A 124,189-nucleotide genomic window follows, 5' to 3' on the forward strand; every position below is an offset into this window, starting at 1 on the left:
CCTTACCATCTCTTGCTGATATTGGCCTAGGTTGTAAAATATCTTGTCTTTTTGTGTTTCATCTAAACAAGTTCTGGGATCCCTTACATGTTGCAAAAAGAATGGCGTTTCTTTTAAGGTACTTGAAAAAGCCGTATTTATTGCAAAGATTACAAACAGTAAATTTTCTTGCCAATTTTCATTTTCATCTCTTGCATGTATTCCCAACATGTAATCTAATTCTCTATGCTTACGTTCAACCTTTCCATTAGCTGCTGCCAGGTAAGACGAGGTAAACCATCGTCTAACCCCCAGATATTCTGTAATTTCGTCTAATAATTTGGCTCTAAAACATGGCCAATTGTCGCTAAGTAAAACTCTAGGGAAAATCTCGTGTTCCAAAAATAGGCGATTGACCAAAACTCTCGCAATGGTTTTTGTCTTTTCATCTTTAATTGAAAAAGCGTATAAATATTAATTAGACTGGTCTACTATGGTTAGTACGCACCTGTTTCCTTACCTGAAAACTGGTAAACTTCCTCCGGATCCCCAAATGTCTATTGACATTATTTTTTCCTACCCCTGAAGAGGTGGTGTATTGACATATTTCAGCCCTAGGGGTCTTTGGTGGCGACTTTTGTTTGGCGCACTCTTGGCAGCTTTGTATAAAAGCTTTTACTTTTGAGTACATTTCTGGAAAATAAAAATTTTCCTTCAGTCTCCCCATAGTTTTTGCTTCCCCCATGTGACAGCCAATCGTTGAATGTGCCATCTGTAAAACCTCTCCTTCCAGAGATTTTGGAATTACTGGAATAATTTTTAAGTCATTTTTTATATTCTTGCGATGGTTCCGTTCCTTTTGATAAAAAGGATTTCATTGCTAAACAAAAATCATCTTTATTTTGATGCTTTGAAATATTTTCATTAGACAGTATTTCTACCCCTTCCAGTTCGTTCTGGATGGTTGCTATCACATTTTCTTTCCTATCTGGATTTCGTGATAAATAGTCTGGTAAAATATTTGTGCGGCCCTTTATATATATTGGAGTATATGAATATGCTTGCAGACGCAGTATCCACCGTGTCAGCCGGGCTGAAGTATTTTGCATCGTATGTAGCCAAACTAATGATTTTTGGTCTACTCGTAAAATAAATTTTTTCCCAAGTAAAAATTGTCGAAAATATTCTGTAAATACTAAAACTGCTAAACACTCCCTTTCAACTGTCGGGTATTTTTTTTCTGCTTCCGTCAGTGACCTACTGGCGTGTTGAACTATTGATTCTACTCCTTCAGAATTAATGTTTAACAATCTGGCCCCTATAGACTACCCCGAAGCATTTGTTCGCAAACAGAAGTCTTGTGAAAAATCTGGTAGTTTTAGTATTGGTGCCAGTAATAACTGCCTTTTTGTTTCATTTAACGCTTGTTTTGCATCCTCTGGACATTCGAATTTACCTGATTTCTTTAAAAGGTTCGTCAAAGGTTGTGCTATTGTGGCATAATTTTCAATATATCGTCTAAAATAGCTTAACGACCCACAAACTGATCTGCGGCTATTTTGATCTTTAGGAGGCTGTATATTTTCTATTACCGTAAATTTTTCTGTATTTGGTGAACCAGTACCTTGGTTTATTAGGTGTCAAAGAAATACTAATTTTGGTACTACTATTTTTAACTTTCCTGGTTTTAATTTTAAGCCTGCTTTTTCAAACTTTTCCAGTATTTTTCTAAGTCCGACCAAGTGGTCTTCCAAGTTTTCATTAAACAGAATTACATCATCTAAATAAGCCAAAGTATCTTTTTTCCTTCCTGGTTCGTTATCTTTTAATACCAAATTGATTAGGCGACTAAAACAATTTGGACTAAATGATAAGTCAAATGGCATACGTTGAAATGTGAACGTTCTGCCATCGTCTAAGATTACTGTAGCCTTATGCTTAGTTTTTGCATCTAAAGTGATTTGCCAATATCCTGCTATTAAATCAAAACTAGTTTAATATTTTGAACCCCCTAAGGCATCTAAAATCGAATCAATTCTTGGTAGCTTCATCACGTCTTTAATCGTGACGGCGTTTAGTGATCTAAAGTCTATACATAGTCTCCAGGTGTTATCTTTTTTTCTGACTATTACTAATGGAAAGCACCAATCACTACTGATTTCTTCAATTATACTCTGATCTTCCATTTTTTTTATTAGGCTACCTAGCCATGGCTTTAAATGATAAGATATTTTATGCCGTGACTTTTTGATTGGGGGGCCCTCTGTTGATATCTTGTGAGTAAGTAAGGGAGTTAATCCCGAATCTGCTTTGTGTCTTGCAAAAGTCCATTTAAAATCCCAAAGATTATTTTCCACCCTAGTTTTTACGTTTTCCGGTAAATGTTTTAAATCAAATTGTTGCAAAAAATCCGTTTTCGCCATTGCATACTCTTCTTGTGGTTGTGGTTTTAATGAGGATAAATGTTCGTGGCTAGTGAAGTTTACGCTTAATTCTGGACTGTTTAGAGATTTTATTTCTGAATTTGAAATCTTTTCTACTGATCCAAGTTCTACCTGGTTCAGTTTTATTTTATCATTACTTAGATTTGATAGTTTTAAGTATGTTATGCCCTTTCCAATTTTTATAGCTTGATTTTCCACAAAAATCATTGGTTGTTCCCGTAGGATGTACCCCCCTATTACAGCCTCAATTGTATTCATGGGTCCCTCTTTTTCATTTAATTCAGCTATAAATTGAGATGTCGGTCAGCATTCTATGGTGATTTTTCCGCAGATTTTTAGGTTAAATTTTATATCATCACTTTTTTTATTTGTTGTTACGCAAATTTGCCTATTACTTTCATTTGCCTGGTTTATTGTGATTGTATTGGATATGGGTTCCCATACAATCCCATATTTTCTGATCGCATCTACTCCTAGAATGCAAGGAAATGGTAGCTGCTTGCATATTATCACTGTTACTGTTATTTATTTATCCCCTGCACTAAATTTTAGTGGACATTCTCCTAAAACTCTCAGCTAGTGCCCTGTCACTGATGTTAGGGTATTTTGGCATCTGCTTACTCTATTTTCGACACTTGGAAGAGACCTATTAAAAACTTCCTCTCGAATTAATGATTTAGATGCGCCTGTATCTAGTAAACATGGTAAATTTTGAAAACACTCAATTTTAAAACAACGCAGAATTGGTAGATTATTATTATTTGCATTTGTATCACAACATTCTAAACTATATAGGGGTCTTTGTAAGGAAACAGCTCTGTCGACCCTTACAGGCTGGTTTCTCCGTTTAAATGCCCACTGTTTGGCCAAAAATTTCTGGGATTATCCCAATTTTCTTCAGCGCTGCTACTTTGACCCTGGGTATTATTAACCGTTTGCCTTCTAGGCCTAAATTCAGGAATATTATTAGGTGTTTGCCAAGTATTATTTGTTCCCTGTCTTCCTAAATTTATCTCCCCTTGCGTTCTGAACTGGTGTCTTGTATTGTACGTCTGGCCTTCTTTGCGTATTCTATGCCAGCCATCTGCTACATAGTGGTTTGTTTTGCTACAATAATAGCAATAAAATTTTCTCTTAAATTGTTTGTTTGTTTCCTGAATATTTCTAAATATTTTTGATCTGTCCTTGTTGGTTCCCCAACTATCTGTCTTTGGTGGGGGAGGGTGCCCATATTTTCTATAGTTATTTGCTGCTAATCTCTCAAGGTCGTGGAATTTGTCAGCTATCTCCCTAGACGGTGACCCTCGGCCTCTGTCGCGTCTGTTTGTTTCACGATACGGCTCTTAGAAGCTCACTCTTTTTTGTCATCTTTCATATTTTATATTTTTTTGGGATTCTGCGGTATTTATTGATATCTGGTCAAACTTTTTCATAGCCTCGTCAATTTTTACCTCTGTTTCGAATAGTAATATACCCTGCTCTTAATTTTCATGTTTTCGCGATAATAATAGTCTTAATAACTTTTTTGGTAACCCTTGGGTAAAAGTATGTAGTTGTACTTTCTGTACTGTCTCGTCATTTCCGCCTTTCTCTAATTGTAAACACACGGATCTACAAATTTTGTCTGCATATTCCCTGATACTAGTTGAGGTATCGAATGTGACTACCTCTGTTCTTAGCCTCTCGGAGATGCTTGTCTCTATGAATCTTGTTTTAAAAGATTCAATTAGAGTACTGATGTCCTTTGGCTCTTTTTCCTTAATTGCCTCAAAATGTTTAAGGGCGCTTCCCTTTAATCTGGCTGCAACGCATTGCTCTTTGACCTTATCTTCAAATGATTCAGTTAGTTCGTCGAAAATTTTTAATTTTTCGATAAACTCATCTACATCTGAATATTCCGCGTATTCAGGTATAATTTTTTCAATTTCAAGTACTGTTGATAGGGAAGTCGTTTTTTCCTCTGGTAATACCATTTTTTTTCAATCTACTTTCAATCTGCCATTTTTATCTAGCCTTCTCGACCCAGTTTTTCTAGCGACCACCAGTTGTTGTGAAGTGTTAATTTATGGTATTTGGGGGTTGTAGTCGTAGATGCCTCTATTCTCCCTTTATAGGGGAGATAAACTCTGGCCCTAAGGTAATTAAACTTTGGTAGCGTGCCTTAGGCTATGACCGAACTAATGAGGCGTACCGACTGAGTATATTCGAGAGGCTAAAAATAGATCGTAGAGAGTTTGTCTAAAATACAATACTTTTATTCATTTACCATATAATATAATCGGATATATTCCGTCTACTGGGACTGGCTGTCCCAAGTAGACCACAAGTCTCAAAAACAACAATAATATATAAATAAGATACAGACACTTACAATGATAAGACAAAGTCCCAAAGTATTTCTGAAATCACGGACCAGAGGTCAGTCCGGCATATAGTTAGTATAAGATTTTTTCTTCCGATAAAATGTATCTTTTATACATTTTTATCAACCACACCTTCCCACGTAATCGCTAGGAAGTGGTAATTTCTCAATTTCCCGTTAAACAGAACTTAGCAGAATATGTTCCTTATCTTAATAAAAAGTGGTATTTCAAAACTTCATATTTGTGTCTTATATATTTTTACTAAATTAATAATTAACTAAATTAGAAAGCTTTACCACAAACTGAACAAAATTAAAAGAAAGGAATCTCAGAAAATAACAATCCAAAACGAGGAATCTTTACTTTTATCTGTTTTTCTATTCTTTTATACTAAGGGTTGCTGAATGGAAGTCGGCCGAAATATTCGATTTTATTCTTTGTTTTTCTGCCTGTCTGAGAATCACAGAGAGCCATATAATTGACGGCAGACTTGGTAACACGGCACGAGGAGGAAGTAATTTACGCAAATTTATTCAGTGTACTGGTATTTGTGTTCCTAAAATTTGTTGTGGAACTTTATACCTTCCTTGATATTATTGGAGAAAATTGGTTATTAGTTACAACCTTTCAGTGATTCACACATTGGTGTGTTCATAGGGGCAAGACCGTATCCAGAAGGAGGAATTAAAGGGTCCCCCACCCCAAATTTTGTGTTTCTGTTGGTTCATATTTTTTTTTCGATTTATCTTACATCCACTGTAGCCAGTGTAGACTCAGAAGCTATTTAAAGACAAGTGTAGAGGAAATTAGGTTAAACTCAGCCCGCCACAAACTCAACAAAGTAGCAAAATTTCATACAAACAAATTGTTGCATTTTGTAAAGTTGAATAAAAAATTCTGGTTGTGGCCTTTCCTAAGCTAGGGATTCCTTATCCTAGTTCAGAAGAACTCTAATTAATTTGTCAACAAATCCCAAAATATCCCAATATGTTCTTATTATTAGCTTGTGTTTGATGCTTTAAAAGCTTTGAAGCACTTGGCCCACTAACCTAATTTCCTATACACTTGTCTTTAAATGGCTCCTGAGACTACACTGGCTACAGTGGATGTAAGATAAATTGAAAAAAATATATGAACCAACAGACACACAAAATAAAAATAAGGATAGTTTTCACCCTGGGAATAACAAAAACGAAGTAAATATATCGCCAAAACCACCACTAAGCCGTCTTCTTTGCTCAGCGTCATGGGCATTGAATTCTCCGTACGTCTCTATTCCACATTGTCGAAACAATGGAAAATTCAATGCAAATGTACAATTCAGGGTATATATTTAGGTTGAGGGCAAAGCTCATTGCTGAGGCAAATGAATGTTGTATCTGGATTTAGGATGCAATTCTGACTCTAAAAATATGTCTAGAGGGGCACCCATAAAGGGGGGACGGGCAGGGGCAAAAGCCCCCCCCCCCCACTGGCTGAAAAAAACGCTGCCTTATATTTTTATTTTGAGATTTCTATTATACAGCATCGGAAGTGTCGACCCGACCAGGTAAGCCCCTCCCTAAAATTCAGCTTATGGGCGCCCATGTGGCAGGATCTTACGTAGATTACGCTACAAGACATTTTGGCCAGGCAGCGGTAGTTTTCAACTCTTACACTGATACACCGACGACGAAAAGTTACACACAGCTGAAGAGAACTAAAGGTTTGTCATGTCAGACGATTGAATTCTCTCCTAACATGAAGATCATAAAAAGTAAGGAGGAATTTCTCAGAAATCTCAAAAATAAACAATACTTAATCGACCTACCTACTGAAAACTGGTGAACTCAGGATGCAAAGTTCTACATCCTCAGGATGATGCCGATGTCTTCAGTTGTTCAAACTACAGTCAGTTGCGCTGAAACTTCGTCGACCACTTTCGTTGGGAATGATGCCGACCTATTAGTCCTTCTGCTGTACCATACCAAGCATGATGCATGTAATCTCTTTATGCTGACAAACACACAAGGAAATAATGGGCAAGTATAATATATAAAAGGGATCAAGAACAAACTAGAAACCAAAGCAGCAAAAAATCTACTCGTTTGCCATGCAATGTCTGGCTGCGATACAACATCTAGACTTCACGAAGTAGGGAAACCAGCAGTGGTTTCCGGGTCACTTAAAGATGGGATTTTTGAGGATGCTTGCAAGATCTTCATGACACCAGAATCCAACCACGAGGAGATCGCCGGAGCTAGAAAGAAAGCTTTGCTCCGCATATACAAAGGGAAAAGCAATGACAAGACCAGAACTATGTCAAGGTGCGAGCCTTGAGGACCCCACCAACCAGTGTGGTTTGTCCCTCTCTTCGTTACGGAATATACATCTTCCCATTACGGCAGATGCTTTACCAGAACACCAGCGGGTGCGAGTTGCTCAGATGCAACTGCCGTCGGAATGGTTTACCCTGCAGCTTTGCCTGTGGGGAGTAAAAAGGAGGGTTATGTACTAACTCTGCAGCAAGACAGGATGAGAACGATAACGAGGACAAGGAAGAAGAAGAATCAGCTTTAGGACTCTGCTCTAAAATCAAAATGTTTTTATGATTAAATTACGTTCCTTTTCGTTCCTTTTTAGTTCTAAACGTTCCTTTTTATAACTGATTCATCGGAAGGTTTTTTCTCGATTGAAGGTGTTTTCAAGATGTTATACTTAGCAACCCCTCATGTTACAGGTCCCTTCGAGGTGAAAAGCAAAAAAAACTGCTTTTTGACCTCATATTTGGTAGTAGAGTATTTTATTTGATAAAAAATAATTTTTCAGCACCAGGAACCCGGCAAATAATGATCTGCGAACTTTACACCTCCCACCTATTCCGTGAAAATCGATAATGAGGTACGAAAACTTCATTTCCGACGCCAGATTGGGATTTGTCGCTCTTGATTTGATAGGAAATGACCAATTAAACCCCAAAATACGCCTTAATAGAAATTCTGGTTTCCCTACCTCATTTTCCCCCTTCAAGGGTATTTCGGGCAGTTGTCCAAGGGGTGTTCGGGGAAATTTACTTTGTGTGATTAAGCTGATTTTTCTGAACATTTTGGTGAAAAAAAAAATTTCATTACAATTTTCCAAGGTCAAAATGTATTTTTCCTCCACTAATATTTTTGCTAATGAAAAAAAGGACCAGAAATAAACAATATTTTTGATGCCGAAAAAAAATACCTCTATTATTTCTAAATAGACAGACAAATCATAAAAATGGCACAACGTGTATTTTTTCGTTATAAACATAACCACAGAGTAAAATAACTGAAAAAAAAAACGAATACAATTTTACATAGTAGTCCTAAAAAGGTCAAGATAGCCCATACATAGCACAAATTAATGTACTTCTCTGAATGAAAAAATGCCTTCTTAAATACTTTTCTGATAAGTCAAAACCTAAACTTAAAAGAGAAAAAAGGTTCGACCATTTTACACTGTGGCTAATAATCACATATGAACTTAAGCTAGACGGATGGCAAAACCACTGTAATGCATTTACAAATAAACAAAAATTGCACAGATCCGATGCTTCATATCTAATCGTATTACCGATGAAAGAAAGGGAGCTAGAATTGGTACCCTTTTCCACCTTGTAAATTCGGATGTTTGTTTTGACATTCTCATTCGGGGAAAAGGTCTTAACGGTTTCACCTTCCTTTCCTGAATTTTATTCAAATCATATATTTCCAAGGATTGAACTTTGCCTTTATCAGGATTTGAACCCGTCATTATTCAGAGCTTTATTCAATTCATTTGAAGCATTTTTGAATAGTTTATCATTGTATACCCTCTACGTTAGGGATGTGAACGTTATATCACTTCTCCGTTACCATTTTTAGGGACCGAAAAACTAATGCATCTAAACTTGGCATTAAATTCAGTTAAACTTGGTTAGACACCAGTAAATTGATGCTTTTACAATTCGACACCAACCTGGTGAGTGGCTTCGGTATCGAAATCTCCGTAGAATCTTTTAAGTACTATTTCAATTCTCATTATTATATCATTTTACTATTTCAATACACTGTATGTTAAACAGCTCTACGTATTACAATTTTAAATAATTACTATTCGACGGTTCTATATATTGATCATCCCATTGCTATTATTATTTTTCCGTTACAATCTAGACCCATGTCATTTTTGTGGATATGAATTAATTTCAGTCTTTCTTGAAACAACAATAGTATACGTATCGTTATTCGGAAGCCTTCCTCGCTTAGAGGTCAACGCTCCAGACTTGAAATCCTGAGGTCAGGAGGTTCAAGTCCTTGTGTGGCTTGTAATTTGGTTTGGAACAGAGGTCAATGGTGTGCCACTGTAAGCTCAACCAGAGTCGACCCAGCTCTAAATGGGTTCCAGAAGACATCTGCTGGAAAAACACGGGAAGCGTCGGATGATTTGCTATAGACTATTGTACTCCCTTTGCTATTTGCTATAGGCTATACGCATTGTACTCCCAGCCGAAGGCAGAGAATCAGGAGTTCGATACCTGCGCAAAGCAGATCATTGGTCAGCATTCGAAATTTTTCTTTTTTAAGTTATTCAAAAGGGTTTATATGCGAAAGTAATTTTAAAATGAAATTACTACGAAATAATGTTTTCAAAAACAGAAGTTACATCCCAGGTCAGCCAAAAACTATTTCAGGCTAATATCAGACAACGTTATAAATAACTGCCAATTAAATAACTACAAAAAATGAGTAAAAATAATTCTTACTGTCAGACGTAAATTTGCAACCCGTGAAGCCTTTATTAAATAAACAAAAAACGGTCTATACAAACTATTAGCCAATGATATATAACAAAATAGACAAGAGATCCTTAGCTTTATCAGAAAGCAAATCGACTTTGGTGATTCGAAAGGCCAAGTTAAAACTCCCTACCGTAAATGCAAATTTAATGAATTACGCCAGAGCTTTCATTCATAATTTTTTAATTGCAAAAAAAAAAAAAAAAAATTACTTTTCCGTAGTCAACCCCAATCTTGATCAACGGGTCGGTGGCCCAGTTAACTGTTATCACAAACCAATATATTTAGGGGTATGAAATTTTCGCAACAGCAATAAATCTGGAAAGGACCTAAATATGATAAATCGCAAAAACTGAACGCAATTGTCGTCATTCCTCAAAACCAAAGGGCATATCCCTGCTGTCATAATTTGACAGGAGACCGAAAACATAACAAAGGCTTTAAAAGGGAACATTTTAGTTTGAATAATTTATGCTAGAAAAGATCTTTGAAAATTAAATGGTGAACACCTTCATTAGTATACAAATGAAGTACTGTTATATCAACCTATATAATTGCCTATGTTGGTAACTTTCGGCCAATCACTACTCTTCAGCTCAGCAATCAATTATGTGATGTTACACGACATGTACACTTGAGCCTGGAGCCAAGCCAGTATTTCTTGTTCATTATTGTTAACAAAAGTCTCATTAAAACAGTAAGTAGTTGTTACCTAGTTTTGTTAGATCTACTATATTTTGTCCCTGGTGGATCATTCTGAAATTTCCAGGTCGTTTTTTTGGGGTGGGGGGATGGGGGGGGGGGCAAATAATTTGTGTCGGTTCCTCATAATAGAGTATATACAACGTTTTTTTAATGCCTATTGTCAGGCTCTACTGTTAACAGTACACAAACTATGTATGGCGGCATTTGAGTCAATGGGCTGAAATGTTTTAATCCTAGATGGCTTTACCATAGATTTTGCAAAAGTAATTACTTATTTACATATGTTGCTAGTGAATCAAATGGAAAAGTACAGTCTTAAAGGAACAATTTCTAAAAAACAATAAACACACCCTTTGGTCATTGGCACAACGAATTGAAACCGAAGAAAATACAAATGATTACTTTATTTGGCAATGTTTTTCCCCTTTAACCAGGTTCCTTTGTATCACAGACAAAAAGTATATGATACAGATGTCTATATCAGGGTTGCCAACTTGCACACTTTTCGTGTGAAATGCACTCTTTTTGGGTGTCAGTTTTCATTCACTTTAAGCGTCAGTAGTTGGCATATTCGACAAAAGTGAATTTAACCCAAGGAACAGGGTTGCCAACTTCCACTTTTTTTGTGTGAAATGAACTTTTTACCTCAGAGGTGGCGCAGAAGAGGGGATGCACAAACCTTTTAACTTGCACTCTTTGTTAGCAAAAAGCACTTTTTTTGGCCTTGACTTGCATTCTTTTTAGACGTCGGCAGTCGGCGACCCTGGTCTATATGCCCTATCTTAGAACGTTAAAAAAAAGGTCGGGTATACGAGTGCCTTTAAGCCATGTAAGATGACGCTCATGCATGATAGGAGCCTGGGAAATTGAGAATAGACGAGCACAAGCACCAAATTCATTGGTGCAATAAAATTCAGTTGGGCGGCTGTATTACACATGTTTTGTCTGTGCTTTGTATTCAATTTGATAATATACTTGCGATGCTTTCAACCCTTGGATCTCCAATCTACCTTATATTACGTGTATGGTATTGGCAAAGATAAAAATAAACCTTGACCTTGTCTTATTAATGGTTAGAATAAAGTAATAATGCCCTTAAATCCAGAAATGGTAGAATTAGAATAAAGACAAACTAAGCAAGCAAAAAAGAATTAACCATTAAACCTATTATCCGGAAAAATCGAGAAAAAAACAACGCAGGATTATATACACAATTGTTGAACTTCATCAAAAGACAATCTAAAATTTGAAAAATCAGCAACTCAGAATTAAATAATAACTAAGAAATAGGCTAAAAGAATCTGATAAGTATTACTACTTTAATAATTTAGATACTGATAAGTCAGATTTTTTTTTTACAAAGTTGGCAGAATATACTATTTTCGCACCTAAGTAGGAAAGATTCGTTTCTACTGTTTTTTCTAAGAAAACAACACAACCAGCGAAAAGCGTCTCTATATCCAGTATCAGTTATAGTTGCCAAAAAAGAATGGGGACAGTCTCGAGAGGGGAGAGGGGATTCTCTAGTCCTCCACTGTATCCAGGTATGATCTTACCCTTTGAAACGTTAAAGAAATACTAAATGCAAGCTTGTCTCCAAATGAAGAAGTATATTTCGCGGTTATATTTGTAGTTTGGCACAAAAGACACATTCTATCAATCCTGAAATTCATTCAAAACAATTTGACGTATATTCTAGCAAAATACTTTTCCGTGTGTTAAAATTTATATTTGTAAAAAAAAAAAAAAAAAAAAAAAAAAAAAAAAAAATGCAAATTCACGATTACAAAGATTAAATTAATAGAGCCAATATTAATCAGTAATTTCCAAACTACAGGACACACTACCCTTAGGAAGTGCTGTAATATAGACCCGGGTCGGGGGCACAATTATTTATGTTATCTCCTCGCTTTTTACTACGCGCACCATTACTCAATAGGTATTACTGCTCAAGTACTATTTTAGCTATTGCAAAAGCACAGGATAAGGGGATGTCCAAACATACTTCACAGTTAAAGTAGAGCATAGTTCATTAAAGTATACAAATAACAACTTCTAGAATATTAAACATCCCAGAACAATATTTACATTCTTTGTTAAAAAAACAACTTCCAATTAAATTGATAATTAGTGCACGTTTTTTTAAATTTTTTAATGAGCACGATTTTTATTTTTGTTTTTTTGAATTCCTAGTAATAAATTCGATTACCAAAAATTCTCAGTTATAGCTGCCATTTCCAAAGGTATCAATGTAAGACAGCTGCAGAATAATTTAAAACAAATTAATACAGCTTAACTTTATTTTTTAGGGTACTTTCATATCATTCTAGATTTACCGACAAACATCTTTAGGTGCTGTTCTTACCAGCGGCTTCAAATGGAGGGAGGGAGGGCGCGTTTTCTCCCCAACACGGATATGAGAAATGTCTTTTTTTATTTCTGAACTTGGAAATACCAAAATCCCAACCCTCTTAACTGGAAAAATACAATTTTTGTGTATCTTCATTAAAAAAAAAAAAAAAAAAAAAAAAAAAAAAAAAAAAAAAAAAACCTTGCTTTCTACCCCCTTTCATTTTCGTGAATTGTCACCATGGTGCATAGTCAAAATTCGAGCTACAACTTGTTCCTGAATTTTCACCAATAACAATAAAAGCTGGCTCACCATTCGCTCTGATTGGCTGGAATTCAGACATTAGCTCTTGCAGCAAAGATTATAACTAGGTGTATGTAAGAGCGGCCCTTTAGTCAATTATTTAAACTGCTGATAAACGAGTAAGGGATCATTCCCATAGAAGAATTGTAAATAACACAGCAACATCTATGGAAAAAAGATCAATCCGAAGTTACAATTATTTCGAGTTCAATATAATTGAGTTTTACTTGTATTATTTAATTTGTTGATAATTTGTATTTTCGATAATAATAATAACCTTTATTTTTATAAGTCACTAAATTACATTTTAACACGGTTAAATTACAATTTAGCTACAATTGAAAAAACGACAGGTAAAAAAAAAAGGTTAAGTGCCATTTAAAAGCTGTCAATACAAGATAGTTGCCACACAATTTAAAACAAAATAAGTAAAAAATAAATAAAATACTTCGCTAAAAATAATTCTTTGATTCTATACATGAACAAATTTTAATTTAGAATCGTATTCAAGTTCAGTTGAGGGTTTACTCCTGTACCAAATTTAAAATTTTTGCAAAGGTTCGGGCTGTTCGGATGGATTCAGCCAGAAAGAGCCACTTTTTGAGGCCGCCAATGAAACAAATTGCAAACTCTAGAACTCAATTATGAAACTTGCCACACTGGGCAAGCCATCGTGATTTTACTTTGGGAAATAAGGGAAGGAAGAAGACAAAATCTGGTAATTCTTATAATAAATATAGAAAATTAAACTGCAATCAGAAGGAATTAGGGGAGGAGTGGGGCTCAACCATGACTTGACACTTGTTTCAAACAGTAGCTTCGACATTGACGCCAATTTATCGCCATATGGTGTCACATACTAATTCATGTGGCCACGCTAATGTTCAGTCAGAGCTCAGTGCAGTTTTATCAATGTATTGCTAATATATAAGTTTTGGAATCTCCCTGTCAATAGAACCGGGCAATTTTGACAGATGTTGGACACTTTAAGTCTGCGTCTGACAAGTCAAAAATATATACATCTAGCGCATAAAAAACCGCTTCTGAAAGTGGGTGTTCGCAAGCCTAGCGCCTAGCAACGCTTATGCGCTGAGATGATTATATTTCTCGCCAGACATCTGTGTGTCGGCAACATCCGTTCATGCGTAGCATCAAGAAAGTTTTGGAATGTCTCAATCAATGCCACTCATAGAGCAACTTTGACGGGTGTTTGACACTTATAATGTCTGCTTCTGAGTGATAACGTATCTAATTGATAATGTATCTATATCGCGTAAGAAACGTTCGAATGTATACCTAGTTAAACTTTTGTTTCTGGCCAGGCAGATACCCTTTGCAAGGAAAATTCGACCCTCGGCTGAAACAAGTAGCAGTCAAGCACCCAATTCCAGAATGAGACCCCTGTGCAGGGTTGCCACCCGGTGACAAAGAAAAATCACTAAATTTTTGTGATTTTCTGGTTGATTTAGGGATTCTATTCAAAAATCTAGTGATTCATGTGCTAATTTAGGGATTTATCTTTTGTCCTTAAAAGTAACGTTCACATGTAAATTGAAGCCTGTCCCCTCAAAAATGGAAAGGTACGAACAAATGGCATCCAACCCCTTTTTAAACTCCATAACAGTAGAGCTTCGACAAGACCTCTCAACAAAAAAGGGCGGAAATATCCCTTTTTCTTCTGGTGTGTTTCTTATTCGAGTTTGCTTGCCCTCTTTGCTTATTTTGTTTTACAGATGCTACTTCATTTTTTTTTTGTGCCAAGTGGATTTGGGCATGAACCTGTATATGCAATTTATTTGATTAACAAACAATTCCCAACCAAATTAGTGATTATTGTGCCTTTCTTTTTATCTTTCAAATAAGCACGGTCTTACTTTTTTGTTTCTTCAAGACTCTCTCTCATAATTAAATATCAATTTGCAAAAACTTTCGTTCCGTTTCAAAGCTGTTGCGCCATAATTTCAAACAAATGCGGCTGGGGCTTGGCGAGAGGTTTTAACGAAACATAACTCATCTTATGTTTAAAACCGGAAATCGCTAGACCTCCGTGTAAACGATGCTTAACTCAACTTGTCTCGAGACAAAAAAAAAAACATAAAATGTTAATATAATGTTCTGCCCGGGCTAAAGTCTCTAATTTATGCCACGAACTTAAGTCACTATTGCGACTAATCTGATACTACTTAAGTTAATTTTTTTTTGAACTCATATGTTGACGAAAATTTGGATTATACGATTAGTATAATCTCTATTTGAAAATCATTAAAATTTCATAGTTCAAGGCAAGGTTCGTACTCCTTTTAAGTTTTTTTTAGGGTAAAATACTGCGATCTAGGTCAGAAGAGTTTGTCATAAAATAAACCAGAATAACATAAAATACACATTGGATTGAATCAATCATTTGATCGAAGCTGCAACTAAATCATAGAAAAAAAAGGCAAGATTAATTCACATGAGGTTGAAAAATATGCTGAAAAATTGATTGTTCTTAAAAAAAAACCAGCTTATTTAGAGTATTAACTGATTCCAAAAATTAAAAACGCCCCTTCATCGTAATGTTACGTAATGAAGATGGAAGGAGATGCAAACTGGCAAAACAAATAACTTGACACAATTTCAAATTAAGAACGGAAATCTACGCGTAAAATTCTCTGCTTGATTTGGAGTATGAATTGCTAGTGGGTGAACGCTTTTCGTCAAGTATGTACGATCCTTCATCCTTCTTTCTCATTCTGTAAACTATGAACATTACAACGAGAATGGCAAAAAGTAACCCGACAACAGCGCCACCGACAATAGCTGGAAAAAAAAGAAAAGAAAATTTGACTTCTAATTACGAAAACTGATAATTAAAAAATAAAAATTACAAAATTTTAATTATCTGTAATTAAGAAGTATAATTTCTAATTGTTAAAAATTATAGAACTTATCAAAAATTATAAAATTACAATTATTGATTAATGATTTATGATTATTACAAATCGTAAAACTAAGTTATCAATACTTTGTATTTGACTTACTATTAAAATTACGACGAATGCATGAATTTTAAAGTAAAATCGAAATTAACGAAATAAGAATGAAATTAAGCTAATATCTTGCATTCTTTTTAGTTTTTTTTTCTCACCAAAATTGATTTATAAGGATTTCTTAGATTGTTGATTCCAAATTTGAGGCATATTTTAAAATAATTTAACTAAAACAGGTCAATAAACTACATTCAAAGGGAGGATCCTCCTTAGCTATATTACCCCGCTGGTCCTCCCTGTCAAAACAGCTTAGCAAAGGGTATCTCACAGCACCTCAAAAGTGCAAAAATGTTAGACAACTTTTTGGCGTAACAGCGACTATATCTGTTTTAAAAAGCATAATACTAACATACTTCCAATATGCATATATTGTATTCAAGAAATGGTAGACTTCTTATGCCTTGTTTAAGTCTTAGTCACGTAAGGATTTTAGTTCTAGATGATTAGGGAGTGAAAAGTTTGGTATTATGTGAGTACTATTATGAATTTAGTGAAAAAATTGCTAGCAGTTGAAAGGATTTCGTTAGTTCAGTACGAGCCCCCATCTTATCTTCTTATTCTAGGAATAATAAAACTACTATAGTACAACTATATTATATTAGTACATATTACGTCAGTTCAGTACAACTACTATAGTACAACTACATTATAATAGTACATATTACGTCAGTTCAGTACAACTACTATAGTACAACTATATTATGATACTACATATTACGTCAGTTCAGTACAACTACTATAGTACAACTATCTTATAATAGTACATATTACGTCAACTATATTACGTCAGTTCAGTACAACTACTATAGTACAACTATATTATAATAGTACATATTACGTCAACTATATTACGTCAGTTTAGTACAACTACTATAGTACAACTATATTATAATAGTACATATTACGTCAGTTCAGTACAACTACTATAGTACAACTATCTTATAATAGTACATATTACGTCAACTATATTACGTCAGTTCAGAACAACTACTATAGTACAACTAATAGTACAATAGTACAACCAGAATGGCAAATAATATGTGTCAAACATGGTTCGCCTGTGTCAAACTTCAGACAGTTTGTTTCAAATTTGATCCAACAGTAGCGTGGGAAGCTGATTTTACTTGTGAAAGAGTGGTTATCATTGGGTGTCAGAAACACATTGACTTCACTCATATGTCTTAACTTTAATTTTAAAAATGCGACCTTCCTTTCAATAGCTTTACGTCAGGGGAAAACGTCTTTGATTAGTTGAAAATAATGTCATGCAATCACTTCCATTCAATTAAAGGTCATTCTAAGCAACTGTTGGTTCAAATATGAGACAGATGGAGTTTTCAGTACCCACTTAACAACGCATGCGCTTTCTAAATATGATTTTAATGATTAATGTAATAGGATATATAGTTATTAAATTGGTATTAAATCATTAAAGCTAATGTTTTATTTTTACTGAGGTCTGTTAAGGAAGGAGTTGAGTATGGAGTGTTAAGCGAGTGGTAGCAGGATATATGATGTTGTAGTTGTGTTTTTACACCCTTTCTGGGGTTTATGTTAAGTTATTGTTTTGTTTTCTATTTTTGGTGTATTTTTTTTTTTATTTGTTTGGTTATCCCTCCTCCATATCATGCTGAGGCATTTGGAGGGGATGTGCTTATGTTACGTTTTTTTTCAATTATCGTTATTAAATAAATAAATAAAATAACAAGTTTCGCCATTTTTCGACTGCTTTTGCATGTGCGCGTAATTTATACCATGAACATTTAATTTATACCCGATCTTGTCTCTTAATACTCCTATTTCGGCGCGCAAAAAGGAGGTAGAATAGTAGCCATGTTACTTAGCAGTTTTCATGGCCTAGGGAAATTTGTCGACAGATTTCATCAGAAAATACCAGTGCTTCAGACTAGTACCAGAGTTTTGTTTTTACCATGATTTAAAAAGGAGTATTTCTCATTTTCCATTTTTGATGTTTTCCTACTTTCTATTCTATATTCTATTCTATTAATGAGTCCTAAGCTATTTTTCGTTTTTTTTTCTTTTTCTTTCTTCTTCTTCCTTTGTTGTTTGAGGTGTGTGAAGGAGTAAAGTGTATTATTTGGATAGTTTTTCCTTTTTTTGTTGTCGTTACGGTGACTCCAGTAGTAACTCAGCAAGGAATTATGTATTTTATTTATACACATATACATATATATATTTTTTTATATTATCAGTATTTCTGGTATGTTTAATTTGTGCTATAAATTAGCACTAAAATTTTCTCTTTTTTTCTATTCCGGGCACGCCCCTAGGACAACTTGCCTTAGCAAGTTCATGGGCAGGCTAGAAGATTTAGTTGAGACTTGTTCTTTTTCATGTATTATATATTTACATATATGTATGCATTTTGTCAAGTTCTATTTTTTATTAATAAACTAAACTGAACTTCCCATGGGAGATCATATCCCAAATTTGTCGGTAGCTTTTGAAATTTTGAGTTCTGCTACAGGCCGCTCTGAAACTTTTTCCACACCTGCTCATATTTTTCCAAGTTGTATTGTAATGATTTTTCATCATTTCTTACCAATTCATTATTTTTTCTTTTCATTTTTTTTATTTTACGTAACACGCAAGTTCGACATTTCTGTTAGCGAGAATCAGTTTCGAGATAAAATCTTATTCATCATCAAGTTTTAAATTGGTATGGGTATGGTATGGGTATTGGTATGGGTATTGGTAAAAAAAATCCATGAAAAATAAAGAGTAATTATAAAGTAAGTAAACAGTAACTTATAAAGTAACTATAAGTCTGAAGGGAAGGAGAGATTATGTTTTAGATAATTAGATAAATAGATAACTGTATCTCAAACGCCTAGGGGCCATTAGACAACAAAAAAAATTATAGGAAATAATACAAAACAAGAATATCACTAAAAAAAAAAAAAAAAAAAAAAAAAAAAAAAAAAAAAAAAAAAAAAATTTCGAACAAGCTATCTAATCTGTCAACCAGATAACTCAATCATTTAAACTTTTTTTTTTCTTTCTGAACGTTTATCTATAAACAGACCATCTCGAGTTATTGTGGTTGGGTCACTACTTTGTATAATACCAGGACGCAGCCAAGCAATCCCATATGAATATTCCCCCCTTAAAATGAGTCATTGGAAGCTACAGTGATGACAGTGGTCAAGTATGGTTCTGAAGAGTGTGCTGAAGCATGAGTCATTGTTTTTGACATAAACGCATGCATTTTGGGCTTAAACGTTTTTCAAGTCGTTTTTGACTACCATAGGCCGTGGTTTGCTCTTTACTAGGTTGCAGCTTCTGCTGCAATCGTGATAATACCTGCCAGTACACCGGGCTGTGAGAAAAACGACGACGTCGTATCGTCTTTTGGGGTTCCGTAAATATAAACGTCATTGCCAAGCTCTTTGCCATCAGGCATGCTCCCAGGAGGTTGGGATTCAACTGATGGCACCTCCCTTTCTGGATCCACTGGAACAAGATTCTAGAAAAGAAAATAGATTCTAGAAAAGAAAATAACATGATTTTTGTACTAGAGCAATTTAGGAAAGCCAAGGCATTATAACTTGACCAATCCAAAACCGAATCAACCATGAAATGAAATCGACTGTCTGCCTATAATAAAATTCTAGTGAAAAAGTGTGTGTGTGAGAGAGAGAGAGAGAGAAGAAAAAGCTTCTCATCGTTCGAATTTTTCTCCAGATTTTCAGAAAGTCACTTAACGTAACTTGGTTTCGGAGTAGTGGGCATGAGTGAGGAATGGGAATTAGTTGAGCGAAGATTCGTGGGCGGTCAATAAAGAATTCTGAGCAAAATGTTTTAAGCTTTTATTTTAGCTTAATGCAACAAATGGCCAAAAAATCAGATTTTATCAGTCGAAAAAAAAAGACAATATAATTATTAACCCATATTATTCATTCTTTTTTGCCTTTGATTTTGCTTTAGAAAAATAACATTAATGTCGTGAACAAAATCGAAATTCTGTTCAGAAATACGATTATACGATTATAGAAATACGATACTCACCGGTTGGACTCTGTATAGTTTGAATCTGTGATATTTCGAATCAATGTATATTTTTGCATGACGATGGCTATGGCTATGATTTTCATATGTTTTATATGTTTAGTGGCTTATTATGACAAAAACTGCCGCTGATCGGCATGACCGTTTTATGGCGTTCAAAAATAAAATCATAATTTATTTTATTTATTCATTACTATTTACAGAATATATATGCCTTGTGAAGTGCGTTTGACTTTTAACTTCATTTACAATATTCAGATTTATTTACAATTTGACTATATATAATAATATCTTCTTGGTGTATAATAATCTAAAAGAACATTGGACACACCAGATTCAAAGCACCCTCAATAAAATAGACTAACGTTAAAGTATTAGGAATGTCAAAACACTAATTTTTTTTCCCCTAGACACAGTTTAAGTCTATTCAAACCAGAAAACTCAAAATTTTCATCTTTTGGTTGTTTCAAAACATATGAAGATTTCAGGGCGCAGTCACATTTTCGTCAGTGTTGCCATGATGAACCATGAAAATAAATAAAAATTTTTACAATACTTTCTGTCTATAAAAATTCAAACATTAATAATCAGTTGAATCCGTTGCGATTGATCTTTAACTTTATTTACAATATTCAAGCTTATTTACGTTAAAATATCAGGAATATCAAAATACTAATTTTTTTTGCCCCAGTTTTTTTTTTGCCATGTTTAACCATGAAAATAAAAACATTAGCAATCCGTTGATTCCTTAAGACACATACACCTTCAAAGAACAGCTACACATTCTTAATCCTACGTCCTTCGAGCGTGGGTTCGAGTCCCGGTGTAACCAATCCTTTTGCTTTGGATGGGGGTCAGCCGTGTGACTCGGCAGCCTCAGCCACAGAGAGTATGGAGAGGTCGCGGTTAAACAAATTCCCAAGAGACATCTGAATTTCAGATACCGGGTCAGGTAGAAAACACCAGTGTTACTGCATGCACCAGTTACAAGTAATTAGACCTTCTTAAGCTGTTTAGTGTCATTTTCAGCTGATTTTCACCCCCATTTTTTTTTTATTTGAAGCTGCATGGAGGTCTTTTTCATTGAAAAACAAATTCCCAATTTTCCTCATTCTTTAAGACGTAGGCTATATGGTTGTGTAAATTTCAACTTAATCAGTTCAAACAGGCAGATTTCATTTTCACTCTCCTCGGTACTTTAACGAAATAGTCTTGCCATTATTTGACGTAAGTATTTTCTTTACAGTTTATGTTGGCAACGTGAGTTATTCGCAATTTTTTTGCTTTTCCAACACATGGACAATTTAGCTTCTAGTGCCGGAAACTTGTCGACTGCCAATATCTGTCATCATCAAACTCTCGAACCCAAAAGACAAATATTAGACTATCAGTTAAAAACAACATATCACCGCCGACAGATCAAGAAAAAAGGACAATCGGAACGCAAACCGGAAATTGAATACTCAATTTATGAGAAAAGACGAGACTTTTATTTCCTGATTTTAATTCGACGGTAATTTGAAATAAATGAATAAAAAAAGAAGTGGAGAATGGCAAGTTGAAACTGAAATATCACCTTTGGTGGAAATGAAATATCGTTTGTAAAAAATGTGCGTACCGTTTATATTGGGAAATATCGTTTATAAAACAGTCTTTACTATTACTTTTGTTCCAGAGGCACTTCATAGGGAACGGATCGTCGTATAAACTTCAAAGGGGGTTCATTCGATTGGAAATCGAGAGTTCTAGTGCCATTTTTAAGAGTCAACAGTGATCGGACGGCAACTGCCCCCCCCCAACACACACCCTTTGCCCCGAATACATCCAATACAAATTTTGAGGTAGCCATTTTATAAAAAATATTTCAAAGATCATATAACAAAAACTCCGTGATCGACACAACCACCAAGGGCCCGGAGGTAGGCGCTGTAAGTAATGTCCTGGGGGCATATATGGTTCTTATGGACGGTATGCTCGAATATACATCAGAGGGCTCATTTGATTCGAAATTGAAAGTTCTAGTTCACATTTTGAAGAGTCAAAAGAGATCCAAGCAACAAGCACCCCTCACGCCCTTTTTTCTCCAAACCCATCCGAAAAACATTTTGAGATAGTCATTTTTTTAAAAATACTTCAAACATCAGGTAACAAAACTCCAGTGTCAACACAACCCCCCAGGGCCCAGGGGCGTTGTAAGTTCTCCCTGGGGGCATATATGGTTCTTATGGAAGGGATGTTCGTATACACTTCATAAAGGACTCATTTGATTGGAAATTCTAGTTCATTTTTTAAGATTCAAAAGTGATCGGAGGGCAGTTAGCCCCCCCCGCCCTTTCTTCCCCAAATGTATCAGATAAAAATTTTGAGATAGTCGTTTTGTTAAAAATAGTTCAAAGATCAGAAAACAAAAACTCCGGTATCGACATAACCCCCCAGGGCCCGGGGACAGGCGTTGTAAGTTATACCCTAGGAGCAAACATGGTTCTTATAGAAGGGATGCTCGTATAAATTTCAGAGAGGGCTCATTTAATTGGAAATTAAAAGTTCTATTTCACTTAATCAGAGTCAAAAGAGATCGGAGGGGAACAAGCCCCCCCCACCTCCACGCTCTTTTCCCCCAGACGCATCCGATACAAATTTTGAGATGATCATTTTGTTAAAAATAGTTCAAACATCAGATATTAAAATTCCGAGGTCGACACAGCCAACCCAAGTCCCGGAAACAGGTGTTATAAGTTGTGCCCTTGGGGCATATATGGTTCTTTTAGAGGGGATGCTCGTATAAACTTCAGAGAGGGCTCATTTGATTGAAAATTGAAAGTTCAAGTTAACTTTTAAAGAGTCAAAAGAGCTCGAAGGGCAATTAGCCCTCCTTCCCAAGCCTATCTGGTAAAAATTTTGAGATAGCCGTTTTGTCAAAATAGTTCAAAGATCAGATAAAAACTCCGAGGTTGACACAAACCCCCAGAGCCAGAGGGCAAGTGTTTTAAGTTATGCCCCCGGGGCATATAAGGTTTTTTATGTGAGGAAAGGTTGTATAAACTTCAGAAGTGGCTCACTTGATAGGAGACTGAAAGTTCTAGTTACCTTTTTATGAATCAAAAGGGATCGGAGGGCATATACTTCCCACACCCTCTTTTTCCCAGATGGAGCCGATCAAAATTTTGAGATTGCCAGTTTGTTTGAAATAGTCCAACGATCAGATAACTAAAACTCCGGGGTCAACATACCCCCTCCCCCCAGGGTCCGGGGGAAGGGTTGTAACTTATACTTCGGGGGCATATAAGGTTTTTATGGAAAAAGTGGTCGTAGAAAATTTGGAGGGGACTCAAAGACACACCCCCTAGCATTAAATCCGACCCCCTAATATCCTCCCATTTTCAGTGCAAATGGGAGGATAGCTCCATATAGCCTACTACTTTTTTCTTTGATATGGTTACTTTGATGAACGTTTGATGTTGAAAAGTTTGATTTTGAAATAAAGAATTTTTTAAAACTTGAAACTTTTTGCAATCAAAAACGATAAAAAATTAATAAAAAAAAAAATTTCCGAAAAAGAAGTTTTTCAAAGTAAAGGCCATTTTAAACTTAAGATCAGCAGATACAAATACTTGTAAAAATCCAAACTCAAAAGACCAGAAATTAAATAAACAATCATAGCAAAAAACATTCAACAAGTAATAATATAAATGAATAAATAGATCCTAAAGCAAGTAATGAATATAAAGCTTAAAAAGAAAAAAAATATTTTGTTATTAAAGTATAATTGAAACTTAAAACGAACAGAAATTAAACAAACAATCAATGCGAACAAACATACAATAGATATTAATGTAAATGAATAAATAAATCTTAAAACGAGTGAAACTTAAATTGAATATGCAAATCAAGTTTGAATCGAATAAAAATAACTACAAACAAGAGTTTTATATAGTAAAATTTTGAACTGATGAGCTTTCAGCAATTAATATCATTATACATCAAATATTCAGTTTAACGTAATAGTTTTTTCTAAGATTATTCAAGGCGAATATAGTTTAACTACAAACAAGAGTTTGAATACTGCCCCCTTCCTTCACTGTAAAAACCTAAAGCCTACCGCGTCACTGGCACTTCACTGAAAACGAACTATACTACATATATTTGATTTTCCAGTTCTTACAGCATTGAAAATGAAAATAAAAATTACAGTGAAATAAAATCTTTAACTGATGAATCTTTTAATAAATTAATATCATTATATATCAAATATTCAAGTTGATTTTGCTTATACTTTCCAAGACTGTTCAAGACACATATAGTTTTCAGCAAAGCGCCAATGACGCAGTAGGTTTAGACTTTTACAATGAGAGAAGGAGGCGATACCGAAACTCTTGTTTGTAGTGATTTTTGTTCGTTTCAAGGTTGATTTCCATATTCAATTCGAGTTTCACTTGTTTTAACATTTATTTACTCATTTATTTTAGTACCTATTGTATGTTTGTTTACTGATGATTGTTTACTATGTTTATTTAATTTCTGTTCGTTTTGGGTTTCATTTATTCTTCAATAGTAACTTCTTGAAATTTATTCATTTATATTAGAACTTCTCGTATGTTTTTTTCGTTATGATTGTTTATTTAATTTCTGTTCCTTTTGGGTTTCATTTACTCTTCAATAGTAATTTCTGGTCGTTTTGAGTTTGAATTTTAACAGGTATTTGTATCTGCTGATCTTAAGTTTAAAATGGCCTTTACTTTTCTTTGAAAAACGTCTTTTTCGGATTTTTTTTTATTTAATAATCTTTAATTCAAGGACTGAAGTGGTCTGATGACTTAGGCACTTCTCAATGATGTCCAATGTCAATTATTGTCCAATAAGAGAGTCATACTTACTCCCGCCTATTTTGAGTAAAAAAAAAAACTTGTAAAACGGGAAGAACCCTGGAAATAAATCCTGGAGCCCTGGAAATAATGTACTCCTGAGAAGACTACTTCTCAGGAATACAGTAAGAGTGGCACATATCTAGGACTCTAAATGGCAATATCTAAGAGTGAAAATTTGGTCGATGGTCGAACCAAATTACGGTTCGACCATTTCATCGACCATCGACAGCGACCGTCGGAATTGGGTTCGGACCATCGACCGGGTTCGACCATCGGATTTGGTCGAAAATTTGGTCCTCTCCCCTTCCTAAAACCACATTGTCATTCTCTTGAAACTTCATCTACAGCATCTCGAAGACTAAAAAGTATCATCATATTAATTAATTTACTTCCTACAGAAACCAATACCTCTATAATTACCACACTCACTATTATCACCTTTCTTATAGAGGGGTTTAATTAAAATCTTACTAAAATCGCTAGGTACTTCCCCTTTTTCAAAAATCATATTCATAATCTCCAATCTTCATCATATTCAGTAAATTAGTTTAGACCCACTGAAACCACAGAACATTCTCCATAAAGACAACCATTATTAATGACCGAAATTTGACGGGCGCAAAGATAACGGCACCACTTTTAGGGAACTTTAAGGCAACTTATGTCTCCTTTTGAATGAAAAATCATAAAAATCAAAAAATACCCGGTTTGACCCCCCCCCCCAAAATTTTTTTAACGACTCGAAAATAAGTCGAAAATTAGTAAAACCTAGGTAAAAATCAGTAAAATTAGTAAAACCCCCCCTGAACAAAAATCCTGGATACGGCCCTGGTTCACTTTGCATTGTACATGTTGTTCAAGTTGGATTTTTCTCGTCGTTTCTCATTTATTTATTTTGACTGAATTTTGGTTATTCCTTTATCCAATTTTCACTTGACTCACCAAATCCACTTTATTTCTTCACCTTTTTCCCATTTAAAAATACGATGACCTTCTTTAGTAATTAGAAATTTTGCTCCTTATGTATGGAATATAAATTCGATAAGAAATTCGAGGCGTCTGGAGTCCATCAGGGCTACGATGAAGACATTTTTCCTTGCAAAAGAGTGGTAATCTTCAAGGCCATATCCAGGGGGTTTTGACCCCCACCCTTCCGTCCGATCTGTTTGTCCGACTCGTAAAAACGTGACGAAAATGAATATAAACAAATTTTTAATGCGTTTTTTTGTGTAAGCTCCCCCCTGAAAATAATTCTTTTGTAAAACACCCCCCGAAAAAAAATCCTGGATACGGCCCTGGTAATCTTACACCATTTTTTAGGGGTTTCACACTATTTTCCAAAATTCTCATGAATTTTTTTTTTTTCAAAATAAATTTTTATTATTAAGACTGATCAAAACAAAAGTTACCGTTCCTGAACCAGCTTTAAATGGCAATTTTTTCTCACTAGCCAGTTTTTTTGAACGCGTCTTTTTAATTCATGGTTACTATGGGCCGTGGTTCGTTCTTTACTAGGTTGCAGATACCGTTGCAAGCGTCACGTATGAATCACGTATGAATCGCAAGTTGAATAATGTAAAATAGTGTTACCAGAATACGCAGATTGCCAAAACCAGGAGCCAACAAGCCCTTTGGTGTTTTGTCAGCATGTGATGCAAAATGTTTTATATATATTAGCTTATCTTTCCAATATTTTCTTGGTTATATTTTTTTTTTCGCTCACAACTCTCCTTTGTTATATTTATGTAACAACTTCTTTTTTGGTATTATTATTAATATTGTTTTATCTATTTTTAAGTTACATTTTTCCCAGGTTTAAAGTCAGGTTTATATTTATTTATATGTAATTTCTTTTTATACGTAATTTATAAAAAGTTCTGAAAAATTCCGAAAATTTCAACGGCATATAAATTTCTGCAACTCTTAAAAAGTGTGAGTGGTAACTACTCCCAGGGAAGTGATTAGAAAGCCGTCTTTCACTCACAATATTTTCTCGAACCCACTACGTAGCCTAGGCAATTCTAAAAGGTGCCTCTTAACCAATTAGAAAAGATTACCACCAAAGTAGGAACACTACCACCAAACAAGGCCACCAATTAGTGTCATCTATCCGAAAAATGTCTGTCAAAATTCAAGATGAGACTCGAAAAGAAGAAACATAGACAAAGCCTGAGGTATAGACCAAGCAAATGATTGACCAAACCAAATTTGAAACGAAGGAATAATTATATCTCACACGTCTAAAAGCTCCTGGTTATATTTCTTCTTTTCATTCACAACTTGCGTTTGTTATATTTACGTAAAAACTTGTTTTTTCGTATTATTATTAATACTGTTTTACCTAGTTTTAAGTTAGATTTTTCCAACAGGTTTAAATTTGTTTATACGTAATTTAATCTTTAAATTTAAGGTTTATCTATTTATATGATTGTTTTTAACTGCTGGTTTTATACACAACTTTAGCTTTTTAACACGAAAAGAGAGTTTCGTTTGCTAGAGATATTATAATTTAAATAAGTATTATTTTAAGACTTCAACTTACATAGAAAAAGGATAATAACTAACACCCCCCCCCCAAAAAAAAAGAATACGGAAAACTATTACCTTGTCCAAATCGTCTTCTTCACTGGATTTATGTCGGACTCCAAGATCGGGAAATACTGCAAAGAAAGCAAACTTCATAACTAAGATAAAACATGCTAGGAAATAAATAGAACTTTAGATGAATCAAATACGGTCTAATTAAAAAACTAGAATATAATAATCTTAAAACATTGAAGGATTTGGGAGGAATGTTCAGGAAAACAGCTCACCCTAAAACGTGGGCGTTTTACTCCTTTTTCAGTAGCACAGCATATTTTTTTTTCATATATACAAATATTTCAGAAGGGGACAGTATAAAAAACCAAAGAAATGTAGTTTTGCGTGGTTTTCTGGGGGGAGGGGGAGGAGGATCCTTCCAACTATTTTTTAGACATTCCACCTGTACACCCGTGTGTATAGCTGTAAACTGTCATTTTTAAAGGGCTAGTAACGTAGTGTTTTAAGGCAGGGAGGGGGACCCAAAAAGACAGCTTCTTTGTGTCAACGTTTTCATTTCTCGGAGGGAGGAGGTGGAGGATCCTGCTCTGCCGTCTTGGGTAAACATTTCCCCTAAACGCCCCTGTATGTATGCATACGTAGGCGACTCAATGGTATTTTTAGGGGATAGTACTGCAGTTTTTTTAAAAGAGGGGGAAAGCAAAAAACGCAGGTTTCAGCTTAGTTTCATCTGGCAATAAAAAGACTTTCGAAACATTCTTGGGTGGGAATCAACCAGCCTTCTGCTCACTAAACTAGTCCTAGGTATTTAATACTTATTATACTATTTTAATAATTATTATAGTATCATTATATTTGTAATAATTATAAGAAATACTTCAAAAACAAAATAAACGGCTCGCTTAACGAAAATTACAGGTAGGATCCAAATAATCTGAGATATATCTTTGAAATCAAAATTAACCATGTTTAGAATGTATTCCATCTTTCTCTTTTTTAAAAGCAGAATGTCGATCGTAGCAGAGGAGGGGGGGGGGAGAAGTAAAATGAAAGAGGCATGGTTCGAATATGTTAGTTTGGAGGGAATTGTTTCCGCTAGTTAGGATAGTGAAACTCTGACGAAGATACCATTCTTTTACTAGTTCACCATACCCAAACCCTCTCATACTCGCAGAAATTTGGCAAAATTTCAACTCTACCAACACAACTGGCAGAAAAATTAGAATTTGGCAACAATGCCCATAGTCTAGATTAATGACAAAGAGCCTTCATATTAATTTGAACTCACAAAGGGGGATTTCCCTTTTTTTATATTTAAATCCCAGAAAATTGAATGGCGGATGTGCCAGCATTCAACTTTTAAATCAGATGGAAAAACTTGACCATGAAGAGTTGCAGTGAATAGACCGAAATACATATTATAAACCACTTTATGTATACTCAAGAATAGCCTACTTCCAGCGTTAATTATAGTTGTATACATGTTAAGTTTTTAATTGTACTATTAAGCTTTTTTTACGACTAAGCAAGTTTTTAAAGGTTTCCAGTTGTGGGAGATTTTACTGAAGAAATTAAGGTTTACAAAACCAAACTTGTAAATAAGTTAGTAAGCTACAAACGAAGGTGTCAATTGGGCTAAAGACACAATTACTCTCTATTTTTTTATGTATCACCCCCATTAAAAAAAAATTACGCTGTCATTGAAATCTTTTTTTGTTATTTTCATTGAAAAATGCCCTTTTTGGTAATTTCATGGAAAAATACTCTTTTTTGGTGATGTAAGCTTTCACTTTCACTGATGTAAATTGAAAAATTTACATAAAAAAATTTGAAAATTTTTACAATCATTGAAAAATTTGACGCCCCCCCCCACCCCAAGTATTTTTGTGAATCTGGCGCCCCTGGCTGCAAAGAAGAAAAAGTGAGGTCAAGCTGAAATAAAATATTCAAAACAAAGTTTAAATTAGGTTACACCAATTAAAATTAATATGCTATGGATTTTTTTTTATTATACTTCATTTTTTCAAAAAATATAAAATTTCATGATTTCTGTGTTGGTTTCAAAAAGACAGTTTAAACAGACACAATTATTTAAACTGAAAGATTTTAAATACGCATTAAAAAAATGTGCAATGGATCTTCTTTTTTTTCTTTCATTTTTTTTTTTTTTAGTTTCAATCCCGTAGATATGAATCAAGGATGATGCACTTTATTTACCTAAAGACACATTTTGAGTTACGAAAAAATTTGTAAATAACGAAGCAAACTGGTCATACTAAGGGGGAGAAGGGGGATATCGGAAAAATGAAATAAGTATATTTTTAGGTCTAAATTCTTAAAGAGGACTGTGATAAAAAAGAAGAAGGTTAAAAAACTGAAAATGTTAACTTTCGTTCTTTAACGTTATTTAAAGTTTGCCAAACAAGTTAGGCTAGTCGTAAGTTGCCGCTGTGGATGGCTAGGACGTCATGATTAGTAACCAATTGAAAAAAAAAGACTGGTCCCAATTCCGATTCTTATCCCGAGTCTTCCTCGCTGACTCGATTTCAAATCCAACAGTACTTTTAATTTTTTTAAATATGTCGAGATAAATACTTACAAATAAAGCGGCTAATTAAGTAGTATTGGTACATGCAAACCGCTGCATCGAAATTTAATTATTCAATCTTGGGGAGTTCCAGCAATAAATTTATTTGAGTGAAAAAAAAGAAGACAAAGTCTTTTAACACACAGTGGATCCATTTCAAGAACCGCGATATTTACTCGATTTTTATCCTTGGAAAGACGCTTATTCTACCAATTCCAATTTTTTGTGCCATCACTAGTTATGGAATAAAAAAAAAAACATCCTTTATGAACCTAGAAGTTGTCATTCCAGAGACACCAATTGGAGTAGGATGGGGTTCGGGCAGCGGGGATTTTAAAAAATAAGGCAAATCTAGATGTTTAAAGCAATTTTTCGTTTGTTCATTGAAAAAAGAAAAGAAATCCTCCCCCCCCCTATATTTTTGTGAATTCGTGCCCCTGCACCATTCCAAGACGAGGGGTCTCAGTCACCCAAAAGAGTGAAGCCCCTGACTGAAAAAGAACCTTATATTAATTAATTAACAGAATTCCAAGCTCTTATTGCCAAGCTGAGATCAAACCCACTGCGTCACTACAGGAGACGATTCTATCACGGTTTCTTCACATGTTTCTAACACGGTTTCTAACTTCGATTTCTTTAATGACGAAGATTCTCGGTGGCAGCGGATATCTTTAAAACTCCATGATATACATGAAATAGGCAATCAGGACAACACTTAATTTGTGATTCATCGTCACAATTAAGAATTAAAAGTTAAATTTAGAAATGAAATTCTTAATTAGAATCGAAATAATTAAGTTCTAGCTTGTTTAAGATAATCCTTTAGTTCCTTTTCTACTTAGTTGTACTGCCCATCAAAGAACTTCAAACTTTACAAAGACTTTAAAGGTGTTAACACTGTTTAAGGTGTTTCATTTTATACAATGGAAGGTAAAAAAAAGTAAGCAAGGTAATCAAACAAAAGATGACGCGCCAGGTTACTGTTCGTACTTATAAGGAAAAATGCCGAGACAGCCTTTAAAAAACGCTAAAAAACGTATCAAAAATTTGTTTAGATGCATTTTTGCAAAAATTTCGAGGGTGGGGGGTAAACTACTACTACTACTAACATGTCACCGCAGCACCAGGTCGCCTGAGGCCAACACAGCTACGCAAGCTCCTCCTCCATCCTAATCTATTCAAAGTCTCCCTTTTTACACCCTCCCACGAAGTTCCCATTTCCTTTAAATCTTTCTTTATGACGTCCTCCCACGCCAGACGAGGACGACCTGCTTTCCGTTTAGCTAATTTCTTAAACCACATTGGCATGACATAACATAAAGAAAGAAAAACGAGCAAAAACTCCGGTGTCTACAGAATTCCTTCTTCGTGTGGTCTTTGGTATATCGAAAGAACTGATCAGCGACTTACGGATAGATTAACTCAGCACTCTACCTCAATTAATATTACACTTAAAAAGCGGGAAAAAACTGAAAATTTTTACTCTGCCGTTGCAGAGCACATTTTTGAAAACCCAGACCATACTATTTTGTTTAATCAAAATTTAACATCCGAAAATAATTCCGCATGACAAAAGTATTGTCCAGCACTACAGAGAAGTTGTTAAAACTTATAAATACCAACATTTAGGTCTAGCTTTGAACAGGGATTCAGGTGATTTATGAATAAATAAGTCGTATTTCGGTTTTCTCAAAAGAGAAGCCGATACTTTAATAGTCTCAGATATAAACTTTGTAACACTTTCCCAATCACTTAATCAGACACGTCAACAACCTCTTAAGTCTCAAAGAGTGTCTACGAGGAATGCAATTATTAAAATCAGGAGTCAGATGACATAACTCTCAAACTCATTCTATGGTGTTTCGTTTTGGTTTGAGTGAATGAATGTTTTTCTATTATTTCTCAGTTATTCGCTAGTATCCGTCGAAGGTGGTTCAATTTTGAATTTCTTTATAAATCACGGATATTGGTGAATGACTCACTTTTATTATTGTTAGGTATTTGGTTTTAATTCGTAAATTTTTTTGGGTTTTATTTAATTTTATTTATTTTTTAATTTTTTGTTTTTTTTCACATTCACATTGACTTTCAACGTTTTATTTGTTGGTTTGTTCTTTGGCAGTCGCATTGATTATATTTTTTCGCTTCGCACTGAAGAAGAGAGGCGTTTGTCCCCTCGAAATATTCGCTTTGTTTTTTTTTTTTTTTCAGTATTTTCAATTGGCCTTTAAAACCATATTTTTGCTCGTTTTTCCCTAGACGGATGGCCGAAAAGAACAATCTTCAACAAACTGTCATTCTTCATCCGCACAATGTGCCCTAGCCACCTCAACCTTTCTTTCATTATAGCCCTAGAGAGCGGTATTGAACCACATTTTTCGTACAACCTATTGTTTGAAATACGGTCAGTCAGCCGGGTACCCAGAACAATCCTTAAGCAATTTCTCTGGAAAAAATCTAGCAAATCTTCATCCGCTTTTCGGGTCGTCCATGCTTCAGAGCCATATTTGACCACTGTCATCACTGTAGCTTCTAATATTCTAATCTTGGTTTGCAGACTTATCTTCCAATTCTTCCAAACATTTTTTAACTGTGAAAAAACACCCTGAGCCTTGGCTTTTCTACTTTTAATATCTTCACTGTTAACACCATCTTTACTAATAATACTACCAAGGTAAGTGAAGCTACCCACCTAATCAATCTTTTCATTATCCAATGTCACCTTTTCATCTTCACTTATTCCTAGCCTTAGTCTTCTTAACATTAATTTTCAAACCTATTCTAGCCCCCTGAACTCGCAAAACCTCCAAAAGTTCATTAATTTTGCTCACACTTTCATCTAGGATGCTTAAATCATCAATTTCAATCCGAAGTTTATATATATGTAAAAAGGAAAACTATCAAAAATGAAAATGCACGCACCAGTGAAGAACTAATGAGATCATTAGACTCTCTAATGCTCTCTAATGACTTCTCTAGAGATCATTGAGATCATTAAATCATAAACCGATAATCAGGCTCAAACTATTTTCATTTTAAGAGGGGTTTCTGATGCGCCTTACTTTACTTTTCGAACTATTTTTCCAGGAGCTGGGGTATGACACTGAATTTTGAGAGGCGATGTCTTTTTCACGTTAACAGTTCTCGCCACGAGACAATCTTTTCAGGAGAGTTTTAAAGTTTAATTTTTTTTTTAGCCTAAACACATTTTTACGGATCCCCTGAAAGTTCTGTAAATTATTAGCTTTTCTATTTGAATATCAAACTGTATTTAAACACGCGAAAAATGTCATAGACAGCTCAGTTTAAACACACAATTAATTTCTAAGACTGCTTCCTCCCTGCTTATATAATTCCCTATTTCAGCAACACTCAGCTTCAGATATAATCGTGTCACATTATTCAATGGGTAACTAAAGCAAACACGGGCGGATCTTTCAATTAAGACAGCAAAATCAGTAAAATAATAAGCATAAATTGTTCGTCTTCATATCCTGAGATATTTGTCTAAAAAATTACATAGAGACCTCAGTTTAAACACATAATTAATTTCTAAGACTGCTTCCTTCTGCTTATATAATTCCCTATTTCAGCAACACTTAGCTCCAGAATTAACTGTGTCACATTATTCAATGGGTACCTGAAGCAAACACGGGTAGATCTTTCAATTAACACAGCAAAATAAGTAAAATAATAAGCAAAAATTGTTCGTTTTCATATCCTGAGATATTTGTCAGGGAATAAAGCTAAATAGGCGACTGAAACCTACGGAAACAACGTCAAAAAGAAAGAAAGACTTTGAAGTATTGTACCCCTCACCTGTGGCCTCCTATTTTACCGGGACTCTGTTACTGGCCTCCCAAATAATCCTCGAGTTTGTGAATTTCTGTACAATTCTTATTGAAATTATCAAATAAAGTCTGTTTCTTGATTTTTTGTCAATCACCCCCAAAGTTTTTATGATTATTGCCCTCCTCTCCCGTTACGTACCATGTTGGTATTCTGTATGGCACTTTGGTCTGGCTGTTTTCGGCGGGTATAGTGGCACCAACTGTAGAATAAGGGAAGGGGGGCCCTTGCCCCCTATATTCTAAAAAACATTTTTTTTTAGTATTTTCTTTAAAAAATATCCTTTTGTAATATTTTCATTCAAAAAGTCGTCCAACATTCCCCCAATCTTGTCGTGAATTGGTGTCACTATCAGTCGTGGGTGGCAATTCATTAATCTCTTCTTTTAGTGTGTTCGTTTTTCCGCCCTACATTCCCGGCCAGAACCTTGCAGAGGGAATACGGTGACGTATCTGTCTGTAATCGTTGCGTTTACTGCTGAATAAATCTGTCTGTCTGTCTATATAAGTACAAAAGAAAAATCAACTCACACCTAGAAAAGATTTTTTTTCAGATTTTTTTTCAGAGTTGTTTGCCGACAGTAATGAGCTCTTGATGATTCACTGATATTTTGTTGACAAAAGGACAACAAATTAGTACTTTCGTTTTAAAACATTTCATTCTCTCTCTATTTTCTCTCTCTTCACTTCATTATCTCTCTCAATTTCATTCATTATTACTCTCTTATACGTTTTAGTTTCCCTTTTTTCGCTCTTTCCGTTGATAAGGGTTTCCGAATGAGAAAGCAAAACATTCAGGCTTTATTATTTTTTCTATTTTACTGTCTCAACTGAAATACATTCTTCAGGGTTTTTTTTCGCTCTATTGTATAATGTTGTTTTGTGTAATAAGCCATCTTTTGAAAAATTGATGCTAATGTACACTATTCAAACAGCTAAAAGTTTAAGTTGAAATACCATTCTTGAACTTTTCCTTCAAATAACTTCCCCGTGAACAAAAGAGGGAGGGGGAAGAGGAAACAAGTGCCTTTTTCGACCCAAAGTCCTCGGTTAGAGGATCCTTTAGAGCAATCTTGTAGGGGGGGGGGGGGGGTTATCGGACCAAAATTGTAAAATTACTTCGTCATCTTGGCAAAGAATGTTGCCCCCATAAAGAATGCACACACAGGAAGGTCAAAATAATAGCTGATTATTTTTATAATATACAATTCTTTAATTAGAAGCTAAATAATAGCCAAATAATTTTAACTACCCTGTGGTAGCACAGTGAATCGATGTTCTGTTTGGCAATACGGGATACAGGGTTACCAACTACCAACGTCTAAAAAGGGTGCAAATCCAGGCAAAAGAAGTGCAAATCCGGCCAAAAAGGAGTGTTTTTAGCTAAAAAAAAAAGAGTGCAAATGAAAAAATTGCGTATCCCCGCTTTTGCGCCCTTTCTGAGGTAAAAAGAGTACATTTCACACGAAAACGGTAAAAGTTGGCAACCCTGTTCCTTGGGTTAAATGCTTTTTTAACGAATATGCCAACTATTGACGTTTAAAGAGAACGAAAACTGACACCCAAAAAGAGAGATTTTTCTTCTTCCTTATCCCCTCTGAGATAAAAAAGAGTGCATTTCACACGAAAAGTGGGTAAGTTGGCAAGGTTTGGCGGCAGGCTTGCTACTTGTCCCTGTAAAAAAAAGATCCAGCAACTGAAACGCCGATTCGACACCTTATGCGCCAGCAATGGCGCCGGAGGATCTTTATTTTTATTATACCTAATTAATAACTAATAAATCTTTTACAATATAATAATAGCTGCATGAGTCACCGAAAATTGTTTGATGCAAGCAAATACAAAATCGAGCCTCTAAGTCCGGAATTGAGAAAAAACGAAAATGGACTGAGTGTAAATTTAACATCCAGTAGATGAGTTTTCCTTTTATTATGGTACCAACCAAGAACCCAACTATGTATTTTACCTTCTTCTTCAGTAATATCAACAGGTTCAAAAGAATCATAATCATCATCTTCTTCTTCATCATCGCCATCTTCGCCCGATTCTTCCTGTATATCAGGCTCAACTGATCGTGAGGTAGTTTGAATTGGTGTTTCAGGTGGCGGAGGAACAAAGACCCGAGTATTATCTTCTTCTTCTTCTTCGTCAATTCCGTCTTCACTATCGTCATACTACAAAAAATTTAACTCTTAAAAAACTAATAATAACCTCTTAAATATGTTTGTATAATTTCTCTTAATTCAATACAAACTCAAAATTATACTAATTATAAAGAAAAAACAGAAACAGGGAGAAAAAGTTATTTCGGTGGTGGCGGGAAGGTAGCATTACTACAAAAAAAAAACAACTGAAAACTGAAAAAATATTTAGGTCTTGAGGGCACAGGTGCCCAAAGCACCCCCCCCCTTCCACATATGTGTCTGAAATACAAAAATGTGTCAAATAAAATGTATAGTTTGTCGGGTGAGCAACAGGAATAGGGGATGACAAACATTAAGCTTAATCCTGTTCTCACTCTTAAGAAGAAAAAAATTTCCTCCATTATGGTACTTGTGGGACAAATTATGTAAGAATTGAAAAAAAAAAGATATCGTGATGTTTTGAGCGAGGCATACTCGGAGAAAACCCACTAGGTACGCGGTTTGGGCACTTTAAGGAAGACTACGGATTAACAGCTTTTTCCCCAATTTTCTTCCCTGAGAATTAGGCTACTCTTTTCTACTAAGCATTTAAGGTTTACATCCTCTGCGCAACTTTTCGTTTGTTATATTTCAGAAATCCTATAGTTTTACATTGTATCATCATAAGGTGACCATTTGCTGCCATTGAGATTCAGCCATCTATAGATTTACACTTTCAAAATGTAATTTACTTTTTGTTAATTAATTTAAAAAAACTTTCCACAAAATAAGTTCTTCCAAGGAAAAGTAAAGAGCTTCGTTTAGCCAAAAATGAGCAGAAATAAAGTCAAATAATCTTCCAAGTTAAAACTACCACAAATCAGTATCGATAAATAAATGAAACTCAAAACAAGCAAAAATTAACATGAGTAGGGCTGGTGACCCCCATGCCTTCTTAAGACCAGAAAACAATTTGAGCTTTACCGAAAAAAAAAACAACAACAACCAAAAACCAAATGACCGTGGATTGTCAATTTAATTGACATACATTGATATTTATTCCTTAAAGTTTTGATAATTTTTATTTATGAATAAGAAAAGTGAAAACATTTCAAACTAGTGTTGTTTTCAGTAAAGCGCAAATTAGGTTCTGGCATTGAGAAGGCATGGGGGTTATCAGCCCTATTCATGTTAATTTTTGTTTGTTTTGAGTTTGAATCGGTAATCTATTGTAATTTCTGCTTGTTCTGAATTTTAGTTATTTATTAATGGGGATTTGTGGTAGTTTTTGGGAATGAATAATAATGTTGCAGATGAGATGTGTAATCACTTCGCTACTATTGGACAGCGTGTGTCATCATCGGTGCCAGTATTTGATCAAGATGGAGATTTTCGTCAGTTCCTACCTGAAGATTGTGATGTGTCTGCGTACCTTAAATCTGTAACTATTGATGAATTATTTGATGTTATAAATAATATGAAAAATGGTGCATCAGGAGGCGATTTTATTTCGTTGAAGGTTTTGAAGTCGATTTTACCAGTTATATCTAGTCATTTTTTATGACTGATAAATAATTGTTTAAAAGCTAGAATATTTACTGATTTTCTAAATTGCGCGAATGTTATCACGATATTTAAATGATGGGATAAGAATTGTTTTAGTGATTATAGACCGATTTCTTTACTGCCATTTATTTCTAGAGTGTTTGAAAAGTTGATTCATAGTAGGATGGTAAGTTTTTTCGAGAAAAGACAATTTTTTAGTTCTAGTCAGATTGGGTTTAGGAGTCATCATTCTACAGAGCATGGAGTTTTGTTTTTAACAACTTTTATTAATGATGCTTTAGACAAGGGTCTGAAGATAGCTTCGATATTTTTGGATATTACTAAAGCATTTGACTCTGTTGATCATGATATACTAGTTCAAAAGCTATATAGTAGTGGTATACGTGGTGATTTTTTAAATGTGATAGTTAGTTTTCTTAGTGGAAGGACTCAGTGTGTCGTGATGGATGGAGTTACATCTAAAATTGAATATATTTCGATTGGAGTACCCCAGGGTTCCGTTTTGGGCCCTTTGTTGTTTTTGGTTTATATTAATGACCTTTGTAGAGCTTCAAGTAATGTGTCTTGTTCTTTAGACCTTGATACTTACGGTACTAAAGGAATTCCACCATGTTTTGCTGATGATGCCCATTTTACTGCAGCTGCTAGAACTGAAAATGAGTTGATGACTATATTGAAACAAGGTGTTTCTTCGACTGAAAAGTGGATGCGAGTAAATAATTTGATTTATGGTATAATTACTGGACATTACCCATGGATTAATAGGATAGATGTAGGGAACCATACTATTGTAAGATCTACTAGTACTAGATACCTTGGTGTTATAATTGATGAAAGCCTTAGTTTTAAAGACCATATTGCATCTGTTAACAGCAAATTGTCTCGTAATATTGGTATTATGCGTAAACTTAGGTATCTTTTTCCGTGTGAAATTCTGAGAATGTTGTATTTTTCTATGGTTCATCCATATCTCATTTACTGTTGTATGGTTTGGTCGAAAACATTCGTAACTCACCTCCATCCTTTCTGCGTGACACAGAATATGGCAATTAGAGTTCTTTATGGTAATCAAATTGACCTATCTGTATCGGTGAGGCATCTTTACCGCGAGTATAAAATTCTACCGTTGGCAGGAATATGTGTATTCTATAATAATCTGTTTATGTTTAAATATTTAGCTTCGGAGTTACCATCATGTTTTTCAGGAATGTTTAGTCTTGCGTCTAATATTCATGATCATTTGACACGATCTCCTCAATTGGTGCGAAGACCAGCTATGGTCACGTCTAGGTCTAGGTTTTCAATTCGCCATATTGTTCCGTTAGTTTGAGAGAGTTTGCCAGAGGATTTGATGATTGTTGGGGGGTTTGCAGGATTTTCGTAAGTCGCTAAAGAACCATTGTTTTGATGTGTATATTTTGAATGCATTATTCCACGCCACTTAAGTTTTGTTTTTGAGGAGGGCTTAGTTGCAGCTGAATATGATTATAATTATTATAATTTTGTTGGGTGTTGTTTGGAGGTTCGTTGGGTTTCGGTTCCGGTAAGTTGAGCTCTAATTATGTTTTTTTTTCTCTATTTCTTTTTTTTTGTTTTTTTCTGTCTTTTTTTTTGGTTTATTGGTTTTTTGATTTATTAGGAGGGTTTTCTCCCGCACAAGCATTGCTTCAGGGAATCGATGATGTATATATTTTTTTTTTAAATAAACCCATTGTTACTTTACGCCTGGAAGATTATTTTACTTTATTTTTGCTCATTCTTAGCTTAAGGGAGCTCTTTACTTTTCTTTGAAAAACTTGTTTTGCAGAAATTTTTTTTTAAATAATGTTTGTTCGTTTTTTATCGACTTAGTCTTTTTCATGGAAAAAGAAATATTTTATATCTTTTCAGTTTTATTGTCTATAAGAATCCATAGTATGGGTTGCTATTTGTATGTCGTAGAAGCTTTTTCAACAATTTTTAATCGTGAAACACAGTATTTTTAATTTAATTTTATAGCTTCTGAAGTTGACCTGAAAAATAAAACTTAACATCATTCCCAAAAGATTTTATCTATGCTCTTTGACAACCTGGACTTACACTCTTTTTATTTATTGGAATTGTAACAGCAGAAGTAGATACAGTAGTATCCCCAAAAGTTTCAACTTAATACCCCCAGTCGTTCTTGATGCTGAGGAATCTTATTGGCAACCATTTAAAAAAAAGCCTTTCTATTTAGTTTTAAAGCAACATTTAGTTTTAAAGCATAATGAGCCAATTGCATAATTGTGGGGGATCGACATGCCTAATATCCCTAAAGACATAGTTGCTGGACTGTTCTACTATGCTGAACATAGTGAGTGTCTCAAAGTTTTGACTGGATGCGTTTGGAAAATGAATGGGCTTGGGAGAAGGGCTGCTTGCCGTCCAACCTCTTGTTACTCTAAGAGTGTCATCTTAATAACTTTAGCGTCATTAGTTACATTAATTGTAGTGGCAGTATTCAAAGTATACATATAGTGCCTTCTGGCTAGTTAAAAATTTCCCCAACAACTTACCCTTATAGGTCTAAGTTAATAATATAAGTTGACAATGTGGGGAGGTTGACATCCCCAAAGACATAAATACTGGACCTTTCAATAATGATGAAAATAGTAGTTCTCTTAAAAATTTCATTGGATCTGTTTTGGGATAGCATTGTGGGGGGGGGGGGGAGGCTCGTTGTCCTTCTTCCACTTTTGACTCTTAATAAGGGCACAAGATCTTTCGACTTCTCATCCAATGAACCCCATCCGATCTGAAGTTTATACGACCATCCGTTCTATAAGAATCTTATATGCCCGGGGCATAACTCAGACCCTTGCACTTAGGCTCTGGAGGGTTGTGTCCACCTTGAAGCCATCGTTATATGGTCTTAGGACTATTGTTAACAAAATGGCTATCTCATAATCTTGATTAGATGCGTTTGGGGAAAACAGGATGTCAGGGAGGAGGGGGGGGCTAGTTGCCCTATATCAATTTTGACTCTTATAAGGGAACTATAACTATGCATTTCCAATCAAATAAGCTTCCTCAAGTTCAAACAACCACACCTTCATAAAAAGCTTATATGCCCCCGGGGCATAACTTACAATCCTGGCCCCCAGACTCTGGGGGGTTGTGTTAACCCCAAAGGCCCTGCTATGTAATCTTAGGACTAAAAAAAAGGTAAAGAATACGGCGTTAGACTTTACAGTCCCTACCGAAGGTGCTGATCTCCGTTTCATGGCCTTTCAGCCAGGAAATGCAATGAGGGGTTGGTGGCCAGCCATCTTGTGCTTTCGCACACCCTTCCTGTTTACCTTCCCCAGAATTCTCCAGGTATCCATTTAAGGCTGGGTAGACTCTGTACTGCTTTTCTTTGGACTGCTTTTAAAAAAATGGCTATCTCAAATTTCAGTAATATGGCACATAGAAAAATATAAATTTCTTAATATAATAGCTATAATATATAATTATCAGTTATTAATCTTATTTTAGAACAAACTTATCTTGTCTTGTGTTTTTTTAAACAAAAATATCTGTTTTGCGTTCACGTTCCCGTTGAAGACTCAGAAGCCATTCTAATCCTTTCATCCCACGACATTAAACGACAAAATATGTTTAAAATAATTTAGCTTTTTAACTCTAATAAATAAAAATTATTAAAACTTTAAGGAATATATATCAGTATATGTATACTAAACTGACAATCCCCAGCCATTTTTTTTTTTTAAGCGCAAATTATATTATGGTCTTGAGAAGGTATGGGGGTCGTCAAAGACATAATTTTCAGACCTTTCAACTATGCTGAACAAAATTGCTATCCCAAAATTTTTATTAGATGTGCTTTGGGAATTGATGGGCGTGGGGGGTGCCCTCCAATCACTTTTGACTAATAAAAAGGGCACTAGCCTTTTCAGTTTTCAATCGGATGAACCTTTTTCGAAGTTTCTACGACAACAAATGGCCATCTCAAAATTTTATCAGATGCATTTCGAGAAAATAAGAGGTTTGGGGGTCGGGGGGTTGTGTGGGTATCCACCATTCCATTACTCTCAATTTGAAAAAAGACACTAGAACTTCTGATTACCAATCCAATGAGCCCCCTCTAAAGTTTATACGATCACCCTTTCTATATATACCTTAAATGCTCCCAGGGCAGAAATTACGAACCTTGCCCTGAGGGCTGTGGGGGGAGGGTTGTCATCCTCAAAGACATAATTTCTGGACCTTTCAATTACGTTGAACAAAATGGCTATCTAAAAATTTAGATTGGATATGTTTGGGGGAATGGTGGGCGTGGGAGGGCGGTTACCTTACTTTAGACCTTAGTTCCTCCAACGCCATCCAGGGCGCATAGAGCATCAGCGAGACTCCACCATTCTTCTCGAAGCTGGGCAGCGGCTAATACATCCGCCCAGTCTGGCACAATAGCAGTGTTTATTGTTTCTCGGTCTTTTTCGTACGTCCGGCATGTAGTATTCATGGGCCTGCCTCTACGTCATGAGCCCCCTGGATTCCATTGGAATGTCATCTTCGGTAGTCTACTATCAAGCATGCGTAATACGTGACCAAGAAAGCGCCAGCATCTATACGTGATTACTTCTGTGACAGGTGGTTGCATGGTGCGTGGTTCGTATTTGTTCGTTGGTAACTCGATGGCACCAGCGGACGTGCAACAATCGTCGGAGACAGTAATTCTCAAAGGCTAGCAGACGTTTTTCAAGAGTTTGGTCGAGTTTCCAGGTTTCATACGGGTAAAGCAGTATGCTCATCACGTTGCTGATGAAGAGTCTCATTCTAAGCCTTAATGAGAATTTTGGAGATTTCCATATTGATGAGAGCTTCAAGGCAGTCTCTGCCATCCCAATTCTGGTCTGGAACTCTTTAGCTATGTTGCTTCTCTTCAACTATACTGCCAAGGTATCAAAAACATGATACTTGCTCGACTCTTTCGCCCTTATGGAAGATCTCGAGAGGTTGATCGCTGCTAACAGCCATAAAATTCGTCTTCTTTACGTTAACTTGTAGTCACACGGTTAAAGAATTCTTGAAGGTTAGCCTTGTCTTCATCTAGAAGGGTGATGTCGTCAGCAAATTCTACATCTGACAGTTGTTTTGAGTTGTCAAGTCTTACTCCTTTGCCGTTAGCATTTCGGAGGAGAAGTCGATGACAATGATGAACAGGAGGGGAGACAACACGCATCCCTGCTTAACCCCCGAATCAAGGGGGGTTAGTTGTCCTCCAATCACTTTCAACTATTAAAAGGGCACTACCCCTTTCAATTTCCAATTGAATGAGTCCTTTTCAAAGTTTCTACGACAACTCCTTCGCTACAAAATGCCCTGGTCTTCTAATAATAAAAATATATATATACAATAAGAATAATACAATGTGCCCACATCGCTCTTTACTTAGGCAGCGCTATTGCACTGCCTATGATAAACCAGATATAAATTAGTATTTTTAGTACAAAATCTAAAAGGAGAAAAAAAGCATATACGTGACAAAAATGCAACTTCAATGAAAGCCAAATTCAAAATCATAGGCAGCGCAATAGCGCTGCCTAAGTAAAAGAATGATGTTGACAGTGTTTTTTTTGTTCTTGGTCTTAGACCAGGGCACTTCATATCGAAGAATTTGTCGTAGAAACTTCGAAAAGAGCTCATTCGATTGAAAATTGGAGTGGCTTGTGCCCTTTTTAATAGTCGAAAGTGATTGGAGGGCAACCAATGCCCCTTCCACGCCCACCATTTCCCCAAACACATCCAATCCAAATTTTGAGATAGCCATTTTGTTCAACGTACTTGAAAGTACTGTAAATTAGGTCTTTGAGGATGACGACCCCCCCCCCCACAGCCCCCAGGGCAAGGGTTGTAAGTTATGCCATGGGCGCATATAAGGTTTTTTTTATAGAAAGCGTTGTCGTAGAAACTTCAAAAAGGGCTCATTTGATTGGAAATTGAAATGGCTAGTACCCTTTTTAATAGTCGAAAGTGATTGGAAGGCAAATAACACCTCTTCTACGCCCACCATTTATCTAAACACATCCAATCAAAATTTTGAGATATCCATTTAGTTCAATGCAGTTGAAAGTTCTGGAAATAAGGTCTTTGAGGATGATACTCCCCCCAGAGCCCTCAGGGCTAAGGTTGTAAGTTGTGCCCTGGGGGCATATAAGGTTTTTATTGAAAGCTTTGTCGTAAAACCATGAAAAAGGGCCCATTTGATTGGAAATTCAAAGGGCTAGTGTCCTTTTTAATAGTTGAAAGAAATTTGAAGGAAAATAAACCTGCTCTCAAACCCATTGTCTCTCCCAACACGTCAACACAAAATTTCTAGATAGCTATTCTGTTCCCCGCAGTTATAAGTTATGGAAATCAGGTCTTTGAGGATGATGACCCCCTCAGAGCCCTCGGGTTAAGGGTTGTAAGTTGTGCCCTGGGGGCATCTAAGTTTTTTTTTTATAGATAGTGATGTTATAGAAACTTCAAAAAGGGCTTATTCGATAGGAATTTAGAAGGAATTATGCCCTTTTTAATAGTCGAAAGTCACTGAAGGATAACTAACATCCCTCTCACACCCACTGTTTCCCCAAACACATCCAATTAAAATTTTGAGATAGCCATTTTGTTCGACGTAGTTAAAAAGTCTGGAAATTATGTTTTCGAGGATGACACTCCCCCCCCCACAGCCCTCAGGGCAAGGGTTGCACGTTGTGCCCTGGGGGGCATAAAAGTTCTTTTTTTATAGAAAGCGTTGTCGTAGAAACTTCAAAAAGGAATAATTCGATTGGAAATGAAACGGCTAGTGCCCTTTTAAAAGTCGAAATAATTGGATGGCAAGTAAACCTTGACGATGACAACTCCCTCACAGCCCTCAGGTCAAGGGATGTAAATTATGCCCTGGGGCGTATAAGGTTTTTATAAAAAGCGCTGTCGTAGAAACTTCAAACAGGGCTCATGGAAATTGAAAGGACTAGAGCCCATTTTGATATTCGGAAGTGATTGGAGGGCAACTAACCCCCTCTCACGCCCACCATTTCCAAAATTCTGACAATGCCAAAATTGCCCCTGATGCAGATTCAACCTCACAGTTCCACCTCCGATCAATTTTTTTCATTACGATACGATTCCCAAATAGTCCATCGCTAACATTAATCATACATGCAAGAGTTGGTTCTTTTTTCAACCTCCAATCAATTATAAAGCGAAGACGGGTGAATACAAAAAAAACAATATTTTATTACCAAAAATAATGTGCAATTAAGGTTATTCTCTGCATACTAATCTTGGCGATGGGGGCATTTGTCATTTTTGTGAATAAGCTTTATAATATCATCTTCATAAAATGTCACAACCAATGATTTGAAGTGAGCTATGAAGTTTTTTTTTTTTTTTTTATCGCCTCGTCAAGTTGGAGCCGCCACCCTCCCGCCACTTCTTCAGTTCATGAAAGGATTAAAGTCACTCAGCAAGTCAGGACTAAAGGATGGGTACTCAGAGACGCCCTGTTTAAATAGCAAGGAAGACCGTCACCCAACAGGCGTAAAACAGAAAAAAAAAACCGTAGCGTAATTCTTTTCCGAGGAAAAATGAAAAATTATGGTAAAGTAGGTTCAACTCAATCCCCCCCCCCGATACAACCTACAACAGGATAGTCGTATTAAACCTATAATTTTGGCACTACTCGTTTAAGAAAAGATCCACCCTGCATTTCCTCTTTAATCGAATTCTTTATCCATACTATTTTAAGTGTAAAATAGTCCAATATGGATTATTCCTTCACAAATGCAATTGCTACCCAAAAGAACATATAGTTTCATTATCTTACGTTAGCCAGACGAAAAAGCCAGGCTTGTTTATTGGTCTTGTACCTTTGGGGTATAAAAATTTACAAACTTACGGTTGTTCTGTGAGCAAGTTTTCTCCAGACTTACAGACATTTACCAATTATATAAAGTAAGGCGCTAATACAACACTATCCATTGTTACGGAAAAAGAGCCAAAAACAAAAAAAACTTCAATAAAACTTCCGAGATCTTATTAACCATGCTATTACTGTTATGTTGTTCGCAATGCTGCAAAGAAATATAGGGGGAGGGTTAAACAAATCCAGCTCCCAAGAGAAATGTCAACCTATTAAAATTTCAACATATTCTCCAGTAAGTGCCCCATACTTCACGTTCTTCATTTTTACCTGTATTGACAAATTACCCCCCCCCCCCCTACGCGAAATCCATGCGTACTTTTCTTGTCATCAGCTGACAACATTCAAAAGATATGAAACTTTTTTATAAGATCATATTGAATAAGTGGTGATAGAATGTTAGGAGACAATAACCATATCTAGTGTCCTTTCTAAGAAGCAAAAGATATCATGCCACAACAAAGTAGTTTTTTGCCATTTTGGGCCACCAAACACCGATTTTAGCCCAAAGAGGGTCAAAATGCTGTGAAATATTGACATGTTGTCAGAATGAAAATTCTAAGATAGCTGATTGATCTTTCAACGTCTGAAACCACAGACAACACGTTTTGAGCCCCCAATCGAGAAAACTAGAAAAAAAAAATATAAAGAAAAAGAAATATCTATCTTAGAACCTCGGGAGGCAATAGGTTCTCGGGCGGGCTTTAAAATAAATGACTGATTTGTTCCACATTCTTTAGTCTGTGACTAATAATCTAAATTAGGCCCTCAAATTAATAGAAAGATACCTCCTCATCATCTTCGTCGTCTTCGTCATAATAATCATCATCTTCTTCATCAACATCTTCTTTCGGATCCTTGTCAAAATACTCACTAGGTGGCCTTTCTGTTGTGGTGGTAGTCGTCGTAGGAGTAGTTGCTACTGAAGGCGGCAACTCATGGTCAATATGAATATTTGGTCCGTGTCCAGATCCAGATCCCTCTATAAAAGTCTTTATTGTACGAATATAAATCAAAACAGAAGAGCAAACAACTTAGCCTACAATACATTCATCTCAAATCCTTTTAAAATCATGAAGATTTTCATCCTAGAAGGCAAAAGGGGAGGAAAAGACCAGAACATGAAGTCTGAAAGTAAGAAACTTGAAGAAACTTCAACAACAACAACATAAGCCGAAAAGAACAGCCTTTCATGTACCACCTGACTGCTGGCTACAGGTTGACTTGTCAAACCGTAAGACAATGGGGTGAAAAAACAACAACAACATTATTGTAGTTTTTCTTGGTGATTAAGAAATTACATTAAAAAAAATAACAGTGTACCATACGCAACCCCTTTCGCCAAAAAGATTATGATATAGCAGTGGTTAATTCCGGTCTTGGCGGCCTAGAAGCAGCAGAGAGAAAGAAGCATCGGGGACAATACATTTAAGACACACTGACTAAGGGATTCTAAGGCCACGCGCAAGTATGAGAGAACAAATGATTGAATGTCTGTGCTCCATGCTCAGGAGACAGAGGAGCTTGATACCCAGCTGTCTCCAAAATTATTTTTCATCCCGGGAGAGCTGAAAAACTTACATCCTGACACAAGTACACGTAAGAATCTTGCTTGAAAAAGAGAAGCGGGCACAATGTATATTAATCTTTTGTATTCAACCTAGCAGGTACATCAACGTAAACCTCTAGTTTTAGTTCTGCCCCTTTTGCACCTGAATAGAGCTTTTAAATATACCACTTTTAATACTATTGTCATTCATAAATAATTACAGAACTGCAAGATACAAAAACAACTTCACACTCCATTTCACTCCGTTCTAAGTTTTACTCTTCACTTAGCTCCACGAGGTTTATGCTTCTTTTAAAACTTTCCTTACAACCTAACTCCATCCACTTCAAGACTTCCTGCTTTTGGTTAGGAGGGGAGGTCTCAATCTTAGCCATTTGGCCATTGTTCATTATAATCCTAGAAATACGGATGAAATCCCGTTTTCTGTATCGCTTATTGCTTTACATACGGTCTTCCAAACGAGCAACTAAAACTATCTTTCCTTAGCCGTTCGCGCATCTTCCTTAACCGTTCGACAGGTCCATACTTCAGAACCATACTTTACAGATGTAACTATTATTCTAGTATCCTAATCTTAGTTCTAAGACCTAAGTTACATTTTCCCAAACTTTTCCAACTACAAAAAAAGCAGTCAGCTCTTCCGCCACTACATCTACTACATACTACATCTACTATCTAGATCTTGATCTACTATATCGTAAACCGTCACTGCATCCACTATCCTTACTAAAAATTCTGCCTTGGTGTTTGAACCTATCCATTTGGGCAACTGTCTCGTTCGCTAATACCCCCCCCCCCATCATCCTTCTTTGAGTGATTTAGCATCTTCATCGTCATTTAGGCTAGTTTATACGATTTGTCTTCTTAACTTTACTTTTCAAAACCATTTTCGTGCCCTGACCCCTTCAAACATAAACTTTCTTCTCAGACAAGCAAAACCTCCTATCCCTGGACCAGCAGAAGCGAAGATTAAGTTTTATTCCCTCCTTCTCAAAATGTTCAGGGGATTGGAGCAACAAACAACCCGTCCCCTCTGCTTCTTATTTCGTGCCATCAACACACTTAACTTCTCAGTTTTGATCATTAATCAAGTTTTTATTGTTATCGCTTTACCTTATAGGATGTACCATTGCAGAATGTCAATTTTGACACTCAGCTTTGTGGCATTTTAAATACTTAATTGCGTTTGTGTGAACAGTTTTAAACAGTGACATGTTTTCTTATCTTGTCTACCCTTAACTCTCAAAACTTCATCCATTTCGCTAACATTTTTATATAGAGCGCTCAATTCCCTCAAACCAAACGGGGGAGTTTTACCTTCCCATTTAAAACAATGTTCTACCCTAGCCTTTGCTATGCTCTTTAAGGGAAAAAATCTAACGAAATAATCCATATAAACGGAGATAAGATACAACCCAGCCTAACTCCTGATTCTACTTCAAATCAACTGCTAGCCTCACCTACAACGTTAACCGCTGGACGATTATGCTTTTACACAATACTAATTACTTTAACGTACTTATCTGGCATCATGGTTGAAGCAGTAGCAACAGTCTGGTGAAGAATACACTACAGGCCAGAGAAACCGAAAACTTAATGACATAATGTAAGATGCAATTTTTTTTTATCTAAAATCGATTCAGGAATGACAACTATGACATGGGGAAGCTTTCATTATAGTAAAGCTCTAAATAGTAAAAATGTACTACGAAAACCAACATTTAAGAATTTTGAAAGACCTTGAGACGATTCGAAAATGGCAGCGGATCGAAATGGAAAGTGCAACGTTGGATTTACCAAGGTTGAAATACCTTACACTAGAGGTTTTGAGCCAACCCTTTACTGAAAAACGGAGAAAATCCCATTTTTGCATGGGTAGCAGTGGTTTGTTTCTTTTTTTTACACGGGCTAACAGGTTGCCGCAAGGTCATAGAGACATATTTGATGGCTCATCGCCACGTGTTCTTTTTTAATAATATAAGTTTGCCTTGATAGCACTAAAGACGATGCAAGGACAAGATCTTCACTAAAGGTTTTCTATCAGCTGAATCACGTGCCTTCACCCCCCGCGGATGCCATGCAGGATTTATAAATGGGAGAATATTACTGCTGCGTTTAAGGTATTAACTGAAGCTAGTAGCTGGTTTCGTATTAAATCATGAGTTAAGCACGGCTGTGCTCTATCTCCATCTATATGGATCATATGAAATTTGTCTCAAGGATCACAGGAAAGGCAATGGGAGAACGCGGAATCAAATGGAGGAAAAACTTTCCTGGACTTAGATTATGCTTATGATTTAAGAATCCTAGATGAAAGTGTGAGCAAAATGAATGAACTTTTAGAGGTTCTGCGATTTCAGGGTACTAATGTCAAGAACACTTTCTTAACATTAATGTTAAGAAGACTAAGTCGCTAAGGCTAGGAATAAGTGAAGATGAAAAGGTGACGTTGGGTAATGAAAAGATTGATCAGGTGGGCAGCATCATTTACCTAGGTCGTATTATTAGTAAAGACGGTGGGAGCGGTGAAGATGTTAAAAGTAGAATAGCAAAGGCTCAGGGTGTTTTTTCACAGCTAAAAGAAGTTTGAAAGAATAGGGAAATAAGTCTGCAAAACAAGACTAGAACATTGGAAGCTACTGCGATGAGAGTGGTTAAGTAAGGTTCTGAAGCATGGGCGCTCCGAAAAGCGGATGAAGATTTGCTAGATGTTTTCCAGAGAAATTGCCCACGGATTGTTCTGGGTACTCGGCTGACTGACCGTATTTCAACTATAGGTTGTACAAAAAATGCGGTCCAATCCCGCTTTTCAGGGCTTTAATGAGAGAAAGGTTGAGATGGCTTTGGCATGTTCTGCGGATGAAGGATGATGGATTACTGAAGATTGTCCTTTTCGGCCAACCGTCAAGTACTAAGCGAAAAGCAGGTCGTCCGCGGTTGGGATGGGAAGATGCCATAAAGACAGATTTAAGGAAAATGGGAACTTCTTGGGAGGGTGTAAAGGGGGAAGTTTTGAAGAGAATGGGATGGAGGAAGAGTATGCGTAGCTTTGTTGGCCTCAGGCGGCTTGGTACTGCGGTGAGTTGTTAGTAGTAGTACTAGTATCGCCTGAATCACATGGGATGTTATACAGGATTTATCATTATGAGGGGGGAAAGCTTAATCCTGGGAGCGATGCAAGGATAAAGTCTTCACTAAAAGTTTTCTACCAGCTGAATCACATGCCTTTACCCCCCATGGATGCCATACTGGACTTTAACACCCAGGATTTATCATCGGGAGTGGGGAATGTTTTATCCTGGGTGCGATGCAAGGATAAGGTCTTCACTAAAAGTTTTCTACCAGCTGAATCACATGCCTTTACCCCCCCATGGATGCCATACTGGACTTTAACACCCAGGATTTATCATCGGGAGTGGGGAATGTTTTATCCTGGGTCCGATGCAAGGATAAGGTCTTCACTAAAAGTTTTCTACCAGCTGAATCACATGCCTTTACCCCCCCCCCCCCCCACATGGATGTCATACTGGATTTTAACACCCAGGATTTATCATCGGGAGTGGGGAAAGTTTAATCCTGGGTGCGATGCAAGGATAAAGTCTTCACTAAAAGTTTTCTACCAGCTGAATCAGATGCCTTTACCCCAAATGGATGCCATACAGGATTTTAACACCCAGGATTTATCATCGGGAGTGAAGAATGTTTGATCCTGGGTGCGATGCAAGGATAAGATCTTCACTAAAAGTTTTCCATCAGCCGAATCACATGCCTTCAGCCCCTCGGATGCCATGCAGGATTTTAATATACAGGATTTATCATTGGCAGGGGGGATGTTTGATCCTGGGTGCGATGCAAGGATAGGGTATTCACTAAAAGTCTTCTAGTAGCTGAATCACATGCCTGTTTATAACCCATAAAATTGAGGATTAAAGGGATCCGATAGGTCTGATTATTCAGACACTTCCAACTTTTAAACTAAAAGTGAAAATTATGTCGACACATACTCTCCCTTCACTAAACCAGTCTTGTTCTTCTCTTATAACTCTATCTGCAGAATTTCTTAGTCTAATAAGTATCGTATGCTAAGCAATTTGTTAGGCATAAACAGTGCTCCGAATTTTAATGTATGTTTTGACAAATGACTCAAGGAAAACGGAATCCAAAAGGACATGAAAGCATCGATTGGAATCCGTAGAAATGATTCAAATCACAAATGAGCCAAAAAAAAGACGACAAAGGGGTTTAAAGCGTCAGTAGAATATATTCGGAAACATTTCATTCACTGAAAATAAACAAAATCACAAATTGAGCTTTTGCACGACAAACTAACCAAAAACGTAATATGAAGAAGACGAAATCTTAATCTACCGTTACTGGGATATGACAAGCTAATGAAAGATTCAAAAGAAGCTTCTTGAAAACTGTATACGAAGATTCTCACGATTCGTAATCCAGCCCGTTCGGTAATTGTCTTCAGTTGTTATTATCAATCGGCCAGCATGATTCATCTCATAATTCAAATGCCCTAAAGTTAATTCCAAAGCGGTAGCTTCCACCGAAAGGATAAGATACTTATATTAGTGGATTCAGTAGTTTCATTCACGGACAGGGCTGCTACCATCGTCAGTTCTTACAGTGCTACAGCTGCCCAAATTTGCATGCTACAAAGCGATTTTCGGTGCTATAGTAAAAAAATTGACTTTAATAGTGCTAAAATAGCACCTTCTGTTGTATCTTAGCAATCCCGAGCACGTACTACACATAATGAAATAGTGCTAAAATAGCACGTCCGTGCTACAAATGGCAACCCTGTTCACGGAGCCAAAATAACTTTTCTTACAAAAAGACCCAAACGTCCTTAAAAGATTGGAAAATTTCCTACTTCCGCACGTTTCTGTAAAACCTTTTCAACATATTTTTCAATATACATAAAAAAATATATCAAATTCAAAAAACAAAATTGGACAGATAAAGGAATTTAAATCTCAGCAATTGAACGATGGCAAAATTATAGTCTGAAGGCGAAAAATAAAAAAACACAGGACTGAACAAAAATGGCATATTCTTATTATCAGATATATACTTTTCGAAATGGTAAATTTTTATCGATTTACCTATGATGCTTTATAATATTATTGTCTGAGAGATTTAAACTTGTTTAAAAGGAAAAACTCATTTTCCTATTTCCACGCGTTTCTGAACTTTTCAATATTTGTACCAATTTAAAAAAAAAAGAAAAAAAAATACAAAGTGTATTTCAAAATGTCAGTAGGTAAACGGCCGAAGCTGAATTTCAGTATCAAATGATACTGAAATGATACTGAATTTGATACTGAATTTCAGTATCAAATGACAGTAAAATTGTCAGTTTCTAAATCAGGGAACACAAACCACGATAAGCATTCGAAGAAATTACATTTCCCAGATGTTTGCACAAGCTATTTACAAAATTAAGCTGATCTAACAACGATCAGATTTCTTTGTTCATGAAATGCATCCCCCCCCCCAAAAAAAACAACAAACTAATCACTCTCCAGAAGCCAAGTGAATTCAATGGCGGTTTTGGCCTCTCTTGCGCCTTTGAGTTAGCCCTCCCCTCTGTTTCCCAAAATTTTCAGCCCGAATCTTAACAAAATTGTCATTCATTAACCCAATTATTTTCAATGTATTAATGAATTATTAACATATTTTTTTATCATTTTTTAATTTATTGTTTAGATTATTTAGTTATTTAACTAATATTAATTATTTTAATTATTATTATTATTATTTAATTATTTGTACTTCTTAATTTATTTTTTTATTTATTAATTAATAATTTATTAATTATTTTCATTTTAATAAAATTAAAATTTAAAAAATAAAAAAAAATATGCTAACCGTTAGATTAATTATTTTAAATTTTGCGCCCTAAAATTTCTGGGCCGGGGCCAAGTGCCCCTCTGTCCCTCCCCTAAAATCGCCTCTGAGTGAATTGCTTTCACAAATCAACTGGATCCCATATGCTCCAAAAATTTAGACCAGTTTTTAAAATAGCAGGATTCTTCTTCTTAAATTGTGATGTCTATGGTCCTTCGCCACATCAAGAGCCAACAACTTTCAGTAAAATTTTTATAATTTTCAAAGAAGCAAAATGAAACTCGTGACAAATCGCAGGTTCCAGGTGTGAATAAACCTAAGATTATGGTTGCCACCCGTAGTGATTTATCACTATTTCTAGTAATTTTTTATATGACATAAACAAAAAAAGTCACTACATCAGCACATAAATCACTAGATTATTGAAAAAAGACACTGAAAATCACTAAAATCTAGTGATTTTTTTCGCCAGGCGGCAAAACTGCCTGAGATGTGTCCAGAGAGCAAATGATGTTTTCGTTTTGATGTTCTTGGTAATTTAAAATTATGAATGAAACCGTCACTTCGAAAAATGATTTAGTGACTGAAAATTTAAAAACAGCAGAGGATAAAAAGGGGTACTTGTTGGTTACTGGAAACATTCAATAATTACGCTTAGGTTACATCTCAGAAAACCGGTTTCATAGCTACAAAAACAAGTGATGGATGATACAATGCATTGAACTTAGACAGAGTGGCTATATATTTGCACATGGAGGGGGGGGGTAGTTAGGTTTTCATAATTTTGTTTCTAAAATGTTAATTTACCCTCATGTATTTCGTTAGGATTAATCTAACGTCACTTCTTGGGTGTGTTTCTAATAACCGACGAGTACCTAAAAAATTATAGAGTACCTAAGAGTACCTATCGAGTACCTAAAAAATGATCAAGTACCTAATAGTACCTATCGAGTACCGACGAGTACCTAAAAGTTATCGTAAAAAGACTTAAAAAATCCTAACAGCAGAAAAAAAACAAAAATTGACACGATTTGGTGGTGTGCCTGTGTATCGCAGTAGAGATATCTCTACATCTAGATATATCTAGATGTGCTGTGTATTGAGGAAAATTTCATGCTTATTTCTGTCCTTCTTGAAGCTTGCTTAATGAGGTTTTTTATATAGTGCATATAATTTTGTGCTATTTTCTATTTTTCTTTAAATTCAATGGATACAAAGGGTATTTAAAAAGTGAGAAAAAATGAAGCTAGACAATTGTAACGGTAAACAAATACAAAAAGAAAAAAAAGGAGTTTTTGGTAATGTAAAATAAAATAACAAAAGTAAAAATAAGGAAAATTTAGTAAAATAACGGTAAGTAAACAAAAAGTAAAATAAGGAAAATTTAGAGAAGGGGGCAAAATGTGTTTTTCAGTGGTTGAAAAATATGAGGATTAATTGGTTAGTTTTTTTTAATTTCCTCAATTAAAATGCAAAAAAAAGCGCATTTCAATGAGAATACCCCAAAAGAAGTATTTTCCAACATCAAGGAGGATATAGGCCCTTCTTACCCCCACCCCCATTGACGCTACTGGTGGGAAAAGTTCATACGAAAAGAGTTAAAGCAAAGAGAAAGTGGGATCGCTGTTCTGTATTTACATGTTAAAAAGTGTACTTTAATTCAATTGGTTTATTTTTTAGATTTATTTCTTTAAGCCGAACACATTATTCATTAATGGTATGTGAGAAAGCGAAGGTGAATAACCACGCCTTTGCCCTCGTTTTCCTATTTACCCAATTTTTTTTCCTTTTCTGTCTTTTCTCTTAGATAGTAAAGGATAGCGAAGATACACAGATGTAAAGACCGTGGCAACATTTATTTGCTTTTTTATTAAATAATTAATATAAAAAATAATTACCCAATTTTTTTCCTATTTACCCAAATTGTTATCTCAAATTTTGAGCCAGAAAAATGAAGTAAAAGTTTTGAATCAGAACATTTTTATAATCAAAACCTTTTTATCTTTGGGTAAAGAAAGATTGAACTTGATGGGAGAGAAGTAAGAGTGAAGCTGTGGATTGAGCGCGGGGAAGGGAGGGTTGGCGCAATTGTGTTGACCTCAGATGCCTTTGCGCTGTCAGACGTTGTTATAGAAACAGCAAATTCCATGGAGACGAAGCTAATACTCACTAATTTATGCTATTACTTTGAACTAATCATTTTAGCCATCAAACTAAGTTTTTCTGTAAATCTAGAAAATTTGTAAAAGCTTGACTACGGTGACAGTTAGAAAAAAGATGTGGTGTGAAAGCTCCTGAAAAATCAATTTCGACGATTGAATTAACTGATCTTCACTTCTTTGGTCTAGTCGCTATAACACGTAAGTACCAAAAATCGTTTTGCCTTTGAAAAAAAGGGGTAAATTCATTATTTGCCATCCAAGAAATTTTCCCGTAAAATACAATATTGAATGTTTATACCAAAACATCGCAAACAATAAGTAAGCATCCTTTTTTTGGTCTCATTCATCAAACTTTATAGTCTGGCATGGTTCCAGCAGTTTCATTTAGTTCTGTTCAGAACTTCTGATTTTGTTGGTCATTACCAGCGTTGCCAACGCGGTACAATTGTACCGTTATTGGTACAATTTAGAGGTCCTGGCACAGTGTAGTACGTTTGGAAATGTTGTACAATCAAATTTCCCGGTACATTTATATTTTACTTGCTCTTTTTTTACTCAAATATCTGCTCCAAGTTTTAGTCAATTGAAAATTTTCTTATGGTTGCGGCAAATTTGTAACCTGATGTTCCAGTGGTACAAATTACTTTCTTGTGGTACAATTTTAATCGGAAAACTGGTACAGCTTATTTCAAAGCGTTGGCAACACTGCTCATTATGTTTTTACTCCGGAAACTGAATCATATCGAGACTTGTTTGAAATACAGGTGCATGGTTTCAGTTTCTTCTTATTTAGAATGCAAAAGAAATATCTAAAGTTAGGGGCGTAACAAGGATTCAATTACCCGGGGAAAAGCAGGGCTGTCACTCCTTAGAATTTTCCCTAATAGTCATGGATTTCAACTCTGAGCTTTGGTTTTCAGGAGGAGTATATAGCCTAAACTAAAGCATACACATTAATATTTAATATATTAGGTTTTTTTTCAAACCTTAGGATTTTCGCAAATGGATTTTCCTAAAATATTAAATTTCCACTGGCAGCCCTGATAAAAGGTCTATATTTTAACAGAAGCCCCCCCCCCCCCACGGAACATTCCTCTCCCCCATGAAAATTCATCTGCACGCGGAATTGAGCAGCCGCAGAGAAAGTACAAAATAGGCACCTCAAATGTCGATCAGATCTCCTAAGGGGTAACATAAAGACTAGATATCAAATACAGTTCTAGGACAGGGGCTGGTTGGTCCCCAGTCACTTTCGACTAAAAAAAGGAGTACAATACTCAATTTCCAATCTAATAAGTATCCTCCGAAGTTGGAAGGTTGGGGATGAGGAGGGGGCAACCCCCTCCTATACGGAATAAATACTGCTCATTTTACGGTTTAATGTTACTCTTTACTTTCATAATAACAGCTTAGACCAGAAACCAAGAGGGATTACATATCAGTTATTACCTCCACCTCCCCCTTCCTTAGAACTAATTCGGCATTTATCTGAATACTAAATGTGAGTTGAGATGCTTCAGCGTTAAAATACATCCTTTGAGGCATCTGCCCCCTCTCCCTCCCCCAACTAAAAAACAATCAGAGAACTACACAAACATCCATCAGCCCTCCTCCATTGTGATTAAGGCAAAATTATACCACTGCACGTAATTTTATCAAGCCTCAAATGAATAAACTTTTCAAAATAAGCTTAAAATAAATGTCTATTTTAACCATTTATTTTGTATCTATATACATATATATATATATATATATATATATATATATATATATATATATATATATATATATATATATATATATTATATACACATATCTGTGCTCCAGTGAAACTGGAAAGCTCAACAGATAGTTTTTGATAATTTTAAATCAATTGCCTATTTCAGAATTTTGACTCGACGGCCATATTGGCCGAAACTATTTGGGCCTTTGGACCAAAACTGTCATTTTACACCAAAAATGGCAGAAAATACGACTCTATTAAGGCACAATCTTTTGTTGTTACTTAAGCAGGTTAGAAGAACTTTCAATTTCCTTTATAGTGAAAAATCGGAATTATCCAGAAGAATATTGGGGGGGGGGGATTTTTCTCAGGGTTTTTTTTCCGCGGAGGGAAACACCTATTACATTTTAAAACTGGTTTCCGTGCAACTGAGCCCTCGTGTAAGCTCGTTAAACTGAACCCTCTTGCAACTGAACTCCCCATTTAACTCAACCCCTGTGCAACTCAAACCTTTTTAACTCAAGCCCAGTTTAGCTGAACCCATTTCAACTCAAAACCATTCAACTGAACGTTCATTTAACTCAACCCCCCGTACATCTAAACCATGGTACAACAGAGACACCGTTTAACTGAACCCTTGTGCACTCAACCCCCGTTTAACTCAACCTACATTCAACTGAACCCTCAGTCAACTCAACATCCATGCAGCAACCAATTTGGCCACCATTCAACTCAACCCCATGCAATTCAATACTCTAACTCAATCCTCAAGCAACTCAACCCCCATTCAAATCAACCCTCTACAAATCGACAATATAACTAGAAAATGCAATTCAGTCCGTTTTTTCGGAAGTGATAAAAGCTTACTTGAATTTGAATCTCATGGTTGCAGCAATAGCTGGTATAAACCACGGCCCATAGCAACCAAAAGCTTGAAAAACTTAAAAAAAAACTGTCTCATCAGAAAAATTTGCCGTTAAAATTTGCTGATTCAGAAATGATAGCTATTATTTAGATTCATCTTAATAGTAAAAGTTTATTGCGGAAACAAACTTATGAGAATTTTTGAAAAGAGCTGGAAATGCTGATAAGTCTCCTTTTTCTTTTTTACTTCGCCAGTTCTAATAGGGCAGTAGAACATTGCAGATAGATAATTTTGTCATGACAACACCATCAGAAAATGGCTTATGGCACCAAAATGCGATTTGGTGCCATTTCAGGAGTGTAACGACTTGAAACCATAAGAGGTCTACCACTAATATGTCCATGATCGCAGACCCTTAAACTTTTATTTAATATCCCCCTCTTGAATACTACCTTTCTCAGTCCCTTTGGAAGTGGAAAATTAGGAAGTTTTTAAAAATAACTGCCAAATGAAAAAAAAAAAAAAAAATCAATAAATACAATGCTGACTCGTTAACGATAGATACTATTTATCTTGGTTATAGGCTGTTACCCCCCCCCCCACCATTGAAAATAACCGTAAAATATCCCCCGGGAAATTCATCCTCGCTGAAAGGAAATTATTAGTAAAAATTTACTCCCCACTGAAAATTCCCCCAAACAATCCCCTCTGAAGAAAACTCCCCGGCGAAAAATGTCCGTATGTTTCCCAATAACAAAAACTATCTGTAAGCAATGGACAAATTACAAAACTTAAAAAAGGCACTTTAATCTTCTACAATGGGATTCTCTGATTGTTTTGTAGTTTGGCAGGGAGGGAGATTCCTCAAAAGGTGCATTTTAATGCCAAAACAATCCAGCTCTCGTGGAGACATCAGATTGATACAGGATTAGTTCTAAGGGAGAGACGAGGGGACGGTAGAGGTAGAAACTGATGTTTGACCCAAGGGCCGTAAGGATTTTGTCGGTGGGAGGGGTTCCGGAAGGTTTAATACAAAAAAACTTTAAAAATGCACCAAAAATGTCGCATTTAAATCTACTTCCTTTATGATCTCTGGGAATATTTCTGTTCAACGCTGTTATTATGACAGTAAAGAGTAACCTTAAACCCAAAGACGAGCAGAATTCATTCCACATAGAAGGGTTGCTGCCCCTTCCTCATCCACACCTCCTCCTCATGGTCGCATAAACTTCGGATGGTGCTCATTAGATCAGAAATTCGGAGTTCAGGTCCTTTTTTATAAGTCGAAAGTGATCGGAGACCACCAGCCGCGGGTTAGAGGAGCATTAGCCAGGGGGGTATTTTCCGAGGGAAGATTTTTCGAGGGGGGAGGGGGTAAACGCCAGCCACCTTTTTTTGATTCAACAATAAAATTACCTACGAAACAAATTCTCTGAAATTTCGAGAAAATGCTTGATACCCGGACATGCCTTCTTTTTCTTTATTTTTTTTTTGGCTGCAGCACCAGTGGGTCACTGGAACATCAAAGATGTTCCTAAAATTAGCAACCATCCGAGGTTCTCGGAATTAGGGTTTTATTCCCCCCCCACCCATAAAAGCGTGCATTAACTGATCACTGGTTTTGATAGTAAACACCATACTTCACCTGAAAGTTCCAAATAAAAAAGACATTTGATTAACTACTCAAAGCTAATTCTAAGTATAATAGTCACTACCGTTGCAATCTTCAGAGCCTTTTTTTTGCAGCAGAAATATTCGAGCCTATTAAACTGGTTTCTTTCAATGCCCGAGGCCGTATCCTGGGGGGGGGGTGTTAAAGGGTTTGAAACTCCCCCCCCCCCGAACATCCGACTCGTATAAATGTAACAAAAATGAATAAAAAAAATTTGATGAGTTTTTAAAGTCTTTTTGTACCCCCCCCTCTCCCCGCCAAAAAATCCTGGATACGGCCCTGTCAATGCCTATCAATTTTTCTTCAAATTCGTTTTTACAATTGCGTATTCGTAGACTAGATCCTATGAAAATTTAAGCCCGGCCAAAAGAAAAGCTATTTCTAAATTTGAAGCAAAGGCCCAAATTCAACGACCCATCTCCTTCCCACTCACACATTTTAAAACAAGCTAATTATAATATTTGATCACAAGTAAATGTCTTGCGAGAAGCAAACTTTGCGCTTCAAACTCATTCTTAGGCCTTGAGTTGAACCAAACAGGACTTGATTTCAAGGGGAATTGAGTCAGATGAGGGTTAAGTTGCGCGGGGTTGAATTAAACGGGTTTTGAGTTGAACGAGGTATCAGTTAAATGGGATTGAGTTCAACGGAGGCTGAGTTGCACGAGGGTTCAGTTACATGGGTTCAGTTACACGAGGTTCCAGTTACACGCACACATATGATCAGATAACACATGATTTGACAAAAAAATTATATTTCGGAGGGAGAGGGGGTGGTCCCCCAGAGCCCTATCAAACCTCTTACTGGATAAACAACTGCTTTAGATCTAAATCTCAAAAGCAGATCTCACGACAAAATTTTACAAACGCTCACAACCAAAATTAAAGGGGGGAGGACAACAATAGCCAAAAATTTAAGCTGCAATCCAAGTTTCAAAATAAGTGTCGCTTGAGTTGCTAGGTTGAGGGAAAAAATTGTGTGTATTAAGTGGTAATTTTGTGCCAAGGCAACTCTTCTATACTAGCAACAATAAAAACAAAATTTGTCCTTCCTTCTTATTAGAAAACTCTATCTAATTGATTTTTATATTAGCTTTCAGTTTAACTGAAAGTTAATATAAACTTTCCCAATCCCCTCATGTTTGATATAGCCCTATCCCCTCAGGTTTGGATATAGCCCTAAGTCAAATACTAAGGTTGCAGATTTGGTTACTTTGCATTCTTTATTATTTCTCATTAGCAGTTAGTTCATGATGCCAACTTAAAAAAAAAATGACAATGAGGTGCCATTCAACAACTGAAAATAAATATAAAATTAGTAAAATAGTTTCTCTGATAAGAGTGGAGTGAGAATTTTGTTGTTATTGTGTATCAGGGTAACCTGGGCACAAGATTTCCTAGAATATATAATAGAATATATAATATATAATATTATATATATTATAGAATAGAATACTATACACTATACATTATATTATAGAATATATAAAATAATAGCAAAAAACAAGAATGACTAAAAAAAGTTTTTAGATATTTAGCGACTGTTCGGACGCCATATATGGTGCATCCAGAAATAGAAAAAGTTCCAAAGCTGCCAGTAGCAGAATTCGACAGAATTCCAAAAGTTGTCGACACTTTAGCAGCACAACTTGTGTTTTGACAGCTTTTCTTTGAGCAAAAAGTATTTTTATACATAAGAATAGTATTTTCAGACAAAATCTGCCACCAAATTTCACTAGGCCATAAAAACTGGCAAGTAGCATTGCTAGTACGCTACCCCACTTTTTGCACGGCGGGGTACATCTTAGCTCAAGACTTTTTTTTAAAGAACGCGTATGGTTTTATGGATGTTTAAACTGGCGAACTGAGCCTATTGAGAATTACAATAAAAAAACAAAACAAAAAAAGACGCAACGCCCTTTTGAACGTAAAAATCAAGAAAATAAAAAGTTTTACTACAGTGTCATTACAACCAACAGGCAGAACACTAGGCTAACTGAAGCCGAAACACTATCGAACGCCTCTCTTCCATACTATCATTTTTAAACTTTTTTTTTGGCGGCTAGAACTGTTTTTTTTTTAGGAAGCAAAACTACAAAAATTACTGATATTACTTTATGTTTTCTGTGGATCCAAAAAAGTTTAGAAAGAAACAGAATTTTTATGCTCGAAAAACCAAAGGTCAAAACTATAAGCTTCTCAGCTGTGGAAATATGAAAAGCGTTAAGTGAAATTTTTCAAAATATTCAGAAGAAGCAGAAAACTGTAATAGAAAATAAGCTCCATCTCTCTCTTGAGCTCCAATCATGCCTTTCTGGCCATCTCATGGTGGGTCCCATGTGACAATCTTCGTGGCTGTGGAAGAGTCGTGCACTTAACATTTTTTGGTCTGCAAAATTGGTCGAACATTAGGTTATAACACGATTTGAGAGGATTATAAAATGGAGAATACCTCGAGAACGAAAAGGGATACGAGCCTTTTTATTAAACCAATCAATCGGGCGTACCTGATTTTAGTCGAATCGACGCATAACTCATTTTTGACTGATATTTAACATAGCGTCTTTCGGGTTTCCACAGCCGTTCTAAAGAAAAAATGGCCCCAGCAAGCGGAGAGGCCGAAAGGCCGAAGAATGGCCGAAAGGCCGAACAAAAGGCCGAAGAATATATTGCTTTGATTTCTCCTTTTGATTATTATCTTCCATTTCTAAGGATTTCTAAGGATTTCTTTCTTTTTCTAAGCTGTAATTGTTTAGATTCTTTCTTGCTCAATGCTAAGGATGCCTTGTTGTATACAGGTGAAATATTCGTTTAAATGTTACCGTGTTTCTTCCTGCTGGATCTTCTGTGTTATTGTGTTTCTTCCTGCTGGTCATAAAGATTTGTTTCTTTGGTTTTGCCACGGTAGGCCATTCCAGTTTTAGATCCATTTTTTAAACAACTATGCACACTACCTCCCCACTCCCCGACTAAAGATCGCCCCTAGTTACACCAATGTCAAGCAGTATATTACTTAAGTCAATAGAAACTTCTTTTAGGTGTTTTTGCAGCAGACTCCAAATATTTCAAAATAGAACCTTGACTACTTACCCCCTTCATCTTCATCATCAATTCTTGAGCTTATCCTCTTTTCTTCGTTGCGTCGATGTATTCCTGACCCCTCATCAGCCTCATCGTCTAAAAAATCGATATCGGTGTCCTAAAATAAAACAACCTTTAGATAAGAGTCGACAAAAATCCTGCAGCTAACTTAATTTCTTTCTTTATCATTCTCTTCTATCAAATTGCTTTTGTTTGGTAATTTTCACCTAAAAGGAATAGTATGACCATTGAGTTCTAATCAAACCATGTTCAGGAATTATGTTTCGGGGGGGGGGGGGGCAAATACAAACCCCTCAAAAATTTGCTTATGTGCATTTTTTTTTACTTTTTAAGAGTCGAACAAAATGTTCGGAGGGAGGGCGGTCAAACAAAGTAACCCACCCCCTAGATACAGCCTCAGTTCTAATAGCTATTTCCTTTTATTCAAGTCTCCTACATCTACTTATCGGAAATAAAAATTGTGTCTCCATATGTGGAAAAAAGTGAATAATTCAATTGGATAATCTAAGTTCTGTTTTTCGGAAGCTTATTCTGATAGGTACCGTACAGACAAGTAAGACCCTGAATATTAAACAGCATATTTTTCCAAATTCGGCATCTTTAAGAAAATCTGGCGGGCTGGGGGGGGAGGGGGTATTAGTAAACTACTATTTCTGCCTACACTCCCAGCTGATACTGCAAGATTATGTAAACCCTGAGCAGAAAATACAGAATACAAAACAATTGATAATTTACTTTTAAATTACTTTTTTGTGGTATTGAAATAAAACATGTTCTCTATTATCGTGTGTGTCTATTTTAGATTTTTTAAATTATTTAAATTATTTAATTATTAAAATATTTTAGATTATTTTAGATTAGAACCTAACTATTTCAAATATATTCAGGAGTCACTGAAAATTTCTATTACAGTTAGAAACAGTATTTTGCCATTTTATTGAGAAAACTTAACATCAATATTATCATCTTTTTTTTATCCATCTCTGAAGAAATTCTACATAGAGGATTTTCAAAGTTGAGTGGATTCTGGCTAAGAAAATTATTCCAAACGTATTGAAGTTGCCAGATGGTTGCTGTGGAAAAACGCCCAAGCAGTTCCAATAACAGGCCAAAACACCTGCTTGACATGCAAAAACATAGTAAGGAGAAGAAACACTAGCAATGATTTTCCTTGAGACCCATCTTATGCAGTAAATTAGCACCATTTTCATTATAGTGATGTTGAAGGCCTTGTGGTTATATAACTTCATGCAATTAAAGTTGGTCTGTTACAGGTGATTGTGATTATTGGTATGCTGATGGTATTTTGGAATGATGACAGCAACAAATGGAGGTCTTTCAATGATGACAGCCATCTCTGTACTGATGACTGTCAATTCTCATCCAAAGAGGAAGAAGAGCCTAGTTCACTCAACACTTTTGATCTGATTAATTTTGATTCCATGTGCAATGACAGAGAATCATATTCCGCTTTCAGCATTCAGGACCAATGCTTGCCCAGATACAAAAAGTAGATCTGGAAAAGCATATCTCCTGTTGTCTAAATGGAAGTCCTCAGAACAGTTTACTGGTATAAATCTTGATTTTGAACTGATCAACAAAGATCAGGCACCATTAGACCAAATCAACTGGAAGCCTCACAAATATTTCCTGACATACTTCTCATGCCATTTCTTTGAACAGATGGCTTTTGTGATGAATTATCACTACCAGATAACATACAGCAAACCACTTGCTGCAACAAATCCAGAACTGAAGACAATTTTTGGTGTAACTATTTTGATGGGTAATCTGAAATATTCAAGGATCAGACTGTTCTGGAGCAAAAGATTCAAAGCCCAAAAACATTGCTGAGAGCATAAATCAATAGAGGTACTTCAAAATCCAGAGTAACTTGAAGTTTGTTGTGGAAGATGAATATTACCAAAGCAATAGAGCTACTGACCAACTATGGAAAGTCAGACCACTTTTGGAAGAGGTTTGTAGAATGTGCACATCCCTTGAAAGAGGAGACTTCCTGAGCATTGACAAACAAATGATTCCATTATCTGGACAATGTTCAATAAAGCAGTATGTCCCAAAAAAACCCAATCCCTGGATTTGAAGAACTTTGTGCTAGCTAGTTCATCTGGCTTGGTCTATGACTTCCATTATTTACTAGGGGAAGACTACATTCTTGGAAGACCTTCAAGTGAAGAGAATAGGAAGTGCTGCTGTACTGCAACTCAGTAAAGACATCAAAGAAGGGATAAGCCTCTTTTTCTGCTTCCATGAAACTTCTTGAAGACCTCAATGCTCTAAAAATCAAAGTAGCAGGCACACTGATGAAAAATCGTCTAAGAGGAGCTTCAGTGAAATCTGACAGAGGGCTGAAAGGACTAGGCAAAGGAACGTCTGTCAGTTTTGTTCAAGGAGACAGAAAAATTGCTCTGACCTGATGGTATGACAATAAGGCCATTTTCTTAGCCTCAAACAGTGTTGCCAAATTACCAGAGGAAAATGTAAGGAGGTATGATACAGCAGAAGGAGTATATTGACGTCCCATGCCCCAGGACTGAAAGCAACTACAACCAGCACATAGATTTATACAAGAGAGTGATCAGCTAATACCGGTTTGACATGCAGAAAAAAATGTGGACCATGTGGGTTCTTTGCCACTTTATTGATCTGGCCCTGTCCAATGCCTAGTTGCTCTATAGGAGAGACACAGTCAAACTTGACTGTTACTGCAATCAACTCCTTTACTTTTGGTTCTATGCTGGAGAGTACCTAGCCATTGAGAAAGCTAGGTCAGTTTCAGCCAACCTTCTTGAGTCTTACATTGGTCATTGGACATGACAAAGGAGGAGAAAATCTCCTCAAAAAGAAGAAAGCACTGTCATTTGCCTTTAGAGCTGGAGTGCTTGGTAGCAGATAACATTTCCCAAAATTTGACAATACCCTGAAGAATAGTGCTTACTGTAGCTACCCAGGTTGTCCAATGTGCTTGAAAGTCTACTGCAACAAGTGTCAATCTTTTCTTTGCTTTCATGTTGGCAAAGAAACTAAACAGTGTTTTACTCTTTTTTACCAATAACTAGTTTTGCTCTTTATTTTCTATTACAATACACCCTAATAAAAACACTAAGCTGAAACCCAATCTCTAATCAGTTGTACATCACCCCCCCCCTTTCTTTAAGTCCACGAAGAAGTTTTTTTTTTCATTGATGACTCTCAAATTTCATTGCAAACCTATTCAGGATCCTGGAGGTTAAGCCTTCCATACCTCTGCCTCCACTTGTTTGCTGCTCATAAGGCTAGTAAGACTCTATGAAGACTAGGTTTGGTCTGTCTTGATTTTGAAGCACTAATTTTTTTTAAAGATTGGGTTTGAGTCTGCTTCTTGTGATCAGTGGGTTTTAAAAGGGTGATTTTCAGAATTTGAATTGTATATAAGGCAAAATCTGATTTTTTTTTTTTTTTTTTTTTTTGAAATTGGGACCAATTTTGATAGAATCTTTTTAACTTAATACACAGGGAAGGAGCAGAGTTATGAGGCTGAAAATACCTTTCCAGACAGAAATTTGAGCTACAGATGTATTCCTGAAGATTAATCACCTAGCAAAGAATGTTTCTATATTCACGAAAAGTTTGTGCTGAGGACTTGAGGAGAGGAAAGGGATGCAGGTAGGTAGCCTACTTAAAACACCTAACCCGGCTGTGATTTAAATAACCTGGTAGCTACAGGGTTCCTCTTTTGAATAAGCAACTACAAAAGCATGATTTTTACTTCATTCCTATTGGAGAAACTATTTAATTGAGTTTGATATTCCTTTTTAAGTTTAACAAAATCCTAGCCCCCTTCTCTGCCTTATCCCTGCTAAACACTCAGCTAGCTGATTTTATTTGCTTGCAATCTTTTGTGTACTTATTTCTCATCAACAGCTGGTTTCTAATGCTAATAAAAAAAAATCCTACCTTTTTTGAAATCTTAAAGCCCCTCATCTTGAAAATACCTCAAAGCTTCATTCACCTAGCTTAATAACGTATTTTTTAAATATCAATGTAAAAAAACAACATTGCAATTGCATTCCAGTTGTCCCCCTCACTCCTAAAGCTTGGATACAACCCTTTGCAGACGTTATACAAAATTTTCTTCTTTTTCAATATAGAAAGGTAGAGGTTTCCTACCATTTAGGGGTGGTCAAAAGAACAGCTATTATGCGGGTATTGGCAATCCAGGGACTAATAGATTACCTTATTTAAGATATTAAAAATATGTTTATAAATTATTGATTCAGTTTCTTAAGGGAAATAGTATTTAACAACAGCCAAAGTTTATGCTTTTTTTAGTCCCTTTCTCAGGTTGCCACTACTAACCAACTGTTGATGAAGAACAAGCAGAAAAAAATAGGCTATAACATTGGCACAAGATTAATCATACAGCAGCAACATTTTAAGAAATTTAAAATAAATTTCTGGTGAAAAATTATATCAATTAATCAGTAGTTGTACTGACACAATCCTGCTCAAATCATCCTCAAGGCCATACTGTGGTGTTTCTTTTGATCCAGAAACTTTCCCCATTGTACAAAGCAGACGCTTTGTTATCACTGTATTATATTTTCTTGTTTTAGTTTGTTTTAGTGTAAAGCTTTTTCCAGTAGGCAATGATTAGAAGTCCTCAAAAAAAAGTCCCCTCAGATCCCACCCCAAATACCAGTGAAACTGATACCCATCCTGGCTGGTCAAACATACTATCTCCAAGTTGATATGATAGCTAAGGTTTTGAGAATCAGACAATAATCAATGTAGAGGCTAATTTCAGTATAAATTATGATAATGGGTTTTAGGAGGTCCCTTCTTGAAGCTTCGCAAGAAGAGAAAAAGTATCCCTTCTCCAAAGCATTTCCCCTCTCCCGAAATAAGATCATCTCTTCAAAAACTTAGGAATTTACCCTTAAATATCTCCTATTGCATCCTTTTAACTTAAAAAGATTACTACAATAAGAGTTGCAATTTTCAAATTGCTAAAATCAATGTTCTCTCTTAATATTCACTGTGATGGATCTCTGCTAATAGCTGCCCAAGATCAGAAATCAGCAGACACAATAATCAACCTGAAATCCCTTCTGAATACCGCAATTAATGCATCTAAATGGAACCCAAAACAATCCCCAACAAAAATAATAGTTTATAATGTTCCCCCAGAAAAACCTATTCAGGAGTTAAAAGAAGGGCTCTCAGATAGGGCTGGAAACACAATCCCAGTTGAAGATGTTACCCAACTTGGTAAACCTAACTCTAAGGGCCTAAAAACAAGTAAATCCTTCTTATTTACACTGAAGGAAAACAATAACATCCCAGAAAAGTTATTCCTATTTAGGCAAATGAAACCACACAAAGAATACAAACCAAAGCCAATCTAGTGCCAGAAGTGTCTCAAACTGGGACACACAACAGACAAATGCAATGAAATTCTTCTAGAGTGTAGTAATTGTAAAGCATTCAATCCTAAAGAGTTGACAACTTGCAACAACACTTAGCCTACATGCATCAATTGCAAAGGCCCACATGAATCTACCAATAAATCACTATGCCCTGCATATAAGAAAAGAGCACTAACACTCTAAATAGCTACAGGGAAGGCCATCCCATACCCTTTTACAGCAATGGAAGCAATTGCTGCCCAACAATACCAAATAAAGCCAGTAATGAAACCAACCAAAACCCCCCAGTCAAACGCCCCCAATGCATCAAGTATTCCGTATAAAACACCATCCTCTAAGCCCCCTAGCTCACATCCCTATCAGAAGGAATCCCCAAGTGAACAAGCCTCCTTGTCTGGTGAGATGAGGTCAGCCTGGCCCAAGAAGAAACAAACCAGAAACACTACCAGGAATTAATCCCTTAACTGACAAATAGGATGCACAACCAAACATGCAATCCCCAAATATATGCTTATTCATTCTAAACTGTGATGCATTTCTGGCCATGAACATACATCAACTACAGAAAACAAAAATCATTGCAGAATTGGCAAAAATCTACATCCCTTATGATATGCTCATTCAAGTAAGAAAAGATCTTGCTTTACTTTTAAGAAAGCTGAACATTCATACACAGTTAATTGAAAAAAAAATCAACATAACAAAACATATCAATACTTCAGTGGAATGTAAAATCACTCACAAAGAATAAGCTAACTGAACTAATATTTTTTATGAATAATAAATTCATTAATATGGATTGCCTCCAGGAAACTCATGTAAACCAAAATCAACAAATTAAGTCTCTGGGATATACTATCCTGAGAAAGGATAGATCATCAGAGAGAAAAGGAGGTGGAGTAGCTTTATTAGTTAAAAATAATATAAAAGTCTGTTGGATCAATTTTCTAAATTTTGCTAATCATGTTGATGCAATGCGTATCAGTTTTTGGCTGAATAATATAAAAACCTACATAATTAACTTTTATAACCCCAATGGCCAAACTACAGATGCCATGGATTTCTTTAATTATATTAATAATTCTAATATGTTAAAAAATGTCATTATTTGTGGAGATTTTAATGCCCACAGCCTTTTGTGGGGGAATAAACCAGCAAATAAAGCTGGTAAATTGGTTGAGCATATGACTTCAAATAATAATGAATTAGCTGTTGCTACCCCTCCAAACCTGAATACATATTTCAACCCCAAAAGTGGCAGACACTCCACAATTGATCTAAAAATTGTGTTATTAAATATTTTGAATAAAATTTACATAAATAAAATTGATAGTCTATGTACTGACCACTTTGCTATACTTTGCTCCCTAAATGAACCCGCTGAAACCCTATCTCATACCTCTAAATATATCAACTTTAAAGCAAATTGGCCTATGTTTCAAAAAAAGCTAAATGATGAAATTACAAATTTTACCCAAAATTCATGCATTTCAAACACAATAGTAGACACACATGCTGAGGCCTTAACATATTTACTAATAAGTACAGTTGATCTTACTCTTCTCAGGACAACACCTAAGAAAACCTTCCCTAAACAGATTCCTAAAGCATGGTGGACAAATGAGTGCCAAAATAAATGGGAAATATAAAAGGCAGCTAGGACAGAATTCATAAGAAAAACATCACATACTACATATTAAAAAAAAATACAAGCAGAATCTTATCTAAAAAGGACTATAATAGATGCTAAATATAAATACTGGAATAATTTTGCAAATAATCTCTCCAGAGAAACACATGAGCCAATTATACATAGTCATAAGCCAAATCTGTGGGAAAAAAACTTCCCCCAACACACTCCTGTATGAGCTTATACATAACAATATCCATTATGATAATTATAATAAAAAAGCTAAGCTATTTGCCACTCTTTTTGTTAATAAGCTAACATCAAATAATTGAAGCAAAATGTCCCCAATTCCTATGAACCCAAGTTACCAACCATGCCCAGGATCCGAGTATATAACTAGCCCATTTTCAATCCAGGAAATGAATAATGCAATACATCATATTAGGACCAAAACTAGCGGCAGCTATGACAATATACACCCTACATGGATAAAGAATCTCACCCCTTCATACAAACAAGAACTGCTAAATTGTTATAATCACGCTTGGGCATCTTCTATGTTCCCCAATATATGGAAATGTTCGTCCCTCCTACCAATCCTTAAGAAAAATAAACCCAAAGATAACCCTGAGTCCTATAGGCCCATAATGATTACTCCTGTGATGGGGAAAATAATGGAGAAAATGATCTATTACAGACTCCTCTGGTTTGTTTAAAAAAATAATACGATCCCTCACACTCAAACTGGATTCAGGAAATACAACTCCTCAACAGACACTTTCATTTTGCTAACAAATGCAATAAATGAATCATTCTCAAAAAATAAAGTCCTAGTTGCAGCTTTCCTAGATTTTGAAGGGGCATATGACAATGTAGACCACCAAATCCTTTTAAACAAACTTGCAAACCTTGGACTACCCCCCAAGCTAGTATCTTTTATAAAATCCTTCATAGAAGTTTGCGAAGTTTCATTGTTTGTGTTGGTTCAGCCTCTTCACCCCAAAAGACAATAACCAAAGGCCTACCTCAAGGAGCAGTCCTCAGTTGCCTCCTCTTTGCCCTATATCTCTGGGACATGAACCTACCCCATACAAATCTACAATATGCTGACGATCTGGTGCTATGGTCATCTGGCAACACCTTTGAGATAGCATAGTCAATTCTGCAAAAGTCACTTTTCCAATTTGAAAAACTCTCTCAACCTTCAGACTTACCCATTGCACCTACCAAGTCAAAAATAATCCAATTTCACCGAAAGCAAAAACATGTTAATGCAAGACTAAATATAAATAAAAAAAATATTCCAGAATATAATCATATAATTACATAGGTCTCATGCCTGACCAAAAACTTAATTTCCACCTCCACATTTCAAACACACTAAAAAAATTCTATAAAAAAACAAATATACTAAAAAGACTTCTTTCCACACCCTGGGGATGTAATGAGAAGACCTTACTCCAGTTTTATAAATCACATTTAAGACCCCATATTGACTATGGGATCATCGTCTATGGTACATGTGTAATTGAAACAACACAAAATGATATAATACATCTCATATTTGGTCTTAGGAAACCCATAAGCACCAAATTTCTGCTTATGGAGAGTGGATTAACAACAAAAAGGGAGAGACGTAGCTTTTTCTTCACAAAACATCTTACAAAAATTGAATCAAATAGCTCATACACCCTACATAATTGGTTAAAAAATCCAGCCATGTATAGAGGCATTGCAGATGAGTATACCAATTTTCAGAAGAAGTTCCCCGTACCAGCAAAGTCTATTGCACCCACTTTCCCCCAATCCCCTCCATGGAATTGATCAATTCCCATAATAAATACTGATTTCTCAAAGTGGAATAAAGATTTAACCCCCATTGCTTTTTTTCAGCAAAAATTTGCTGAACTTAATACAATTACCTATAAAAACCACTTCCAAATATTTGTTGATGGGTCAAAAATGAATGAGAAGGTAGCAAGTGGTGCTTTCCTTCCTCACCTGAAAATTGCAATGGGCGAGAGATTATATAATAATTTACCTATAATGTCTGCTGAGTTAAATGCCATAATCATGGCATTAGAACACCTTAAGGAAAACCAACCTTTGATTGCAAATTCAAATAATATTATTGTATATTCCAACTCTTTATCAAGCCTTGAGTTGCTGGCCTCAGCTCCTTGGTATAAGTTGGACATTGACACTTATCAATGTCTCAGTATTATAGATAATCTTGCTTCAAGTGGCATAAGAACTTATTTTCAGTATATTCCTAGCCACTCTGGTATAAGTGGTAATCATCAGGTTGATAAAATAGCACTAATATGCTATAAATATTGACCAGCCAAGTGGGAAACCAATCCCAATTAGAGATATTTACCAATGGAGGCTATCAGATATTAATTTTAATAAGATTAATCCTATCCTTTCCCCCTTTCCCAATAAGTATCTTTCTAAAACTTATCATAGAATTCGTTCTGGAACAAATGGACTAAATTTTCTTGCATTCTTGTATAAGTTTTCTAATTCAAGTGGTTCAATTCCCTTGTCCCCTCTTTGCAGGCATTGTAATATGAATAATGAAACAATTGACCATTGCCTATTTGAATGTAATATGCTGATGTCTGCACAACATACCTTGCTTTGTAAACTGTTAAAATGCTTAAAACTCCACAAAATCTCACTATCAGCCAAGAGCCTAGCCAACTATAGCTGCACACAGAGCATAGAAATCGACATCTATCATCTCATAATTGAACTCTTAGAGTCGAAAAATCCACTGAAAGATATCTGAAATTATCTAATAAATAAATGGCAATCAAGCCAGTAGCTCTGTAGCCCACAGAGTGAAGCAAAAGGAAAAGGGCTAAATAGTATTACTGAAAAGCCTGCCTGCTGTTAAATAGAAGAAGCGAAGAAGAATATTCCTTTTCTGAACTAAAAACTGTGACAACAAAAGAGTAATACCATTCAATTCACTATTCAATAGTCTTTCAAATATAATATGTGCTATATTGACAATTGCATCCTAACCCCTTCCCCATAATGTTTAGACAATGCATTTACTTCTCACCAACAGTTAGTTCATAATGTAAATTTGAAAAAAAAACATCAACCTTTTGTATATAGCCTGAGTCTATTTCCAGGCATTACTTGGCAGAAGAGACTGTTATGGTAGCACCAACTGCAACTGAAAAGTTTTAAAGACAAATAAGAATGGGACTACAATTCTGTTATTATAGTTCTTAGTTCAGAAACATTATCTTGCACCAAACTTGCCAGAAAACTAAGATGAAATTTTAGAAGAATACACTAAATTTTCACTAGCTACTTCTGTTAGTTTGCATTACTATTTGCATTTAATCTTCATCAAAACTGGTTCATACTGGCATATACTATCAAACTTTTGTATAATAATAGGTTTGTATATATCCAGGCATTGAGGGAGGGGTACAGGAGGGCTGGGACATAATTGTCATGCTAGCATGTACTGTTATAGATACCCCTGGCAACAAAATGATGTACGAATACTTTCAGATATAGCTTTTTTGTAAAATCTGGAGATGACTCAGATTTTGTTGCATCTCATTCCATTATATATACAAAACCTCAGACAAACTTTGCACATATGTTGTTTTTTAGTTTTTTTAAGTTCTAGGGTCAAAAATCTTATACTGGAAAATTGTTGTATCTATATGGATTGCCATTAAAGGTTACACAGAAGAAATAGAAGAATTAAGTTTTAAATGCCTAGGACAAATAAAAGGGAAATATCCAGGAAATCACCTGATGACAGCCTACCCAAAGAAGAAGGCTAACAATCCAGTTGCTGAGCCCACCAACTTCCATCAATTGCATTATCAAAGATTGGGAAACTGTCAACTTAATCCAGAAGGATGATGGGCAAATAGTTTTAGCTTCAGGATGCAGATCTTGATTGCCTACACTAGACTTGTTGATTAGAGAAGAAAGAATCTGGTGAAAGCTGCAATCCATCTTCCATGAACTGGACAAGTAATGAGAACAAAAGGCATCATGTTTGTAAGAAAACCTTCAAGTTCCTTAGTGAAGTTTCCAAACATGAAGCTCACAGATCAAAAAAGCTAAGTGATGAGCATAGATTTTGGAAGTGTGAAAATTTGTTTACAATGGATGTTACAGGAAATTTCTTGGAAGTGATTAATTATCAAGCTACAAGGCAGACATGCCATTTGATTGGTCATTAAATATTCATTCCTAACAGAATAACCACTACCATCAAAATTGCATAATGTCTGAATCACAGTTCATATATTATCCAGTATGATCATTCTCTATCTCACCCATTATAAAAACCCGGACCAGGGTGCAAGTGCTCTGGAGAACGTTTTGGCAGATATAAACATAGGCGAAGTCAGATTTGCGGGAATGCAGGTTAGTCTGTTTCTGACTGTTTCCATCAAAGTGCATTGAAACAAACGGAAATAAAGCTAATGCAGAAACAAGCTAATGCAGAAACAAGCTAATGCAGAAATAAGTGGGAGGAGCTTTTTGTTCATGAAGACCAGAAATGATCTGCAATAAGCTTACTGGTATATTCTGTCTACTGTGGTCTGAATATAGCCCTATACTGTATGCAATGCAGATTTGAAGTTTCAGTCAAATCTTAAGTGATTAGGATATACTAGACTGGCCAGATAACAAGACTGGCTGACCAGAAATTGATTCAAATTGTTGTTGTCAGTTTTCTGAATTTAAAACTTAAGGTGGCAATACTTGTTGGTCTTTTTTCTTGTAATTTGCAGCATAATAGTCAGCTTGGGATCATTAATCACTACACCACAAGAAGCTAAACATTAGGAATTTATGTACTTGGGTATTGATAATTTCTTAAATCTGCCTTTCCATGAGAGAGAAAAACCAATAGCCACTGCTCTCATGATCAGTAAAGTATAGCATAGTACAAAATATAACAATACTGTCAGAGATATGTCTCCTTTAGTTCTACAAACTAATATTCTTTTTCAATTATGAAAGTAAAAGAACACTTATATTTGAAAAAAAGAAAAAAATACAAATACAACTGAAATGCTAGATATTTTGTATTCTATTTGTTTACCTTGATATCACTAATAGAAGATTCACAAGCGATAATGTTGAAAATATTAGGGGTGTCACCCTACTTTGCAACACCCAAAATAATGCTAATCCTATCAAGGCTTTCATTACCAAAGAACAGTATGGTACCTTAGTAATTGTTGACATTATAAGTATTCCTATGAATTATGTCTTGAAGAGACATAAAACTAATACCTCTTTGTATTTCAAACAGTTCATGGTAACAAACTGCAAGTAGGGAGCAACACAGCTCAATAGTAACTAAAAACTCTAAAGAATGAAATTTTGACCAATATATATAGCAAAAGAATCAACTTATTATGATGATTCCAAATATACAAGTTTAGCATTACCCATCAAAGGCTACAAGCCCAAGAAAATTTGCTGGATTTTCTAAACAGATGGGAAACAGCCCCAAAAAATTAAAGGATCTTAAAGAAAACCACGCCATCAGTTTGAGCATATCAGAGAACTCTACCATGGAGGTTCCAAGCTCCTATCTACCAAAATGTGAATTCTGTATCTTTTGCCAGAAGAAAGATCAAGGATGCATGTTAATTTTTTTTCCAGGGGTGAACATATTGAATCAATGATCCTAGAATAATGTAAGAGTGCTCATCCAAATGGAAATTAAAAGTTCCAGGGTACTTTTTAAGGGACCAAACATTGGAGGGCAACTAGCCCTCCTCCCATGGCCTCTTTTTCCAAAAAGTTGTCAGATAAAATTTTGAGACAGCCATTTGGTTCGATTTAGTTGAAAGGCACAAGAACTATGTCTTTGGAGATTACATGAGCCCCCAGAACCACCAGAGGAAAGGCTGTAAACCAAAATTTTTCTGGGGGAGGGGGTCCTGGGGATGGATTCTCCATGTGGAGATATCTCATTGGGATGGAATTTTACACAGGGCAGAATTGCTAAAAATGGTATATGAAATTTTTTCTATTTGTCTTACTTTCTTGTTGGTGACCCTGTTTAATACATGGAGATGCTTTGGGGTAAATGTCCAGGGAAATTTTGAGCAGAGTTGGAATTCTCTGGGGGATTTCCCACTGGAAAAAATCTCTATGGAGGAATTATCACAACAAGAAATTCTCCATAGGGAAACTTTCTGCACAAGAAACTTTCAATGGGGTAGGAGGGGGGAGGATTTTCAGGAAATATTGTCCAGTTTGGGGCAATTCCCCCATGACCTTAAATTGGATCAGAAATTAAATAAAAATTAGTCTTTCTTCAAATGTAAGTATGCTAAGGAGCATTTTTAAAGCAGAAATGTAAGCAAGAAATTTTCTAGAGGTGGGGGGGGGAGAATTTGCAGTGAGAATGAATTTGTCTGGGGGTAATCTCCTGGTGGAACAGCTTTACATGGGAGGAACTTTCTATGCTGGAATTTTAGTGGTGGAGATTTTCAATGGAGGAGGGCAGATTTCCTGTATTTATTTGAAAAACAAATTAAATAAAAAAAAAAAAACAAGGGATGGGCCTTTTGTCCAAATTGTTTAAAAACAATTGCTGAAACACAGGGGCAATGTAATTAGAATCAGAACCTTTTTTAAAAGTTCTTAAAAAACTTTCTTACCTCATAAATGTAAAAACTTCTGTTAGTTCTAAGTTTTAATGTTGCTCCTTACTTTCAGTAGAAAAAAACTTTTTTATTTTATCAGCTCTGAGGCAGAACTAGAACACTGACAAAGCGCCAATGATGCAGTAGGTTTTAGACTTTTACATTGAGAGAAGGGGGACAATAGCTTGTAGCAATGTTTGTAGTGATTCTTATTTGTTTCAAGCTTGATTTGCATATTCAATTTAAGATTCACTCGTTTTAAGATCTATTTATACCTTTACATTAATATCTATTGTATGTTTGTTTGCATTGATTGTTTATTTAATTTCTGTTTGTTTTAAGTTCCATTTATACTTCAATAGCAAAATATTTTTTTTTGTTTTAAGCTTGATCTTCACATTCAATCTCAGCATTACTTGCTTTAGGATCTATTTATTCATTTATATTATTACTTGTTGTATGTTTTTTCCTATGATTGTTTATTTAATTTCTGTTTGTTTTGGGTTTCATTAATTCTTTAATAGTAATTTCTGGTTGTTTTGAGTTTGAATTTTAACAGGTATTTGTATTGGCTGAGCTTAAGTTTAAAATGGCCTTTACCTTTCCTTGAAAAACTTATTTTTTGGAAATTTTTTTTTTTAAATTAATTTTTGTTTGTTTTTTATTGAAAAAAGTCAAGTTTTAAAAAATTCCTTATTTCAAAATTAAACTTATGCATTTTGGGTATGGAGGGGGGGGGCTAGTTGCCCTCCAATCTCTTTTGACTCTTAAAAGTGAATAAGAACTTTCAATTTCCAATCAAATGAACCCTCTCTGAAGTTTATACAAGCATCCCTTCCATAAAAACAATATATACCCCCAGAACATTACTTACAATGCCTGTCTCCATGCCATGGGGGGTTGCATTGACACAGGAGTTTTTCTTATCTGACCTTTGAATTATTTTTAATGAAATGGTTATTTTAAAAAATTTATTGGATAGGCTTGGGGAAAAGGGTGTGCGTGTGTGTGCGGGGGGGGGGGGGGGGCGGCTAGGGGCCCTCCGATATCTTTTGACTCTTAAAAAGTGAACTAGAACTTTCAACTTCCAATCAAATGAGCCTTCTCTGAAGTTTATATAAGCATCCCATTCATAAGAACCATACACGCCCCCAGGACAACACTTACAATGTCTACCCCCTGGGCCCTGGGGGGTTGTGTTTACACTGGAGTTTTTGTTATCTAATTTTTGAACAATTTTTACAAAACTGGCTATCTCAAAATTTGTAGTGGATGGGTTTGGGGAAAAAGGGCATGGGGCTGGAGTTTTTCTTTTCCAACCTTTAAACTATTTGTTTTAACAAAATGTTTATCTCAAAATATTCATCAGATGGGTTTGGAAAAAGAATGCGTTGGGGGGGGGGCTAGTTGCCCTCAGATCTCTTTTGACTATTAAAAAGTGAGCTCGAACTTTCAATTTCCAACCAAATCAGCCCTTTTTGAAGTTCATACAAGCATCCCTTTCATAAGAACTATATATATATCCCAGGGCACAACTTACAATGCCTGCCCCCAGGCCCTTGGGGGTTGTGTTGACACCTGAGTTTTTGTTATCTGAATTTTTAAAATTTTTTAACTTAATGGCTATCTCAAAATTTATATCAGATGTATTTGGGAAAAAAGGGGCGTGGGAGGAGGGCTAGTTGCCCTCCAATCTATTTTGACTCTCAAAAACTGAACTAGAACTTTCAATTTCTAATCAAATGAGTCCTCTCTGAACTTTTTAGAAGCATCCCTTCCATAAGAACCATATATTCCCCCAGGGCATAACTTACAATGCCTTCCTTCGGGCCCTGGGGGGGGGGGCTTTATCGACCCCGGAGTTTTCGCTATATGGTCTTTGAGCTATTTTGAAAAATATGGCTATCTCAAAGTTCTTATTAGATGTGTTTGAGAAAAAAAGAGCATGGCGGGGGGGGGGGCTAGGTGCCCTCCAGTCTCTTTTGACTATTAAAATTTAAACTAGAACTTTCAAATTCCAATCAAATGAGCACTCTTTGAATTTTATACGGGTATAACTTATAACGCCTGCCCCAGGGCCCTGGGGGGTTATGTTGACACCAGAGTTATATGATCTTTGAACTATTTTTTAACAAAATAGCTATCTCAAATTTTTTATTGGATGCATTTGGGAAAAAAGGGTGGGGGGACTGGTTACCCTAAAATATCTTTTGATGCTTAAAAAGTGAACTAGAACTTCCAATTTCTAATCAAATGAGCACTTTCTGTAGTTTATACGACCATTCCTTCTGTAACAACCATATATGCCCCCAGGGCATAACTGATAACCCTTGCTCTGAAGACTTTGGGGGGACTGTCATGCTCAAAGGTATAATTTTCAGAACTTTCAACTATGTCGAACAAAATGGCTATCTCAAATTTTGATTGGATGTGTTTGGGGAAACAATGGGCATGGAATGGGGGTTAATTGCCCTCCAATCACTGTCGACTATTAAAAAGGGCACCAGCCTTTTAAATTTCCAATCGAATGAGACCATTGTGAAGTTTCTGCGACAAAGCTTCCTATTAAAAGCTTTTATGCCTCCAGGGAATAGCTTTCAACTCTTGCCCTGATAGCTGTGGGGGAGTTTCCTCCTCAAAAACATAATTTCTTTCTGGAAATTGACTACATAAAACAAAATGACTATCTCAAAACTTTGATTACATGTGTTTGGGGAAATGGTGGGCATGGAAGGGGTGTTTGTTGCCTTCCAATCACTTTTGACCCTTAAAAAGGGCACTAGAACTCTTGATTTCTAATCAAATGAGCCCCCTTTGAAGTTTTTATGACAACCATATGAAGTGCCTCTAGGAAAAAAAATAAATAATAAAACATTGGAGCCATACAACCTTTACTATAGGCAACGCCATAGCATTGCCTCTGAAAGAAAATTCAAAGACAACTTGAGGTCACCACCCAAAAGCTTCTCCATAAATGAGTATACACAACCTAAGGAACAAGTTTTTCTCAAATAGAGTTATTAGCTTGTGGAACTCCCTGAATGAAAAAGCAGAGAACTCTACCAGTGTAGATGTGTTCTAGTCATCAGTTGACAGGGAGTAGCACAGCAAACTGTGGTGCACCTTTTTGGGACAACACATATAATTAACAATTATCACTGAAGCTGGTGGACACAGTTTTTGTCCTATTGCTAGTAATTCCAATTTCAGGTAATGTGTAGAACAATTGTAGATAGCACATTTTGACTACAATTTCATTATACTTTACCCTTAGCCCCTCTAATGTACAAATATAAAGCCAAAATTACACATTTCTTGTGTTTCTCATTTCTTGATTTCATTGGTGTTGATTCAATTTACAGGTAGGGGAGAAGGCAAAACTGCATGAGGGTGAGTCTGTACATTGGACCTCTTGCCTAAAGTTATTGAGCTAATTCATCCAAAAATCTCCACTGCATACTCTTTATGTAAAGCATGTATGCTGCAAGTTTTAGATTCTGGATAAAAGAGACCACAAAGAAAAGAGGTAAAGAATTTTCATATGCTTGCTGGAAATCCTGACATATTTTGCTCAAACCAGAGCTATCCCAAAAACTGCTCATTGCTGAACCATGTGCTGACTCCTCACAGAACAAGAAAGTTAGCCCACCAATGGTCAATAACACTGAAGATTCTCTGACTGGCTAAAAGGGTTCATCAAGCCAAATGCCAGTTTGTCCATCAGAAAACCCTGAAAATACAAGTCAGGCCTGTGCTGCTGAACTTAATGCTTTTGTAATTGGTGCCTTCTTTCAAAATTTTCAGGAGTTCTATTGCAAGTATCATTTTACTCCTGGTTAAATTTGGAACTGCAACAAAACAGGAGTATGCACAGCTGTGCAAGCCACAAACATGATTGCTAAAAAGGGAGGAAAAGAGGTGGCACAGACCATGTTGGCTGAAACAGGAGAAAATATCACAATGTAATCCTTTGTATCTGCAACTTGTCAGAAAATTCCACCAGTGTTTGTTTTTTCCAAGAGTTAGAGGTCCAGAGAGGATGTATTAATATGGACAGCCAGGATGCATTGACTTAGCCTATTGCAGTGGATGGATGACCTTGGACATTTTTTTGTTCCATAAAATACTTTCTGAAATAGGTCAAACCCAGCAAAAAAAAACCTGTTTTACTCAAATTTGACAATCATGAAAGTCATATTTCAGTAGAATCAGTATCCCTAGGCAAAGATAATTACATCCACCTCCTAACCATTCCTCCCATTGTCTCTAGTACTTGATGTTTTAGTGTATATGCTGTTGAAACTTGTCATCAGGGAGTTGTTTGATAATTGGATGCAGTTAAACCCTGGTCAGAGAATTTCAATACATGAAATAGCAAAGTTTTGCAAATATCTCTTTCCGGAAAAGGTGAATCCTCAAAACATTACAACTTGTTTTGAGAAGGCAGAAATTTGGCTTTTAAATCTAGGTGTTTTCACAGAACCCAATTTTCTGCCAGCTGAAGTAATAAACTACCCAGACCCAGATAAACAGAATGCCATGAATCCTTCCAATATAGATTATACTCACCCTGGTTCAGTTTGTGCTTCATTTCCTGCCTTGATGTACCAACAGCAGTCAACACCAAACTTGCCCATACCCCTAACTCCTGAAAGCATCAGATCATATCCAAAGGCAAAAATGGGTTTATGCAAGAATGGTACAAGTGGGTCTGTGCAAAACTACAGCAGCATTCTCATTAAACACCAGGAAAAAAAGCACTACAAGCCAAGACTGTGCTAAGACTTGCTAAAAAAAAAACTTGCTAAAAAAGTTGAAGGTTTTATTCACTGTTTACAAAACTAGAGACAGCATTTCAGGCACAGATATGCAGCTCAACAATATGTCAGATGACAAGCCTTTACATGGTGGAAGCATTAGTAAGGTTGAGCCTGATGAAGAATTTTCTTATGGAAACTTTGTGCTTGTAAGGTTTATGATGAGAAAGAGGCTAAACTCTGCTGTTTACTATGTTGGTGAAGTTGAAGAAATAAGTGGCAGAGTAGCAAGAAAAAACTACCAGCACAAGTCTGGTGGGAAATTCATCTTCCCTGGACATCAAAATTGTGTAGAAACTGAATTTCAAGACATTATCATGAAGCTTCCTGTACTGATTTCTGCAGGAGGAACTGGGCAAACAGCCAAAGCTCTTGTATTTGGTGCATTTTTTATAAAATAAATTCTAGGTTATATTTAACTATGTTGTTACCTCATGGCTGGTGCAACTTCAGACACTTGAAGAATAATATACGCTTATACACTTTTGAGTATAATTAAGAAATAACCTGATGGAAGTCTTTGAAAAAAATGCCAAGAGATGTGAACTATTAAGCTATCTATATGTAAAAAAGAAGTTTGTATCTTTAGAAAAGTGCCTTGTAGGGGTCAAAAACCTCAAATATATTGTTTTGTCCCCTCTCTCTACATTGGTTGAAAGAAGAGAGATGCATGGCAAAATATGTGGTAAATTTGCAGGTGGCACTATAATTTAGCTAGGATGAAAGTGAAAATGTCATTTGATGCCTTTTTTATGCTCTTCATAATACAACAATTGCTTCTGTCATAACTTGCATCTTGAGCCCTTAAAGGGGCCCCAAAGGTATTTCAAATTTTGAACACACAACAAAGTTATGAACACTATGGAAGTTATTGAAAAGTGGTTAAAAACATATCACTAGTTGTTCAAGTTGTTCATAAGTTGTTCAAGAGTAATATATTCTAAAAATACTTATTCATGACAGTTCAAACCTTATTAATTAGACAACTCAATTCAATCCATTTTCCTACCATTTCAAGTTTTTCAAATGCTGTTGACAAAAATAGCACTAAATTTTGTGATTTGAAACTTTGCTGTCAACAATTCAGGGTATATTCCAATTCAAGGTATATATTTGTGCACTAGGGGGGGTGGGGAGTTCAAAATAAATTTACAGTGGGCCATATAATTTATCTAGGATGAAAGTAAAAACATCATTTGATGCTTGTTTTTTCATGCTCTTTCATAATTCATATAAAATACCTTTGGGGCCTCTTTAAGGGCTCAAGATGCAATTTGCAACAGAAGCAATTATTGTATTATGAAAGAGCATAAGAAAAGGCATCAAATGATGTTTTCACTTTTATCCTAGCTAAATTGTAGTGCCACCTGCAAATTTACCAAATAGGTTAATTATAGCCTAATTATCTTGCATGTCATGAAGTAAGATTATCTCAATAGCCAATCTGAATGTGTATTCTATATAAATTTTCCTTAATCTAGTTTAAACCTTATATTGCTGGCCAATACAATTTAAGTTCAACACTGAAAAATTTACCAAATGAACTGTATCTTAATCTTAGGGTCACCATTTTGGATAGACTAGGCTGCAGGCCAAAACACATCTGTACTCTTCCAAAGGACTAAATTCTGCCAAAAATATTATCATTCTCCCAGTTGTATTTCTAGGCCTGGAAAGGAGGGAGGAGCAACTGCCTCTGGTAAATTTGTTATTCATATTATTGATTTACATATAAAGTAAATGTACCACTTGATGCCTTTGTTTGTGCTCTTTCCAAATGTAATAATCATTTTTGTCAGAAAGGAATTTTACCCTCACCCCTATATATACCAACTCAGGGTATATATTTGCACATTAGGGGGGTGGGGGTAAATTTTATTTCTGATGTAGGCTAAATGAGAGGTAAGTTTAAACTTTCTTCCCCCACCCCCTAATGTGCAAATATATACCCTGAATTGGTATATATAGGGGTGGGTGGTAAAATTCATTTCCAATAAAAATGATTATTAGTCTACACTATACTTGGAAAGAGCATAAAAAAAGGCACTGAGTGGTATGTTTACTTTATTTGTAAGTCAATAATATGAATAACAAAAAATTTACCCTGCCTCCCTATCTATTTTATTAGGCTATATTAAACTTGTTGTAGCCTATCTTATGTCATTACATTCAGGATACCACCAGATGGCTAACTTGACAGTGTATATATATATATATACAAATCTTTAAATTAGCCAACTAGCCAACCAGTATTTTAAGCCTAGCAGTCCAGCTGGACAAAAGGAAACACATTAAGAAAACAATTATTATTCCATAATATGTAGAATAATCCTAGTTAACACATTTTGCAGGGGGAGAGCCTTTATCTTCACTTCTTTCCTTGTTTTGCTAAGAATTCATGAATTTCTTAGAGCTATAGCCTATATTCACAGAATATATACCCCCACCCCCCTAATGTGTAAATATATACCTTGAATTGCATCCTCAATCTAAATATAAAATCCATTTGCATCATAAATGAACTTTACTTCCATATTAGCTATGTGGTGGATGTCCCATTACACTCCTATTAAGTAGGCCTAGCCTAACTTAATTGACTAAAAAACTGTTGGAATTATAATTTTTGTAATTCTGGTCCTCACCTCCAGGTTAAGAAGCCTAAAACTGATGCTGCTATTCCTTACTCTTGTATCAATATTCTAATGAGTACATTCAGGTGTTTAGTTTACATTTTGTCACACCAAAGTTTTTTTTTCTCTAGACCTAGGATATTTTGATTAACTTCTAGAGTAAGCTACTCATTAATCAGACAAATAATAGGCACTTTAAAAGCTAAATCACAGCAAAAGCTCTAAGGTTATTCTAAATAGCCTAGTTAACATTCTCAAGTTTTACCTAAAAGCAAATATTTTTATGAGTAGATACACACCTTTTTTCCATCAATATGAATCACATGTATTAGAAGGAGGGTAGCAAAAAGGGCAAATAAATTTGTTTTCATGGTGCAAAGGATAATTATTAATTTAAATTTGCCCTTCCTTCATTACTTTTCTCACTTGATGATGATGGTTATTTGTTGCTGCTGAGATTTATGTTGAATGCCATCTAAAGAGAATAGGCTAAATATATTAGGCTACATTCTTACTGCTATTACGGTTCCACAACGAGGTATCTTTCGCCAAAGAAAGCTTTACCAAATTAGCTTTACAAAAGCTATTGCAAGCTTGTGGATAATAAGAGAATCCTTCAACTATTCTTAAATGATTTTTAGAATAAATCATTCTTTTACAGCGAAAACTGTAACAAAGGAAGGAAATAAAAAAAATAATTTCTAAATTCACAGAGATAAATACAATGCACTTTTTACAGTGTGTTAAGATCTAAAATCTTTCCCTGAACCTTAAAACAATACTTGACTTGATTTTAATAGCAGTAACAGCTAATTACATAAATTTGATATTTCATGAAACTGAAAAACAAATAGAGTGGGGAATTCAAATGTTGCTTTCAGTCATTTGAGAGCCTTTAGATAAATATTTAAAGTATGCAGACCTCCACTGTAGAAACTTTTGCTATTGAGTTGCCCAAAGAGAATAAGAAATTAAGAGTTTGATCTTGACGCTTTAGCATTGGGAAAGGAATTAAATATTATTAGCGCCAAACATAGTCTAGCGTTAGGCAACTTTTCTCAAAGTACCTTTAAACAAATCGAAATATTTAACCAAATAGCAATAGTAGTATTAGTAGTAGCAGAAGCAGTAGCACTATGATACAAATATATTCCTTTAGTTAGTTCAACATCCCCAACAACAAGCCCTGTTAGTTTCAAATTCACACACCAAACTCTTCTTAAGAAATTGCTATTATGCCCTTTTAACAGTCAGCATACAGACGGTGTGTTGTGGATCAGTTCACTCTCCCCCTCAAAATTCCTTGAAAATTTCACCTTCATGCCCTTAGGCAAAGATGTAATCATAGTCACAGTAGCAGTATTGATATTACTAGTAATAATATTGAATAGTGCTAATACTACTAGCAGCAGCAGTATTAATATATTGCTTTTTCATCAGTAGAACATCCCTCTCATCAATTCCTGAAAGTTTCAGCTTAATACAATTAGCCATTGCTATAAAATTTCTGATACCTCCTTTTGATAACCTGTATCTTCATCTATGTCTTGAAATTTTAATCTCAATGCTTTTAACCTTACATGCAGTAGTACGGGTTGTAGTAGTAGCAGTAATAGTAAATGTAGCAGTAACAGTAGTATAAGCAATAATATGCATATATTACCTTTTATCAGATGATCTTCCCCTTTAAGCATTCTCTGGAAGTTTCGGCTTAATACCCAAATCAGTTCCTGAGATACGCTAATTTGATAGTGTGCATGCACATATCGTCTTTTAATTTAGTTCAAATTTTCTCTCAAAATTATAAATAGAGTAGTTTGGCAGCAGTACTGGTGTTAGTTGTATTAGTACTGATAGCATACAAATATTGTCTTTTGGATTGTCTCCCTTATCATTTCCAGAATTTTCCAAATTAATATACTCAGTTATTCTTGTTTTACACCCTTTTGAAAATCCGTATACTCACAACATTGTTTTGACTTAGTTCAACACTCCCCTCGAGATTCTCTGAAAGGCTCCCCTGAGTTCCCTTCGTCTTCTTGAAAATTTAAGTTCAAACAGGTTCAGGTTCTTTATTTACAAACTAAATACAACTACAATACGGGTATGCCCAGCTGAGAGTCTAGCTCGTATTACCAGGCAACTTTATAACAAATAAAAACAACAAAAACATAATATATAACTGTATTTGTAAATAAAAAAAAAAATGTATGACTTACCAAGCATCACTCCAAGCCAGCAGCCAAATGGAGAACAAACTAAAACAAAACACCAAAAAAAGTGAAGTGAAGCCGTGGGGAAACCCTACCAAGAGAATCAGTCAGCAGAACGACCATAACTGAATTTAAAAAAAAAGAAAATCATGAACTTGTTTTTTGACATATTAACATATAATTTATTTGCACTAAACCAAGTTTCTATCCTCTCGAAAGCTGTCAACATATTCTTCTTAAGCGATATTTCACCAGCACCGGACACTGTGCAGGCCGTATCGTCAGCGAATAGGACATTTAGCTCGAGATCTTCCAGTGCCCTGTTGATGTCGTTAACATAGATAAGAAAGAGTAGAGGTCGAAGTATGAACCCTTGAGGAACGCCGACTTGACCAGTGATACCAAGTAGTGAAGGGGTAGCATTTCCACCATCCATAAACTGACTGCGCCCAGTTAAATATAGTTCAATGATAGAATTTGCAGGTCCACGTATACCATACTTTTCCAGTTTACGAAGCAAAATTGCATGACAAATAGTATCGAACGCTTTTTTTTATCCTAAATAGTGCCGGATTTTTTTTTTATCCTAAGTGTCATGTATAAACTGTGTGAGTGTCAGAATCGCATGTTCAGAGCTATGACCCTTCCTAAACCCAAACTGAAGGTCATTAAAACATCCCCTCTTATCAAAAAACTTCAGTATGTGGTTGTAAAGACATCGTTCAATTACTTTAACGAATGAAGATAGGATCAAGATTGGCATGTAGTTTATTGGATCTTTCACGTCATCACCCTTAGGCAGGGCTAAAACATGTGCAGACTTTAAGCAAGTTGGGAAATGTCCAATTGAAAAACATAAGTTGATAACATGAACCAAAAATTCTGTAACATTAAGCATTATCTGTTTTAATAGGCTTGTCTACGAGCTATCCGTATCTTCCGACGACCGATTCTTCATTTGGTATGTAACTTTCAGTAATTCCTCCGCTGACACCGGCGTTAGGAAAAGAGAGCAGTCCAATGGAGGCGGCATGGAAGTAGAATATGCTGAATTGGGTAAACTTCGAGTTGGTGCCTCAAGGGATGTTGCGTGACCAATATTTGCGAAGTGCTCATTTAGAACACCATCAACATTTTGCTTTCCTTTAACAATTTCCTTGTCTTTTGGTGATAATATCTCTTCCGGAAGGGATTTCATTTTCTTTTTCCCAAGGCATTTATTAATAATCAACCAAGTCTTTTTGGGGACCCTTCAGCATTTTGAAATTCATGAAGATAGTATGACTGCTTTGCTCGTCGCAGTAGCTTTGTCAGACAATTTCTGCACTGCCGAAATTTGGCCTGATTTACATGTGTAGGATCTGCCATGAGTTTCCTGAAGAGGTTATTTTTGGTATATATAGAGGACAGAACTGCAGCTGTAATCCATGGTTTCTTTGGTTTAATATAACGCCTAGCTTGCCGGCTTGATAAAGGACATGCCTTATTAAGTACTATTTTGAACTGGTTGATGAAGTACTCAGTAGCTTTGTCAACGTTGTCACATTCTAAGCAGGGAGACCGGTCGACTTGGGACAGTAAAATTTTCAGTTTATCAATCGAAGCTTCGTCCAGTCTTCTTGACCCCAAAGAAACGGGTTTAGGGGAGGGGCCCGTTTGAAGGTCGCATAGGATCATAAAATGGTCAGAAATATCTTTAACTATGACGTTAAAACCCAGTGTTTCGAAAATTGCAAAAATATTGTCCATTAACGATGCTGGCGACTCAGTGATTCTCGTCGGGCTCCGGCATGTTGGAAGCAAATCCACGGACATACAAATCGCTACAAAATCAACGGCAACATTATTCGAAAGTATTTGATTCACATCCCTATGTACATTACTAATATCAATATTAAAGTCAACCAACATCATTAACTTACATTTTCATTGGGTCATCAGTGAGCTAAGTTCATCGGACTTTTCTAAAAATTGTTTAGCAGCCGAACTCGGCGGCCTATATAGGGCGCAACATAACACTTTCGAAGGAATTAGATCTAACTCAATAGCAAAAAATTCAAATGACATTTCTTCATAAAGGTTATCATAATCATTCACTTCTCTTACAGGTATACTATCATTTACAAAAAAAGCCAACCCTCCTCTCTGTCTACCTATTATATTTTTAAATACCGACTTATACCCATTTATATGAGCTAGCTCAGAAGATAGCTTATTTAAAACAATTCACATGCACCAAAAACATCAATCTTATGGTCGGGAAGTAATGCTAAAATGTTTTCTAAACTACTCATAAGTCCACAACAATTTAGAAATGCTGTTCTCAGACACTTCTTTGTTGGTTTACTCATAATCATTCCAGGAGAAAGGTATTTGTTCGTGGGTAAATTATTAATAAAATAATCATAAGTGTTTTCATCCTCTCTATCAATGCATGAAAGAATCTTTTATAAATTCAAGGGTATCCCTTCCAACTCACTCAACCTATCGCGAGTTCCACCACAGCCACCACCATTCAAATTGAAAAATAATTACTCACCTGTATTCTCCACTTGGCAGCGGGCCGGGATGATGCAGTGGAAAAAAGTCAAATCTTTTTGAAGTTTCAAACGCTGACAGTGCGGCAGCACGCTCTTGTAGAATTTCTGCAACAAAAGGTATACGGCAAGAAAACTGAACCAATTTTAACGAATTTAGGCCTAGGAGCTCAGATATAGATGAGCAAGGAATTGGAAATAAGCAAAAAATACGGAAAAAAAGCATATAGGAACAAAAAGAGCAAAAAGAAAGGAAATAAAAATAAAGAAGAACACAGACAACGAGATAAATACACTTCTTTTTAAGTAGGGCACTTTACTTATTGTTCTTCACATCCCTAAGCAGAATAGACTATATACTGAATCAAAAAACATAATCAATCTGACAAATCATTATATAGAGATATATGCAACCTATATTAACATTCGTTATGTGTTACCCATTGGCCAGTAACATCATTTCTAGTTTGTATCAATAGTCTGGCACCGGATTGTTTCACTCGCGTGAACTTGGATACTTGCTGAGCTTTGAGATCACGTGCCTTGACCAAAAGCTGATTATGTAGGGCATTTAGTGAAGGAGGCAGATCAGTACATATTCTCATACCGCTTCCTTTAAGTTTGCCTACATTGCCCAATAGCATTTGCATGTCCGAATTATTCGCACAAAAAATAAGAACAGGCGATACTCCAGCTTGTTTGTTGTTTCTAACTGTAATGGGGCTAACACTCTTTATGCGGCACACTTTTTAAGAGGAATGTCTTTTTCAATATCTAATTTCTCTTTGAATAAAGTCTCAACTTTTTCGCCGAGAGATTGACCTGATTTCTCTTTTGGCTGGCCATGAATAATTAAATTCATCTGACGATATTTAACTTCTAGTTCAAGCAACCTTTTTTCGAGTTTCACACCCTCACCTTCATGGCTTTCGATAGAAGATTGTAGTTCTAATATTTCAGCATCTTTATCTGCTAAGCTTTGCATAAGTGACTGTAGTTCGGACATAAGCGTATCGAGCTTGGAAGACACTCCAGCCTGGTACGGTTTGATCGAAGATTGATCATTAGAAATTGAAATCAGGCGTTTTTTCAAGTCCTTAATTGCTTTTTCAAACGATGATTGGGTTACCACCATTGTTGAGTAATTTTGCTGCCCAGGAGAAAATCTAGCTTAGAAAAACATGAGACGAAGACTTACACGCAAGGGGGCAATATCAAACCACCCACATTCCCCAAAAAATGCAGCTGTAATTTAACTTTAATTGGCAATATTCCTTAAGCTTATAGTCAGCACGACATGCATCTCTTTCCCCATAACATATACTATTTATAAATAATGAACGAATTGCTTCAATTACAGCCCTTGTCCTGAGGATTATAGGGAGATGACATCTTCAAAGACATAATACTGGACCTTTCAACAATGCTGAACAAAATAGATCTCCTAAAATTTCGATCAGATATGTTTTGGGGAATGATAGGCTTGAGGGGGGGGGGGTGATTCCCTTCATTGACTTTGACTCTCAAAAAGGGCACTGAAACTTCCCATTTCCAATCAAATGATCTCCATCCGATTTTAAGTTTATATGACCACCCGTTCCATAGAAACATTAAATTTCCCGGGGTATAACTTACAAGTATTGCCCATGGGCTCTGGGGGATTGTGTCCACCCGAAAGACATTGTTATATTATTTTTTGACTATTTCTAACAAAATAGCTATCTCAAAGTTCCAATTGAATACGTTTCGGGAAAAGAGGATGTTAGGGAGGGAGGCTAGTTGCTCTCCATCATTTTTGACTCTTAAAAGGAACTAAAACTATATATTTCCCATCAAATGAGCCTCTTCTAAAGTTTACAGGACCACCCTTTCCATAAACCTAGTGGCATATTAGGTTTGCCCTTAGGGCTGTTGGGGCAACATGCCCTTAGGGCTGTTGGGGGGTTGTTGTTGCCATCCGTAAGACATTCTTTCAGGAACTTTTAGCTATTCTGAACCAAATAGTTATCTCGAAAATTTGATTGAATGTGTTTGGGGAAATGCTGGGCGTGGAAGGGGGACTAGTTGTCCTGCAATCACTTTCGACTATTAAAAACGGCACTAGCCCGTTCAACTTCCAATCGAATTAACTGACTAATCCTTCAATACGAAGTGCCCTAATCTAAAAAAAAAAGAAAGAAAAAAAGTGCCTATATCGCTATTTACTTAGGCAGCGCTATTACGCTGCCTATGATTATTTTCGGCCATTTAAGGTTTTTAAAACCGCTCTTTACTTTCCTATGAAAAATCCTGTTTCGAGTTTTTAATGGACTAACTGATAGATTTAAGGAATTTTAATAGTCATTTTCCAAACTAAAACTAGTTTTTTTTTTATTTCCAGTATTTTCTACAAGAAAGCTTTTTTTTTCACTTGCAAGTGCCATTTTACTAACAAGCATTGAATTAATTGTGTGTGGGGTAAATTTTAATTCAATTTACTGAATGTACTAGACGTATAGTGCATAAATATTCATAGATGAACTTGTTCAATTTCTGTAAAAAGTTTAAAAATTGTGCGTTATTTCCGTGCATTATTTCTGCCCGGCTGTTGCCATTATACCATCGAGAATGCAAATTAGCATGCAATGATCTTTGCATGGGGATAAAGAGGGGAGCTGTTAATGTTTCAGGCCATTTATCAGAACTGGTTGTCGGATCGCAAACAAACTTGAATGGGAGGAATGATGAGTGCCCTAATTTGCTCTTTTACATATCTGTCGTTTCTTTTTTTTTACCATTCTTGGTGTGGGGGAGGGAATACATTAAAGATATATCTAGTAGGCTAATTGTTCTGGTATTCCCTTTTGTGGCTTCGTATCTGACCAGCTTTTGTGAAAGGGGGGGGGGCGTAATAATCGTCACTACTTTCTATATGTCGCTTCTTAGGGTCTAAATACCATCTTCTTTTTGTAGGGTTCTCGTAGATTCTTTTGTTCAGCATATGCACTCAAAGAAATTATTGAATCTCAAGAAAAATTCAAGAGAGTTAATAGCTAACCTTGTAGTTGATCCTTTCTGGACTTCGAGACCAACATTATTTCTCAGTGAAACTTAGTCATGAGTAAACGCTAATGTCCTAGCTATGTTTGTAGGCTTAAGAATTGATTTTTCCTTTTTAGGGGAGGAGGAGAGAGCCAGGTCCCTAAATCTTGTCCTGGGCAATCTTAATAGCAGGACAAGTCACACCTCAACCAAACCTCGAAGCTAACAGCCAGGCTCTCTAGAGTTTTCAAGTCCTATCTGATAGAAAGTGGCGTTTGTGTTGCTCCACAGCTGAGATTCATGAGTCCGTGTTGTGGCAACATTGGGAGGTTTTGACACTGGAGGTCAAAGTAAATAATCGTTTCGAAAATGATGCACAAGGTTACGGTTATATTTACCTGTTTAATAATAGTCACAGACACAGTTGAAATCACAATAAGTTGCAGTCGGAGTCACGAGTTGTAACCGTTAGAGGTAGCCTATCATAGTTGAAACAGGAACAGTCGAAGCCATTGTCGCAAGCAGTGACAATCGATATCGCAAGTAGTCACAACCAAAAGTGATTGAAGTCACAATTAGTCTCACAAGTGGTCGTAGTCACAGTTGCACGTAGTTGCAGTGGCAGTAGCAGTAGTAGCTGTGGTAGCCATGCAAATTTCAAGTTAACACCCTTGGCAGCTACTAAGACATTGATGATACGCCCTTTTGATAACTTAGATGCACAGAATATCTTGTGATACAGTTTAAAACTCCCCTCAACATTCCCTGAAGTTTTACCAAAGAACCTTTAGCATTTGCGGACCAACCCAGGATCAAGTACTTGTTCCTCCTAATTTAATTAATTAGCAAACAAAAATCTTTTCCGCAAAATAAGTCTTTCAAAGAAAATAAAGAGCTACATTAAACATAAGACGAGCGGAAATAGAATCAAATAGTAATTCAAATGTAAACGAAAACAAATAATCTTCAAAAAAACAAATAAAACCCGAAATAAGCAGAAATACAGTAAATAACGAAGTTAAACTTAAAACGAACAGAAATTACCACAAAACAGTAGGCCGGCTAACAACCCCTATGCCTTGTAAAGACCGAAATGAAATTTGGGACAAGATTCTTCAACACAATGTGCTCAAGCCGCTTCGATTGTTTGAAAGATGGGAGGCACAGCTTTACTTTCAATCATTCATGTTCGTTTTAAAATCGCATTATTACATAACATTATTTAGTTCGTTTTAGCGAACTAAATAAAGTGGTTTTAACTTACCACTGGTTTTAGAGAACTTTATTTAGTGGTTTTAACTTCACTGTTGAAACCACTTTCTAAGGTTTACAATAAAGCTAGAAATCTCATTCAGGAAACTAATTGTTCATTAGTTAGGGGAGAATCGGGAACCCTGGGACAAGTTCAACTTAAAGCTCAATATCTCCTACATTTACAGTCCGATTTTCTTGTATCAAGCATCAATCTGTGGCAAAATTGTTTGGCTTTTACAGGAATTTTTCTCAGATTTTTATTGCTCGCAGTAAAATTGGCAAGACTTATTTTTCAGAGGGTCCCGTTTTGTCCAAGAGTACCACTTGTGCAGGTGCTATGGGTCAGGGTGGTGGGTACTTTGGGACACCATGATAAATCAATTAAAACTTCGTATGTTTTGTGGTATAAAACTGTAAAAATACAATAAGCTTATTTAAAAAATTATTCAACAGAGTAGTTGGTCAAGTCTGCATCAAAGCTGATCATCGTAGCAATGCGTTTAGTTCCGCCAGAGACCATTAGAACTGGCAATTTCATCAATACTTCTGAGCTATCAACAAACGCTTAATCGCGTTCTTTCGGAAACGTAGACCTCCAGGCTGGAACGTTTAGTTTAAGAAAAATGACAGTGTCGCCGTCTGGCTCGGCCTGAAGCACTTCACCAGTGTACTCTTCACCAGTGTACCCCCTTGTACTCGATTAGAACAAAATCACCGGAACAGATACTGGGAGTCACAGACTCCTATTCCGCCAATCGGAAATCTTCAGAGCAGAACGAGTCGTCAGAGCTGTCGTCACACTCAAAATAGCCCGGTCCTGCTTCGTCTCCACTTCCGTCACCGAAGGTCAGCAGTCTCTTGGTAGTTTTCCTCTGAATCTTCGGCTTTTTGGCAGGAGCCAATTTCTTGCTTTTCATGAGTTTCTTCTTCTCTTTTTTTTGCCTTTCTTTCGTTTTCTGCAGCTTGGAGCGAGTCTTTCACCGGTGTAGAAGTCAATATATTGGATATTCCAGGCTTCCTGCATGTCGTTCTGTTTGTACCTTCCCTTCTTGGCAGGGGTATAATATCTTCTGGCACAACACACGACAGGCAGGAAGCCTGGAGTATTCAAGATATTGACTTCTACACCTTTGTGATAGAAAGTTGCACATGCGACTACTATACCTCATCCACAGATAGTCCAAGAGATGACGTTTGAGGTGTGAGTAGCGGCAGATTTTTAGCTTGATGTTTCTTGTCAAAAGTACACGTGTCTCAACGGACCCACGTCCCAACGTACCCGACTCTCCCCTATACCATTACTTGATCTTGAGTCACTATACATTTTTTCATGTGCATGTTTTACTTTTGCTCAACTTTATGGTGACCTCCCCCGGCCCCTAAGCGTTCTGCTATATTTTACCTCTGATCAAAATAATTGTAATCTTCGCAATGTGACAAATCATGTTCAAGTTCCATTTACTCCTTGTATTAGGTCAGATTTTAATCCTCTAATGGAGTGTCATATTGTTCGGAATAAGTTGCCTGAATCAGCTTGAGGGTGCCAGTCATTCGGTTTGTTTAAAAAAAATTGTTAAAAATTCTTTGGCTTCGTAGAAGTTATTTTTATTTATGCTTTTATTTTATTTTATTATTCTTTCTTTTTAGTCTATTTAATCTAATTAATGAATTTAGTTTATTTATTCTATTTTTTTCTATAGTTTTTCTTTTATCCATATTTTCTTTTCTTCTCCTTCGTATGTGAGTACGTGATCATTTCGACTTTTATTTTATTTTTCATCTATGAGTAAGCAACCCATTTGTCTTCCCCCTTTGTACCTGTCAATGAACCTTTGGGGCGAAAAAAAGACGTAATATTGTATGTGTATCTAATGAAGAATAAATCTTATCTTATCTTTAGCTTTAGTATGGCTCTTCACTTTTCGTTGAAAGACTATTTTTTGGAAAAAATTCAAGCTGTTCGTGGTAACGACATCATAGGCAGCGCTGCCTAAGTAAAGAGCGATGTGGGCACAATGTATTATTTATTTACTTTTTTTTGTTTAGATCAGGGCACTTCGTGTCGAACAAGTTGTTGTACAAACTTCGAAAAGGGCTCGCTCGATTGGAAATTGAAAGGGCTAGTGCCATTTCTAATAGTCGAAAGTAATTGGAGGGCAACTAACCCCTCTCCCACGCCCACCATTTCCCCAAACACACACAATCAAAATTTTGAGATATTTTAGAATTATTATAGATATTATAGATATTATAGAAGGAGTTGTCGTAGAAACTTCAAAAAGGGCTCAATCGTTTGGAAATTCGATAGTCGAAAAAGATTGAAGAACAACTAACCCCCTCTCACGCCTACCATTTCCCCAAGCACATCCAATCAAAATTTTGAGATATTCATTTTGTTCAGCATAGTTGGAAGTTCTGGAAATTAGGTCTTTGAGGATGACAACTCTCCCCCCCCACAACCCTCAGGACAAGGGTTTTAAGTTATGCCCTGGGGGCATATATGGTTTTTATAGAAAATTTTGTTGTAGAAACTTCAAAAAGGGCTCATTTGATTTGAAACTGAAAGCTCTAGTGCCCTTTTTAATAGTCGAAAGTGAATGGAGAGCAACTCACCCCCTATCACGCCCACCGTTTCCCAAACACATTAAATCAATGTTTTGAGATAGCCATTTTGGTCAACGTAGCTGAAAGTTCTGGAAATTATGTATTTGAAGATTACAAGCCCCTTAGAGACCCCAGTGCAAAGGTTTTAAGTTATACCCTGGGGGCATATAAGGTTTTAGAGATAGCGTTGTCATAGACACTTCAAAAGGGGATCATTAAATTGGAAATTGAGAAGGCTACTGCCCTTTTTAATAGTCAAAAGGGATGGGAAGGCGAATGCCCCCCATACCCATCGTTTCCCCAAACACTTCCGATCAACATTGTGATATAGCAATTTAGTTGAACGTAGTTGAAGGGTCCTGAAATTATGCTTTTGAGTATGACAACCCCCCACAGCCCTCAGGGCTAGGGTTGTAAGTTATGCCCTGGGGGGATATAATGTCATATAAAAAGTGTTTTCGTCGCAAAACTTAAAAAAGGGCTCTTTCGATTGGAAAAAGAGAGGGCTATTACACTCTTTAAAAGTCGAAAGTAATCTGAGGGAAAATCTCCCCCCCTCGCGCCCCCCATTTCTCCAAATATTTGCGATCAACATTTTGATATAGCCCTTTTATTCAAGGTAGTTGAAAGGTCTGGAAATTATGTCTTTGAGGATGACTACCCTCCCCCATAGCCCTCAGGAGAAGGGTCGTAAGTTATGCATTTGGGGCATATAATGTTTTAATAGAAATTTTTGCCGTAGAAGCTTCCAAAAGGGCTCATTGGATTGGATATTGAGAGAACTAGTGCCTTTTTTATTAGTCGATAGTTATCAGAGGGCAAATGTCTCTCTCCAGGCCTGTCATTTCCTCAAACACTTCCAATCGATATTTTGATATAGCCATTTCGTTAAGCCTATCAGAAAGGTCTGGAAATTATGTCTTTGAGGATGACAACCATCCCCCCATATCCTTCAGGACAAGGGTCGTAGGTTCTGACCTTAGGTCATATAAGGTTTCTATATATATTTTTGTCGTAGAAGGTTCAAAAGGGCTCAGTTGATTGGAAATTGAGAGGACTAGTGCCTTTTTTATTAGTCGACAGTGATCAGAGGGCAATTGTCTCCCTCCACGCCTATCATTTCTTTATATACTATTATTATCATTTTATTAACTTTATTTTCGCCTTTTCAAATGATGTCCTGTACTATTTTAATACATCAAATAAGCGTTTCTCATGACATCATATATGGTATCATATAAGTATTTTCTTATATGATGACATACATAGCATCAATAAGATTATTAAGTTTCAAACGCAACAGTTATTTGTATAATATTAATTAAAAAAAACTTTTTCAACAAAATAATTTTTTTAAAGAAAAGTAAAGAACTCCTTTAAACAAAAAATGAGCAAAAATAAAATCAAATAATCTACCAAGTCGTGAAACCGCCACAAATCAGCATAGATAAATAAATGATACCCAAACCGAACAGAAATTACAATAAATAACTGAGTCAAACTCAAAAAGAGCAAAAATTAACATAAGTTGGGCTCAAATCCCCTATGCCTTCTCAAGGCCAGATAATTCCCAAGGACATAATTTGCACTTTACTGAAAAAAATACAAATGAATGTGCATTGTCAGTTTAATATGCATATACTAATATTTAGTAGTCAAAATGTTAATATTATTTGATTTGTTAAATTTATAAAAGTAAAAACATTTATATTTTTTTCACTAAAGTGCAAATTATGTTCTGGCCTTGGGAAGGCATAGGGATTTTGAACCAAACTTATGTTAATTTCTGCACGTTTTGAGTTTGACTCGGTTATTTATAGTAATTTCTGTTCGTTTTGGGTTTCATTTATCTATCGATGCTGATTTGCGGTAGTTTCACGTTTCGTAGATTACTTGATTTTATTTTCGCTATTTTTTCGTTTAATGGAGTTTTTTTACTTTTCTTTAAAAAACTTATTTTGTGGAAAAAGTTTTTTTTAATTAATCTCTTTTCGTTTTATATTGACATAGTCTTTTCAGGGAAAAAGAATATAATACTTTAAATCTTTTCGTTATCTTAAGGGTTTATAGTTTGGCCTGCTATTTGTATGCTGGAGAAAAATTTACAGGGATTTTTAACAACATACACCCTTTTAAAAATCTGGAGACAAATAGTAGTGTTTAATTTAGTTTCATACCTCCTCTAGATGACCTGAAATGGAAGACTTGATACCATTTGCAAAAAAATCTGTTTCCTTTCTTTGATAGGTTTGATACACTTACGCTATTTTAATTTGGTTAAATTTTAAGAGCAGGAGAAGCCCCAAAAGCATGAACATAATACCCTCAGTCTCTTGGGATACTGCTGAGATGCCTTATTGGGAATTAGCATTAACACAGTGCATTTTTATTTAATCTTAAAGCAACATTTAGTTTTTAAACATAATGAACAAATTTGAGGGTGGGCGTGGGGGGATTAGTTGCCCTAAAATATCTTTCGACTATTAAAAGGGCATCAGCCCTTTCTATTTTCAATCGAATGAGCCCTTTTCGAAATTCCTACGACAACTCCTTTGATACGAAGTGGCCTTGTCTAAACAACAACAACAACATCCACAAAAAACAATACATTATACCCACATCGATCTTTACTATAAACATGTCAAGCCTTCCAATCACTTTCGACTTTTAAAAGGGCACTAGGCCTTTCGATTTCCAATCGAATGAGCCCTTTTTGAGTTTCTACGACAACGCTTTCTAAAAACACCTTATATGTCCCCAGGTCATAAATTACAACCCTTACCGTAAGGGCTGTTAGGATGGTTGTCATCCTCGAAGACCTAATTTCCAGAACTTTCTATTACGTTAAACAAAATGGCTATCCCAAAATTTTGATTGGATGTGTTTTAGGAAATGGTGGGAGTGAGAGAGGTGATAGTCACTCTCCAATCACTTTCAACTATTAAAAATGGCACTAGCCCTTTCAATTTCCAATCAAATGAGCCCTTATGAATTTTCTACGACAGCGCTTTCAATAAAAACCTTATATGCCCCAAGGGCATAACTTAAAACCCTTGCCCTGAGGGCTGGGGGGGGGGTTGTCATCCTCAAATACCTAATTTCCAGAACTTTCTACTACTTTGAAAAAATGACTATCTGAAAGTTTTGATCGGATGTTTTTGGGGGAAGGGTGGGCATGAGAGGGGGGTTAGTTAGCCTCCAATTACTTTTGACTATTAAAAAGGGCAGTAGCCCTCTCAATTTTCCATTGAATGAGCCGCTTTTGTAGTTTTTACGACAATTCTGTCTATAAAAACCTTATATGCCCCCAGGGCATAACTTGCATCCTTTGCCCTGGGGGATCTGGGGAGTTTGTCATCTTTAAACACATAATTTCCAGAACTTTCAAATACGTTGAACAAAATGGCTATCTATAAACTTTGATTGAATGCCCTTGGGGAAATGGTGGGCCTGAGATGGGGGTTAATTACTCTCCACCCACTTTCGGCTATTAAAAAGGGCAATTTCAATCTCCAATCAAATGAGCCCTTTTTGAAATTTCCACAACAACTTTCTATAGGCCTACAAACCTTATATGACCCCAGGGCATATCTTAAAACCCTTGCACTGAGGAATCTTAGAGGGATTTTCATCCTAAAAGACCTAATTTACAGAACTTTCAACTACGTTGAACAAAATGGATATCTCGAAATTTTGATTGGATGCGTTTGGGAAAATGGTGGGCTCTGAGAAGGGCGTTAGTCGCTCTCCGATCACTTTCAACTATTAAAAAAGGCACTAGCCCTTTGAGTTTCCAATTGAATGAGCCCTTTTGAAGTTTCTACGACAAAGCTTTCAATAAAAACCTTATATGCCCCCAGGTCATAGTTTACATCCCTTGCCCTGAGGGCTCTGGGGGGAGGGGTTTTCATCCTTAAAGACCTAATTTTCAAAAATTTCAACTATGTTGAGTAAAATGGCTATCTAAAAATTTTGATGGGATTTGTTTGGGGAAAAGGTGGGAATCAGAGGGTGGCTAGTCGCCCTCAAATCACTTTCGACTATTAGAAAGGGCACTAGCCCTTAGAATATCTAATCGAATGAGCCCTTTTTCAAGTTTATACGACAAAGATTTCAATAAAAACTTTATATGCCCCCAGGGCATAACTTATAACCCTTGCCCTGACGACTGTGGGGGGTTTCCTGCTCAAAGGTATAATTTCCTGAACTTTAGACTGCGTGGAACAGAATGGCTATCTCAAGATTTTGCTTGGATGTGTTTGGGGAAATGGTGGACGTGGAAGGGGTGTTAGTTGCCTTCCAATCACTTTCGACTATTAAAAAGGGCACTAGTCAATTTCCAATCGAATGAGCCCTTTTTGAGGTTTCTACGACAACACGTTCTATAAAAACCTTATATGCCCCCAGGGCATAACTTACAACCCTTACCCTGAGGGTTGTGGGGGGGGGGGAGGTTGTCATTCTCCTCAAAGACCTAATTCCTAGAATTTTAAACTACGTTGAATAAAATGGCTATCTCAAAACTTTGATTGGATATGTTTGGGGAAATGGTGGGCGTGAAAGCGGGTTAGTTGCCCTCCAATCACTTTCGACTATTAAAAACGGCACTAGCCCTTTGAATTTCGAATCGAATTAGCCTTTTTTGAAGTTTCTACAACAACTCCTTCTATAAAATTCTTATATGCCCTCAGGGCATAACTTACAAACCTTGCCCTGAAGGCTGTGGGGGTGTGTCTTCCTCAAAAACATTAATTTCTATCTGGAAATCAACTACGCTGAACAAAATTGCTATCTCAAAATTTTGATTGGATGTGTTTCGGAAAATGTGGGCGTTAAAGGGTGTTAGTTACCTTCCAAGCACTTTCGACTATTAAAAAGGGCACAAGCCACTCCAATTTCCAATTGAATGAGCCCTTTTCGAAGTTTGTACGACAACTTCTTCGATACGAAGTGCCCTGCTCTAAAGGAAAAAAAAAATACATTGTGCCAGCCTCGTTCTTATATGCCCCCAGGGCATAACTTAAAACCCTTGCCCTGAGGGTTGTGGGGGAGTGTCCCCCTCAAAAAATTTTCTATCTGGAAATCAACTACACTGAACAAAATGGCTATCTAAATTTTGATTGGATGTGTTTGGGGGAATGATGGCACGGGGGGGATAGTTACCCTCCATTCACTTTCGACTATTAAAAAGGGCACTAGCCGCTCCAACTTCCAATTGAATAAGCCCTTTTCGAAGTTTCTACGACAATTTCTTCGTTACGAAGTGCCCTGGTCTAAAACCACGAAAAAAATAAATAAATACACTGTGCCCACATCGTTCTTTACTTAGGCAGTGCTATTGCGCTACCTATGATAATGTCAGTTGGAAGGCCGAACAAACGAAATTTTTCCAATTGCAGTCATAGGCAGTGCAATGGTACTGCCTAAATAAAGAACAATGCTGGCACAATGTATTATTTATTATTGTTTTTTTTTGGTGGGTCTTAGACCAGGGCACTTTGCATCGAAGGAGTTGTCGTAGAAAATTCAAAAAGGGCTCATTCGATTGGAAATTGGAATGGCTTGTGTCCTTTTCAGTAGTCGAAAACGATTGAAAGGCAACTAACGCCCCTTCCATGCCCACCATTTTACCAAACACATCCAATCAAAATTTTGAGATATCCATTTTTTCAACGTAGTTGAAAGATCTATAGATTGTGTCTTTGAGGAGGACACTCCCCGCCCCTAAGTCATCAGGGCAAGGATAGTAATTTATGACCTGTGGGCATATAATGTTTTTATTGAAAGCGTTGCCGTAGAAACTTCAAAACGGGTTTATTCAATTGGAAATTCAAAGGGATAGTACCCTTTTTAATAGTAGAAAGTGATTGGAGGGCAACTAACCCCCTCTCACGCCCGCCATTTCCCAAAACACATCCAATCAAAACTTAAAGATAACCATTTTGTTCAACGTAGTTGAAAGTTCTGGAAATTAGGTCATTGAGGATGACAAACCCCCTACAGCCCTTAGAGCGAGGCTTTTAAAGTATACCCTAGGGGCATATAAGGTTTTTTTTTAGAAAGTGTTGTCGTGTCATTGAATCTTGCCAGGGGTGTCATTGGAATTTTGATAGGGGTTTTGTGACGTCAGAAAGCTGTCATGGGAAATGGGATAGGGCTGTCATGGGAATTTTTCCAGGGCTGTCATGGAAATTTTGACCCCTAGCAAGATTCCCATGAGAGCCCTTGATAAGATTCCCATGAGAGCCTCTGGCAAGATTTCTGTGAGAGCCTGTTACGTCACGCGACACACCCTCACACCTGTACAATGCGGTCAGCTCGCAAAATTCCCATCCTCTGACGTCACGCCATCCCTGTTTCCCGGTGTTCTATTACTTCAGTTTTTCTATTAAAGACCTCTGACACACATTTTGTAAGAAACCGTGTCTAAACATGCTTCCTAGATGATAGACTCCCCCCACGATGTTTTTTCTACTAAAAACCTTAGACGTCCATTATGGAAGATGTCCGATATTTTCCCTTAGCAACCGCCCATTTTAGCACATTATATAAGTGGAGTTACCAGTCCATCAAGCTGTAACACCTGTGCAACGTGGTCACCGGTTCTATTAAGGGGAACACAGTTGGCAAGGCTCCCATTAAACACCCCGCTGGACTCCAATGAAGTCACAACACACCCTGTTTCAAACGGTCAGGTCTAATATGCTTGACGTAATTTTACGTAACCTTGCGACAGGAACCCATGGGGAATTCCCGCTTGTAACATAACGACAGCTCACACCTTATGTAATGGCGGCACACAGTTTATGTAACGCCCGGACACAACTCACGCAATGTCAGCAAACATCACCGTTAGATAATACCTTTTTTGACATATTATTTTTTGCTCGAAAGGTTCAACGCTTTTGTTTTTCTTTCTTCAGTTGTTTCTTTCTTTTCTTTAGTTCTTGACCCCACCAGGACTCAAAAGGTCAATTTTCTTCCAAAGTAATTGTGCCCTAATCGAGTGGACTAACAAGCCATTCCGAATATTTTTTCATACTTTTTATATTCTAAAATGAACCCATAGCGCGACACACTAGATAAAAATAGAGATTCCCCATTTTTGGAACACACTAGAACGGTGTGTTATTGTGAAATTTGGCAGGCTCTCGGAGACAATTGCACTCAAGGTATTCATAAAGATACGGAACAAAGGGTGCTTAATTTGTGTAAACTCTTTATTCGTCCTAAACAATACATCTTGAAAACACAGAGTTTGTAAATAAAAGTTTTATTAATAAAAACCAACTTACATCAATATTAAAAACATAGAAAAAAGCAGTTAAAAAACAGGACATAAGAAAAAAATATAACATGAAAAGAGGCTTATCGTAATATATGCAAAAGAACCATCTATTTAAAAAAAATACATTCTAGCATGCAATACCAGGGCTCTGATATTAGATGGAAATTTATGCTCTATAAAGATCTTTTAAGGGAAAAATCCGTTTTCTTTGAGTTAAACTTATGAATATTTCACAATATCCTGATAATATACAGCTGCCCCCCGCCCCCCTAACAGTCATTTTGAGAGGGCAACTGATATTACTGGTACATTTAAATCATATTATGAGGTATTTTTTTAAGACTTTTAACAAAATGAATTGTTTTTTAGCCAGGAATGTTAGATTTCAGTCCCCTTCTTCCCAAAAATACAATTAAGGCCTCTCGCCTTCTCTAAAAACTCTATAGTGTACTACTCCAAGGCAAAACATGCAACAATGCCACACTATTACTGCTCTGTGACACCCTTCCGACATCGACATATCTTCCCCAAGACATCTTTCAGGCATTTCTTGTTAAAAATTATACTTCAACCATTGATTCCTAGTTTTCACAAGCAAAGCCTATCACAATAGCTTCTAAGAAACTCCACACAGCTGTGACATTACAAAGCAGCCCCCATCCGTCATCCACGTGGCACTATTCCCCCGCCCCCTAAGACATTTTCAACCATTTTGGTCCGAAAATAAGCTAGTGAATCTCATTAGACTGTGTATTTTTGAACACCGAGAAGTCACCATTTTGATGATAGAGAGTGATACTCCAAGTAATTCATTCAACATTTGCACACTATTAATGCCCTGTGGCACCTCTCTGGCATCAGCCCATCTCCCCTAGGGCAGTTTTAAAGTCATTTACTGTTAAAAATTATACTTCAATCCTCTAATTCAACTTTTTGCAAACCAAGCCTGTCATGATACCCCACAAACACTCCACACCACCATGGCATTATACCTCCCGTCCATCATCCACACTGGCACCATCCCCCCCTAGGACATTTTAAGACCTTTTCCAGAGAAAATAAGCTCGTGGATCTAAATCAAACACAATACTTGAACAGCGGAACTCATCATTTCATTGCTAGAGCGTAATACTCCAAGCAATTCACGCAACAAAGCCAAACTATTACTGCTCTGCGACAACCCTTTGACATCGTCCCATAACCCCAAAGACCTTCTTAAGAAATTTCTTGTTAAAATTTATATTTCAACCCATTGGGTCAAGTTTTTGCAAGTCAAGCTTAACATAATAACCTTAAAAACATTCCACACCACCCTGGAACTACGCGCCTGCCCCCAGCCATCCTTGTGCCCCCATCACTCTTGGGACATTTTAAAACGTTTCACCTGGACTCCTAACCTAGCCATCAGAGGACCCTAGCAACCAATTTGACAGGCCTCCTAGCGAGCAATTCCAACTGAGCCCTAACGAGCAATTTCAACATATGGTCCTAACCTAACAACCGTGGGGGCCCTAGCAACTTTACATGCTGATTTTTTTGCTTCAAGAGAGTCGTACATTGATTTTTTTCCTCGCAAAACTGATTTTATTCATGGAACTTGTTGCATGCTTGTATTTTGCTTCGTGGAAATTGTTGCATGTTAGTTTTCCTCTTCGCGAAACTTGTATATGGATTTTTCTCCTCGTGAAACTGATCTTGTTCAAGGAACTTGTTGTGGGCTGATTTTTTTTCTAGGAACTTGTTACATGCTGATTTTCGTCCGTGATACTTGTTACATGTTGATTTTTCTCTTCATGAAACTGGTTCATTGATTTTTTGGGAAACTGATTTTATTCATGGAGCTTGTTACATGTTAATGTTTTGTTCTTGGAACTCGTCGTACATGTTGAGCGCTGATTTTTGTTCGTGAAACTCGTACATTGATTTTTCTCCTGATGAAACTGATTTTGTTCATGGAACTTATTGCATGCTTGTTTTTGCTCTTGGTACTTGTTGCATGCTGATTTTTGTTCGCGAAACTTGTTTTATGTTGATTTTTCCCTTAGTGATAATTGTACTATGATTTTTTCTCCGTCTTACATGTTGATTTTTCTCTTCATAAAACATTTACATTGATATTTCTCCTTGTGAAACTGATTTTTTTCATGCAACTTGTTGCATGCTGATTTTTTTTGTTCGTGGGACTTGTTGCATGCTGATTTTTCTTTGTGAAGCTTGTACATTGAATTTTTTTCTTCAAAAAATTTATGAATCAATTTTTCTCATCATGAAACTTATTTTCTTATGGAACTTGTTGTGTGCTGATTTTTGTTCAAGGAACCTGTTGCTTGCCGCTTTTGGTCACGAAAATTGTGGCATGCTGTTTTTTCTCATCGTGAAATACGTACATTGATTTTTTTTCCTCGCGAAACTGATTCTGTTCATGAAATTTGTTGCGTGCTGATTTTTGTTCGGGGAGCTTTTTGAGTGCTGATTTTTGTTCTTGAAACTTATTGTATGTTAATTTTTCTCTTCGTGAAATTCGTACAGTGATTTCTCAGCAGGCGAAACGGATTTTATTCATGGAACTTATTGTGTGCTGTTTTGTTTTCTTGGAACTTATTGAGTGCTTATTTTGGCTCATGAAACTTGTTGCATGTCGATTTTTTCTCTCCATGAGACTCGTACATTGATTTTCTCCTCGAGAAACTGATTTTATTCATGGAAATTTTCGTATGCTGATTTTTCCTTCGTGGAGTGTCTTCCGTGCTGCTTTTCTTCGTCATAAAACTTGTCCCATTTTAATTTTTTTCTTGGAGAAATTTGTACAATGATTTTTCTCCTCGTGAACCTGATTTTATTCATGGAACTAATTGCTTGCTTATTTTCTTTTTGGAACTTGTTGCTTGCTGGCTTTTCTTCGTGAGACTTGTTGCATGTTGATTTTCCCCTTCGTGTAACTTGTACACTAATTTTTCTCCTCATGAAACTGATTTTCTTCATGGAACTTGTTGTGTACTGATTTTTGTTCGTGTTAAGTACTGATTGTTGTGTTCTTATTTTTGTTAGGTTTATTTAGGTTAGATGACGCGTCATCTAACCTAAATGAACTTAACCTAGCCTGTGTAGGTTAAGTTAGGTTAACCTACTTGTATAACTTGATAAATTAAGTTTCACGAACAAAAATCAGTACACAAGAAGTTGAAAAAAATCTTCCATGAAGAAAATCAGTTTCTTGAGGATTAAATGCAGTTTATAAGTTTTACGAAGACAAAAATTAGCATAAAAAAAGTTTCACGAACAAAAATTAGTATGCAACATGTTCAACGAACAAAAGATCAGCACGCAACAAGTACCATGAAGCAAATAAGTTTCATGAGGAAAAAAAAATCAATGTATAACTTTTACGATCAAAAATCATCATGCTACTAGTTCCTTGAACAGAAATCAGCATGCAATAATTTCCATGAACATTATCAGACTAGTGAAGAGAAAAAAAGAGTAAAAGTTTGAAGAAGAGAAAAATTACCATGCAGCAAGTTTCACAAACGATAATCCGCATGCAACACGTTCCATGAATAAAAGACAAGCACGCAACATATACCATGAAGAAAATAAGTTTCATGATGAGAAAAATCATTGCATAAAATTTATGAAGAGAAAACATCAATGTGCAAGTTTCAGGAAGAAAAAAATCATCATGTGACAATTGTTTCACGAAAAAAAATCAGCTTGCAACAAGTTCCACGAACAAAAAAAATTGGCACGCAACGAATTCAATGAAGGTAACACTTTTCACGAACAAAAAAACCATCACGAAATATGTTCCACCAACAAAAATCAAAACGCAACAACTTCCTTGGGCAAAATCAATTTCATCAGGAGAAAAAAAATAAAAATATAAGTTTCACGAAGGGAAAAAACAACATGCAACAAGTCTCACAAAGAAAAATCAGCATGCAACAAGTTCCACGAAGAAAATAAGCAAACAATCAGTTCCATGACTAAAATCAGTTTCACAAGAAGAACAAGGAGTGTACAAATTTAGCCAAGAGAAAAATCAACATTGGACAAGTTTTATGAGCCAAAAAAGCAGCATGCAACACGTTCCACGAAGGAAAAAAAAATCAGCATACGATAAGTTCCATGAGTAAAGTCAGTTTCGCGAGAAGAAAAATCAATGTACGAATTTCATGAAGACAAAAAAATCAACATGCAACAAGTTTCATGATCTAAAATCACCTTACAACAAGTTCCACGAACATAAAACAGCCCGCAACAAGTTCCATGAACAAAATCAGTTTCGGCAGCTGAAAAATCACTGTACGAGTTTCACGAAGAGAAAAATCAGCATACGGCAAGCTTAACGGGCAAAAATCAGTACTCAACAAGTTACACGGACATAAATCAGCACGCAAGAAGTTCCGTGAAAGAAATGAGCTTCACGTGGAGGAGAAATTAATGTACGAGTTTCACGAAGAGAAAAATTAACATGCAACAACTTTCACGAACAAAAATCAGCACTCAGCAAGCTCCACGAACAAAAATCGGAAGGCAACAAGTTCCACGAACAGAATCAGTTTCGCAAGGAGAAAAAAATCAGTGTACAAATTTCACGAGGAGAAAAAAGAACATGCAATAAGTTTTGCGAACGAAAATTGGCACGCAACAAGTTCCATGAATAAATATCAGCACATAACAAGTTCCATAAGAAAATAATTTTCACGATGAGAAAAAGTAATGTATAAATTTTACGAAGAGAAAAAATCAATGTACAAGTTTCACAAAGAAAATAATCAACTTGTGATAAGTATCACGAACAAAAATCAGCATGCAACAAGTTCCATGAACAAAAAAAGATCAGTACGCAACAAGTTATATGAAGAAAATCAGTTTCACAAGGCGAAAAATCAATGTACATGTTTTCCGAAGAGAAAAATCAGCATGTACCACGTTTACGATTAAAAAATCAGCAAAAACATGTTCCACGGACAAAAATCAGCATGCAACAACTTCCTTGAACAAAATCAGTTTCATCAGGATAAAAATCAATTTACGAGTTTCACGAAGGGAAAAATCAACATGCAACAAGTTTCACGAAGAAAAATCAGCATGCAAAAAATTCCTCGAACAAAAGTAAGCAAGTCATTAGTTTCATGAATAAAATCAGTTTCAAGAGAGAGCAATCAATGTATAAGTTTTGCCAAGAAAAAAATCAACATGCGACAAGTCTTCCGAGAAGCAAAAAAATAAATCAGCCCGCAACATTCCAGGAAGAAAAAAAAATCAGCATGCAATAAGTTCCATGAGTAAAATCAGTTTCGCGAGGAGAAAAATCAGTGTACAGGTTTCACGAAGAGAAAAATCAACCATGCAACAAGTTTCACGATCAAAAATAAATCAGAACTCAACAAGTTCCACGAACAGAAATTAGTATGCGTTGAGATCCATGAACAAAAATCAGTTTGACGAGGAGAAAAAGATTGACGAAGAGAAAAACAACATGCAATAAGTTTCATGGACAAAAATCAGCACGCAAAAAGTTCCACGAGCAAAGTCAGCAGGCAGCAAGTTCTATGAAAAATATCAGTTTAACGAGGATAAAAATCACTGTACAAGTTTTAAGAAGAGAAAAATCAACATGCAACGAGTTTCACGAACAAAAATCGGCACTCAACATGTACCATGAGTGCCAAGAACAAAAAAATCAGGATTCAACAAGTTCCATGAATAGAATCAGCTTCACGAGGGGAAAAAATCAATGAACCAGTTCTATGAAGAGAAAAATCAGTATATAACAAGTATATAGCATGAAAACTTTTTTCGTGCTGATTTATGTCCGTGAAACTTGTCGAGCACTGATTTTTGCCCGTGAAGCTTGTCGTATGCTGATTTTTCTCTTCGTGAAACTCGTACAGTGATTTTTCAGCTGCCGAAACTGATTTTGTTCATGGAACTTGTTGCGGGCTGTTTTATGTTCGTGGAACTTGTTGTAAGGTGATTTTAGATCATGAAACTTGTTGCATGTTGATTTTTTTGTCTTCATGAATCGTACATTGATTTTTCTTCTCGCGAAACTGACTTTACTCATGGAACTTATCGTATGCTGATTTTTTTTTCTTCGTGGAACGTGTTGCATGCTGCTTTTTTGCCTCATAAAACTTGTCCAATGTTGATTTTTCTCTTGGCTAAATTTGTACACTCCTTGTTCTTCTTGTGAAACTGACTTTAGTCATGGAACTGATTGTTTGCTTATTTTCTTCGTGGAACTTGTTGCATGCTGATTTTTCTTTGTGAGACTTGTTGCATGTTGTTTTTTCCCTTCGTGAAACTTATATTTTTATTTTTTTCTCCTGATGAAATTGATTTTGCCCAAGGAAGTTGTTGCGTTTTGATTTTTGTTGGTGGAACATATTTTGTGATGGTTTTTTTGTTCGTGAAAAGTGTTACATGTTAATTTTTCTCCTCGTGAAACTGATTTTCTTCATTGAATTCGTTGCGTGCCAATTTTTTTTTGTTCGTGGAACTTGTTGCAAGCTGATTTTTTTTCGTGAAACAATTGTCACATGTTGATTTTTTTCTTCCTGAAACTTGCACATTGATGTTTTCTCTTCATAAATTTTATGCAATGATTTTTCTCATCATGAAACTTATTTTCTTCATGGTATATGTTGCGTGCTTGTCTTTTATTCATGGAACGTGTTGCATGCGGATTATCGTTTGTGAAACTTGCTGCATGGTAATTTTTCTCTTCTTCAAACTTTTACTCTTTTTTTCTCTTCACTAGTCTGATAATGTTCATGGAAATTATTGCATGCTGATTTCTGTTCAAGGAACTAGTAGCATGATGATTTTTGATCGTAAAAGTTATACATTGATTTTTTTTTCCTCATGAAACTTATTTGCTTCATGGTACTTGTTGCGTGCTGATCTTTTGTTCGTTGAACATGTTGCATACTAATTTTTGTTCGTGAAACTTTTTTTATGCTAATTTTTGTCTTCGTAAAACTTGTAAACTGCATTTAATCCTCAAGAAACTGATTTTCTTCATGGAAGATTTTTTTCAACTTCTTGTGTACTGATTTTTGTTAGTGAAAATTAATTTATCAAGTTATACAAGTAGGTTAACCTAACTTAACCTACACAGGCTAGGTTAAGTTCATTTAGGTTAGATGACGCGTCATCTAACCTAAATAAACCTAACAAAAATAAGTACACAACAATCAGTACTTAACACGAACAAAAATCAGTACACAACAAGTTCCATGAAGAAAATCAGTTTCATGAGGAGAAAAATTAGTGTACAAGTTACACGAAGGGGAAAATCAACATGCAACAAGTCTCACGAAGAAAAGCCAGCAAGCAACAAGTTCCAAAAAGAAAATAAGCAAGCAATTAGTTCCATGAATAAAATCAGGTTCACGAGGAGAAAAATCATTGTACAAATTTCTCCAAGAAAAAAATTAAAATGGGACAAGTTTTATGACGAAGAAAAGCAGCACGGAAGACACTCCACGAAGGAAAAATCAGCATACGAAAATTTCCATGAATAAAATCAGTTTCACGAGGAGAAAATCAATGTACGAGTCTCATGGAGAGAAAAAATCAACATGCAACAAGTTTCATGAGCCAAAATCAGCACTCAATAAGTTCCAAGAAAACAAAACAGCACACAATAAGTTCCATGAATAAAATCCGTTTCGCCTGCTGAGAAATCACTGTACGAATTTCACGAAGAGAAAAATTAACATACAATAAGTTTCAAGAACAAAAATCAGCACTCAAAAAGCTCCCCGAACAAAAATCAGCACGCAACAAATTTCATGAACAGAATCAGTTTCGCGAGGAAAAAAAATCAATGTACGTATTTCACGATGAGAAAAAACAGCATGCCACAATTTTCGTGACCAAAAGCGGCAAGCAACAGGTTCCTTGAACAAAAATCAGCACACAACAAGTTCCATAAGAAAATAAGTTTCATGATGAGAAAAATTGATTCATAAATTTTTTGAAGAGAAAAAATCAATGTACAAGCTTCACAAAGAAAAATCAGCATGGAACAAGTCCCACGAACAAAAAAAATCAGCATGCAACAAGTTGCATGAAAAAAATCAGTTTCACAAGGAGAAATATCAATGTAAATGTTTTATGAAGAGAAAAATCAACATGTAAGACGGAGAAAAAATCATTGTACAATTATCACTAAGGGAAAAATCAACATAAAACAAGTTTCGCGAACAAAAATCAGCATGCAACAAGTACCAAGAGCAAAAACAAGCATGCAATAAGTTCCATGAACAAAATCAGTTTCACCAGGAGAAAAATCAATGTAAGAGTTTAACGAAGAGAAAACTCAACATGCAAAAAGTTTCACGAGCAAAAATCAGCATGCAACAATTTCCACGAAAAAAAAAGCATGCCATAAGTTTTATGAATAAAATCAGTTTCACGAGGAGAAAAATCGATATATAAGTTTTACAAAGAGAAAAATCAACATGCGACAAGTGTTACGAGCAACAAAAGAAAATCAGCACGCAACACGTTCAACGAAGAAAAAATCAGCATCCAATAAGTTCATGAGTAAAATCAGTTTCGCCAGGATAAAAATAAATGTACGAGTTTCACGAAGAGAAAAAATCGACATGCGACAAGTTTCATGAGCTAAAATCAGCACTCGACAAATTCCACGATTATGTAACAGCAAGCAACGAACTCCTCGAACAAAATTAGTTTCGCAAGGAGAAAAATCAATGTACAAGTTTCACAAAGAGAAAATCAACATACGACAAGTTTCACGAGCAAAAATAAATCAGCACTCAACAAGTTCCACGAACAGAAATTAGCACGCGTTAAGATCCACCAGCAAATTCAGTTCCACGAGGGGAAAAGTTTCACGAAGAGAAAAACAACATGTAATAAGTTTCATGGACAAAAATCAGCATGCGAAAAGTAACAGGAGCAAAATCAGCAGGTAACAAGGTCTATGAAAAAAAAATCCGTTTCACGAGGAGAAAAACTAGTGAATGGGTTTTAAGAAGAGAAAAATCAACATGCAACGAGTTTCACGAACAAAAATCAGCGCTCAACATGTACGACGAGTTCCAAGAACAAAACATTAACATGTAACAAGCTCCATGAATAAAATCAGTTTCCCGAAAAATCAATGAACCAGTTTCATGAAGAGAAAAATCAACATGTAACAAGTATCACGGACAAAAATCAGCATATAACAAGTTCCTAGAAGAAAAATCAGCCTACAACAAGTTCCTTGAACAAGATCAGTTTCACGAGGAGAAAAATCCATATACAAGTTTCGCGAAGAGAAAAACTAACATGCAACAAGTTCCACGAAGCAAAATACAAGCATGCAACAAGTTCCATGAATAAAACCAGTTTTGCGAGGAAAAAAAAATCAATGTACGACTCTCTTAAATCGAAAAATCAGCATGTAAAGTTGCTAGGGCCCCCAAGGTTGTTAGGTTAGGACCACATGTTGAAATTGCTCGTTAGGGCTCAGTTGGAATTGCTCGCTAGGAGGCCTGTCAAATTGGTTGCTAGGGTGCTCTGATGGCTAAGTTAGGTGTCCAGGGAAAACGTTTTAAAATGTCCCAAGAGTGATGGGGGCACAAGGATGGCTGGGGGCAGGCGCGTAGTTCCAGGGTGGTGTGGAATGTTTTTAAGGTTATTATGTTAAGCTTGACTTGCAAAAACTTGACCCAATGGGTTGAAGTATAAATTTTAACAAGAAATTTCTTAAGAATGTCTTTGGGGTTATGGGACGATGTCAAAGGGTTGTCGCAGAGCAGTAATAGTGTGGCTTTGTTGCGTGAATTGCTTGGAGTATTACGCTCTAGCAATGAAATGATGAGTTCCGCTGTTCAAGTATTGTGTTTGATTTAGATCCACGAGCTTATTTTCTCTGGAAAAGGTCTTAAAATGTCCTAGGGGGGATGGTGCCAGTGTGGATGATGGACGGGAGGTATAATGCCATGGTGGTGTGGAGTGTTTGTGGGGTATCATGACAGGCTTGGTTTGCAAAAAGTTGAATTAGAGGATTGAAGTATAATTTTTAACAGTAAATGACTTTAAAAGTGCCCTAGGGGAGATGGGCCGATGCCAGAGAGGTGCCAAAGGGCATTAATAGTGTACCAATTTTGCATGAATTACTTGGAGTATCACTCTCTAGCAGCGAAATGGGGACTTCTCAGTGTTCAAAAAAACACAGTTTAATGAGATTCACTAGCTTATTTTCTGAGCGAAATGGTTGAAAATGTCCTAAGGGGCAGGGGGATGGTGCCATGTGGATGAGGGAGGGGGACTGGTGTGTAATGTCGACAGCTGTGTGGAGTGTTTTGGAGGCTATTATGATAGGCTTGGCTTGCAAATACCAGGAATCAATGGTTGAAGTATAATTTTTAACAAGAAATACCTGAAAGATATCTTGGGGAAGATATGTCGATGTCGGAGGGGTGTCACAGAGCAGTAATAGTGTGGCATTGTTGCATATTTTGCCTTGGAGTAGTACACTATAGAGGTTTTAGAGAAGGCGAGAGGCCTTAATTGAATTTTTGGGAAGAAGGGGACTGAAATCTAACATTTCTGTCTAAAAAACAATTCATTTTGTTAAAAGTCTTAAAAAAATATCTCATAGTATGATTTAAATGTACCAGTAATATCAGCTTGCCCTCTCAAAATGACTGTTAGGGGGGTGGGGGGCAGCTGTATATTATCAGGATATTGTGAAATATTCATAAGTTTAACTCAAAGAAAACGGATTTTTCCCTTAAAAGATCTTTATAGAGCATAAATTTCCATCTAATATCAGAGCCCTGGTATTGCATGCTAGAATGTGTTTTTTTTAAATAGATGGTTCTTTTGCATATATTACGATAAGCCTCTTTTCACGTTTTATTTTTTTCTTATGTCCTGTTTTTTAACTGCTTTTTTCTATGTTTTTAATATTGATGTAAGTTGGTTTTTATTAATAAAACTTTTATTTACAAACTCTGTGTTTTCAAGATGTATTGTTTAGGACGAATAAAGAGTTTACACAAATTAAGCACCCTTTGTTCCGTATCTTTATGAATACCTTGAGTGCAATTGTCTCCGAGAGCCTGCCAAATTTCACAATAACACACCGTTCTAGTGTGTTCCAAAAATGGGGAATCTCTATTTTTATCTAGTGTTTCGCGCAATGGGTTCATTTTAGAATATAAAAAGTATGAAAAAATATTCGGAATGGCTTGTTAGTCCACTCGATTAGGGCACAATTACTTTGGAAGAAAATTGACCTTTTGAGTCCTGGTGGGGTCAAGAACTAAAGAAAAGAAAGAAACAACTGAAGAAAGAAAAACAAAAGCGTTGAACCTTTCGAGCGAAAAATAATATGTCAAAAAAAGGTAGTATCTAACGGTGATGTATGCCGACATTGCGTAACTTGTCTGCTGGCGTTACATAAAGTGTGTGCCGCCATTACTTAAGGTATGAGCTGTCGTCACGTTAAAAGCGGGGATTCCCCCATGGGTTCCTGTCGCAAGGTTACGTAAAATTACGTCAAGCATATTAGACCTGACCGTTTGAAACAGGGTGTGTTGTGACTTCATTGGAGTCCAGCGGGGTGTTTAATGAGAGCCTTGCCAACTGTGTTCCCCTTAATAGAACCGGTGATCGCGTTGCACAGGTGTTACAGCTTGATGGACTGGTACCTCCACTTATATAATGTGCTAAAAATGGGCGGTTGCTAAGGGAAAATATCGGACATCTTCCATAATGGACGTCTAAGATTTTTAGTAGAAAAAACATCGTGGGGGGAGTCTATTATCTAGGAAGCATGTTTAGACACGGTTTCTTACAAAATGTGTGTCAGAGGTCTTTAATAGAAAAACTGAAGTAATAGAACACCGGGAAACAGGTATGGCGTGACGTCAGAGGATGAAAATTTTGAGGAAGAGGATGGGCGAGGGTGTGTCGCGTGACGTAACAGGCTCTCACAGGAATCTTGCCAGAGGCTCTCATGGGAATCTTGTCAAGGGCTCTCATGGGAATCTTGCTAGGGGTCAAAATTTCCATGACAGCCCTGGAAAAATTCCCATGACAGCCCTATCCCATTTCCCATGACAGCTTTCTGACGTCACAAAACCCCTAGCAAAACAGCCCTGGCAAGATTCCAATGACACCCCTGGCAAGATTCAATGACACGACAACACTTTCTAAAAAAAAACCTTATATGCCCCTAGGGTATACTTTAAAAGCCTCGCTCTGAGGGCTGTAGGGGGTTTGTCATCCTCAATGACCTAATTTCCAGAACTTTCAACTACGTTGAACAAAATGGTTATCTTTAAGTTTTGATTGGATGTGTTTTGGGAAATGGCGGGCGTGAGAGGGGGTTAGTTGCCCTCCAATCACTTTCTACTATTAAAAAGGGTACTATCCCTTTGAATTTCCAATTGAATAAACCCGTTTTGAAGTTTCTACGGCAACGCTTTCAATAAAAACATTATATGCCCACAGGTCATAAATTACTATCCTTGCCCTGATGACTTAGGGGCGGGGGAGTGTCCTCCTCAAAGACACAATCTATAGATCTTTCAACTACGTTGAAAAAATGGATATCTCAAAATTTTGATTGGATGTGTTTGGTAAAATGGTGGGCATGGAAGGGGCGTTAGTTGCCTTTCAATCACTTTCGACTACTGAAAAGGACACAAGCCATTCCAATTTCCAATCGAATGAGCCCTTTTTGAATTTTCTACGACAACTCCTTCGATGCAAAGTGCCCTGGTCTAAGAACAACCAAAAAAAATAATAATAAATAATACATTGTGCCAGCATTGTTCTTTATTTAGGCAGTACCATTGCACTGCCTATGACTGCAATTGGAAAAATTTCGTTTGTTCGGCCTTCCAACTGACATTATCATAGGTAGCGCAATAGCACTGCCTAAGTAAAGAACGATGTGGGCACAGTGTATTTATTTATTTTTTTTCGTGGTTTTAGACCAGGGCACTTCGTATCGAAGAAATTGTCGTAGAAACTTCGAAAAGGGCTTATTCAATTGGAAATTGGAGCGGCTAGTGCCCTTTTTAATAGTCGAAAGTGACTGGAGGGCAACTATCCCCCCAGTGCCATCATTCCCCTAAACACATCCAATCAAAATTTAGATAGCCATTTTGTTCAGTGTAGTTGATTTCCAGATAGAAAATTTTTTGAGGGGGACACTCCCCCACAACCCTCAGGGCAAGAGTTTTAAGTTATGCTCGGGGGTCATATAAGAACGAGGCTGGCACAATGTATTTTTTTTTTCCTTTAGAGCAGGGCACTTCGTATCGATGAAGTTGTCGTACAAACTTCGAAAAGGGCTCATTCAATTGGAAATTGGAGTGGCTTGTGCCCTTTTTAATAGTCGAAAGTGCTTGGAAGGTAACTAACACCCTTTAACGCCCACATTTTCCGAAACACATCCAATCAAAATTTTGAGATAGCAATTTTGTTCAGCGTAGTTGATTTCCAGATAGAAATTAATGTTTTTGAGGAAGACACACCCCCACAGCCTTCAGGGCAAGGATTGTAAGTTATGCCCTGGGGGCATATAAGAATTTTATAGAAGGAGCTGTTGTAGAAACTTCAAAAAAGGCTAATTCGATTCGAAATTCAAATGGCTAGTGCCGTTTTTAATAGTCGAAAGTGATTGGAGGGCAACTAACCCCCTTTCACGCCCACCATTTCCCCAAACATATCCAATCAAAGTTTTGAGATAGCCATTTTATTCAACGTAGTTTAAAATTCTAGGAATTAGGTCTTTGAGGAGAATGACAACCTCCCCCCCCCACAACCCTCAGGGTAAGGGTTGTAAGTTATGCCCTGGGGGCATATAAGGTTTTTATAGAAGGTGTTGTCGTAGTAACCTCAAAATGGGCTCATTCGAATGGAAATTGAAATTGCTAGTGCCCTTTTTAATAGTCGAAAGAAATTTGAAGGCAACTAACACCCCTTCCACGTCCACCATTTCCCGATACACATCCAATCAACATTTTGAGATACCTATTTTGTTCCACGCAGTTTAAAGTTCGGGAAATTATACCTTTGAGCAGGAAACAGCCCCCACAGTCTTCAGGGCAAGGGTTATAAGTTATGCCCTGGGGGCATATAAAGTTTTTAATGAAATCTTTGTCGTATAAACTTGAAAAAGGGCTCATTCGATTAGATATTCTAAGGGCTAGTGCCCTTTCTAATAGTCGAAAGTGATTTGAGGGCAACTAACCACCCTCTGATTCCCACCTTTTCCCCAAATAAATCCCATCAAAATTTTTAGATAGCCATTTTACTCAACATAGTTGAAAGTTTTGAAAATTATGTCTTTAAGGATGACAACCCCTCTCCCCACAGCCCATAGAGCAAGGGTTTTAAGTTATGCCCTGGGGGCATATAAGGTTTTTATTGAAATCTTTGTCTTAGAAACTTCGAAAGGGCTCATTCAATTGGAAACTCAAAGGGCTAGTGACCTTTTTAATATTTGAAAGTGATCGGAGAGCGACTAACGCCCTTCTCACGCCCACCATTTTCCCAAACGCATCCAATCAAAATTTCGAGATATCCATTTTGTTCAACGTAGTGAAAAGTTCTGTAAATTAGGTCTTTTAGGATGATAACCCCCTAAGAGTCCTAAGTGCAAGGTTTGCACTTTATGGCCTGGGGACATATAGGGTTCATATAAAAGTTGTTGTAGAAATTTCAAAAAGGGCTCATTTGATTGGAGATTGAAATTGCCCTTTTTAATAGCCGAAAGTGGGTGGAGAGTAATTAACCCCCATCTCAGGCCCACCATTTCCCCAAGAACATTCAATCAAAGTTTATAGATAGCCATTTTGTTCAACGTATTTGAAAGTTCTGGAAATTATGTGTTTAAGTATGACAAACTCCCCAGATCCCCCAGGGCAAAGGTTGTAAGTTATGTCCTGGGGGCATATAAGGTTTTTATAGACAGAATTGTCGTAAAAACTACAAAAGCGGCTCATTCAATGGAAAATTAAGAGGGCTACTGCCCTTTTTAATAGTCGAAAGTGATTGGAGGCTAACTAACCCCCCTCTCATGCCCACCATTCCCCCAAACACATCCAATCAATACTTTCAGATAGCCATTTTTTCAAAGTAGTAGAAAGTTCTGGAAATTAGGCATTTGAGGATCACAACCCCCCCCCCAGCCCTCAGGGCAAGGGTTTTAAGTTATGCCCTTGGGGCATATAAGGTTTTTATTGAAAGCGCTGTCGTAGAAAATTCATAAGGGCTCATTTGATTGGAAATTGAGAGGGCTAGTGCCTTTTTTAATCGTTGAAAGTGATTGGAGAGCGACTAACACCCCTCTCACGCCCACCATTTCCCAAAACACATCCAATCAAAATTTTGAGATAGCCATTTTGTTTAACGTAGTTGAAAGTTCTGGAAATTAGGTCTTAGAGGATGACAACCACCCTCACAGCCTTTAGGGCAAGGGTTTTAATTTATAATTTTGGGGCATATAGTTTGTTTTTAGAAAATATTGTCGTAGAAACTTCGGAAAGGGCAAATTCGCCTGAAAATTAAACGGGCTAGTGCCCTTATTAAAAGTCGGCAAGGATTGGAAAGCTTGCCATTTTTATAGTAACGATCTATGTGGGTACAATTTATTATTTTTTGTGGTTGTTGTTGTTTAGACAAGGCCACTTCGTATCAAAGGAGTTGTCGTAGGAATTTCTAAAAGGGCTCATTCGATTGAAAATAGAAAAGGCTGACGCCCTTTTAATAGATGCCATTCCCAATAAGGCATCTCAGCAGTATCCCAAGAGACTGAGGGTATTATGTTCATGCTTTTGGGGCTTCTCCTGCTCTTAAAATTTAACCAAATTAAAATAGCGTAAGTGTATCAAACCTATCAAAGAAAGGAAACAGATTTTTTTGCAAATGGTATCAAGTCTTCCATTTCAGGTCATCTAGAGGAGGTATGAAACTAAATTAAACACTACTATGTGTGTCCAGATTTTTAAAAGGGTGTATTTTGTTAAAAATTGCTGTAAATTTTTCTCCAGCATACAAATAGCAGGCCAAACTATAAACCCTTAAGATAACGAAAAGATTTAAAGTATTATATTCTTTTTCCCTGAAAAGACTATGTCAATATAAAACGAAAAGAGATTAATTAAAAAAAACTTTTTCCACAAAATAAGTTTTTTAAAGAAAAGTACAAGAACTACATTAAACAAAAATTGAGAAAAAATAAAAATCAAATAATTTACCAAGCGTAAAACTACTACAAATAAGCATCGATAAATAAATGAAACCCAAAAACGAACAGAAATTACAATAAATGAACCGAGTCAAACTCAAAATGTGCAGAAATTAACATAAGTTTGGTTCAAAATCCCTATGCCTTCCCAAGGCCAGAACATAATTTGCACTTTAGTGAAAAAAATATAAATGTTTTTACTTTTATAAATTTAACAAATCAAATAATATTAACATTTTGACTACTAAATATTAGTATATGCATATTAAACTGACAATGCACATTCATTTGTATTTTTTTCAGTAAAGTGCAAATTATGTCCTTGGGAATTATCTGGCCTTGGGAAGGCATAGGGGTTTTGAGCCCAACTTATGTTAATTTTTGCTCGTTTTGAGTTTGACTCAGTTATTTATTGTAATTTCTGTAATTTATTGTAATTTCGTTTTTGAGTTTCATTTATTTATCTATGCTGATTTGTGGCGGTTTGACGACTTGATAGATTATTTGATTTTATTTTTGCTCATTTTTTGTTTAAAGAAGTTCTTTACTTTTCTTTAAAAAAATTATTTTATTGAAAAAGTTTTTTTTAATCAATATTATACAAATAACTGTTGCGTTTGAAACTTAATAATCTTATTGATGCTATGTATGTCATCATATAAGAAAATACTTATATGATACCATATATGATGTCATGAGAAACGCTTATTTGATGTACTAAAATAATACATGACATCATTTGAAAAGACGAAAATAAAGGCTCTTAATGATTTTTCTCAGACTTCTGACCTATCTAGATCGTTTTTTTTTTTTATGTGAGAATATCCCAAGATACCAATTTTTCCAAAACAATATGTAGCCGTTTTCGAGAACATGCATACATACATACATAAATATATGTATGTATGTAAAGGTTTAACATTGGGGTGGGTCGCCTCTTTATAGAGGCACAAGTGTGCCTCCTTGACTGAGGGTAAGAATGTGAAAATTTGAAAGCTCGTACTATGTGGCAATATATTTTTCTTCGAAAATGGCCCAGTAAGTTTTTCTGAAAGTTGGCACTTTAACACCTTCTGGCCAGAAAGAACGATCTAGATAGGTCGCAACTACAGAAAAGTTCGATTAAAGCCTTAGTTTTGGAGAAATATTTTTTTTTTCATGACTTATATCATCTACATCATTTTATTTCCCTGGGTCATCATATCGTTTTTGGTAACTATGACGCATGCAAAATTATAACAAATGATAACAAAACCGAACCATGCGCATGCGAAATTATAACAAAACCGAACCACTAACTCGAAAGACATTGAAAAAAAATCTGAGGTAATGATGAGCAAAAATGAGGCACAACGAAATCTGTGGTTAAAAGGTAAGCAACTACGATAATAATAATGAATCGTATATATATATATATATATATATATATATATATATATATATATATATATATATATATATATATATATATATATATATATAACTTCAAAGGGTAGCTTTGAAGAAAAACGTTGTGCTTAACACATTGCCAACTTTTTATTCTAGGATGAATCCATGTACTGAACAGTGCACTTTCTTTAACGCATGTTTTTTCCGCGTCATGCAACTACAACATTAACACTGAATATGAACATCACCATGAAAATCCTCTTCCTACAATCAACTTCAAGCTTTTTACCCTTTGTAGTTCAGACCTTTTCATTTTAATAATTAATAGTAACTAAATAGTATCTACCACCGTTTGCACTTTGTTATTTTACTACGGAATAAATGTAAAATATAAGGTCCGAACGAGGATAATATGTATTTTATTTGTAATTTTTTCTTACTTTGGTAGATGAGCAGATAGGGTTGTTACTTTGGTGTCACTTTCATCACTTCTTTGATAAAATCAAGCAAAATAGACAGCCCATTAGTAGCCTACAGCCATACAGACCTTGGCGTTACTGCTTCGGAGTGCCAAAAGTTCAGTCTTCTTTGACAGATTTTGGCGGGAGATTCCGGAAACCGGACTGATAAAAACTGTTAGTTTGTTGAGAGATCTGTCAAAAATGAAACCCCTGCATTTTGCAATGAAAACTAGACTAAAATTAAACTGTAGTAAAGAAGGCGTGACCTCGCGCTGAAAGTAGTCAAAAATTTTTGACGAATTTCACAGGTTTTTTGGTAATTTTCTCACAGGTTGTGAAAGTTCGTGGCGGCAACACTGGACGACGGTATACGGGTTGTTTTTGCTTGACCTGTATCGTATAATGTAGGAGGGAGCCTACTGTTAAATAAAAATGGGATTTTCATACTGATATTCCCATCAAAATATTTTTAAGTTGATTCTAAACAAGTGAGAATCACCAAGTATAAATTTATGAGTCCGAAAAAAAATTGTCAGAGATTCGAAAGAAGGAAGTGGCAATAATACAAAAAAAACAACTAAACCATCAGCATGACAGAAACCCTTACTGCACAGGTGCCAGGGCCCTGTCTTCAAAAAAAAAAGTAATTTATCTTTGCAATGCATTAGGCCCGGCACTAATTGCGCGTCTAATTATTTGGCATCTTCCAGGGATAATAGTACAAACCAACGGTCCTAAAATACCAAATTTGAACGGATATTTAAGTTTTAGGGCTTTATGTAAGTTCCAAAAGAAATTGTATTCAGGCAATAGATGTTCCCTTTAGCGAAAATGAAAATTATGGCCCAGAGAATGAACAAGTTATACTTAATGACTGTTCCGATATAACTCTGAATCATCAAAATAAATTTGAAATTATTAAAAAACTGTACAATGAGCTCCCAAATGCCACGGGGAGTGCAATAATTTCTAAGGAGAATCCATACGATAAAAAATATGAAAGTAATGAGACGTTTAGTAATGAAAGGGGAGCTGGATTGGAAATAACTGCAGATGAAACGAACGTTGAAAAATTAAAACCGATAATAGGATTGGTAAAATCAAGTTCTTCCGGGAATGATGAAATTAATCTGAAAACGTTCAAGCATGTTATGGTATATTTGTTGCCTTGTATTATTTATTAGATTAACCTTTCTTTGAAGAAAGATGAATTTCCTACTCGGCTGAAAGAGGCTAAAGTTATTCCACTTTACAAAGGGGGTTCATAGTCAGATCTGTCTTAGAGGCCGATTTCAATGTTGCCCGTATTTGCTAAGCTGTATGAGCAAGTGATGCATCGACGACTTTATAACCATCTTACTAATTATGGTTTTCTTAGTGATACCCAGTTTTGATTCAGGAAAAACCATTTTGCAGTACATGCAGTCCAGCACCTAACAGATTTCATTAATGGTGATCTCGAAAAAAGTGTACTGGTACTTTCAGTATTTATAGACTTGAGAAAGGCTTTTGACACGGTGGTTTATAAAATTGTATTGCGTAGGCTAAGCCGTTTAGGGATCCAAGGGGTTATTCTGAAATGGTTTGAATCTTATCTTAATCATCGTATTATTAGAATGTGTATTCAAAATTCTATTTCAAAAAATTTTATCGTTAATTCTGGTGCGCCTCAGGGTTCCGTGCTTGGCCCACTTCTTTATCTAATTTACGTTGATACCATGCGTTTTTATATATCAGATGCACTGATAACGTCTTTTGCTAATGACACGGTGTTTACGATTATAGCTACTTGTCTGAACCAGTTAATTGAGAAGACAAAGACCCTCGCTGAATTGATAAATTTTACAAATTCAAGTTATTTGGTATTGAATATTTCTAAAACAAATTTCATGACATTTTGTAGAAATGGTGTTTCATGCGTTTTAAATAATAAAATTGTTTTTAATGGTGAGTTTTTAATGCGTGTAAATGGTGTTAAATACTTGGGGTTTAGTCTTGATTTTAATTTAAGTTGGAAATCACATCGTGATCTTGTGGCAGTTAAGATTTCAAGAGGTTTGGGTGTGATAAGAAGACTGAAAAATCAACTACCGTCATATGTTTTACTTTTACTATACCGTTCTATTGTTAGCCCTTATTTATCGTATGGTTGCATGCTATGTACTAGTAGTTTTATTTCAAGTTTTAGAAAGGTCCAAATTTTACAGAATAAAATAGTTCATATGTAAAGTAATTATATTCAGTTTGAAAATAGCACGTTGAATTGCTTTACAAGTTTGAACATTTTAAATATTTATCAGTTACAGGATTACCAGTTAGCAATTTTTATTTATCAATTTTTGAATAAGTGTTCACCGGAGGTATTTTGGTAAATTTTTAAAGCTAATTCATCTTATCACTGTTATGAGACTAGAAATGCGAATGATCTTGCATCTGAGCTCCGGAATACTCAACGTGCTGCGTTTCTGCCTCGTTTTGCACGACCGGGGGTGCGGAATTCCCTCCCGGATGCTATTAGACAAGCTGATAATGTAAGCCAGCTCAAGGCTAGATTGAAGTGTTACCTTTTGGGTGATAATTCGAATGATTAGAAATTTGAATGTGAATAACGTTTGGTCTGAAAAATGCTTGGACAGACAAAGGCCGCATTTTCGCGAAATTACCCAGCCAAAGCGCACCGCGTCGGCTCTATAGCCTAGCTGATACTTATCGATTTTGTCATAGTTGATTTAGTTAGAAGTATCTAATTTTTTTTCTCTTTACTTCTGTTGTGCTTTTTTTTTTTTTTTTTTTTTGAGTGGATGTTTTAAGGATGATGGGTAATATTTCTCACTTGCGATTTCTAGAAAGTAATCCATTTAGAGTAGGAGATGTTCTTTATGTTAATTTAATTCAAATGCTGATTTTTCCCCGCAATGAGATAGTTGTTATGTGGATGTAGAGCCTTATAATAATGGGTTTGCAGCCATCGTAAACAAACCTTCGGGTTTTTGTAGATGGTTGCTGTAAATTTGTTTGTGTGTTTATGTTAAATAAATTAATTTGATTTGATTTCATTAAGGGGGCATAAATTTTATATAAATTATATAGTTACTACGGAAGATGATTTAAATCTTCATTTAATCATGTCAATTCATTTGATGCTCGATAAAATTGCTTACTATAGTGAATAATTATGCATCAGCTATTACAAAGGAGGGCGACCGGATCTTTACATTGGTTTAGGCGGGGGTTATTGTGCCTGCAATCTCTTAAAAAAGCCGTTTTATGCCCATTTTGTAAATAATACAATTTTGTAAAAAAAAAAACTATAAGGGTAGTAATATTGGTCCTTCTTAATTTTTGTTCCAAATCCCTTTAAGAAATAGTAAGGGGTATTTTTACAGAATTTTAATGATTCTCGAAGCACAGTTTAAAAAAAAATTAATGAACACATTTACATTTTATATTAAAAAAATATCATTAAAAATATTAAACTGTTGAATATTTGATATCTAGAAATAAAAAAGGTTGTATCAAACAGCTCGTAATTAAAAAACTTCAACCAAAGAGTTTCCTGTGTCAATAGAGAACCAAATTCTTAAAAACTGAAGTATTAAGTACTACACATGTAATAATAA

At 36.0% G+C, this 124,189-nt stretch overlaps 1 protein-coding gene across 1 annotated transcript; it reads right to left on the minus strand.

Annotated features, from left to right (window-relative positions):
* Positions 1-12,839: 12,839 nt before the first annotated feature.
* On the minus strand, positions 12,840-83,985 carry LOC148940953 (uncharacterized). The gene is made up of 7 exons (XM_089104764.1): positions 83,865-83,985; positions 62,389-62,497; positions 46,237-46,430; positions 35,796-36,003; positions 27,458-27,513; positions 19,284-19,446; positions 12,840-15,729 (listed from the first exon to the last, which is right to left on the minus strand). Exons 1-7 carry the CDS (start codon positions 83,934-83,936, stop codon positions 15,566-15,568), a joined length of 966 nt encoding a protein of 321 aa, XP_088960890.1. The 5' UTR covers positions 83,937-83,985; the 3' UTR covers positions 12,840-15,565.
* Between the last annotated feature and the right edge of the window lie 40,204 nt (positions 83,986-124,189).

Source organism: Artemia sp. Qi Xiang Cuo, chromosome 19, assembly GCF_049724085.1.
Source record: "Artemia sp. Qi Xiang Cuo chromosome 19, ASM4972408v1, whole genome shotgun sequence".
Classification (NCBI taxonomy): Eukaryota; Metazoa; Arthropoda; class Branchiopoda; order Anostraca; family Artemiidae; genus Artemia; species Artemia sp. Qi Xiang Cuo.

Bases quoted from the DNA above. Each gene is read 5' to 3' on its own strand.
- LOC148940953 (XM_089104764.1), bottom strand. From the start codon at position 83,936: ATGAAAACAAATTTATTTGCCCTTTTTGCTACCCTCCTTCTAATACAT. The intron at 36,004-46,236 runs GTATCTTTCTAT...AATTTTTTGTAG, and splicing joins ACGACGAAGATGATGAGGAG to TATGACGATAGTGAAGACGG. The intron at 27,514-35,795 runs GTAAAATACATA...CTTTCTTTGCAG, and splicing joins TGATATTACTGAAGAAGAAG to TATTTCCCGATCTTGGAGTC.